This window comes from Micromys minutus, assembly GCF_963924665.1.
Source record: "Micromys minutus genome assembly, chromosome: 27".
NCBI lineage: Eukaryota > Metazoa > Chordata > Mammalia > Rodentia > Muridae > Micromys > Micromys minutus.
Genome location: NC_137962.1, coordinates 24000754 through 24144932, shown reverse-complemented (window position 1 = coordinate 24144932; position 144179 = coordinate 24000754). Strand labels below are relative to the sequence as shown.

The following is a 144179-nucleotide window of genomic DNA, read 5'->3' as shown; positions in this document are numbered from 1 at the left end:
TCACTTGATAGCAAGCGCCCTGGCAGCCACTCAACAGTGAGAAAGATACAGGCCAAAGAATTTAGGCTACATTCAGTTTTTGTTGTTGTTGTTTTTGTCTTTTGAAAGAACAGTTTGAGCCCTCTTTAATAGACATTTTTATATTTTATTAAGAGTAAAACAGAACTGAGTTCCTTTGAACATCTTTGTTTTTCCTTGTGATTTAGACAAAAGGCTACTTTAATCCAATCGAGCAGGCAAGACCAACACAAACTCCTAAGATTAAGGTCCCGAGTAATGGGTGATTCTAACATTAACATTTTATAGGGCTGAGAGAGGTTCTGGGGTTAAGAAAATTGCTTCTGTTCTAGAAGACCCAAGTTCAGCCCTTACCACATAGGTCATAAGCGCCGATAAGTCCAGTTTCACGGCGTCCAACACCTTCTGGACCCGGAAGACGTCTTTACACACATGCGCACACATGTGGGTGCACATGTGCACGAATACACAATTATTAAAATAAATCTTGAAAATAGTAATATTTTGAATGGGCAGTGGTAGCACACAACTTTAATCCCTACACTTGGAAGGCAGATAGGCAGGTGGATCTCTGAGTTCAAGGCCAGTCTGGTCTGGTCTACAGAGTGAATTCAAGAATAGCCAAGAATTCTAATACAAAACAAAACAAACAAACAAACAAACAAAACCCAAGAACAACAAAACACCTAAATCAATAATCTTTATTAGCATTTATTTACCTTAATATGCAAAGCTCTACTTAGAAGATGATGTTCAAACAAAACACCATGGTTTGGGGTTGGAATGTACCTGTATGTTTGTGCCTGTGTGTGTGCACATGTATATGTGTATAAGGGAAATCTGGGCAGTGATAGTAAGTACCGAGGTCTACATCCATGGTTCTCAACCTTCCTAATGAGACCCTTTGACACAGTTCCTCATGTGGTGGTGACCCCACCACCACCACCACAAAATAATCTTTGTTGCTACTTTGTACGGGTAATTTTGCTACTGTTGCGGATTGTAAAGTAAATATCTGACGTACAGCATATCTGATATGCAACACACACGCTCAGGGGGTTACGGCACAGGTTGAAAACCACCACTCTAGAGGAAGATTTGCACTATTGTGAAGCTAGCATAGTCACTTGTGAAAAAGTAATGCTGACTCTAGAAAACTCCAGCTGGCAAACAGTGGCCCTTGACAGTGGCCCTTCAACTGTCGAGGGCTCATCACTCCGGCAGTAGCACCTTTAATCCCAGCACCGGAGGGGGTCGGAGGAGTGATGTGCACATGCGTGTTTTGAGCACGAGTGTATGCTCAAAGAAGCAGGTGGATCTCCATGTGAGTTTGAGGCCAGCCTGGTCTATACCCGGAGTTTCAGGCTAGCCAGGGACATATAGTAAGATCCTGTTTCAAAAAAAAAAAAGTCACATAAAAAGATGGGCACTAGGGGCTGAAGAGATGGTTGGGTGGCTAAAAGCGCAGGACCTGAATTTGGCTCTCCTCACCCAGGAACTCAAGGGGATCCAATACCCTCTTTTGGCTTCTCTCATGCACATGGTACATATATCATGATCATATACTCAAAAGCACTTATACACATAAAATAAAAAATAAATATTTAAATAAAAGTTAATAAGTTTTTTAAAAACTGAGAACACTAATAGCAATTTAAAAGTAGATTGAAATTTATCTTGTTTAAAGAGAAAAATAAAAATTAAAGCCAACACTACGGTAGGGCTTTTACTCAAATACTGGGCCACATTTCATTAAGAACTCCATACGACAGAAATACAAAGACAGAACTATAGAATTAAACTTTCGAACAAGAGTGAAAAAAATCAGATGGCCGTAGTTGTCCTTACTGTAATCCCTAATTACAGTACTAATTAGCGAGCTGAGGCAGGGGGTTGACTGTAAACTCCAGCCAAAGCTATAAATTCTGTCCTGTGGGGGGTCAATCACTCTCCTATGCCTGCCTCTCCAAAGCTTGTTCAATGAGATCATGGAGAAAGGTCCTGTGTCCACCTTCCTGCATCTACTGACCAACTAGACTTCAGGAGAACATTAAGGAAAAATACATAATCTAGGAACCCAGAAGCAAATTATTTATTTTATACAATAAACAGCCAGGTGATTTAACAACATAATTTAAGACGTTTTAGAACCAACGCTCTCTCTCCCCATAAGAGTCCCGAGGAACATCCTTGTATTAACCCAAGTCAGACATCACAGTCCACCTGAACCCCAAGTAATCATGTGGAATTTGACAAACTTGGTTTTGCTTCTAATCAAGCACTAAATATATAAAATGAGAGGTTTATAAAAGAGAAAAAAATGACAAAGGAAGAACATGTCAGAAAGTGGTGGCACACACCTTTAATCCCAGCCCTTGGAAGGCTGAGGCAGGTGGATCTCTGTGAGTCCTAGGCCAGCCTGGTCTACAGAGTGAGCTCCAGGACAGCCCCTGGCTACACAGAGAAACCCTGTCAGGAAAGCAAACAAACAAAAATGGAAGATATGACTGCTCTAGGTATAGATGGTGGAGAAGGTTTATGTCATAAGACTGAGAGCACAGGCAAAGGCGGGGACATCTGTCTGGGAGAGTCCAGAGTGAATACCACCTAGAGCCAGGCCCAGGAGAAGAGGTGTGAACTGAGAGGCTAGACAAAGAGAAAAGGGCTGAGTTATATAGGGTAGGAAAGCTGGGGGAAGGGCAGCCCAGCCCCTGGACTAGAGAAGTTTAGGGTTGGGGACTGGGCATGCCAGCCACATCCTGTAATAGGTAGGGACTGAGTGATGTTGGGAGAATCAGGCATCCAGGCTGGCTCTGATGTGTTAAATAATCACCTCAGCCTTTTGTCCTGGGTTTGAGACCTAACCGGAGGCTGTCTCAAAGACACAAAAACAGCTTGTCCCCTAAAATTCTTTCTAGCCAGTTCAAAATGCTGATGCTGCTGTAGAAAGAGGGCTTCTTGGTACTGCCGTGCTTCAGCTTTTGATGAAAGAATGCAACGTGGCCATTAGTGTCAGCTCTGTACCTAGACTGCTAGAATATAATTCTAGTTCCATTACTCTTAAGGGTATGACAGTATAGAATATTAGCCATGTCTAAGTCCTGTGCCCCATATATAAAGTGGAGAAAAATTACGGTATGTCTATCACAAGGTTATCTTTAAAATAATACATTACGTCACCGAGAAATTCTTAGTGCATCTGGGTCATGTTCACCCTCACCTTCTGAAGAAGTTGAAGTGAGAGGTTTGCTACCCTGACACTCCCTGCCCTCTATGCAGAAACAATGGCCCAGGGGGCCACCCTACCTTGGCCTAAGGGACTTCCTTGAGTAAAACAATTCTCAGGAGAATCGTAAAATGTGCTGACTGATAGCCATCTGACCCTCTGGAAAGTTCCACTTAGGGTCCTGATGCATATGCTCACTAACCAATAAGTTTAAAGGTCAATATGCTTACCCAATGAATTTAAATTATAACCTTGCTGAAGTAACCTGTACCCCTAAAACGTATAAAGTACTGCTTGTAACAGCCTTTTGGGGTCACCTTTCCTCTGGATGTAGGCCACCCCAGTGCACTGGACTAATAAACCTCTTGCTTTTGCATCGATCCCTGATCTTTTGTCTCATTCATGGGAGCTTCAAATAGATAAGACTCAATTTGCATCTTACATTTCCCGCAGCTCATCCTAGATGCACACATACCTCTCTTCCCACCCAACTCTACCTTTGCTTTTTAAAATATTCACCCAGTCCATTTTGTGTTTTCCAAATATTCTTGCTTGTGAGACCTGCCCTCCAGTAAGGTCAGCCTATTACATACTTACGTTGACTCTCTATCCCAGCAACTATTAAATGCTGATAGATCCTCAGCTAGGGGTTAGGACTTCATACCCTTTATCCTCTACTCCCTCTGTGCTGAGATTTTGTTTGACTTGAGCTTGTGCGTATCATGTACCGACTGTCACACACAGTCACTGAGAGTTCGCATGTACACTGCCCTGTGTCCAAAAAACATCTACCCCTGGCTCCTAAAATCTTCTCACTCTCTGCCAATGATCCCTGACCTGTGATACGAATGTCCCATTTAGGATTCAGAACGTCCAAGTCTCTTAAACTATGCATGTTGCTTGCTGTCGACTGCAAACAGAAGCTTCTCTGATGAGGCTTGAGGGATTTACTAATCTATGGGTTTAGTAGGAAGACTCTGCCCATTTAGTAGAATAACAGTAGGTGGTTCTTTCTTAGGGCCTACAACCTGTCTAGTCACAGCTTCTTGGTCCCAGGAACAGTGCCAGGTACGGATTCCACCTCATGGAGTGCTTTCCGATCGAATTCAAGGCCCACTTCCATAATCTTATCTTGCCAGGATAACCATTCTTGTACCTCATATTGTTTGTAGCCAGATGAGACTGATAACAGCATAAGACCGTCCAGCACTATAAAAGCTACCCTGGAGGGATGAAGGTTCCGGACTAGTACCCATGTGGTTTCTCCACGTTTTATGACTCGTGCATGTGGTGTCTTCAACAACAGGATCATTACTGTCAGGTTCTGGAGAGTAAACAAGAACAATGGTGGTGACCTGTGATGTCTGGTGATCTGTAGGATCCCTTTGGCCAACGACTCAAGAAAGGTAACCCATTCCTGGTGCTGTGGTTTTATTTGCCGGCATGTAATATTTAGTTTAGGTATTGTCCCCATTGTCATGAGGTGACTCCATCTAAATGCTTCTTAGGCACGTATGTTGTAGGAATATCTACAGTGGTGGATTTCCATATGACTTTTGGAAAATCCTTAGTGACAGCATTTCCTCCCTTTCTTCTGTCCTCTTCACTATACTTCTGTCCCTCATCCCATTTAACAAGTCCTGCTCTGTTCTTCTTTCCCCTTTGTGTAACTGTAAGACTCATGGGAAGCAGCTCAGAGATTGCTGCCGATGGCAAGTACGTGTCTCGCGCCCCACGTCCCGCCGGCAAGAACGACAACAGGATTCTTCTGCAAACAACCTTTATTGTACTGTACTCTTGAGCAGGGGACCCCGAGGAAGAAAAATGCACTGCTTAAATACGCCCAGGAGACTCATGTTGTTACCTGATTGGTGCGCCCTCCAGTATCTCATTAGCATGCCCCGAGAGCGGGCTGCGACACATGTGGTACATGCGCACTGCGTCCCTCGGGCTGGACAACAGCTCTGTTTGCTGAGTCATCGGCGGGAAGCTGGCGCCATCTTTGGGTGCGGCACAAACGGCTCCCAACAAGTATGCAGTGAACATTAACTCTGAGCTGAGCTGGTCAGCCTTGGTGGGAAAATGAAAAGTCACTTTGACGTAGAAAAAGAGTTTGGGTGTGGGAATGCCAGTATCCTAATAGCATCAACAGGAACACAGATTCTTGTTGTTTGTCATCTTTCTTATTTTATTTCCTTCTACACATTCCTTGAACCAGAAGTTAGGTAGTAGTACCGTGAGCAGGAAGAAGGAAAGGCAAAGGACAGTAAGTTAACAGCAAAAAACGACGTTATGCATTCTTCATCCATCCTTACAACTATACTGCACAGAAGGAGGCAAATAATGTTATGTGCTTTAAGCAGCTCTTCTGAAAATTGCTACAGTTACCATTGTTGCAAACCCATCCTCAGAGCATAACAGATATTGCTGTAAGGTAACTGTTATTCTCCTGATGTCATTGTCATCTTGGAGGCTTACTGCCTTTGTCTTCAAACCTAGGCCTAATACCGAAAGCTTCTAGCCTCCATACAATCTAATCTAGGCCTAGCATGTTTTTCGCCTCTGAGACTTTACTTCTGAATAAGCTCACTCTTTCTAGGTCTTTCTGAACTCTGGCTGACTGGTTCAACTCAGCTGTTCTGGCTCAACCTCATCTCCAAGTTGACTGATTCAATCTGGCTTCTCTCAATTTCTGACTGAATTGCTCTGCTTGGCCTCAAACTAATTCTGGCAATCTATTCTAATCTGGCTTCTCATTCTCTGGCTCTTTCTGTCGTCACCTGTGTCCAGCTGTCTTATTACTCTCCTAGTAAAACTGCCTCCTTTCTTCCTTCCTTTTTCTCTGCACTGTTTGCTTAAGTAGCTTCCTTTTCCTCTCTTCTCGTGAGAGTTGAGCATATCCTGTTTCTGTTAAATCTTTCTCTGATTCATCGCTTTGTCTGGCACTCAATTAGACATCACTTTCAAACAGGGTTGCTTCCTGCTACAAACTAGATTTACCTCTTTGTTTTGGGATTAAAGGTATGTGGTAAGCCCAGATCTCAGGGTGCACAGTGTGACCAAATATCCTGTAACTTATTGCTATCTAGCAAAACAGTGGTGATTGTTCTTAAAGGACCCTTTGCAAGGTCTGGCCCACTGATGGCCCTTCATTAAGGGAGGTGGTAGGGAGAGGTTCATTGGTTCCTCATTTAAGATCTCAGCCACTCTCTCCTGTTTACCTCCAAGCTGCATGCAATTCTTCCCCAGGTACAAGTGTTTGAGAAGATTAGTATATGGAATTAGAAAGGTTAACCAGTGCTAGAGAGATGGCTCAGTGGTGTCCAATGTGGCCACCGTGCTCCTATAGGCAAGCTAGATTTGGGTGGGATTGTTACTTAGGCCATTGGTGAACAGACATTTGATACTGTCTGCCCAGAAAAAGTTTACACAGCATATTCAACAAGTACGTATTAACTTATTCATGCCAAGAACCATCCTAGGGGAAAGTTTGGGCAAAAATCTCAGAGAATTTCACTTTTCGTGCACATAATGAATGGGGGTGTGGACTCTAACACTGCAGTGTAAAGATGTGACTCAGCACTTGTATATTGAGTGTGCAGAGAAATACCTTCGGTGTACAGAGGATCCAGTCTGTATCTGGGGTCTCTTACATTCTCAGAAATGAAAACTTAGAATGCTATATTCATCAGTATGATTCATGGGTCATTATATATTATTGTACCAGAATGCGATTGGGTCCTAAAACAGAATTTTTAAAAATTAAGGTCCCAAGGACATTGGGCTGGGGATATGGCTCAGCCTCTAAAAGCACTTCGGGTGACAAGCTCAATGACCTAAGTTTGGGACCCAGTACCTACATAACAAACCACGTGCAGTAGTGCACATCTGTGATCCCAGCATTTACAGATGGCTGTGGGAACCAGAGGCTGACACATTGAGGGGAAACTTGGGGACAAACTTACCTAATATATTCAGCACAGCAGCAGCAGATCTCAGCAAAGTGTAATAATTATTTTGACTTCTGACCCTCACCTGGGTTCGATAGCACACACACACTCGCGTACACTTGTGCACTCGAGCTCAAGCGCGCGCACACACACATATGTACTATATCATATTTTCATACTCTGTAAAAATTAAACTAGCATAAAAATGTACTGTCTGCTGCCAATCGAATAAGGAGACGAGGTATTTTCCCATTCTTCAGACACATGACCCCAAGTGAAGAAATAAACCCACCAAGGACACCCAATAGTCAAAGTGTGCTGACAACAAGCAGGTCCCTGAGAGTTGAAGGAAGGGTTGGATGAGCAGGATGGTACCCTACAGTCTCCATGAGTAATATATGAACAGTGAGGTGGAGGGATGTACACAGGCAGAGGAGGAATTCACTTGTGAATCAAAGGAAAGCTATGAGACTTCCGGGCATGAGACTGCATTCGGTCTGCACCCACATGCTTATGCACAGTTTCATTGCACTGAAAACAGATTTCCATAGGATCCACAGCTTTTTATTTTAACCTTAAAAACTTTCATTACATCTATTCATTGTACATACTGTCTAGTCACATAAGGACCTTTAAAAACTTATTCCAGAGATCCTACATTTTATATTTATACATATGTATGTATCGATGTAGGTATATGCCCAGGAGGCCAGGGCAGGGTCAGATCCCCTGTAGTTGGTACTGGGAAACAAACTCAGATCTCCTGAAAGAAAAGCAAATGCTCTTAACGACTGTCTCTCTGAGAACCAACAATAGACACGTATACAAGCATGTATTACACATTGAGGCGTGTTCCTCTCACATGTCCCATGCCTCTTCATGTTACTGCTTTACTCCTTTAGACATGCTTGCTTCTACTTTCATTTCTTACAAACATAAACATATGTTTGTTTGTGTATACAATCTTGTAAGTAAAAGAAGAAAATATATTATCCTTCACAAATTTACTTGTATGGTTATCTCTATGTGCATTTGTGTTTTCTTGTAAATGACATAATTCCTTCTTAATGGCTGAAAAAAAAATCCAGTGTGTGTGTGTGCGCGAGTGATTTTCTTTATCCATCCCTTTGTTCTTCAACACCTGGGCTGGTTCCCAAACTTACCTGTTGTGAACACTGCTGCTACAAACACTGATGTGAAGCCTCTGTGGGCTGCTGACTTGGAGTCTTCTGGGTAAATCCCAGGAGTTCTACAGCTGGGTCACATGGTAGACTGACTTGGTTTTCTGAGGAGCCTCCATTCTGATTTCTATGATGAGTTATGACATTTTATGATTCCACATCAGTGTACGAGTGTTCCCTTTGTCCACACAGTCTCCAGCATCTGTGAGGTGTTTCCCACCTGACTGTAGTCCTGTCACTTTGACTGGGATGAAGTGGACTTTCATCCCAGCTTTGATTTGCTTTTCTCTGATGGCTGGTGAAGTTGAACTTTCTTTTACATGCTAATCAGCCATTCCTGTTTGATCTTTTGAAAACCCTTTGTTTCCTATATTGATGGGGTTGTTTGCTTTCTTGTTAGTGTGTGTGTGTGTGTAGTCTAGATATGAATCCTGTCACATACAAATGTACTGTAGATCCCCCAACTCTATAAACTGTTGCTTTACTTATGAACTACCTCTGTTGCTGCCCAGAAGCTTTGTCGAGTTCAGGTTTTACATTGAGCTCTTTGATCCACTGAAGCTAATTTTTACATCCACTGGAAAGATGTAGTTTCATCCTTTTACATACAGACAACAGTTTTCCAGTGCCAATCGCTGAAGGGATTATATTTTCTCCAGTGTATATTTTTGGCATTTTTTTAGGAAATCAGGTAGGTGTAGCTGTTATCCGAGCGCTCTATATTCTATTCTTTGATTTGTGTGTCCCTGTTAGTACCAGCACCACGTTCTTACTAGGGCTCTGTAGTAGAGTTTGAAATCGGGTGTGGTGATGTCTTCTTCAGTACTATTTTTTTTCTCAAAATTTCTTTGGCTATCCGTAGTCTTTTGTGCTTCCATATGATTTTTAAAGATTGCTTCTGCTATGAAAATCCATTTTCCTTATATAATATTAAAAAAAAACTTTGCTTAAGGAAGGCTGTAGATATGACCCAACAGCTAACATCCCACACTGATTTCATGTTTTACTTTAAGTCCAGTGTGATATGATGTATGCGTGATCCCAGTACTTGGGAGGCAAATGGACCTGTGGGGCTGCAATGCAGTCGGTCAGTCTGCTCTCCTCAGCAAGTCCCAGGCCCACGAGTGACTGTCTCAAGAAACATGGTGGATGTCACCAATGCAATGACACAATTGTCTCCTGGCCTTCAGATAAACATGTACACATATGCATGTACATGCACTCAGACTCAAATGAACACACACACACACATACACACACTCACAGACACAAATCTCTTGATTAAGAATCACAACTCTTTTTTAAAAAATACAAAAATGAGCAACTTCTAAAAAAAGTCAAAGCTCTGAAAAGTGATGTTAGCTATATGTTTTTCTTTTTAAAGATTTATTTCATGTATGTGAATACACTCTTGCTGTCTTCAGAAACCCAAGGAGAAGAAGGGATCAAATCCCATTACAGATGGTTGTGAGCTACCGTGTGGTTGCTGGGAATTGAACTCAGGACCTCTGGAAGAGTAGTCAGTGCTCTTAACTGCTGAGCCATCTCTCCAGCCCCCTATATGTTTTTTTAAAAACAAATTTTGAAGATTTATTAATAGCAGTCCTTTGTGTGCACGTATATCTCTGTACACCACACGCATGCCTGGTGCCTGAGGAAGTGGTAAGCCCCTCATGTGGGTGCTGGGAATCGAACCTGAGTCCTTCACAAAAACAAATTCTCTTAGCCACTGATCCAACCTCTATTCCCTTGATGTTAGCTATATTTAAAGCTGACTGGTCAGAGCCATGATCACATTAGTACTCTAAGTAATTAATCCCATTTGGCTCAAATATGGTAACTTATCCAAAAGTTACCATGGATCAAAGAAACAAAAATAGGAACATGAAACAGGCAACCCGAAAAAGAGCTCCTCTTCGGTCATCCAGGGTCATCAGATAGATTCCGGAAGCAGAATGTTAGGGGAATCCTTATTCAGTCCTTATTTCTAAGAGAATTTAAGATTCCTGATAAGGATGCATACACATAAAGAAATCGATTAGAAATGGGCAGGGAGAAAAGGAACAATGGGAAATGAGGAAGAGAGAGATGAAAATGTCAATGCTGGGCTGTGTACCTGCTCTAGGGCAGCTTTCTAGCCTCGGGGTAAAAGGGGAAACCTGAGCAGTAGTGGGTCACTGTGTGCATGTGATGAAAACAACCCAGTCACTCTGAAGAGATCTCACGGTCGGCCAGGGAGTCTCTCTCACGACACTTCAGAAAGAGGCGCAGTGTAATGAAGACAGCCTCTTGGTCATAGAGGAATGTGAACTTTGGAGGAAGGAGAACCACTGGCGCTGTGTGGGAAAAGTTACAAACTGGAAATGTCCTCCCCTCATCTGATGTGCCCTCACCCTGCGTCTTGGAATTTCAGTCATGTGTTTTTATGAAGATGGTTTTAGTATGAACTTCTCAAGGCAAACCGTTAATTTTATACCCAAACAAGATTAAAAACAAGAAACAACCCCACCTCTTATGACTGTAATTGGTTGTCATTTTGGCTGATTCTCTGTGAATGATAGATTTGGCAAAGGAGGGCAGGCAAAAGGTGATAAATTCAAATAGCCACAAGGACTAGAATGTTACCATTAGCTTCCTCCTGCCCAGAAATTTGGTAATGTGTGTGAGAAAATAATACCAACAGCTTCTTAGAACAAAGGCTGCTGTACTGAACTTACTTAGGAAGCTTCCCAATGAAATTCTACCATGTTTTGAATCCTCGACTTTTCCAGTATCTTATTCTTCTGAGAAGTAGCTACTGCTGACCCCAATTTTCCTTCAACCTTGGCTTCTAGAACAAGTGCCCTTTCTTAGAATTTCAGTAGAAAGAGATCTTAAAAGGAGCCCATTCACATCAAAGTTTACACCGATTAAAAAAATATAAGCTTTCAATGAAGTAGAAATTTCTGGTTTGTTTGGAAACTAAGTTGTGGCACGTGATCTTTTTTTGGAAGCTGTCTTGTGAGAGGATGTTTTACTGAAGCAGACACCTAAGGACATGTGATGCTTTGCTGGAGCAGATGCTTGAGAGGGCGCATGATGTGCGGGAAGAGCAGAAGTAGAACCCTACGGAGGGTGAGCGGACACTCTTGCATTGTGCTACATCTTGCAAGACTTCGCTGATCTTCTCTTGCCCTAAGTTTGTAGAGAGAAAGGTGAAAAAGAACTCATGGAACTCTGGCTGCTTCTCACGGCTTCTGCTGACTTGTGCAGATTCAGTGGAGCCTCGTGGTTTCTGTTGGATCAAGCAGCTGCTACCGATTCATGTTTGATGTTTGCTACTGGACTGGACTGCTGGTCTCCTGACAGTGAAGATTGGAATCACCCTAAAGAATAACTCTTAAGCAGGTCCACAATGTCCTTGTCCTATTAACCATCTTTCTTCCATACCTTTGGTTGGTGGGCTAGAAGGGAGGTTAAAAAATCTCAGCCTACATTTCAACAAGAGGATAAACAGTTGAAGGGAGACATCAATTCCAACACCATTCTTCTTGTCCCTGTCAGAGGCAAACCTACTGAGGAGTGCCCTAAATTACAGCAGTGAGGTAGCAAAGTAGGGGGCTGAATGGAAGAATTCCAACTTCATGTGCATTCAGATGCTGTGGGAGGAAAGGAGGTATCTCAGATAATTCATAAGTTATTGCCTTGAGTCAGTGAATGAAAGGGCTGGCGTTAGCTCATGGAAAGAGATGTACTTTGCAGGCTGGGTACCCTTACACACATGTTGAGAAAGAGTTAGGAAACGTAACATTGGTACAGTGCTTCAGATCTGGATTTACTGACGGGTGTTGGCTTGAACCACCATGCAAACTGTGCAGGAAGATTAGCATCATGAGATAATTGGATAACTCATAAGGTCTGTTGAAAGAGAATATGCCATTATGTTAGCAATCAAGAACAGAAGGAGGTGTGGAGAGTTGAAGTTAGCCAGCACATATGTTTGAAGAGAATAGAAGAAAATTGTTCTTCGGATTTAGCAAGAAGGAAATCGCTGAGTAAGAGCTCTTGAGGAGGCAAAAGCACCAGAATCTAGATGGTAAGAGATTGTGGAGTGGCTGGGAAGCCAGTGAGGAAGATGTGCCTGAAGACTGCCTTCCCGGACGCTGTGCAGAATGAGAAATGGCAGAGATTCCAGGTCAAAGGACAGGTATCTAGTTTGTTTAAAGATAACAGAAGCCCGACAAGTTACACAGCAGCAGCTTTGGGATTTGCGCACCCGCAGCCCTCAGAATCTTCCAGTTCCACGTGCAAACGTGTGAGTAGAAAAAATGCGTTTGAAGTGGAATGGTTGTTTTCTATTCTACACCCTTTGCAACATGGGTGTAACTGTTTACACGCATTCGGTTCGAGGCATACACCTAAGAGGAGCTTGCAGAGCGGGTCTGCGCATGCTCCTTTTGATGGCCACGGGCGTCTTGGAGCCCCGCGGCACTTCCTGCATAGCAGTAATTACACAGTTGCACGTCCAGTTCCTTTCCCACCTTTCATCCTTAGAATCTCTCCAGGAGGTACAGACCCTCTGCAAGCGTTTGCTGAACTATATTAAACTGAATATTAAGACCTACAAACTAAAATCTTGGTTTTCCTTTTCACCTTTAAATAATATTTATTTTAGTGGCCGCTTAACTCTTTGTTCTTTCTTCCAATTAGTCTGACTTTTCTTTCCAAAGAGCTTTGAGAAAACAGGATATGGGAGAGTTTAGAGACTTCATTTGCTACAAGTAAAAATTTACCAGACAACAAATCGCATGATGCAGGAAATGCCCCTTTTAAGCACTGGAATCCTTAGCCTCATACATAGTAGCTGGTTAGGAAATAGCTATTAGATCACACACACACACACACACAGAGGCATGTGCCTGGAGTGTGTTTTCACTCCTACACGAGCCACAGACATATACCCTAGAAAGAACTACTACATTCTGTAGAAGACTGGACCTGACCTGTATTGTTACCCTGAAAAAACCTGTGAAATTCTATACTTTTGGTTCCAAAAATTAAAGGAGAGAAAAAGCATTAAATCGCAGCTGTCATTCCCAAGGCCAAGTAAGGCTGGGACAGTGAAAACCTCAAAATTCCGACAGGTACAAAAGCAGCAGTGGGCATCGTGGTCCCAGAGGCCCCGTCAAACTGATCCCTGTCGACTGACCCTACACTTTTCACTTTGTGGTTTTGAGATAGCCCAGGCTGGCCTCAAACTCACTGTGAAGTCTGCACCAGCCTCTGCCTCTAAAGATTCCTTTATTCTATACTAGCTCTAAAAGAGATGAGACACGTTTTCTTCCTTCCTTCCTTCCTTCCGTCCCCATCCCTTTACTTTTTAACCCCAAGAAGCTTCCATTCCAGTGGGCAGTGGATGAGCTACAGGTTGCACATTTTAGACAGACGTCCAGAGAGTCTGTGACGAGGACAGGACAGAGTATAATTGAAAGGTCACATGGTGGTCACATGGAGGTACTGGTCTTCTCAGCTATGGGCATTCCTTGGAGGCCTTGAACAATTAAAATTTGACTTATTTTTGTGTGTGTGTGTGTGTCTGCATGAATGCATGTTCTCCACACACGTGCCTGATGCCTGCAGAGGTCAAAGGTCGCATCCAGTCCAGTGAGCAATAATTCTGCCTACTTAAAACTTTAAAGATTTATTCTGTACTGGGTGTGTTGGCTCACACTAGTCACCGAGCAACTGGTATGCTGAGTCAAGAATACTGTGTCAAGGGCCTGAGGTCACTCTGGGCCATACAGTGAGCTCCGAGCCATGCTAGACTGCCCAGTGACACCCAGCCTCAAGCAAACAAAACAAACACTTGTTCCTCTCTGAACACCCTATAAACTCAACTCTCCATATAAATTGCTTCTAGCTGCTCTGCTTCTTCACCGACTTTTACAGTAATTGGAACAGTAACAATTTAAAACCAAAACAACAACAACAAAAAAACCTTCAACAAACCGTGAAGTAGCCTGACACATTTGCTAGGACCCATCTTACTTTCTTTCCCTCTTAACCTCTCAAGCCACTCTCCCATCCCCCACCCCAGGTGCAGTGCTGGGGATGGGACCTATGGCCTCCCACAGTAGGCCAGCTCTCTGCCACTGAGCCACAGAATGCTTGTTTTCTTTCCTTCCCTTTTCTCTTTACCTCCCTTTTTGTTTCAGTTTCTTCAATAATTTATAATAGTCTCTATTTAAAACATCCCGACTCTCCTCTTATTCCATGAATTTTTTTCCTCTGAGAAGTAATGCTTACTGCCATGTCAGTTACTTCTTTACTGTGTGATGAGGCACATGACCAAGGCCACTTACAAGAGGAGGGATCCAGAATGATGGGAGTCCTGTCAGCCGGCAGGCAGAGTAGCAGCTAAGGGTTCACATCTTAATCCAAAAACAGGGGTGGGGGTGTTGCACAGAAGGCATGGGTCTTTTGAAATCTCAAGCCTGGTCCTCAGTGACACACCTTCTCCAATGAGGTCCTTCCCAAACAATTACATAACTGTGGACCAAGTAGTCAACATACAAGCTTGCAGGGACCATCCTCACTCAAGCCTCCCTAGGTCTGAGCACACACATGCGTGGAGTGTGTGTGTGTGTGGATGCAAAGACATGGGAATGGAGACCAGAGGTTGAGGTCAGTACCCTCCTTGATCACTTTCCCCCTTATCTACTGAGGCAGGGAAGGGTCTCTCACTGAACAGAGTTCACCCCATATAGCTAGTCTAGGTACCAGCTTGCTCCCCAACTCTGGAAGGCTGAGATCACAGGGACACCACCACACTCACCTCACATTCCGAGTACTTTGCAAACTGAGAAATCACCTGGTCCTGATATTTAATTTTGGGAGGCCCAGCTCCGAATAATGATGTCATTGTTTGACACTATGAACTCAAAATACAGGGATAACAGATATCTATGTGTAGATTTCTTTTCCCCAAGAAACAGTTTTGAAAAGATTACTCTTACACTCATATCGTTTATAGAAAAAAAAGTTATTTTTAAATTCTAAACTACTCTCAATCCTAGGATATACTCTGAATAGTTTCCACTTCAAACAACACAGCACCATACCTAGGGTTTTCAAACAGCTCAACATTATGTATGAAAAAAATCTTATCCCACCTTTGGATAAATAAGGCTAGAATATAAAACTGCTCATTCAACATTTCAAAGTAAGCCAGTATTAAAGTTAACAAGATAAAGAATTTTTATTTTAGTTTTAGACAATTCTTGTGTATTTAGGTGCAATAATTACAAAAGAAAACAACTTCAGCACCAGGGTTTGGTCATATTGAAGAAAAATCTGAACTTGCTCACTATCTGCCAGAGCAAGTGAGAAATGTGTGAGTAACTGAAGTAACTGCCAGGCACAAGGGGGGCATTGCTCCGCCCACTGCCACCGTAACTGCCTGGCAGGGTACTCAGAACTAGGTTTGATGTTATTTTTATGGAAAAGTCACATGACCCATGACTGAATCTAGAGGCTCTTAGAGTCAACTAACTAATCTTAAATACCTTGAATCCCTGACATTTCTCATTACTGGTTGTACCCATGCCAACTATAAAATACATGTTTTTTCTTACACTTAAGGAACCACATGTGACCGACAGCTGTGGTTTACTTGTGCACACACACGATTGCTTCAGACCTGGCTCTAAATTCACAGGGAAAACATAATAGACTGACATCTACATTTCAAGCGAAACCTTAGCCTTATTTAAGTTTAAAGATACTTGAGATCTTCGTGTCTTACTAGTCCAGTTAGGGTCAACAGGAGTAAAACCAAAACGCCTTTAACACACACACACACACACACACACACACACACACACACACACACACACACGCTAATACAGGACACCGAAGAGGTCTGCACACTGTATTTAAAATCTCTTCTCACACAATCCAGCTGTTTCAGCAAACGCAGTATATCACAGAAAGGCTCCTTCACACATTTCTAATAAATAGCTTGATATTACTTTTGTACACTCTTGAGTAGAAGCTTCTTGGAGGTAGCCTGCAGTGGGCGTTGGATACATACATGAACAAGTATCAAATGAAACCACGAGAGGAAGGAAAGCAGCAGGCCTGTCCCACTTGCCGAGTGTAAGGCACACATCTGTAAAAAGTAATCTACTCATGTTACACAAGCCAGCTATGTTTAAAGAAAACATGAGTCAAAATTATCAACATAGCACACACACACATGTACTCACACAATGACAATATGGGTATGTGTATACACACTAGAAATTACACAAGCAAAAGAAAAAATGGCCAAGGGAACACACAACAAGTAATCAGTGGATACTACCACTTGATGGGAGGGGCAAGAGGAGACCTTGAAATATTTATACTGAACTTTCTATTAGAGGCGTGTATCCATGCAATTAGTGTGCCATAAATTAGTATGTCTCTGCTGTAACCCGAGACAAGAGAACACAAGACAGTTGCACAGAGCCAACTCACTTTCCAGGTCTAACCTGCTGTTGTCAGGACAACCACATTAGCCTCTCTTGATCTTACTTTCAAAGCAACTTAAAGGATTAAAACAGTGTGTGTGTGTGTGTGTGTGTGTGTGTGTGTGTGTGTGTGTGTGCTCGAGCACATGTGCACGCATGTGCCATGTGAGAGAGCAGTGGGGGCTGTGGAAGGGTGTCTACAAATATTAGTAGAACAGATCTATGGTATTAATCTTGTTCAGTCAGGTCTTCTGAACTTCATTTCTCACCATCTTTCCCCTCATCCTTTATTCCAGAAATGGAGCCTCATTTCCAGTGGCCGGCTCTGCTGCTGGCTTCTGGACATTCTGTGTGACAATCCACCTCCTACTTTCAACCTATGGCATGACACCAATTTTCAGCAGCTGTGCCTAAGTAACCGTTTACAAAGGCAGGCGATGCTCAGTCAGCACGGCGTCTGTCTGAAATGGTCTGCGGTAATGCCACCCTTTCCCATGCACCCGTGTGTGGAACGGGCAGCGCAGACTGCAGAACAGGTTGGGGACAGAACAGGAAATGCCGAGACTCTCACCCACATGGGAAAGAGGGCAAGTCTCAGACCAGGTCTAATAGTTTTCTGGCTTCTCTTTATCAAATGAGTGGGTACCCTACTGCCACGTCAAGGCCTTTCATATAGTAACAAAACACCTGGTTGTTTACAAGGCTGACTCACTGTGAATATCTTCTATCTTAAAACGCCTCCAAGAGGAGACACTGTAGTTTCTCTTAGGAAAACTTTAAATCTACCAGACTTTGTTCCAACTTGTCTTTTACATATTGAAGTCTCATAAAGCCTTACAAAAAGAAATATCTTAATAACATTTTCATACTTTCCTTTAAAGGTCATTCAAGAAGTAGTGTAATTCAGGTCCCTGGAACAGGAGTTAGAGTTGGTGGGTACTGGAAACGGAGCCCAAGTCCTCTTAAAAGAGCAGCCAGTGTTTTAAACCACTGAGCCACCTCTCATGTACATTATCTGTGTCCATCTTTGAACGGATTTGATGGCAGTATTCATTCCTGATTATATTTTCCTGCAATTCAACAATTCACTCATAATTTTTCTTTTCCTACTTTTCTTCCCCTTAGCATTTTCTTATAGTTTAAGGTCTTCAGTATTGATCTGATTGTCCAACTGGGATATATGAAACTATATGATCATCTTAAGAGCCCCTAAGTCTCTCCAATACCTGCATCTTCCTTTTACATTAGGAGAGATGGCAAAGCTCTCTGGGCCCTCTGTGTGCGCAGCGTACTCAGCACTGAGGTGGGGATGGGCGTACAAGGGTATTCCCTGAGACTGCACGAGCTGAGAGGACTGAGGTCACAGCAGACAGTTTAACAAACAGGTAAGCTTGAGAGAGAAAAAAAGCAGGTAAGAGTGAAGTGCTGCAAACCAGGCAGTTTTTATCTCTGAATCTTGTGACTCTAAATGTTTTTACAGCATAATGAAAAGACCCCGATTCTGGAGGGCTGGAAAGATGGCTCAGTGGTTAAGAACACTGGCAGGACTTCTGGAGGACTTGGATTCAATTTCCAGGACCCACACAGTGGCTCACAACCATCTCTAACTGGTTCCAGGGAACTGGGCATTGGGCACACAAAGATGCAGACATACGTGCAGGCCAAGTACTATATACACATACATAAAAACGCTACCCTTCTTAAGTATAAAATACATGCTTTTCCATAATAGTCAACTTCAAGCAAACAGAATTGGACACCCAAGGGTTATTAGGTTTATATCAACCTATTTCATGTTATAAATGTGTTTAGCATCATATTGGCTATCTGCAGTAATTATAAGGGATGTGCAGAGGCCATTCCAGTAGAGAAGGGGGTGCTTTTTTAGTTTTGGTATATTTAATTTTTAGAACTATCCAGGGCCCAGCTTTCCCCAGGAACATGCGTCCTATGAGGACGAGAATATTTAGGTTGCAGTAAGAGAATATTAAATGCCCTGATAAGTTTTATAGAAAATAGGTGGAGTTTTAATCTTCCTTTAACACTTATAAACAGATGAGAAACACCAACTTGATAATTTAAGAAACACACTCTCACATATGTCCCATGGCTCTGAAAACAACTTCTAACACTTTCACATTTTTAGAAACATATGAAAGACTGAACTTGTAAGTTCTTGAAGAATAATTTGAGGTGTGGGGGTTAAGGGCTGGGGAGCACAAACAGAAGAGTTCCAAAGTCACAACTATTTGAGGCTGTGAATTAGGCCTCAGAAGATCAAAACCTGTACCCAAATCTAAACAAAGATGATTCAAAACACATTTCACTAAAACCTGCCTTCTATGAGTAGCACGGGACAGCTCAGTTTGAGATAAATCTTGCTTACTAAGTTCTTATGCACAAAGGCAGGCGTTGCAAGCCCTTCCGTCCCATCAATACCATCCCTCTGCTACTCTGAAAGTTAAGACAGCACCTCGTCATGTCTTTCCTCTTGATGGCAACTAATAGAACTCCATCTTTATGCACTCAAACTAATAACAAAAAAGGAGGAAAAACCAAAACAAAACAGACTCTTCCCATTTCCCATAAAAGGAGCAGAGGCCCATTTTCTTTAAGGCAGCCCTTCCTATAGTCTGTCAAAGACCTCAATTTGATGTTCTCACAGCCTATGACAATGACACGATTTAAAGGACTGTAATTCTGGTTGGTTGCCTTAGCGGCTTTGTGGCCATGTTGATATTTAATATAATCAACTTATTTCTGAAAGTGTCTCTGACAAATTTATTAATAAGGAAGGAAGAAGAGTCAGCACGCATCTTTTCTTACAAATATAAATCATACATAGATACATGCAGTTTTGAGTCTATTTTTACATACATAAAGACTTAAGACTGTTTTGTTTCTTTTTTATAAATGACTTTATTATAAAGAACTTGCAAATAAAAGATATTTAGCTATATTAACACAGCCATTCAAACAAGCACTTGTCCAGAAGCGCACACTTCTCAGTGAACTGTTACACATTTGGAACAGTCATTCCGAAGCTGTGGAACTGGGATTTTATGCTTTAGACTACATTTTTACATACTTACCCATAACAAAGAAAAAGCAACCACCACCCCCAATTCATGACAGGATAAAAACTAGAAAAAAACAAACAAACAAACAAACAAACAAAAAAACAGCTCTGTACTCTTTCACCACCTATGTGTCACTTACCTGCATTCGGTTCTTGTCATCTAACACACCGGCCTCATTTCCTTACTACATACTCAGTCTACACGTGTACATTATAGGCCAGGATCCATATGAGGCAGAGACTGGGTGCTCTTGCATAACACAGTCTCAGTCCCCGAATTTACCAGCAAATTGTGTGACTTCACTCTTCTTCACAGTTCAGTAATATTCCATTTTATTTATGCACTCTACCATCTTCTTATTTAAGATAACTGCTATAATAAAAAACAAGTATTTGTGACCCCACTAAGCAGTGCTTCTCAACCCATGAGTTATGACCCTTTTGGGGGCTGAGAGACCCTTTATTAGGGGTGTTAGGACAGAGCCTGCAATTCAGATGTTTACAATTTATAACAGTAGCAAAATTACAGTTATGAAGCGACAATGAAATCATTTATGGTCGGGGTCACTACAACCTTAGGAACTGAAGGGGTCGCAGCATTAGGAAGGTTGAGAGCCACTTTGTGAGGGAACCTTCCTGTTCTCTCCAGATTCCTCCTCAGCAGTAGGAATTGCTGGGTTCATTTATGATTATCCTTGTCTCCTATCCAAAATCACAGGTGTCTCCTCAGGCTGTTGGGTTAGTTCTTGGTCACAAGCCGCTGTAACAATACTCACTTTTGGGGGAGCTAAAATGTCTGAGAGCCCTTCACATTTCCTCTGTTATTCTTACTAAGGCTGTGGCAGTTTTTGTATAAGCCAGGGTTGTTGCTCTTATCTCTACTAACCAACTGGCGTCCTCTGCTAACCCATCCAGATAGCATGCTTCTTCCAAATTAGGCTCCAACTAAACACAAGAGGACAGTGAGCATATAAAAATCACCTTATTTGCCCGTCCCCCCGTAACAATCCCGCTTAAATATCTAAGTACTGTTAATAAGAAGAAACTTTGGTAGCCTTGTGTACTTTCATAGGATGGCAGAAACAAACTTGGACTCTGACCAAGGATATTTGCAAAGTTTTTACTATAGGCTTGGAACAGCCTTTTGTCACTGAGAATCGATCAGGAATTTAGTGTGAAGAGATTATAGAGTCCTACAGGTTTATTTAAAGCCTTCGCCATATCTCTGTCTAAAAAACTATAAATTGTAACATCTAGTTGGGATTCTACTGAAATCGAAATTAATCATAATTAAATAATATGTGCTCCCCTATTATTTTACTCCACAGTTGGAAGTAGGGTATTTTAAAAGGAAATTCATTTCTTGCACACATGTGCACACACATGTACACATGCCAGGTTCCCAGGCCTCTCCTCAGTATGAAGACTTTCTGCCCTGACTCTGTGCTTTAAGATGTCATCTCATCTTTTGAGCGATTTGTGGGCAATCTAGAAACCCGTCGACATTCCCCACTAGAGTCACCAGATGAGAGGTCCGGTCTGCATGCAGTTCTGTCAGAGCTGAACCAGAGGGCTCCTAATCCTGGACAGCCTTGTGTGAAAGAGCCCAGCCCATGTTTTATACATGACCAACTAAGTTTCCAGACCTAGTTTCAGGCTAGTCCATCAAGCACCAACCACAATTTTAGCTTGCCTAACTACTGCAGGAAAGTCTGGTCTCCGCCATATTTGACAGTTCTTAGTAAGTGTACCCTGACTCTGCTTACACTCTTTGAGGCTGTCTACTTCTGAACCAAGTACTTTCTGCAAGGAACTTAGTCCCTTTCTTCTCAAAAAATGAATTCTTTCTTGAGATCTGTCACTGTACAAGAGAAAGCAGGACCATAGCTAGCTCTCTTTCCTAGGGGGAGCCTGGCAAACAGTCACCGCTGGACAGATGTGCATGGGCACTGTGCAAACAGAGGCTACTTCCTGCCACCTGCCTTAGGCTGCTGGAGATGCCCTGACAAGAGGACCACAGACTCAACACAACAGAAACCTGTTCTTCCCAGTGCTCAGGGCGTGGCAGTCCAAGATCAGAACAGTGATAGACTTAAGTCCGGGTAGAAACAATTTACCAGGCAGTCTTTTTGATGTGTAACTCATGAGGGAAGGGGTGAAACATCTGAGGCTCTTGTAGAAGGAAGGGCACTTATCACGAGCTCGGCTCCTGCAACTAAATTTTCCAAGGACATTTACATGCCCCCTAATAACATCACCTCTTTTACCAGCTTATGAACTGGGGAGGGACAGACACACAAGCATTCAGACCACAGTATCACCCTTGCCTTCCTGAGCATTCTGGGCTTGTTACCAAGCATCAATAAGTCTAAAACTGATTTTTAAAAAAGACCTATATTCCTAAATGTTGCTTATACTGTTGGCTACAGAATCTCAAGTTAGAACAATAATCTTGTAGAGCTGGACCTGCTATCACTTACCAAAAATCAATAAACGTAAAGGAGAGGCCCTTACCACCCCAGTACCTTTCCTGAACAGTGGGTGTCATGCTCAAACTGCTGCAAGCCAATCTTTTTATCCTCAGAACATGGCACTGGCCTCTCCAGGCAACATTTATGAAAACCACTGAAGGACCTGCCTTACACTTAGCACTGATGTCTCTGAGTTCTTGTCCGGTGCTCATGGGAGCTGAGCTGCTTCAGGTAGGCTGGCAGACTGATCTTAGGTGACTGCTCAGCTCCAGTCTTACAAAGCCACCTGTCTCATTTGCTAAGTCCCTGCTCACTGTAGCCATTTGCATTTGGCCTTTGTGCCCTCTTTGGGCAAAGAGGCATGGGGATCCGGAAGCTCCATGGATTGGGGCTACACTAGGAAACATCGTCAGCAAGGCAACAAAAGGGTTAATGTGGTGTTTAGTGTCTCTCTAGACCCGACTTCTGAGAGGACAGCCAACTCACTACCACCCTACCGACTTCAGTGCAGCCAGCTACAGAAGGAGGCTTGCTCACACTGACAAGGGCTAAGGCCCCTAATTACTATAAGGCCCAAACCAAACCAGACCAAACGAACCACTGAATGTTGTTTTTCCTATTTGCACCGGACCACAGCTCTGACCACAGGTCTATGGCCGCTGTCTTTTGGATATTCAGCAGTTAAGCTGTGTGGTACTATAGTGAGGTGAACACCGTTAACCTGTACGGACATGGCAGTCATATATGAAAGTGCAGGCTGTAGTCCTGACTCACAGGTTTTCCTAGAACACTAGAAAAGAAAGCTTTAATAAATAATGTCTATGCAGATTCTAAGAGAAACTGTTAGCTAAGAAGTCCTGCACTGAACAGTTAATAACTTTAAAAATTGTTCAATAATTCCTTAAAGATCTTTTGGTCTGGTTTTCCACAATTCCATTTTTATTTAGTAATTTTCTGTTACTTTCATGGATCAATGATTCTGCTTAAACATTTATATACTTTTCTTTAAATTACAAATGTTTTAGATAAATATATCACTGACACATTTACTTAACAGCTAATCTGATTCTAGAAACTAGATTTTATTAGGTAGACAGAAGGAACCTTTAGTAGAAAAAGGGTTTGGGAACTATGAGGCCTTCTGTACAATATTTACACTTTATGCATGAGCCCACAGTCTAAGTTAAGTCAAATATGTGAGCCTAAGTATTGGAATGGGAAAAAAAGACATGTTTACTTCCAAATGTGCCCTTCCTTCTTCAGCAGAAAGTGCACCAAGGGAGACATCTTTTTTCTGTTTTTGTTTTTCAAGATAAGGTTTCTTTGAATAATCCTGAATGTCCTGGAACTCAATCACAACAGGCTGGCCACAAACTCAGTGATCTGCTTGCCTGTGCCTTCAGAGGGCTGGCATCAAAGGTGAAAAATCTTAATGTTATATATAAGATATGGTAGATGCTAACTATCTCTATCTATAAATGCATGGGGTTGTTGATTTTAAGTATCAAGAATTATTCATGTAAGGATCTAAATACTCCCAAAGGGCACATCAAATTTCCACACTTAAACACATTTTAATGGTATGGTGGTGTACACCTGTAAGCCTAGCACGTAGGGATGATGACTACTTGTGCACTGTGTAAAAGTATCACCTGTCAACAAAGAGCTTCGTGGCCTATAGCAAAGGCAGGACCATCCTGAGGTGGAACATCGAGCAGGAATATAGGAACTCAGAAAATTTACTACCTGCACCCAGTATGAAACTGAGGAGAGGTAGCCAGCCACGTGGCAGATGTAGAATAATATAAATAGGTTAATCGAGTTACCGGACAGTTGGGGAACAAGCCTAGCTTAAGGCCTAGGCATTAATTCATAAATAGTCTCAAAACCAAACAAAAACTCCTAGGGGTATGGATTAGTGGCAGAGTGCTTGGCTACCAGGTAGGAAGCTCCAAGTTCAAGCCCCGGTGCCACAGAAAACAAAAACGCAAGAGTAATACATCAACAAGCCTGTGAACACCGATTCCCAACCCCACATCCCTAAAAGAAAAAAAAAAAAAAAAAAAAAAAAAAAAAACAACCCTTTACAAACTACTACCGATATAGCTATGCATAACCTAAATTTTTTCAAAACCTATTTTTCATGATGGTTCGTCCTTAAACGCTTTGACCTCCCTTGTAGTCCACCACCCACCCCAGAGGTAGTGGAAAAGAAAGAATATGGAGAAGTGGGCCTGTTTAGAAAGCTTTTTGGTGCAACTCCTGTTTGTGTTAAAAACCGTCAGTTCAGTTCCCAGGTCAGCAGCAGCTCGTGCACTTGCAAACACTTCAAGGATACACCAGCTCAGCAGTCAGGATGCAGGATACTGTGCCTCTCAGGGAAGCAAAGATCAGTGAACACTCGAGACCCACAGCTGTTGCACAACTAGCTGTTCCAGCCAGCCAAGCTCAGCCTCTGTCACTTTATATACTGTCACTGAGTCCTTTATATACTCTCCAAACATCACTGTCCTCCACGGGTCCTGCCTCAGCACATGAGTCTGTCTCAGAGGACATCACTCTGCCAATCAGCCAGGGTCCAGGGAAGCAGTAAGAAACTGCAGCACACCACCCAAGGTTTTTTGGTGTGTTTTTCTCTATGGAGTCTGGACAAATTCAATTCAACTATGCAGTGTAAGGCGGACCACTACAGGGGCATTGTTAGCAAAAAAATCCTTCATCACTCGCCCTTTCCCTTGCTTGCTTTAGTAGAACATCCTCTCTCCCGTGTCTGCTTCAGCCAAATGTTCTTTCATGAATCTGCCTTAGCCTTTCACCTGTGTCCACGTCTGGAAAACATTCCCTCACGTGTTTGCCCTGGGAAAAAGCCATCCAACTGATTGTGCAAAGAACCTGAAGTTCCCATGTGAACTACATTGTCAATCAAGGCAACTGACATTGCCCTGTAATCTAGCGACTGAGTAGCCGAGATCAGACTACAGAGGTCAAGGGTAGCCCAAACTATATAGTATGAGACCATGTTTAAAACAAAAAGGCTTCAACTGTACACTGGGCCACAGGCAATGCACAAAAACTTGATGAAAGATAAAAATATTTTGTGGATGAAGACTACAAAAGCAAATCTGGGTTAATGCTCCACTCCAACCACCAGGTTCTGCAGCAAACAGCAGCAGTCCTAACACACGCACTGGGACACTTTGTTGAATGACACCATACATTATGATAAAACGATACTCATTCATATGTGTCTTTAGACATACCCAGTTAGTCAAAGAATGAAATGAACGTTTCATTAGTGCAATCCTTTGTACAAGTATTTTCCAGAGGAATAACGACCAAAATAACAGCTTGGTTCCTGAAAAAATGAATTTCCAAGGCTATCACCAATACAAGTCTGCTAGTGTTAACTATTTCAACTTGGTAAACTAAGTGGCTTTCCTCAGCAGCTTCAAACCGCTTTTTTTGCAGGAGGTCAACAACATTTCAACAGACAATCTTGAGTGATCTCCGAAGCTTCTTATGTCCTTGTCTTTAGCAACAAGCAGCTTGGACTTTGTGCATGCTGTAACACACACCTTGTTTCACAAGGCTGGAGGACACGTCCAACTTAGACACAGACCGCACACTGTCTTAGCTTGGAAGAAACTGCTCTTTCAAGTCTTTGGAACTCCACACAGAGCACAAGAGCTGGGGATGGAAGAAGCCTATGTGCAGCAGATCCAACCGGATGGCTGTAGTCATGGCCCTACTAGTTGTGGTGGCCTCAGCTTAACAGAGCAGAAAAGTAACCAGGATCAGATAATGGCAGCATTAAAGGCAGAGTCGTTTCCATGGGGACAGAGTGAAGCCTCAAATACTCCAAAGAAAGAGCAGCTCTTTTTGTTTCCAGGGAAAGGGGGTCATCACTCAACTTACTGACTAATTATAAGACTGAGTAAAGAAAGGCCTTTAAATGGGGTTCAAGGAAACAGATGCTAGAAACAGAACTAACTCATCAATAATTACTGATGCTCCTGTGGGCATTTCGGCTAGGCTCCGCCCACTTACCTGCCAATAGCCAGGTGTGCCTGACTTGCTACAAAAGGGGCTGTTTGTCCGTCCTCTCTTCTCCCTTCTGTCTTACCCTCTTCCTCATCCCTCCCATCCCCCCACATGCTCATGGCTGGCCTCTACTCTCCTACTCTCTCGGTCTCTGCCTTTCTCTCAACTCCCTTCCCCATGCCCTGAATAAAGTCTAACCTGCACTATACTGCTGTGTGGGTGATACCTCAGCATGGGCCTGAAGAGGCACTTCCTTCCCCCACACCATACTGCACCTCCACCGAACACATCCCTGGTTTCTCTTTCTTTTTATAAAACAACACTACCTGCTATCATGATCAATATTGATAATAAAAGGGAGTTTGACTTAAGATTATCTTACAATACTATGAAATCCGAATTTGTGTTTACAGTAGACTTCACCAAGTTCCATTTTGATGCTACAGATGAATCAAGGTCTCTGAGAAACTGAAGAGTTAAAAAGATTCAATTATAAGTCAACATCACTCTAAGTCATGGAGTGAAAGAAAAACTACAGCTTCATGAAATCTATTACACAGCGTTGCGCGTCAGCTTAATTCCTGCTTTATTGTTTTGCCAATGTGATTGCCAAGTCCTTAAGCTTTACAGCCAGTCGAGAATTAAGTCTGCATTAAATACAAAATTAATACGTCTTCAGATTTAATTTTTTAAATTAATAGCAAAGTGTGACATAGAGGCAAGTCAATGTACCAAAAAATTGAAACAGAAGATAAAAATTCATTGAGACAATGCTCGATAGTGTGTAAGTCAAACAGCTACTGAACATTCCTCTGCTGTTCCCTTAAATAAAGTTAATTTTTACACTCTTATGGATCTGTGTTTATAAGAATATGATTCAAGTGCTTATTATGAACACGATATTTTTCGTAAACACTAACCCTGACTGTGAGCCCTCTGTTGACAAGATGCCACGATGCTATTTTATACAGAATTATACCCAACTGCCCCTAAAACACCTTTCATCTACCTTGTCTGTGACAGGGCCTCACAGTGGAGCTCACGCCTGTCTCGGGAACCTAGGCTGAGATGTCAGCCGAGAGCTACAGCACTGCCTGAAACTGAACTTCCAATGCAACTCCATGTTAAAAGATTCTGGTTAGGTGATGGAAATTAAGAACCCTCTTGTCTAAATACTATGGCCCTCCAAAGCGGAGTTATGAGGACCCAGTGCCGGACGCTGGCTCCTGGAGGGTCAGCTTCCTTCTCTCTCCACCTCTTAACCAGGTCAGGCATTCAATAGCTGCTGACTTAGTGGGTCTGTAATGTGTACTGACAATAAATCACCACTTGGCTTAATATATGTGCCCTCCCAAATGTAATGTTGTTGAATAGAATAAACAAAGTATTAAAATGCTAAACCATATAAGTAGTTTCAGTGACCCAAAAAAATAATTAAAAATGCATAAATGTATCACATTAAACTACTGAAAACATTTCAGGATTAGAAAAATATCTTAAACATCTAAGGCCAATGCCCTCTGCCGAAGCCCACGAGAATCCCCTCCAGGGTGTATCATCATAAGTGCGTACGATTTAATATTCTAATTACATCATTGCATTTTTCTAAATTGAAAATGACCATTTATTTTTCAATAAAATCAGTGTTTTTGTGTAAAGACTAACTATTTAGTGAAGATGAGCAGAAGTCTCCGGAAGCTTACCAGGTCCTTTTGTGTCAGATCACCTGGAACCCGTCGACTGATTCAAGAGCCTCCGTCCACATCAGCACCGCCCTACTGTAAAAAGCTGTCACTAATTCTGCCAAGACTCACCGTCATCAGGGAGAGGACACCTCTATTACTTGAAGTTGTAATCAAATTTCCAGACAAGTTGGCATACAGGTACTACTGCAGCAGATTTCAACAAAAGCAGCAAAGCCACAAAAGCATTCTCACGGCTAATAGTTCTTCACACCATCTTCAAAGAAATGCCAATCGCACTGCAAGAGCCTTGTCCAACCAACCAAATCAATCACGGCTGTAGACCTTACAGAAACCGAAAATCTAAAATTGAGTAGGCATGCCCAATTCCTCACTTAAGTTAATCTGCCCCTTGAAATTACAAGCCTGACATGCTTAATTTGAAATTGGGTCTGATTTTTTTTTTGACATGTTACTGAAAAGGAATTTTTATAATTCTCAATGAAGCGAGCGGATGGCATGGGACAAAGATCCACAAAGCAGGAATCTGACTGCGACCTTCAGTCACTATTAAAAAACACTTCACATTTCTCCCAGCAGAAAATCTTTGTCACATTTCTCAGCACAGTAAGCTATACTAAGGTTTGGACAGCTCACTCTTGCTATAATGGTTAAGGGAGTGATTTTCACTAATGGCTGAGGGCTCTGAGCTATACAGTACCGCACATCCAATGGGCAAGAGAACAGCTGTAGTAAAGCTGGCAGCCCATCTCTTCACATGTCTGCTGTGGGCTCCACCTGCTCTATGCTGCCCACTATTGGAAATGTATTATGGTAATAAGAAACGTGACACTATCCACTGGGGCTACCTCAGTACAAAAGCATGGCATATTCTCCGGCTGTTTGGGTGAGTGCTAAGATCCGGCATCCTTGCAGGAAATGAAGACTGATCAGTAGTAACTAAACAGTAAATATGAAAGACATCAGCAGGAACAGACCAGACCGGGAACTATGTTAGAGGTCCATGGGACAGCAGAAGTAATGGGGAGGGGCAGAAGATGGGATGTGGAATTTCAGTGAAGAGCAGTGTGCAGAAGGAAATGCGAGGGTGCTACCATAACATCTCAGCGAGCCACAGAACCATTCAAACACAATGGCTAATGCAACTGGAAGATGATACAGAAACTCGGATAATCCCCCTTAAGTCTTTCCTTTTCAAGCAAATAACCACTGATGGTTAATTTTAGTCTCATATCAAGCACCTCCCCCAATCTCAGGAAAATTAAACTGCTGAGTGATCTGATAACCTCAACTTTTAGGCTTGTTTCCACTTTAGACAGAGTATAGCCAAAGTGGTAAGAATTTAAGTTCTATAGCACCAGCATACGTAGAACTCCATTTTGAGGATTACACATCTACAGAGAGCGATCCTAGAATTCCTGGAAAAGGTTAGATTCCCTCCAAGCCCTTAGCCTTTGATATTTGCTCTGAAGACCAAAATGGCTAAGTAGGTACGCGTGTGTGGATACTTGCACACACATAGCATTCGCTGCCTTCGAATTGTCAACCTGCCCCTTGTAAGTGCCAACATGTCATCCCTCCATTCTGCTCCTGGACCAGAAAATTAAAGCCAAGCAGGCCTGCCCAGTGCAAGACGGGGGTAGAAGGACGTTCCGACGTCCACTTAGAGACATCAACAACATACAGTCCCAGGTTGGGCTCCGACGGCTTAAATGTCAGGGCTCGTGCGGCCTCCGTCCCCGCGGTGCACGCGGCAGCAGAGCGCGGCTGCCGGGTCCCCCGGGCGAGCGCGCACGAGGGCGACAGGCCGGCTCACACCTTACTACAGCTGCCCCCCGGTCCTCGGCCCTCCGGATGCCGGCCGGCTGTCACCCCGCCGCGAGTCCCCGGAGCGGCCGGCCGCAGCCCCCCGCAAGGCTACCCTGGCCGGCGCGCGCGGCCTCGGAGGCTTCGCTCGCAGAAGACGGAAGGGCGCGGGAAGCGCCGGGCGGCCGCCGACGTCGCGCAACGCGGTCCCCGCGGGCTCCGTTCCCTGACGCGGGGCTTCCCAGTCGGATGCGTCCTCGGCGGAGGTATTCCATGCCGACGGATCTCTCGCCTCGCACAAAATGGGGACGGGGGAGCGGCCGCCGCCGGATCCATGGGCGCCGCCATTTTGTGAGGCGCGGCGGAGCTCGGCTGTGTGTAATGGTTGAAGAGAGTGACCCCCCTCTAGGGAATCCCCGGCGCTGACGGTTACGCAAGGGGCCGTGCGCAAGTGCGGCGCGCAGGGAACCCGCACAGCCCGGCCGGCCGGCCCGCCGCGCTCGCCACTGCCCTTGAGGCGGCGGGGGAAGGGGCCGCCGGCCCCGCCCGGCCCTCCCCGCTCGCCCGCTCGCGCGCCGCGCCTCGCCTCAGGCCGGGCCGGCTTCTCCTCCTCCACGGCCAGGGTCTCCGCCCCTCACAGGCTTGCGAGGCACTCACTGGTCCTCGGGTGTCAGGAATTTCCTAGCCACACCTTATCCCGACCCCGTGGAAGACATAAACTTTACTTGGGAAATAAACCCGTTTCCTAGAGTGAGTACCGGAAGCACGCTCGGCTGTATTACATAATTCTCTTTTTTTTTTTCCCTCTTCCTCCCTCCCCGTCACCCGATAGGTGCTCCCATCGGAAAAGACTACCTGAAATAACCCATCCAGACTCTTACTATCCTGTGACCTTGGGCTAATGACTTTGCCAGTAGTGGCTGTCTCTAAAATGGGAATCCTGCTCCACCGAAGGGGAGGCAGGATGCTCCACATTTGTAGACCGGGGAGGACCCCAACACCCCGGTAAATGCAAATTCAAGTGGTACCTTTTTATTTTTTTAAAAAAAAATTTGAATTCCCTCTTTACACGTTTTTTTTTTTTTTAATCACCACAGAAAACCGAAAGGGGAAACATTTTGCCCTCTTTTTCCTTCAGATACTAGTGCAAAAAAGAAAAAAAAAACATTATCAATGTTATTCTCAAAAGTTGGGAGGTTATTCCCCAACAGGCGCGATTACCGTTTGCCTACCTCCTCGTGTTCGGTGCACCAAACCGACCAAAAAATAAAAATAAAAAAAAAAAAAAAAGGGAGGACGAATGAAAAGCCTTACTCTATCTCCACAAAAGTAGGGCAGGCAGGCAGTTCCCAGCGTATTTGATCCTACACTTTGTCAAGTGAGTTTACGGCCCCATCATGGGCCATGTGCTCGTCCGGCTTCATTCTAGCACGAAGCCCAGAGGCCGACGCCTCCTGCCAGAAACGTCTCCAGAGGGGGCGAGCCGACTTCTCCCGGGCCGCCGTGCGAGCCTCCGCGTGGCTGGAGGCCGGGCGGGCGCCGCCGGGGACGCGAACATCGCCTCCACCCCTAACCCCGGAACAACCGGTAGTGGCCGTTTCCCCGCGCCGCCCCCCTTTCCGCCCGCTTTGTGTGCGTGTGAAATGTGCTGCACATTGCAGATGAACCCTAAGCCGGGCGAGCCGAGTCTATTGTTCCCCGCGAGGAGCCGCCGCGACCGTGTGGAGCCAGGCGCAGTGCCGCGGCCGGCCCTCGGGGGGCGCTGTGCGGCGCTGGCGGCCCGGCCGTGGCGGCGGCAGAGAAGGGAGGCTGGCGGGCAGGCAGGCCGGCGGGCGGCGCGCAGCGGCTCGGCTGCCGCCGGAGCCTGTGCCCGGGGACTCCCGGGCCGCCGCCGCCTCCGCCGCCGCGCGTGAATGTGTGCGAGGGCCCCGCGGAGCCGCGGCCCGGATCCACGCTGTCACCCCGCTCTCCACAAGCCACCACACAGACCTCCCCCTCCCCACGCGGCCCCGCCTGCCCCGGCCCCGCCGCGCCGCCACCACCACCACCACCGCCGCCGCCGCCGCCGCCGAAACTCCCAGGCCTGCGGCCGCCCGGGCCCCCTCGCCTCCGCTCGCCCGGCCCCCGGCCCCCGGCCGGCTCGTGCGCCCCCGGCCGCAGCACCATGTTGAATCGCGTCCCCGGGCCGAGCCGCCAGGGCCGGCGGCGCTGAGAGGCGGCCAGAGCCGGGCCGCGGGAGGCGGCGAGGCAGGGTGGGGGCCGCGTTCGCCCCGCGGCTCCGCGCCCGGCCGCCCGTCGCCTGCCCCTCTAGTTTCGCTCCCGTTTCTTTAAACTTTTGTAGAAATTCCCCTCCCTCCGGCCCTGCGCTCCCCCTGGCCTCCAGCTCCCTCCTTCCCCTCCTCCTCGCCTCCTCCCCCTCCCTCCTCCCTCCCTGCGCCGCCGCCGCCGCCGCCGCCGCCGCCGCCGCCACCACCGCCGGCCCATGACTGAGCCCCGCCACCGCCGGCCGAGGAATGGGCTCCGGGCGCTGGTAGGGAGCGCGGGGAGCGGGGGCCGCGTTTGAACCGCGATCTGGGTTTTCGGGAGACCTCCTTTGGCAAAATAATGGCAAACTCGACGGGGAAGGCGCCTCCGGACGAGCGGAGGAAGGGACTGGCTTTCCTGGACGAGCTGCGGCAGTTCCACCACAGCAGAGGGTGAGAGCAGGACCGGGGGGGCAGCACCGGGGCGAGCCGGGGCGAACGGGGCCCGCGGCGGGCGCGGGGTCCCGGTGACAAGTGCGGGGCTTTCTGTCGCCCGCAGGTCGCCGTTTAAGAAGATCCCTGCGGTGGGTGGGAAGGAGCTGGATCTTCACGGGCTCTACACCAGAGTCACTACTTTAGGCGGATTCGCGAAGGTGAGTGGAAGTTTTAATTTGTATTTCCCTCTCGCTGGCCTGCTCGGAAAAAGTCTGCTCCGGCCCGGGAGCCGGCGCCCGGGGGCCGGGGTGGGGGGGTGGGGGGGGACGGTCGGCGGGGCACACGGCGTTCTCGGCGCTCGCAGCCGGTGGCACGGAGGCGGCCGGCGGCGGGGCTGTTTTCGGCCTGGTGGCTCGCGTGCGCGCGGCGGGCGCGGGGCTGGGCGGGCGGTGCGGCCCGGCGGCGGGGAGCGCCCTGCCCGGTGTCCGGCCGGCCCCGCGGGGTCTGAGCCGCGCGGCGGGGAGCGCGGGCGAGCGGAGTGCCGGCCCGCCCGCCCGCCGAGCCCCGCGCCCGCCCGCCCGCCCGCGAGTCAGCGCCGCCGCCGCCGCCGCCGCTGCCGCTCTAGCACAGGCGGAGACACAGAGACACACAGACTCTGAGCAGTTTTCGTGCAACTCAAAATTAGCGCGGGCAGGTTTAACATCGATAATCGGCTGCGAAATGATCCCGGCGGCCGGGGGCACAGCCTCGGCCCGCTCGCCCTGGCTTTCTACAGCTAACAAAAGAAAGCAGGACCTGTCTGCAAATAGCCATCTTAGGCTTCAAGGCTAGGCAGAAGCTGTAGGCCTCAAAGAAGGGCCTATGGAGATGGATAGATCAGGGAGAGGGATCGGAGTCGGCCCCCGGCCCCGGCCCCCCCAGAGCCCGCGGACGTCGCTGTCCGGAGCAGTATTGATCCTTTTGAACTTTTTTTTTTTTTTCTTTAGTGTAAACGGACCGCGTTGAGATTTAAAAGGGGGCGACAGAGGGACTTGCGATTGGTTATTGTCCGGGCTTCAAAAACAAAACAAACCCACCAACCCCCCCCCCCCCCAAAACAAAACAAGTGCTGCTAAATACAGGGCTTTCTGGTGAAAACAGTGATTCAAGCAGCCCTGGCTTAGCAACTCTTGTGAATCGACCCCAGGTAGCTACAGATCTCTGCAGAAGGGGCATTTAGCTTCCAAGTTAGGGTAGGTTTTTCTTGGATTGGGCACTTTCAGACAAGTGTGCCTGTGTTTTTAACAGGTTTCTGAGAAGAATCAGTGGGGAGAAATTGTTGAAGAGTTCAACTTTCCCAGAAGTTGTTCTAACGCTGCCTTTGCTTTAAAGCAGTATTACTTGCGGTGAGTAGCGGTGACTTTCCCACAGTATTTGGAAACCAGGGACTTAGGGGCGACTAAGGCAAACCTGCGCTCTAAACAGTTTACCATCCCTTGTTAATTTCAGTCTGAGAAGCATTTGCTGTCAATAAAGTGAGATGGTAGGGGCTGAAGTTTTCCTCAGGTTAAAATCCAGTCATTTATATTTTTCATACGAAGTCTTTACAGGTGACACCCCATTTTTCTATCTTGTAAACATTCGTTTGTGACATTGTTATTGGCTGCTGGATAGCCACTGAGGGCCAGAAAAGAAGGTGCTTAGTAAAGACTCGGGATACTTAATGAAACTTTGTAACCTGTGGAGGATTTTTTCCCCCCTTCTTTATTGGAAACTCCTTAATCGCTCACAATCTGGATTTCTTTTTCTTTCTTGTTTTTTTTTTTTTTTTCTTTTCCTTTCTTTTCTTTTTTCTTTTTCTTTTTCTTTTTTTCTTTTTTTGGTTTGTTTAAAGAAAACATTGCTTGGAACTGTTACTCTGCCTTTTCAATGGGGTATTTTTACATAAATAATCTAATGTACATGCCTTGGCTGAGTAGATTTAACTTTTTGAACTCTTTTGTTGTTAATTGAATTTGAATTTTTGGGAAACTTAAAAATATCCAATATCTTAAGGAATATGGGGACAGTTTGAAGCCAGGTACTATGGTTGGAATTTTCTTTAATTTCCTTATATTATGACTGCTTACTCATGAAAGTAAATTTCGTATTTTGTTTATATGATTTAGTCTAGATGATGTATTTTGTTACTTAGTGGTTTGTTTTCTTAGATTTTCTTCTATACTTTGATGTTGTACTTTATTTTGAAGGGAACCTGTATTTTTCTTTGATTACCCACAGTAACCTTAGTTATTTAAAATGAAAATAAGGGTCATAATATTTCTAATAAATGTTGGTAGTGGTGATATTACAAGATAGCCTGTTTCATATTTATAATGCAGCTTCTGTATAATTTGAGTTTCTATTGATGTAAATGTACTAGTCACTGTATCGAGCTCAGGATTCAGAGACAGGAGACAGGGTAACTGCACAGGTGCACTTCCTATTGGCTGCCTCAGATTGACTTCAGACTTCTTGCTGAAAAGTTGACAGAACTTGGCACTTAGTGAGTTCCATAGCAACTCTAGAATATACCAGGGTGAGTGAGTGTGTGTGTGTGTGTGTGTGTTTGTTTATGTGTATATGTGTGTGTGCTAGCATATGTGTCAAGAGTACCTTTTTAAATAAAAGGGTAAAGTTTAAAAAAAAAATTCCCAAGCTGTTGACTTAGTAATGGAGTTAGAAATACAAATTTAATACTATTTGATTATTTCTGTTTCTTATACTGAAAGGATTTTAGAGGGTTATGCTAATACATGTTAGGACTTTGTGCTAATCAATTCAAAAACATTTGTTGTGTTTTGATTGTATATTTTAAATTATGTTTAGTGTTCATTAAATGTATAGATTAAAAATTCTTTGTTTAGTGCTAAGTGGTATATATGGCTGATGAGATAAATATTTTTTTTCGTAAAATTTGCATTCATCTTAACAATCTTCACATAATTAATGAAATACCTGGACTTCTTTTCTTCTACAAAGTGTAATTATCAGTATTTTGTTTTCTGTTGTCATTTCTGTCTTGGGATTATGTCTTACATTAATTATACTTATGGCTACTCTTTAACCAGATGCTTTCAAGATTGTTTTAAGTATTTACATTGTTCTTGGGTCAACTTGGACCTTATGTTCTTATTAAGCTGTTTTGAACTATGTCCTTAGCTAAACTTGTTTTTCCCCATATGTCACTCTCCTGGTTTGCTTCTGTGGGGCTGTAGCTATGCTACTGGGAGAGAGTGGAAGCATTTGTTTGGGAAAATAAAACCATGTGAAGATTTGCATGGCTTGCAGAGAGATAGGATGGTCCCATTATTGGGCATTACCAGCCTTGATAGAATTTTCCCTGTTGGTGTATTGCAGTTAGAGGATATATATTATGTTGGGGATACACACACACACACACACACACACACACACACACACTTCTAAAAACTAATTGGCAAACCAGATGTCATACTTTTTAACAGTAATTTTACTAGTTGACCATAATAACTAATGCCTTCTCAGTCAGTCCTGGGAATGAAGTGAGTTAACTCTCTGCTATCTCAGATTTAATACCATGGTTTTGATAGAAGGGTTGATGCATTGTATTTTGGTAGGTATCTTTTGATTGAGTGGGTTTTTGTTATTTGTTGTTTTTTGATAGTTTCTTCTTTAGATAGTATTTCTGTCTATGTTGCTCAAGGGGCGATCTTCCTGCCTCAGCATTTCAGTTTTGAGATTCTAAGATTGTGCCACTGTGCCTTTCTAAGTCACATGTTGACCATGTATATTTAATGTGAGCTGTTTTTCCATTGGATGTTGTAAGACTGTCATTACTATTGTTTGCTCTCTGTAAAAATTTCATACTCACCTACATTCTTCTGTAGTCTTATACAGTTAATTGAATGAACAGCTATTAGACTGGTACCATTTGATGTAGCTACATTACAGACAAATAAGAGCAGACTGCTAGCCATGCACGTACGTGTTCTATGTTCTTTCTGGTATAAATAGAGTCATTAAGTATAGAGACATTGTAGCCAGCCAGAAGTTAGGTTAAATATATCAAATACACATTCATTCAACTATAGACTATCTACAACAAAAATTCTCAGCCCAGAATTGAACATCCAGTTGGTTATTTAACACTGGTGTTTCATTTTTTATTTTTATGTGATTTATTTATTTTTATGTGCATTGATGTTTTGTCTGCATGTGTGTCTGTGGGAGGGTTTGAATCCCTTGGAACTGGAGTTACAGACAGTTGTTAACTGTCAGTTGTGAACAGAAGCCATGTGGGTGCTGGGAATTGAACCTTCGTCCTTTGGAAGAGTAGCCAGTGCTCTTAACTGTTGAGCCATTTCTGCAGTCCCCTGATATTTAATTTTTACAAATATAAGTGCCTGCTGACATTTTCCAAAAGTAAATCATTTCTTATATTTTAAAAAATTATATTTTAAGCTGGGTGGTGAGGGCACCTGCCTTTAATCCCAGCACTTGAGCAGCAGGAACAGATGAATCTCTTTGAGTTGGAGGTCAGCCTGGTCTACAGAGTGATTCCAGGACAACCAGGGCTGTTACACAGAGTAACCCTGTCTACAATAAGTAAATAAGCAAAATAAAAACACGACATTTTAATTAGCTCATAAATGCTTACCTTTTTGTCTACCATCATTCTTGTCATGATCATCCCATCTACAGTGGTTGTTGTCAGACTGTCTACATAAGAAAAAAGACAAGGTGTCACTTCCCACATTTTGTTTATGGAGAAACTCAAGTACCAAAAAGTTGTGTCTGTTGAATGTGCTTGATAAAATTTACTATATTATGGTTTCAGTGTGTTATTCACAAGTGATTTTAATAAAATGTAATTGTAAGTTGCACATGGTTAATTCTACGCCCAAGTAGATCTGCGACCAATGTGTTAGTTATTTACTTAATTAATTTTATGTATTTATTTATTGCCCTATTTTGGTACTAAGAATTTAGACAATTTGTGAGTTCCAGGACAACTGAGGCTGCATAGGGGAAAAGAAGAAAAAAAAAAAAAAAGACATGAAGTTTTGATGTAGGGTTCAGGGAAGAATTAGTCTGACAGTGTCCTCTGCAGACAGGAGCGCAGCCATAGTTCAGCATAGCTGGAGGGCAACCTGGTGCGCTCTTTATAAAGCTTGGACAATTAGGAAGGAGGTAGCATGTCTTGGAGATTGACATTGTGTTCAAGAAAACTCCCATGCTGCTATGTTTCTTATATCTGATGCTCACAGTGCTGCCCTTTTTTTTTTTTTTTTTTTAATGTGTTCACTTTTGGGGTCTTTGGGGACTTGAGTAAAGTCATATTTGCAGTAGTGCCTTTGCAGTCATGTTGTGAATTGTGCTACCTTTTTTTTCTTGTTAGGTAAAGCCCTTTAGTTACATGAGTGGTTTGTGTTACTAGCAGTTAACGTTTGGGGATTGTGAGCCAGTGGCTACCAGATAGGCCAGCAAGGAAGCCTTTTATGAGTAGCTTGCGGTGAACTGAAGGGGTTCATCAGTTCTGTTCATCTGAGTCTGTACATTGCTAAACAGCAAAAAGAGCACATTACTCCTAGTCCAGAAAGGAAAAGAAAAGAATGATGGGAACAGGGAGAACGGCTGTGTCTTAGGGAGTTACGCATGTGAGGACTTTAACTTTATAAGGTGTAGCCTTTCATTTTGAACAAACCTGAGTTTGATAGTTTATGGCAATGTTACATTTCTGAAAAGTTTGTAGACTCGACTGAAGGTAAAGTAGAAGGTGGATGAAGGAAGTTTAAACCTGATCAAAAGTCAGTTTGGGGCTAAGTCTTAAAATCTGTATTTGTAAGCACTGTACATTTGTTCAAACTAGGAATCAATGTACTTTCCTAGATAGCAGACCCACGTAACACGCTGGAGAATTTTATAATATCCCTCCCAACCCCTGCCTCCAGCATCTGAAGGACTCTATCACTGAGCTCCACCCTCAGCCCACCTAAAATGCATCTGTGCTTTTTTCATTTAAATCTTATGCTTCGAACTAAAAATATTTTCTTTCTGATTAGAAGCACCATTTATAAGAGCACCTCTGCTCTTGAGGAATAGGCATTGTCATGGTGACCTTTATGTGAGATCCTCTAAGATGCTGTAGAAAAAAGCCCATGGCTCCTGTAAGCTCTTCTCTAGGCTCAGACTAAATGAAATTGGAAGGAGAGTAAGGAAGGACACTTCAGTTCATCAACACTCAGACACCTAACCTACATATTTAGATAAAGTATTCTGGAAGAAGCTTTTCTTTTGTAAAGGCTATTTATTGTGCCTTGCCCAGACCTTCTAGAGATTACTGGTTAAAATGGGTTTGTTGGAGTTAAGAGGGGGGACATGTGGCCTGCTAGGCTGAGGGATGATGGATTTCCTCCCTCTGCCTCCACTTCCATCCTGATGTTCTTTGATATTCATGGTCAAAGCAAACCCTTGTATTTGCGCTCATAAAACACTAGTTTTTGTAAAATGTAGTGTGTGCCTTTTAGAGAAGGTTAGATGGTTTGAGTCTTAAGTGTAAAATAAAGCTGGCTAGTTACTGTGGGACTTGGATTGTACTACCGGTGTGCAACTGTCCAGTACTCTCGACTCACTCTTCCCCTCCTTATTCCAAGCCCTGCCGTAGTATGAAATATCGTGTTTGAGAAGACTTACTCACTCCCCTAGACTTACTAAATCCATAGTTTGGGACATCTTTAACTACAAAGCAATGAGGTTAGGAAAAAAACAAAACAAAACAAAAACCCGAACAGGTAAAATGTGAACTATTTCTATATTACATACTCACATAATACATATTTATCTCTCTCTCTCTCTCTCTCTCACACACACACACACAGAGTTCTACTGTGTAGTCTAACTCATGGCTGCCCTGCCTCTGCTTCCTGAATGGTAGAAGTCCTGGTGTGTGTCAGTGCTCCTGGCTGAGGTTCACACACAGCCCTGGGTTCCCTCCCTGGGCCCACATGGTGGAAGGGGAGAACCAACTTCGGCAACTTGTCCTCCAGCCTCCACGTGCACTGTGGCATTTGTATTCACACCACAGACACACAAAAAAAGAGATAATGCACAAAATGGAGTCTTAGACACATTTTATTTTTGTGATCATCTTTCTCAAAAAAGTTTATAATAATTTTTCCCTTTTTTGGATGGGGGGTCTTTATTTGGGCTAGCTGTCCCTACAAGTCAAGTCCTGTTTATTCTAATGAGAGACTGCCTTTTAAGATGTTGTGTTTGTATAGGATACAAATATGTTGTAGATTTGAGCTTTTAAAATTGTGTACAAAGTTTCTTTGGACAATTGTGGGAGTTATTGCTTGTAGACTAGTACTTGTATTGAATTTGATACCAGCTCAGCTTTTTAAAAAAGTGTGTTTTTCTTAGTTCTGTGACTTTAAAAACTGAGCAAGTCATATCCTGAATTTTGATATTTGGGAGAAGCTGTTAGCAGTAGATACTGGGTCAGACTTTATTGAACTTAAAAGGAAGATGTTTAGATCAAAGCTATCTCTAGTTAGTTTATGACTTGAAATTATAAGTGTATTTAAAGTTCTGTGTGTGTGTATGTATGTGTGTATGTGTATGTATATATGTGTGTGTGTGTGTGTGTGTGTGTGTGTGTGTATGTGTGCATGTATATATATATTGTGTGTGTTACAACAAATGTGTAGAGGGCAGAGGACAACTTTTGGGAGTCCTGTCTTCCTTTGGTGTGGGCTCTCAGGATCAGGGGTCATCTGGCTGTGTTAGCAAATGCTTCAGGCCACCTCAGTAGCACACTGCGTGCACACTTGATAAAAAATGAAAAGTACTGGCTTTTGAAATTAAAATAATGTATTTATTATACAAACAGTGTAACATAGTTTCTCTTTATCCATAGTTGAGCTAAAGATAAATATATGTATTTATTATACAAACAGTATAACATGTTATTTATTCATAGTTGAGCTAAAATATTGGCAATTTCATTTAGTCAAAATGAGAAAACGTGGCTAGAAGGTGATGAGTTCTGAGAACTCTGTAAGATCTACCAGTGCATTCATAAGAAAGGAAGTGCTGTGGCACCGGTAAGAGAGCTAGGACTGAGTTACCCTCAGTCTTAAGTAACTGCTGTAATTGCCAATTTAGAAATAAATTGTATGTTCTTCAAAACACAGCTTAACCCTTTTATATTTTCCAAATATTATTATACATCTCTATTATTCACTGTTACTAAATATCCTCAGATAATATTTCATGTTCCACATGTGCTTGGATTTATTAGCCTTAGATTATCTGTTAATGTGATCATTCTGCTTTTCAAGAAACAAGGTCAACTGTGTATTTTTCTTTTTCCCTGCTACAAACCAGAGGTACCACTGGGCTATAGAGAAACACATGATGTTGTAAATTGAGGCAATATGTTTTTACAAAATGTGTGCTCTTTTGACTAAGTGTATTGTGGTAAACTGTTGTTGAAAACTCTCGGTGATGTCTAGGAATAATTGCCTCATTCAGGGTTGTTGTCGAGTGACAGAACTGTAGTTCTGTGACCACAGGTCAGTGTGTAACAGGACTCCACTTATCCCATCGTATGCTGTGATGGGACCTGAAAAAAGTAACATTTTTGATGTGTTAGTTGCTGGATCTTACCTCAGAACAGTCAGTTTCCTTCCCTTTTCCCGTATGCTGTATTGTTCCTTAGAAAGTCCTAACTTCTGGCTTTGGTTGATGTCTTCCAAAGTCAGTTACTGGTTCTACCCTGTAACCCTGAAGACAGCTGAATGTAAAGGTTGATACCACACAACTTTAGTATCGAGGAGTGCTTCCTAAGTGGTGCTTTGCTGTCTGAGGCATCACGGTCCTTAGTTGCTCATTTTACATTAAGACTGACCTGTGGATTTCATAGTTAGTAGGCTGAAACTGTAGTTTTAAAAAGCATGCTCCAGATGGTTGCTAATAGGCCAAAGTTTGAGGACAGTTGATCTAAGTACCAGTGAAACCAATTTAGTTGCTGAGATAACTGGCTTAACTTGGCACCAGCATGCTGTCCAGGGTTACATCCAGAACAAAGCTCTAAGTGACATCTGGTCTGGGGCACCTGCTAAAACTGCACCTGTCAACCAAGCAGAGCTTGGACACACCCTGCACTTTGTCTTTGAGTTTCAGAGCAGGTACTAAGAGCTTTGCTTCACTCGAGAAGGTACGAGTGAGCCACTGGTCCTAACACAACCTAACTGCAGTTATTTCTCTTGGCTTTAGTTTAAAACTAAAAATAAGGTTTCCTTCAACTTTATTTTCTAACTGGAGAATTTTCTTAATATGTATTTGTCATTGTTGTTTTCCTATATGGACATTATTCTTTTCCAATGAGAAATTGTTAGTTTTATTGAAATTGTTTAGCACTTATCATCCTAGAGAGGAATCTTTTCTTTCCCTTCTCCACTCAGAAGAGTTCATGTGTAAACTGCTGTAGGAATAATATTTCTACCAAATCAGGGCAGGGGTATGTGTGTCAGGAAAGACCTTATCCCAAAGCACCAAAGCAGAACAGAAGCTGTACTAATGTGATACTTCATGTGTGTGTGTGTGTGTGTGTGTGTGTGTGTGTGTGTGGTGCGTGTGCGTGGGAGTCCAAGATAGACTGTTGGGTGCCATCGTGTGCTGTGCATTCTCCTTTGACGTGAGGCTCAGCGGTTGAACTTGGAGCTCATCCATTTAGGTTGATTGACGGGCCAATGAACTTAATGGATTCTCCAGTCTCTGCCTTCTCAGCATTGGGATTACAGTTGCAAACTGCATTCTGCTTTCTTTGTTTATTTCAGTTTTTTACTATATATGAGTGATTTTTGCCTGCATGTTTGTGCACCACTTTACATACATGCCTGTTGGCCACAAAGGCCAGAAGAAGGAGTTGGATCCTTTAGAGCTAGAGTTACACATGGTTGTGAGCACCATGTAGGTACTTGGAATTGAACCCTGGTCCTTTTCGTAACCATTAGGCCATTTCTCCATTCCATGTCCTGATTTTTATAGGAATTCTAGGGATCTAAATTCATGTCCTCATTTTCATAGCAAGGACCTTACTGACTGAGTTTATCTCCCCAGCCCCAGTATTTCAATTTTTCAAAGCTTTGCTCACATGCAACGTTTATTTTATTTCAAATTTAAGAAACAGTTGTTGTCATTTAATCCTAGAAAAACAATCAGAAATTTGTTTGTATTTTTGAGACATCTTTTAGAGGCTAATAGGTTACTTAAGTAGCACGGAGCGTGGTTCTGCGTATTCCTTCCTTGCATCTCTTCCCTTTTTTTCCTTTGGTTTATACTGGGGTTGATTTGAGGAGTTTGCACCTGCGAGGCAAGCACTCTACTATAAAGTGATATTCCCCAGCCTCAGCTCTCAGTATTTATTACATGCTGGCCATAATTGCCAGTTAGGAAATCTGTTTCATGTGTGTTCACAACACACTTTGTCCCATTTGCCAATTGTCCTGTTCCCTGCCTTGGTAATGGACCTGCTTTACATTTTATAGAACATTATCCATAACTTCCTATTCTGCACTGCTGCTAAATAGTTCAGGCCTATGTTCCGGGTTTGTTTAAATTTTAAGTTACATTACCATGTACTTGGGGGGTTAGCCAGAAAGTTTTCTTATGAAGCTGACCTTGTGTCACAATGGTCATTTGGATGTTTATCTTATTGTTAAGGATGGCAAATGTTCATAATGACAGTCTTTTGAGTTCTTACCATTATAGGTAATGTTTTCTTAGTGTATCTAGCGATCAGTTGCTTTATAATGATACTGCTTATCACATAATTATAACATATCTTTTATGAGGAAGTCTTTTTGGGTCAAATTCTATTTTGCCCCTTTTAGCTTAGTAATTAAAATAAGTAAAATGTTTAAATAATTAGGCATGAGATCAGGAGGAACATTCTGTTAATGCACACTTGACGTCCTGGGTTCTATCTCTAGCACGGATAACATATAGATGAACAAATACATATCAGAGAACATAAATTTGGGGTCCTTATGTAACCATTGTCTAACTTCTGACACTGCAGGATTGAACTTAGTTTGTCTGTAGTCATCCTGGAGTTGTTAATGTTTTCCATGATTATTTTCGATTATGCTGATATCCCCTATGCTTGGGTTATCCTTTCCTTTTTAATTTAAAACTTAAGAAAGACATCATTTTAATTGTGTTTATGTTTGCATGCACGTGAGTACTAGAGCCCCCAAAGGTGTTAGACCCTCAGCTAGTTACAGGTCGTTGTGATCTGCCCAAGATGGGTGCTGGGAGTTCAACTCAAGTCTTTGTGAAGAACCACAGTCTCTTAACCACGGAGCCATCTCTGCAGCCACTGAGGGTATTTTAAATTGAAGTTAGTACCTGTGTAGCATGTGTTTCCCAAGTATGTTCTTTAATAATGGCTGGCTGGTCAAGAAGAAGTTTGGTTTATTGCTTCTAGTTTACATCATTAGAGAAATATATTTTTGACTCCCCAGGTAATCCCATGTTGTTACACATTAATTACCCCAAAAGGTCTATGATTTTAGGGTAACCAAATTAGTTGAAAAATAGTGAGCTGATCTTTTTTTGACATGTTTTCTCTTTTGAAAGTTAAAATGCTTTGCTACTAATATATATACATCCTTATGTACACTTTAGCTTTGATTGGTTATTAGTCACTTTATAGTTTTCTTTTTATATCTAGTGGTACATATATACATTGTACTGTCTAATCATTTGATGCCTTTACAGGAATAGTGCCTATGTTTACTCTTTACGTTACATAAGCATATGTTACCTAAGAATAAACGTCATCTTGCCAGGGCCTGGGAGCTCATGGCTATCATCTCAGCGTCTGGGAAGCTTAAGGCTAGAGGACTGCCAGGGGTCTGCGACCAGGGCGAACTACACAGCGAGTTCTGAGACAGTTCACAATAGAGGGCTCAGTAGTAAAGCAGTTTCTTTTCAAGCACAAGAACTTGAGACCGATCCCCAGAAGCCATGTAGATATAAATGCAAGGTGTGGTTGGTGCGTTTTGGAATGACAGTGCTGAAGAGGCCAGGATCTCAGGACCTGCTGGCTGCCAGCCTAATAGGTAAGCAGCAGGCAGTGTCTCATAGGTGGTAGAGGGTATTGAGGATCACACCTCAGTCTGTTCACCCATGTGTCACGTGTATGCTCATGCACACAAATTAAAAACAAGCCACTTTAATAGAGATTTAACAGAAAATTTAACATAGGTTAAGTAACATGCTGTAACCTTAACTCAGAATGCTGTAGTTTTTCCCTGCCGTCTGTGGTTGTATGTTCTATTTAACACTCCTTTTTCCAGTTGTATACCTTGTACATTTTTTAGAATATTACCATTTTGTATAGTGCTGTCAAAGCTAGGTATATTGGGCAGGCTTGTAAGCTTAGCACTTGCTGTAAGCCAAGACCAGCCTGGGCTATGTGGACACATCACATTTGAGGAATATTGTGAGGCCATGCTTCAAATGAATGAATAACCCCAGAGAACAGTCACTAAAGTGTAGACCAGATGTGTTCTGAAGTTGGTTTGTGTTAGTTTTTCAGGATCAGATTTAGGTTAGGCATTTTGGGCAGGAGGCATTAGATGTCACTTTGAACCTTTATTGCTGAAGTTAATTTTGGTTAAGGTGTCCTGGTTTTTGCTCTGTATTGTGTCATTTGTAATGAAGGAACTGTGAGACATATTTTGAGACCATGTAAGCACCTCGCTCACTGTCTTGTTTTTACCTCATAAGTTTGGTTCTAGCTTGAGTTACTGCTAAGATACATGCACACACCGTTTGTGATTCAGTCATTCCGGCTGCATTGGGTCACTGAGTAAGGAAGCTTTTCAAAAAAAAATTTTTTTTGAGATTTTTATTTCATACAAGAGGATTTGGCCAGTGTGAGCCCTTTCAAGCTGGTTCCTTGACTTTTTCATGTCTCACTTTATTTAACCCTTCCATTCTTTCTGATAGTCATCAGCTAGATACAACTTAGTTTTGTTTACTGGGCTCTAAAGTAATGTTTTCCCTTGAGAGAGAGAGAGATTCCTGGTGTCGAGCAGCGTGTAGGAAACAAGATCTGTGTGAAGTGTGTGTTTATTACTGTTAGATGTTCTTCCCTTCCTGACCCGTTCAGGGGATATATCCATATGTACACATATGTACATATCCATACATATGCACAGATATGTACATGTGTATCTAGAACTACACAAAAATGCGCATCTAACTGTATGATGACGTATATGTATCTATAAATCATAAGGTTTTGAGGTTATCCTGACATCTGCAGCTATGGTCCACACACGTTTCTTGCCTGCTTTCCTTCCATATATCTCTTCCCTATGGCAGTGGGGACTCTCATTCTATATAATACAGTTGTCTCCCGCTATACCTGCTTCACCACAAAAACAAATCATCATGTGGAAGGGTAGGTTTGTGTTTTTCAGTGTAGACTTGCATTCTGTTTTCCTGAAGGCAGGTTACTGAGTTGTGGGTTAAAGCGCTCACCGTGAGGCTGGGGTGATGTAGCCCGCATGCCCACAGTCCCAGCTACTTAGGGTAAGGCAGTTTGGATCATTGAGTCTTTTATTGTGGACTATCCTGGGCAACAGTGAGAACCTGATTTTTTCCTGGGTATTTTACTTGAAATATAACAGAGTTCCTGTCTTATTTACTTCTGTGCGTGTCTTTCATCTTGACCACTCAGTTTTAGTAAAATTCTGAAGTCAAGGTTTAGGAGATATATATTTGAGGGTTTCATGTATCTTCCATCTCATTTTCATGCTGTTTGGAACTTATTTCCATAACTCAGGTTATCTTTGATCCTTTTTGTGAAGATGAGGACATATATTTGTGTGTTTCAAATTCTCTTTTAAATGTTAGAAAGCACCCCCCACACACATATCTTAGAAATTACTTATAAGTAGTTTTTTTTTCAACACCATCATTGTATCCCATGTGTGTCTCTGTTCTGACTTTTTAATTAAACAAATGCCTGATGTAATGGTCCTTGCATTATTATATGCATGTGTGGTCTTTTGCCATATATACTGTCCAGGTACTGTAGAGCTGTCTTCAGAGCAGAAGTTGGTACATAGTTTTGTTAAATATTGCCAAATTCTCTTTGGAATAGAGAAGAACTTTGAAAGATGAAAGTGTATTCTTCCCATATCCCTGCCGTATGTTCTTAGACCCTTTCCATGTCACTGCTTTGAGAGACTGAGAAATGGCGTCTCACTGTGCTGCTCCTGTCTGTAACTTTAATTCTTCTCAAGGCCTCATTTTAGTGATGGTTTTTAAATGCTTTAGTCTCCTTTTCAGCCCACTATCCACCAAAGGTAGTGGAAAAGAAAGGATACGGGGAGTGGACCTGTTTAGAAAGGTTCTTTGGAGCAGCTCCCATCTGTGTTGTCTGGAAATCGGCAGTTCAGTTCACAGGTCAGCAGCGGCAGCTCCATTCAGTGGCAAACACTTAACGATACACCAGCAGTCTAGTTCGGTAGAGGTGGGTTAGTAAACAGGAATCAGCAGTGGTGGTACTACTTAACAGAGACTGCCAGGCCTCAGCCTCCGAATAAGTCAGCAAGACGGACCATGACCAGAAGGAATGCCTGGAAAATCTCTTGGCTGTGCCTCAGGGAAGCAAAGATTATCAAAGACTTGAGACCCAAGAGTTGCACTAGCTCTCTAATCAAGCCAAGCTCAGCTTCCTTCACTGTCCATTGAAAGAGCCCCTTCTATCCTCCCTCCAAAGCATCACATCTCCGTGGGTCTTGCCTCAGCACGTGCATCTGTCTCAGCTGACATCGCTCTGCCAATCAGCCCAAGTCCACGAAGTCGACAAGAAGCAGAGGCGAACCACTAGAAGTTTTGGTGTGTTTCTCTCTATGGAGTCCTGACAAATAGAGTTCAACTACTCAGTGTAATGCAGACCAGTATGTGTGCTTCATCAGCAAAGAATCCTTCATCAGGTGTCCTTTTGAGTGTTTGCTTTAGTAGAACATCCTCTCTCCTGTGTCTGCTTCAGTAAAAGTTCCTTCACGAGTCTGCCTTAGCCTTTCACCTGTGTCCACTTCAGGACAACACTCCTTCTCGAGTTTGCCCCAGGAAACCACCATCCAATGTAACTGATTCTCCAAAGAACCATGTGGAAGGCTTTCTTGTCTGTGTTTCTCTGTTTGTCCTTCCATGTTAATTTGAGGACTGTTTATTCTAGATCCTGAAAAGTCTATCCTTCTAGGACATCTTTTGTACTGCTTGAGGTGATAGGGGTTTCCACATGATTTAAATAGTCATAGCTCTTCCTAGGTGCCTTTGTTTTTTTTAATGTCCCAGCCCACAGGCTTACCGAGTATCAGTTTTAGTGGCTTAGTTTCGCCATTGCTAATGTTCTTCCTGGGATTTTCTCACTAGCATGCCTTTTGGAAATATATACTTTACTTTTCTACTTTTCATCTCTTTAATTACTTTCTTTTCTCTAATTGAGTTGGCCAGTATAGTCTAAGTAGAATGGAGATAGCAGAGCCTTCCTTACCCCAGTTCTGACTTTGCCTTGCTCTGCTGAGCATTGCATCACTAAGCTACTTCCTTCTGTGTGCTCTTGATGCAATCTTCATGTAATAATCTTGTGACATGAAAATGTTCACAAATACTCATTGACTGAGCAATAGTACTAGGCTTAGGACTCAGCCTTAGTGATAGGTTGTGTAGACTTTATCTACTAGAGTTTCAGTTGGGACTGGGGATGCTCAGTGGCTAAAGTACTTGCTAGGCAAGCATAAGGACCTGGATTTGAATCACTAAGCTATGCAAAAGCCAGGTGTGGTAGCATGGCCTGTGAACCCATCATCGTGGGGGTCAAGAAGTCAGGGTGACAGGCAGGTCTTAGCAGTGTGTTGACCAGTCTGTCTACCAAAAAGTGTGAGCTCCAGATTTAGTGAGAGATCCTGTCTCAAAAAAATGAAAGAGTATCAGAGGTGGATACCTGATATCAACCTCAGGCCTGCACACAAACAGAAACACTCACACACACTTTTGCGCACACAAACTTTTTTTTTTTTTTTTTTTTTTTTCTACACAAGGTTTCTCTGTGTATCCCTGGCTGTTCTGGAACTCACTCTGTAGACCAGACTGGCCTCAAACTTGGAAATCCATCTTCCTCTGCCTCCTGAGAGCTGGGATTAAAGGCTTGGGCCACCCAGTCATTATTTTTAAAGTAAGGAGCTGTTACATATTTATTAAATCCTAGTTTTCAACCTATATTTGAATTGGTCATGCTTTAGTATGTAATGTATAAATAAAAATCAGCTAGTGTTAAACAGTCACTTTGGAGAACATTTTTTATTGCCAAACTATCTCGACCCACCAGCTTCCGACATAATGACACGGAGACTTTTTATTAATTATGAAAGCTTTAGGCCTTTGCTGGCTTGTTCCCAACTAACTTGTATAACATATTAACCTATTTATCCTAGTCTGTGTTCTGCCACATGACTCGCTAACTCTCCTCAGTGTGTACACCTGCTTGTAAGCACCTGCCCGGAAGTTCCACCTCTCTTCTGCTGCTTTGCTATAGGCCATTCAGCTCTTTATTAAACCAATCAGAAGGTGGTGGAAAAGATGTTTACAAAACACCAAGATAGGAGAAGCTTCTTAAAAATAATACCAAAGCCCAGCATGTACTCAAGTCTCTACAGTACAGAAATCAGCATTCGAATAATACAAAAACAATCTTTAAACTGCATAAAAGATTATCCCGACAATTTTCTTATTCTATATTTACATTAAAAAATCTTCAGGGAAATGACTCAGTGATTAAGAGTATTGTACTCTTCTAGAAGATCTGGGTCCAGTTTCTAGAACCCACATAGGGACTTAGAAACTACCTGTAACTCCAGTTTCAGGCACTCTGATGCCCTCTTCTGGCAAGCAAAAGACTCACATAAAATACAAATAAAAACATTTGAACAAAATCTCCAGGTCTGGGAATGACTGAATTGGTAGACAGTTACTGGCATGTGCAAGGGCCTTGGTTTTCTACCTCCAGCATGGAGAAGAGAAAAAAAAACTTCACTGCTCTTGTCTTTGTTGGCAATTGCTGTACTTGATACAGAAAACCAGGCAGCTGAACTCATTGCATGGCATTTGCATTCTAAAGGTCAAGGGTGATTTTGATTTTAAAAGCTTCACTGTAGGAATCTGCCTCTGGAGCAGATTGATCTCACCAGTTCTAGTTCAATTGTATATTTGAGTGCATCAATTTGATCCATTCTCACTAAGTTAACTGTTTACTTAGTATATTTGACTCCCACCTTTAGGCCTAATTTAGTAATCCAAAAGTGTTGATGTCCTGAGAGCTGCTTGGAATTTCCTTTATCCCTCTAAACACTTTTGTGTCCCCTGTGTGTGCGTGCTCGAACGCGCTTGTAGCATCTTGTTCACTTGGTCATCTCTTGATAAATTAATTGTAACCAAACTTGTCGGAATTTACCAAGTCTTAAAAGTTTAAAGGGCTGTGTTGGAATGGATATTAGGTGCTATACACACATTTAGTGTTTTATAGCAACCTTGGTAAAATAGCTTACAGAGTCCGAAAGTTCAGTGTAAAAAAGGGGACAAAAAGCCTGAAAGCTACAGAAAGATGTAAGTCCTTGGATAGCTGCAGTTGAGTAGCGTCTGTCTCGTGGGATGGACTTCAAGGAGACTGCCTAGAATAGACGATGCTGTTCCTGGTGCGCCTGCAGGAAGGTATCCACTGAATAATGGGGAGGACAAGAAGACCCACTCCATTCCTTTATACAGATACTGGAAGGAGGTTGTTAGAGATTTCTTTGTTATTAGAAACATGTTCATAATGATGCTAACATGATCTCATGAATTTAGGCATAGGCATTGCTTTAGTGGCCATTTGGGTGATGGGTCACTTTAGTATGGCTTTTTTGCATTTTTCTTCCTAAAGGATTTTATTCGTAACACAGGTGGGGATAACACAATTGCTGGGGCGTCTTAACTTAATCAGTTACTTTTTTTTTTTTTTTTATAAATCTAGCCACCAATTCTTTTTTAAAATCTTCATTTTTAATAACAAGAAATTATAGTATAACAAAACAAAGGAATGGTGGGAAGGTTAACTTTAAAAACTCAGTGTAAGAAAGTTATTTTTTATGTTTTTATAACTAGCCTATTTCTAGGCATCACAGTTAGGCTGTGTGTTTTATTACCTAGCTCACTGAATTTGCATCATTTAAGCCTCTGTCCTGAGTGGTTTACATGAACTCATTCTTCTTCATACTACTGTCATGATGTTGTAAATCCAGAAACAGGACAAAGGATCTTAAAAACCTGTTCGTTTTTTGTCTTCAGTCAGGACTTTCACAAGCAAAAGTATTTATGGATTTAAAACCCTCCCCCATCTTCCAGATACACTGTAGCTTAGTTGTTAGGCTATCCTGTCACTTCCTGGGACACTGTAGCTGAATGAACTCTCTTAGACTCTCCTGTCACTGGCCAGTTTCTTAGGTACGCATGCAAGTCATTATGGTGACTCTTTCAACAAATGGGAAATCTAATATAGTATAGTCCAAAAGAATTCAAAACTATAATTCAAAATTGGAAGTATAACATTTTATTTAGTGATTTGGACCCAAGATTAAGCCTTTTCATATGGTTTTATAAAGTAAAGCAGACATCAAGACTCAGTTGTAGCAAAGAAAATAAATTAATATGTGTGATAAGTATGGCTTTTGTATAATTTTATCACTTAATTTATTTTCTTTTCTCCCATTTAAGAGGGTGAGATGAGGTCTCTTGTGCTCAGGGTTGGCCTTGAACTCTTTGTAACCAAGGATGACCTTGTACTTCTTTCTCCAGGAGCACCTCAGAGTACAGACTACTGTTTTGCCTTGCGTAGGTGGGAGAGGGCTTAAACCTGGGGTGTGGTGTGTGCAGGGCAAGTGCCGTGCCAGCTCAGCTATATTCCTAGCCTTCAAAAAATATTTAAGCAAAACTGCATACACTAATGTTTCCCTATCTGGTTTATAACTTAACAGCATGAAGATACAGTTTTATGTAGATAAGACTTGGCGTATAGTGATGCTGACTGTATTAAGCCAGCATATGCAGATCCAGGGTTTTTCAGAAGAAATGGATACTAGAAATGATGTGATAACCTGGGGGAAGCAGCTTGTGAGTTAGAGCGCTCCCTGCCAGCACTTCATAGCCAACAGCTGGTATTTGCCTCGATGGGGGAATGTACTTCTCTGCATCATTTTAACTCTTAACACTGTCCTGCAAGAGTGAGGCCTATTATGTTACAATAATAGGAAACTAAGGTTTAAAGAAGAGGGTCAATAGTTTACACAGGAGCACACAAATACAAAGCAGTGACCTGGTCTGCTTCAGGGACCAAACTTTTAACGGCCATGTAAAATATTGCTGTTTATTTAGTCAGTCACAAAATGTATGACTAATAGAGACAGAAAAGGCATAGTTGTTACTGTACAGAAACCAAGGTTTTAGTTGGTGAGACAGGACCAGTTTATGGTTTCTGTTACAGGCTGAGTGCTGTCCTCTCCACTAACATGCATCAGTGATGATAGAGAATAATTTTTGGAATTGGTGAAAGGACCAAAAGAGAAAACAAAGTAAAATGGCTATGCAAAGTAACAGGACACAGGGTTCAAAAAATGGGAAAACAGAAGGGACATAGTCTTTGGATGAGAGTTTCATCTTTAAGTAGGTAAAGCCTTACCAAGGGGTATCATTTGGATGAAGACAGAAAAGATGAAGGAGCAGTCCAGGTGGATGCCTGTGCTAGGAATCAGTAGATGGCAAGAGACATGCCTGCTGTGTTCTAGGAAAATGAGGGAGGTTGTGTTGGTTAGTTTTTGCCAACTTGACACAAACTATACTCACATGGGAAGACTGAACCTTAATGGAAGAATGGCCTTAATAGAATAGGGCATGTCTGTAGGGCATATTCTTGGTAAATGATTAATGTGGGAGGGCCAAGCCCACTGTGTAATGCTATCCCTGGGTCTTGGGTTACTTAAGAGAGCAGGCTAAGCAAGTCGTGGGGAGCAAGCCAGTAAGCCTTGTTCCTCTCTGCTTCAGTTCCTGCCTCCAGGTTCCTGCTTGAGCTCCTGCCCTGGCTGCCTTTGATGATCCTGATTCTTCTAAACTGGTTTTCCTTAGAGTGTTTCCTCACAGCAACAAAAAGCAAAAGAAGACAGGCCACTGTGTCTGGAGTTGGTTCTGGGATGTTTTGTAAAGGTCTGTGGCTTTTACTGTAGCTGTTGGGGATTTTTGAGTTTATTTTCATTAGTTGAATTTTTTTGGTGCTTTGTGAAGTAAATTCAAGTGCAGTGTAGGGTCAAGATTAAAAGCAAGGAAATCTGCTGAATGTGAAATGACAAAGGAGAAAAATTGATAGTACTTTTTAACGGTATGTCCATGCTAGTCCTTGGAGGACAGATTCATGCATGTGTCTGTCTTAAGACTTGCTGCTCTGTGCTCTAGCTGTGTTGATCTGTTGACGGTGGTTCTCTTGGACCCACTGCCTTTGCTTGTGCTGCTTTCCCTTCTCAGAGTCCTGGTCTCTGCCTGAGGAGTTTCTGACTTCTTAAAGACTTAGCATCCTCTTTGTTAATGTAGAAAGCCTCATCTCTCCCAGTTGCTCCAAGTGGTCTTTTCCCTCTTTATATTTCTAAATTAGCAACCTTTTTCTTAACTTGGGACCTAAGTTTTAAGTTTGTTTATGGCACCACAATATTCATGCAGTTCTGATTACCGAATGAGTTGCTTGACATGTGTCTAAAGGAGACACCATGAATACTTGGAAAGTCATTTGAACTAAAAAAAAAAAAAAAAAAAAAAAAAAAGAAGGAAAAAGGTGTGTGGCGGGACAACCCTTTAGTCCTTTAGTTTCAGAGTAAAAGGCAGCAGTATATGGATGAGGCCTTGACCTCAGCTTGGTGTTGAAAGCACACTTGGATCCAGACAGAAAAGGAAAAAGGTGGATGGGAGATTTTTTAGCTATAGGGAAAGGAGAAAGTGAGGGTGTTTGCACTGTATTTTGATGATAAATGTACATGGCTCTAGGTTTGAACATGTGCTTGGTGGACCGGAAAACCAGGTGTGAAGATTGGTATCAGATGGTGAAAGGTTTTCTTTTGAAAAACCAAGTCACAGTATATAAGTATACACACACATTCATACATGTGTGTAATAGTGTGTTTGTAGATGTGAGGCTTGATGTCATGCTGCCTGGATATGTTCTTTAGCAAAACAACATCTGAAGGAAAATTCTGCTTTTGAGACATTAATCTTTTGTGGGATAGATTTAAGGTAGGAGAAAATAGCGATAGCATATGAAATCTACTTGGTTTAGTGAGGGAATTCGCTGTAATCTCACTGAATATTAAGAATGCAGACTGTCACCCACTAACAATTAGATTGAGGGGTCACATTCAGGCAGTGCTAGTGTCTTTACTGTTGTCACAAACTTCTGCTGTCACTGGAGTGCCAGCTTTACAGAAGAGCCAGTTAAAAGTCTCTGCCTCCTAGAAATTTAGTAGTGTGTAGGTTCCCCACCCTGAGCACAGCCACATGAGCTGTGGGTTATGGGTGAACTGCCTTAGCTCCTCTACTGCAAGGAGCTCTGCACAGCTTCACAGAGTTTACTTTAAAAAGCTCCAGAATGGAGCACTTCACTACAGATGATGTAGCAGTCCTTCTTCCATGTACATCCTAAAACTACAGGAGATAGTCGGTGTGAGCAGTTGTATATGCTCATTAGAAAATGGGCTGAACTAAAGAGAGATGTTCATTTTTAGCTATAAACCTTTTAAATACATTTTAAAATACATCACAGTATGGTATCATAAAAGAATTCATATAGGATCCATATATTAAACTTTATTAAGTAGTCTATAGGTGAGTTAGAGTGCATGGAAGGGTGTGCTGAGATCATATGAAAATGATGTGCGGTTTCATGTCAGGGGTTTGAGCATCTGTGGACTTTTAGGTCCATGGCTGTCATGGAAACAAGTCTGTATGGATACTAGGGGTGTAATTGTATTTTCTGCTGTTCAACAAGCTGCATTCTGAATGAAGAAAAACTCAGTTCGTTCTTTTTATTGGATCATTACAAGGAAAAGACATTTAAACGTCTCCTGAAATAGCAAATCCTCCTTTGTTGTACCATTTGTGACGGTTGACTGGCTGGGTTGTCTTCACAATGGTCCTCAGGCCAGAATCTTCACATTGTTAAATGGGTGGACTGTAGAAAAAAATTGGTATGTGTTCAGCTTGAATTTTAAAATGTTATATGAGTTAAACATGATTCTTTTGTGCATCCTCTCTTGAGAATAGTATGCTTGCAGTGTGTCTTGACCATCCACATCTGAGTAGACATTAACTGATCTCTCTCCTGACCTCACTAGCCCTTAGAATTGATCCACTCACAGGATTACTGTGAGTAGGCAATACTTTGTCAGCAGACAAAGTAGGTAGGTAAAAATGAATGCAGCTGAGATAAGTCTTGGAGAATGCACAGCTTACAGAGCTAGATGGGGAAAGCCCCACCATAGCTTTCCAGTTGTGGGGGCATGGAGAGCGTGGCTGATCACAGGATGCTTGCCTGCAAGAAAAGAAGCCAAATTGTTACTGGCTGATGGATGAAAGGAGGGCAAGGTTGGCCACAGCTTGTTCCTGTACCAGTCAGGAACAGTGACTTGAGCACTGTCTGGTAAAACACATTTGGGAACCTTGATCTTTAGTGGCTAGGATTAGGTTTCAACACTTGAGTGTAAATTCCTCCTGCTTTTGTCCCGTAAATGTAAATTGCAAACATGATTCAATTAGATCTAATTATACCTAAACTCATGAACTACATCTGCTGCCCATTACTGTTCTAGTCTTCTTACACTGTGGTGTTGTCTGCTATGCTTGCTCTCCAGTGCTTTCCCAATGTCCCTGTAAACGACTGAAAGGGTACAAAAGCCAAGATGATGCTGAGTGAGTCCTCATGAAGAACTTGTCTTTAACAAGATGTATAAAGTTATTTCTCAGGAATCTAAATAAACCACAAGTACACATATAACACATGCTCTCCCCACTTTTTTGAGAAAAACGTAAATAATGGGATCTGTGCGGGATGGCTTTTTAATATGGAAGAAAGACCATTGGGTCATAGCGTCTTACCTGTGGTATCCTGTACAGGAGCTATTATAAACTGAAGTAGGACATTTGCTTCACTACTATTATTAGACACTAAAACACAGTGACTTAAGGACAGCAGAGTTCTTTATCTGAACATTTTATGTTTTCATAAATTATCCCAGACCTGCAGTAGCTCCGAGGAGTCCTTGGGCCTTACTTTACAATGTGGATGTTTCTTGACTTGATATACTGCCTGCTGCCTTACCCTCCATTCAGCCAATGGGAGAAACTAAGAGAAAAGGCCATTTTTTTTTTCAATTAAGGACAGACATGACAGTTGTACATGCCTTGTCCTTTTCCATGGCACCAGATAGAACCTTGTCACCTCACAAACAGGAGGCTGAAAATTGGAGATTGGAATGTCATGGAACACTCAGAAAAACTGATCATGTAATAAACCACAAAGGATTCTCCAGAAGTCACATATAGATGTGTCCACTATCATGGTAGAAGACACACACATACATGCATTGCAGTAATATCTGGGGCATGAGTTTACAGGTAAGTAGTTACCAGTTTTTCTCATCCATCGTTTTTGGTCATTATTTGAACATTTGTAGCTATTAATAGCAGATAATGGAGAACATACGTTTGTCTTTTTGGATGGGGTTACCTTACTCAGCATGATCTTTTCTAGTTCCATCTACTTACCTGCAAGTATTTGTTTTTCCTTTTTCTTTACACTGAACAGTATTCCATAATGTACATGCACCACATTTCTATTACCATTTCTCAGATTGTTTCCATTTCCTAGTCACCGTGACTGGAGTGGTAGTGAGCATGGGTGACAAGTGTCTGAGTCCTTTGGACATATGCCAAGCAGTGGTAGGTATGGCTAGATCACACAGTAGATTTATTTTTAGCTACTTGAGGGTTTTTTCACACTGATTTCTAAATTGGCTGCATGAGATTGCAATCCCACCAACAGTGAGTTGGAAGCCCTCACTCACTTCCTTTCCCAACATCCTCTCCTGCATTTGTTGTCTGTTGTTTTGTTGATCTTGTTAACTGGGGGAAGGTCAAATCTCAAAGATGTTTCTACTTACATTTCACTAATGCTAGGAGAAGGAACTTTTTTAAAAAACATATTTCTTAGCCATGTTGTAATTTCTTTTGAGAATTCTGATCGAATCCAAGCCCAATTTTTGAATGGGTTATCGATTTTGTTTTACTTTTTCAATTCTTTATATAGACTGGACATTAATCTTCTCTCTCTCTCTCTCTCTCTCTCTCTCTCTCTCTCTCTCTCTCTCTCTCTCTCTCTCTCTCTCTCTCACACACACACACACACACACACACACACACACACATTCACACACTCACACACACACACACACACACACACACACACACACACACACACACACACACACCTCCCATTCTATGGACTTTTCTCTCCCCTTTGTTGCTTTTTTTCCTGCTATAAAGAAACTTTAGTTTTATGAAGTCCCACCTGGCAATTGTTGCTCTGAATTTTTTAACAGACATGTTCCTATTCAAAAGGCGAGGCTTTCTGGGTAGCTCAGGTTATCTTAAAGCAGATACTTGTGCTTCTCCTTATGCATGTATTAGAGGTAGAAACCACCATACCCAGCTTTAGGAACATTTAAAAATAACACTTATATATGAGGATTTTTTTAGACTAAACACATACTCCTCACTTAGAGTTTGTTTACGATACTATTTATTTTTTGATACTTTGAAAGAAATTTCTCTTTAGGTTTTAGCTAGAATTTATATATGTAGAAATTACTTTGTTCTTCAACTCTAGGTATTACATTTAAAATTTGCTTTATAATTCACTGGTTAATTTTCAAGTACAAGATTTTTAAACTTTGTATTTCTTTTGTTCTTTACTTGTAAAGATTTACCTTCAAATGTGACAAGTGCTTTCCCCTATGATGTAAGTGTAGCCTGTGTGTGTCTCCTGACTCATGTCAGGAGAGGACCTAAGGTTGCCTAGAACTGGGGATACAGTGGTTGTGAGCTGCAGTGTGGGCGCTGGAACTGAGCTCAGATCTGCTAAAGAGCAAGTAGTTCTAACTGTTGAGCCACTCTCCAGTCCCCTTGGTCTTTCTCTCTTAAGAGATGGTGTATCTCAGTAGGTCTAGGCTGGCTTTTAAACTTGTGTTGAAGACGTGCTCCCTCAGCTTCCCAGGTAGCTGAGTTGTTATGTGTACACTGCTGTGTTGGTCACAGAGTTTTAAAAATATGTATCTGGGTGTTTGCTCAGTGCCCACGTCATCTAGAAAGAGCGCATTGGATCCCCTGGAACTGGGGTTACAGATGGTTATGAGCTGCTGCTGTATGGGTTCTAGTGACTGAACCCAGATCCTTGGGTGTAGTAGCCAGTAATCCTTTTTTTTTTTTTTTCCTTTCAATTTTCTTATTAGATACTCAGTGTTTACATTTGAAATGTATCCCCCGCCCCCCTCCACTTGTCTTCAGGAAGGTGCACTAGCTCCCAGTCACGCTCTCTCACCTCAGTTCCTGTCATTCCCCTACAGTGGGAAAACGTGCCCTCCCTGGACCAAAGGTCTCTTCTCACATTGATTCCAGGCACTGCTATTCTCCGGCAACTGGAGCCATGGGCTTCTCAGTGGTTGGTGTTCTAGTCCTTGGGAGCTGTGGAGGATTTAGTTGGTTGACAATGTTGTTCTTCCCATGAGGCCACAACCACCTTCAGGTCCTTCATTACCACCCACCCCCCAAGTCCCAGCACCCTCACTGGGGTCCTCGTGTTCAGTATGATGGTTAGCTGTTTGGGCCCGGTGACTGCACATGGGGTAGATTCTCAAAGTGAGGTAGCCCCCGAATGATTTCCTCTTCAATCCCTGCTCTTCCACTTGATCCTGTACCTCCTCCCATTAGTGTTTTGTTCTCCTTTCTAAGGAGGACTGAGACTTCCACATTTTGGCCTTTCTTCTTTTTGAACTTCTTTTTGAACTTAACTGCTGAGCCATTCTCCCAGCCCTGATTGCTGATTTTAAATTTATTTGTTTACTTTGTGAACATCATCTGTGTTTGGTGATTTTTGTGGAGCATTGATGTCTATTTTTATAAATTGGTGGTGGTATGGCATGAGATCTGAACCTTTATGCACATTGTATTGTCTCAACTGGACCATCTGTAGGATTATTGCTGTCCGCTCACCGCTCCGTGTTTAATGTTGGGGACTAGGGTCAGACCTGAGTCAATCTTCCTGCTTCAGCCTTTCCTGCAGTCTGTTAGCTGGCCAGTTAAACAGAAAGAGAATATATTCTTTTTTTTTTTTTTTAAATCATGTACATTTTTAAACTTTTGAATCTTTTTGTGGTGAACTTTTGAGATACTATATTTCAACATGAATAATTCACGTTTCATATGTTAACTATGGTGTAAAATTACAAGCATGCTTTCTTTCCTAATACTTAGAGGATAAGATCAATAGTCCTCTTGCTGCTCTGGTATTGCTCTTGATATCTGACAGCAAACAATCTTGATTGTTTCCTTGTTTCTTTGTTTATGGGTGAACTTTATCTTTTTCTTGGTTAGACTTTTTAAATTTTAGTCATCAAAAAGCTTATATTTTACTCTTGTTTAGGTTTGTACTTTTTATTTTCTTGTTAGTTTAAGCTGTTTCAACTTCTGATTTCATATGTTAACTTAAGTGGAAATTTTTTATTATGTATATATTGTAATTCTATAATCTATCCTTTGCTTCTAGAATTGCTGAGTAGATATTAATATATATAACTTTCTTCATACTGTCTTAACCCGCTTTCTTTTTCTCTTCCTCTGTTCCTTTTTGTGTGCTGTGATTTATGAGTACACTGTGTAAGCACAAATGCTTTCCTGCCAGTGCATTGGCATGTGTGGAGGACAGTGATGGACATCAGGATGTCTTCCTCAATTGCTTTCTACATCATTCGTTGAGATAGTGCCTCTCACTGGATCTGGAGCTGACAGTTTGGCTAGAGAGGCCTTGGGATTGGACCCTCCTGTCCCCATCTGTAACAGCATGTGCTATATAGGTGGATAAGGCCTCTAGGTTTTTATGTGGGTTCAGGAGATCTGAACTCAGCTCCTTACAGCAAGCACTTTACCCACAGAGCCTTCCCCTCAGTCATTCCTTGGTTCGTTGCTGGTTTTGAAGAAGGGTCTTTTTTATTCCTGACTGGCCTTGAATTCATTTGGGTTTGTATTTCTAATCCTTCACCAGTGGTCTTTGGAATATCTTAGATCCAGTCTTAAATCCTACCAGATTGTTCTTTGTCTCTGTCCATTCTGTGATTCAAATCTAAGTTATTTTTATGACTATAAATATACACATGTATGTGACAGATACACATTTATATCCACTTTCTTTTGTTTCTGTCTCTTCCAGTCTCAATTACTTACTCTTGCTTCATGTTTCTATTTTTTTCTTGTGTTTCTATAGGGATTTATAGAAATTATTTCCTCTACACTGCTTCTTCAATTGGTTATTTCTTGTGTATTCATGTGCGCTTTTGCGTTCCTCGTCTTTTAATCCTGGGTGTAATTTTAGAGTAAGAAATAACCCAGATACTTGTATTTGTGCCTGCCTCTAGTGGATAGTTTGTTCCACTGTGACTGTTTCTTAGGACATTGTTTACTTTGGTAGGTCATCTCCTCACTTCTGTTTTTGATGCTGGTATCAGGCTGTTTGTTGGTGGTGTTTCTCTAAGACAGTTACCTGCATATGAGCCAGACTACTGAAAGTGTTAACCATGAGAATTCCTGAATCAGTTCTCCCTAGAGATGAGCTGTAGCATTCAGGTGCTGCATGCTTCCTATACGTACCCTACCATTATCTGATCTGCACATTAGTTACTGAGCTGGCTTCTGAGGACCAGCAGTGTTGGAAATGATATCTCTGTAGCAGATTTTCAGTAACCAGCAGATGGTGCTGCTTTTTTACCTTTTCAAGATCCCAAATCCTTACTTTTACAGTTAGTCGCTGCAGCGATGATCCCGTTTCTTGTAAGCGAGGCACGTGGTGTGTGCCTGTATTTCCAGCACCAGAGTGTGTGACTGTGTAAAGCCTGAGGCCAGCTGGGGCTACATTAGCAAGAAGAAACTAGTTGTCTTTAACAATTCATTCCCTTTTGTCTTGTGCAGAACCTAACTCTTCAGGTTACACCGTATTTGAAAACCTTTTATGACAGTGTAACTAGCTTTTAAAGTATTGTGGTTAGTAAGACTTAACATTTACTGTTCAGTATCCTCAGTACCCTGCTGAGGGAAGACCAAGATGATGTCTTCCCATGAGACAGTTTCACTTAATGGTTTAAGCTGTGGGTTACTGTTGGCTCTTTCAGATAAAAATTCTATCTAAAATGTTTAATAATGCTAAAATCCCTAAAATCATAAAGTGTTCCCTATAGAAAAATGGACGATTGAAAGAGGAAACCTGGAGTATGCTACTATTGGGAGGATTAATACTTTAAAGATTTTGTGCCTTTTATATTCATAGTTTCAAAAAGAATGATCATATAGAATAATTTCATTTTTAGATCATTTTGTAAGTAGATCAAAGTTTTAGATCAAAATAGCAAGTAGAAATGATCCCCCAAACCTTGTCATCATGAGCTTTATACTCAGAAACAGAAAATCAAGAAATCAGCCCCAGCTTTCCAACTCAGTTTGTTATTGTCATTTCTCAGTGTTTTACTAAAAACTAATATTAAAGAAATTCTTCACATTGTGTGTATATACATATATGTGCTTGCATGTGAAGGTCAGAGGACAACTTGGAAGAGTTGCCTCTTTCTTTCTGCAGTGTGGGTCCTGGGGTTCAAATTGAGGTCATCGGCTTGGCAGCAAATGCCTTCACCTGCTGAGCCCTCTGAGCTGGATGGGGTTGTTTTGTTTGTTTTTTTGTCTCTCCCTTTATATATTTAAGCAGTGTGATCTACTTTTACTTCTTATTATGTGCAATTTAGACACATTAACTGTATGAACTTTGCTCTGAGAATTTTGACAAACTCAGTTGTGTAAATACCATAAGAAGGAAGAGATAGGATCCCAGAACTTCTAGTTTCCATATCCTTTGTGGCAGCCAGAACATGCATCACAGGTCTCCAGCAACCTTTTTATATCCTCCCATGTTTGCCCTCAATGTGCCATGCAGATGGAACCATAGTTCATTTAGTCTGGCTTCTTTAGCTACTTTAGTCAGTTTGAGATTAATGCATATTTTCCCTGTATTAGTTTTTCCCTTTTGTTTGAGTATGGAAGCCCACTATTGACTATGTGTTAAATTCTTAGTCCTTGGCTATCCACGCTATTTGTAAAGTGCTAAAAAACTTTAGTTGGTAGGGCCTCTGAAATGACTAGATTACTGGAGGTGTGACTTCAAAGGCTATAGCTAGTCCTATGTCTCTTCCTAAAAATCCAAGCCAGAATTAAGGTAATAAAAAAGAGAAAATGACAGGAGGCTGAGGGTAGAGCTTACTCAGAGCTTTTCTGTTTTGGGTGTCACTTTATTGACTTCTAGCAGACAAGCTTAACCTTTAAAAGGGTGCTGTTAACCAATATTGGTAGACAGTAAACTGGTAAAAAAAAAAATCTACTGATGCTATCTTTCTCATAATTCTCTTCCAATGACTAATATTGTAAGGTATTATTTACAAATTTTTGAGTATGTAAATGTTTTATTTCTAACATGATTTAACACCCTCTCCCACCAGTATAGCTCCTGTGACTCTTGATTCTATAGCAGCATTTTTCTAATTGACCTTTCTCTGCCAGCAGAATTAGCATTTTAGCCTTTTCTTGAAGTTTGTTAGAGATGCAGACTTTCAGGAATGCATAGTAGATGTGATTCTCAGGTTAAGGCTGATGCTGAAAGCTCTTCTCTAGAAAGGGAATTGACTTGTGGGATTATCAAGGTATTAGTGCAGTGTGTATATGGACACACACACAAATCTAAGGAATATGCTAAAACATGTAATCATAAAAAGAAAAAGTGTCAAATGGTATTCTCAAAAGTTCATGGTGGAGATTGCTAGAGATACTGATTTAAATAGTGATGAAAAGGAATCCGAAATTTGATGCCTGCAGTAGTGTTACTAGTCTATTTGAGGTTTGTTTTGTTTTATAGTGTAATAAATATTAATACTCTGACTACTGTTATTTATAATGGTTTAATTCCTATTAGAATGTTAGTATATATAACACATAGGAGATAATGTAATATTAGATAAACAATGCAATTGTATTCCAAACTTGCTTCTTAAAACACAAGCAGCATATTATTATTAAAGTATTTCTGTTTATGAGTTACAGGCTTTGTATTCAAGCTATATTCTTCTACACTTTTGAAGCTAATTTCAAGTTCTCTTTTTAAAGTTGGTTTTCTTTATATATATATATATATATTTTTTTTTTAAGATTTATTTATTTCATGTATATGAGTACACTGTAGCTGTCTTCAGACACCCCAGAAGAGGGCATCAGATCCCATTATAGATGGTTGTGAGCCACCATGTGGTTGCTGGGATTAGGAGCACTGAACAGTCAGTGCTCTTAATAGCTGAGCCACCCCCCCCCTCAACTGCCAAGTTCTTACATGTGCTGTTCATTTGGAATGTGTTTTTGATACTTTTATAAGTAAGGTTTTGAAATAGTATATTTAGTAGTCTTGTTAATAGCACTGATTACAACCTCAGACCTTTTAAAAACCTTACATCTTTTTGGTTGGTTGGTTGGTTTTGTGTTTTGTTTCTTGAGACAGGGTTTGTCTGTGCAGACCTGGCTGTCCTTGAACTCACTCTATAGACCAGGCTGGCCTCAAATTCACAGAGATCCTCCTGCTTCTGCTTCCCAAGTGCTGGGATTAAAGGTGTGTGCCGCCAAGCCTGGTGATTTTACACCTTTTAAAAGAGGACGATTTAAATCATCCTATCAATAGATGGCCTAATGAGGATGGCCTTGTTATTTATTAATTCCTCAGTTCTCACTTTACTTCCTTAATTCCCGGTGGAGAACCCATTCTATGTAAAAAAAATTTGTTTAAAGGATATGCATAAATCGAGCATCTGGTAGGGCTATTTATTTAGTAGTGTGTGGGGGGTGGTGAGTGGAAAGGGGCTCAGAGTGGCACTAGTACTGCCCTGTAGGACCTGATTGGTCAGTAACTACTCTGAAGTTTTATGTAGTGTGTAGAGAGGTTATTGCTCAATCTAGTTGTTTATCTCAGTGAGAAAAATCAGTTGTTTTGGGATTCTATGTAACAAATTTTATTCTAATTATCTTAAAGTTGGGTAAATAATTACATAGTTTATAGTTTCAGCACTGAAACTCAAAAAATATTTAATCCTATGGATTTAACCCTTTATGAGTAATGGATTTTTTTTCATAATAGAGCTGGTACTTGTTAGTTATAGAGAAATTGGGAAAATTTGAAGAAACTACAAGTTACATGTGCCTCTCTAATTCTGAAATAATCATACTTAATGTGGTGCACTCTCCCCTTAGACATTTTCAAAAGTATGCATTTTAAGATAAGAGTTTCTTGGGTATTTAAATGTATACTCAGGAACTTTTCCGTTTTAAACTAACTTAATTCTATATTTATGCCACTTTTCTGTCATCAACCATTTAAATTGCCATGTGTTTTAATATCTGTGTTTGTATATCTGTAAGTTTTTATTTAATGAGTTTTTCCTTCTAGATTCTTAGTTGAGAATATTATTCATTCAGGGAGCATAATTTTCCTCATAATTGTTAATGTGTATCACCAAGTACCATCCAAAACAGTGTTCCAGCTAACTTCTGGTAGTCTGTGAGATGGATATTAAGTGTTGTTCTTGTTAGTGCTCTTTATTAATATTTTAGAACAAGAATAATTTAAAAGGTTTTTATAATTGAGGGGGAAAACTACCCTGTACTTTATATATCAAATATTACCAATACTAAAAATTTTGCTGTAATAACTACAGCTTAAAATAGATTGGGCTTTAAAGCATTATATTTGGACCCTATCACCTTAAATGTAATTTATGAGATTATCAATTTGAGGCTGGGGATGTGGCTTATCTAGTAGACTCCTTTCCTATCATGCACAAAGCCCTGGGCTCAGCATCTCAGCCCAGGTCTGGTAGCACATGCCTGTAATTCCAGCACTTGGGAAAGACCTGAGCAGGGAGAGGGAAGGACAAGAAAAAAGAAAATGGTAACCTTGGAAGTATTTGTTGTAAAAAAATAAAATAAAATTTTATTATTAAAAAAATTAAATTACATTTATTTATTTGAAGAGCAGGGCACACATTTTGAGGTCAAGGACTAACTTTTGTGAGGGTTGGTTCGTCCCCAACCCAAGATGGGTTCTGAGGATTGAACTCAGGTCATCAGGTTGTAGGCAAGTGCCTTTTATCCATTGAGATGCCCAACCAGCTCTTTTAATATTCATTTAATAGACAAGGAAACAGCTAAAGTAGATGTTTGCTTATTGTAACATTAGTTGCAAAAAGCATAGCCTTGGAGCCCAAAGAGTAATATCAAAGTAGCAATGTTAAATTTTGATGCTGGGATGGCTACTCCTAAAACTTGAAAAAATATGAAGCCTCTTATTTTTCTACATTAGAAAAGTATAGTCTAAGTATACATATGACCTTATTTTAGGTCATTATTTTGATACTAATTCCATAGTTGAAACAGTATATTAAATTCTGATGATTTGGTAAAAGACAATAGCAAAACTAAAGAGTTGAACACTGACAACCACCATGATATCAGGTACATGACAGTTGAAAAGCAAGTGAAAGTCTGTTTCTCAAGTAATGGTTTCCTGTTGTATGCGTGTTGGGGTCCAGCTGTGCTTCCACATCCTCCACTTTTAACCATTCAGGGTGTCCAACAGCTACTGTACACTGGGCTGATGAAAAGATGGGGTCCTGAGAAGGCAGGATCCTGGTCTGCCGGAGAGCCAGTGCTGTTGGGTGGGTATGGGGTGGCATGAAAGGGAGGGAGAGAGTGTGTGTGTGTGTGTGTGTGTGTGTGTGTGTGTGTGTGTGTGTGTGTATGTGTCTTGTCGGAGGATCTTAATGTAGCTCTTGTACGAAGAACTCTGACGGCAGACTTCAAGGAAGCAACTCTTAGGCTTAGGTCTTATGTAACTTTAATTTTTTTTAAATCTTATTTTTAATGATGGTTCTTAAACACTTTAACCTTTCTTGTAACCCACCACCCACCAGAGGTAGTGGAAAAGAAAGGATGGGGTGGGGAGTGGGCCTGTTTAGAAAGGTTCTTTGGCGTATGTGTTGTCTGGAAATCGGCAGTTCAGTTCCCAGGTCAGCAGTGGCGGCTCCACCCTCTCGCCAACAGTTCACAGATACACCCAGTAGCCCAGTTTGGTGGAGTCTGGTCAGCAACAGGTGGTACTACCTAGCAGAGGCATCCAGGCCTCAGCCTTGGCTCCAGTAGGCAGGAGGGACCAGGAGGAACAAACTGAAGACTGAGAAGTGCTTTGTATACCTTTAATTGATTTGTTGTGTTGTGTTGGGATGGGGGTTAAATAATGTAGGCTATCTGTGCTTATTGATAATTGATCTCATCAGATCTCCTATTTCTAAACACAGAATTTCACAATTGGGGGAGAGCAGAAATTTTAGGGAGAATCTATGAATGTGAGAAGCTGCTATTATATTGTAGTCAGACAGTCATTATGTACATTAATAAATTTTAAAATTCCTATTAAAGTTACCTTTGAAAACTGGTATATGTCAACATTAATTGACCATGGAGTCTTTTTTATGCAAAAGAAAAAAAGTAAAATCCTAGTTTCAGCATAAATGGAAAGCAGAAGAGGAAGTGTGGAGCAGGGTGTGAATCTGATCAAGACACATTAGGAACATTCATACAGATGGAAGTTGATCGGGGGAGATTAGGGTGAGCTAATGAAACAAAGTTGTCTCCTTTATTCCTGCGTACTCTATAGAGTTCTTTCAGAGTCACTGGTGTTCCCACTGTTTCTAGGCATGGGATCAAATCCAGGGTCTAACATATGCTTGCCAAGTACTCTGCCACTAAACAGCACCCCCAGGTCTTTTGTTCTTGAGACCCAAATGGATTCTATAACTCTTGACTAGCCTGGAACTTGTCATGTAGACCAGGTTACCCTCAAACGCATAAAATCCTCCTGAGACCTTCTTGGAGTTTGGAACAGATCTAATGTAGTTCAGGCTAGATTTGAACTTGCTTTGTAATGGTCTAGCATTTTTAATAATGGCTGTTTTGCCTAATTCATACATTTAAAATAATTTCTATCAGAATTTCTTAGCATTTTCTGAGCTGCTTCATTGTTTTGTAAATATGGGAAGGGTACTGTCCATATGAGGGTTACTAAGTTGCCTTTTAAATTAAAGAATAGAAATTTATTCCAAAGAAATTATAGAAAATATCTAAAGATATAGATGTATAGATACTTATGACAGTTTTATTTATGTTTTTTTTTTTTTTTTTTTTTTTTTTTAAATCTCAAGAAGTAGCTCAAATGTCTAAAATGACTTAGAATGCTATGGTCCAAGTAAAAAGAATAAGGAACTGTATTAACATCAAATGTCATATCGTGTTTGCTAAATTAATGCACACATGTGAAGGTGAATTATCATGCAGTAAAGTAAGACAGTTGTCAGTAATCACGTATCTATACAGTGTCAACACACTAGCTAAGTGTACATGTGTGAGTGTAGAGGCAAATGACTGCGAAATGTCATTACAGAAGTGTGTACTTAGCCTGCCACTCAGCAGACAGCAGCACCTAGCAGTAGAGTAGGACAGTGACTCATTCACGGCTTGCTTCCTCAGCACTCAGAAAGGATCCTTACGTCTGAAGGCACTAAAGTATGAATGGGAAAGGTGGCTGAGAGATGAGCCAATAGGAACTTGTATAACCAACTGTAAGATACTAATGTGGGTAGATGGGAACGTTTATTATGAAAGGTTTCCATTTGGAATTGAGATGTTAGAAAATAAAATGAAGGCAGCAAGCTATAGAGAAATGCAGAAGCGAGAGCTGAAAAGTCAAACGTTTGAACTCTGCTTCTACTTAGCTTTGAACTAAGGAGAATGATGTAAGTTCTTTACTCTTCAGTTTTGTACTTATTCAAAGGTTTTGGTAACAGACCTCAGAGTGAACTTGAACATTGATCCCTAGTGAACCACCAGCACTGACCTCCTCCTGCATACAAGGCGAGAGGGGTCACTGAAATGGTTTTTAAAGAAGCAACAGAATCCTTTTCTCTTTCTGTGGTATGAGGGTAAAGTCATTTTTATCTGCTAACTTGGGAGACTTGAAAGAGTATTGCCCGTGCTTTACATGGTCTACGTATAAAGCCCTTGGCATGGTGGTAGGAAGACTAACATAATTTACTGGTACTAGGTCTTGTATTTTATTATTTTTAAATACCCAAATGTAAAGATTCAGTAAAATAATACAAGAATATAAAAAGAAAAATTATTTTTAACCTACTTTTTAAAATGCCAAATATCTGTGGAAGAATATTATAAAACCTTGAATTTATAATTTTTGTATTTATTATTATAATTCATGCTTATAAATGTCTAGATACAGTTTTTCTATTCCTAATTCTTTACTAGAGACAACACAAGATAATAAGTACATTTGGTGGTTTTGGTAAAGGGATGAATGCCGCCTGTTGTTAGGAGCCCCTGAGGAAGGTGCGTAGAAGGAGAAGCGTATAGATAAGTTCTTGAGCACCTTTAACCGAGCTCTGAAATGTATATTCTGATATTGAAGTGACAAGAATGCAAGAGTCTTTTCAAAAAGAGATTGCACTTTCCAGTTCTTTATGTTTTATTAAAGCAACACTGATGTTTTTATTAATAATATTTGGTCAGATTTTCTTTTTCACCAACAGTGACATATGATTTTTAAAAATACTCTCTAACTGCTTTTCAAAAAAGAATTGCTATGTGACCCACTAATTCTATTTTTAGATAGTATTCAAAAGAATTGAAATTGATACTAAGCAAACTGTTCAGCAGTAGCCAAAAGATAGCATTAACTCATGCTCATTAGCTTAAGAATGAATAAGCAAAGTGTGCTATGTACATGCAATAGAACATTATTCAGTCATGAAACAGAATGTACAAACCTCATGGTAAGTAAGCTAAGTAAAAGAAACTAAGTAGCCCCCTCCCCCACACACACACACAAAGAGAAGGGGTTGATATTTATATGAATATCAACAAAAGGAAAAACTCTTCAGGGTCTAACAGATCAGTGGTTGGAGTCATTGCTTAATGAAGATAGAGCTTCACTTTTGGCATGAGGCAGTAGTAGGAGGATAGAGACAGTGGTGTTTCAGATGCCTCTGAGTTGTCTTCTTAGGAGAGACTTCTCTGATAGGTGATTTAGTTGGGGGAAAAGAAAGGTGATGTTGGTTCCTTCCGTTTGATCCTATGGGAGAAGATTGTGGAATTGTGTGTAGCCTTCTTGGTGTACTTACACAAATGTTGTGACCAAACTTGTGAGTTAATTCAGTAGCTGGGAGTTCTGGATAGTTTAGAAATTTGCTATCTCTCTCATACATAGCTGCCGTGTGTGTGGACTGACTTAGGCTTGTGTTCAGCACTTAGTGAAGCTGGGCCTTCAGTTCATTTGTCACTTCTGCTCTGTGGCACTGTATGCCATTTGATAAGTGGGTTGTTGCCAGTAGCAGTTTCCAACCGTTGTATTTGTTGAGAGACTATTAATAGCTCATAAGCATTCTGGCAATTAAGTAAGAACCTCCTTTGTGATAGGTTTAACTTGAAATCTTTTATCTTAGTTTCCTCTCAGCTCTTGAATAAAATGTGCTTATTTTATTTCCATATATAAGGGATTAAGGGGTACAATGTTGTTAAATTCATAAGACTTTTCAGAGATGGATATCATGACTTTTCCGAAGACTACTTTGGAAGAAAAGCCAGAGTCTTGTTTACGTGATGGTCCATGCTCTGGTACCATACAGTGGGCATTAGGGGCTGGTTAGAGTTAGTACTTACTATATTTGCACAGTGGTACTCAAGATGGATCGCAGTTTTGATGACCTCATATATGAAAATAATCACACTTGATTTCTGCTTTGCATTTTCTATTCTGAATGTATATGACATCATCCCACAGATGTGTCAATCTCAGCAGTACTCCTGCTCTTTGTCACTGTGGTCATTTCACTTTCAGGGCTGTCTCAGTCTGAGCAGCCAGTTTGAGTACTGCTTTCAGGACCAAAGTTTTCCTACTTCTTTGGACAAAGTTTTTAGAGAGCAGTTTTGTGAACTGGGAATATGATGAAACACAATGGGAATGATGAGAAGGTACAAATTTAATTAAGCACTCATGAATTCTTAAATCTGAATATTACTATGTGTCTTTGTACTAGACATTCAACTTTTGAATTCATAACATAATACAATTTCAGTAAAAATGCGAATTTTGTGTTCTCAAATTTAGATATCTCATATTCTCTTTTCAAACTGCAGCAACTGTATGGATTCTTTGAGGAACTGAAGGTGACCCAGCCTGGGAGTCTGAGTTCAGTTCAGAGTTTCCCGCTTGAGTCATTGACATCTTGTTGGAACTTTTCCACCGTCCAGATTTCATAGTGAAGGCCTGTGTGAACTCACAGATTCCAAATCCTATTGAAGAGGACGATGCGCAGGGCTCATACTCCTTTATCTCAAGCCTATGCTATGAATAGTCCCATGGCCAAGGCTGCCAGGCAACCCTGGATGGCTGTTTTAGTGTTCGCCTCAGCTTTGCTGAGGGTAATATGAGAAAGATCAAGGAAGATGGAAGATGTCTCACAAGCAGGTTCTTGCCACTCCCACTGCCTGTTGTGCTCAGAAGTTAGTCATATGGCCACGCTTAAGACACAAAGAGCTTATGAGATTTAAATTTAGTTTTTATTCTGGTAGCATGTGCACAGGGAAAAAGTTGAGGGGCTTATTACTAGGAAGATTCACTTGCTTTACAAATCATCTATACTCTGGCTTTGTTTCTTTATGGCAGACTTCTTAATTCTTAAGTAGCATTTAAGATGTTAGAAAATGCACTAATAATAATGCCCACCAGAAAAGAGGAGAGCCTTTAAAGAGCAGGGTGTAAAAAGAGACTTGTGAGACCATTTCCACATGGTATGGCTTCTTCAGAGGGAGGGCACAGTCATACAGTGAGATCAAAGAGGCATTCATCAAACTGTCAAACTGGGATCTCTGTCTCTGTCTCTCACTCAGGTTTTACAGTATGAGTCAATGTTGGTTTTCTGCTTTGGCCTTCTCCCACTCTTAGGTGTTACTCTTCCTTCCATTTTGGGAAATGGATATATGTGAAAAGCTTATGGCCTGTTTTTGTATCTGACTAAAATCCTTTTGCTCTGTTCTGCTGGAAGTTGCAAACAGACAAGAAACTGCTCTCAGTGTCGGCATTCTGACTTCCTGAGCACCAGAGGCTAGGCTTTAGAAGCTTGGAAGCTCAAGGTTTGTTATTCTGAGCTCTAAAAGTTCGAGAGATCTAGTTAGCTCTGTAGGTCAGAGCAAATTTGGATCTTGGAAGTTCACAGCTTTACATATGGTAGCTGGGTTTGGTAGCTATAAGCTTCAAATGCTGTGATCCTTGCTGAGTCTGCTTAGTGGCTATCTGGGGACTCTTTAGTGGCTGGGCTCATCATAGCCACTTGCCTTCCTTAGCTAAACTCTCTGACACTTCCCACTGTCTAGGTAGGTACTCGCATAGGCTCTGATCCTGGAAGCTCTGTGGAACTCTTAATCCTGATGAGCTCAGGGCCCATGAGCCTTAGGAGTCAGTCCTGTGGGCATTTAGTCTTGGTAGTCACTTTCCAACTGCCTACTAGAGGTAGCTTCTGACTGGGCCTGTAAGTCCAGGGTTTGCCCTTAGTGTTACCACCTCACCCACCCTGGGAAAAAGATAAGTAGGCAGCTAAAGACCAGTCAGGGACTTTTTTGAGCTTAACATTGCAAAGGAGCAGCTCAGACAAACCCAGCACAGAGGAGTAACCAGCTATATATAGCTAGAAAAGGACTGAAAATGGTGCTGATGTTGGACTTGTACCAGTCAGCCTTGCATGTGCATGGCTTACAGTTCCAGCTCTCCACTAAACCTCACAAGCTTTGCTATAAGCCAGTCATGAGTCTCACATCGTACCAATCGTAAGCTGTTTGCTGATTCACTGGGAAGATGCACCCCCTCAGACATTTGTCCTAACTAAGAATAGTTTCAAGGGGAACAGGGTCACCCAGAGTTCACTGCTGCTGTGTTGCCTGCAGCAGAATCATGCAAAGCTCTTCCAAGCTGCCTGGAGTGATCTTGACTGGAGCAAAGCCTCCTGAGGTAGCAGCTGCTGTACTGTCTTTGCAGCTGGAGTGGAGTTTCCTTGAAGTAGTGGAGGCTATAAATTCCCTGCACAGGGCATCCTAGCATAAGGGAAAAGTCTGTGTCAACCTTCATTCATGTGGCACACAGGTAGGCCAGGCCTATCGTAACAGCTTTAGTGAGATTTTCATAGAGAAAATTAAGGGATGCCTCTAATAAAGGCCTATGAAATTAGCATTCTTAATAATATTTAATGCTCACTCCCTCACTCTGACATTCTCTTAGGGAAGACAGTGTTCCCTGCTTGTTCTGATCTCTCATACCTTTCATTCTTTGGCTCTAGGCAAATGGAACATTTCGGGGTTTTTTTTTTTTTTTTTTTTTTTTAAGTGGTATTGAGGCTTGAATCCAGGATTTGTGTATGCTAGGCTAGTGTGTGGTCAGTAGTATACTTTCAGTTGAATGCCAAATGTTCAATTCATTCTTTAATAGAATTACTCTTTTGTAAAACAACTAAGTATATTCTAATATTCTGTTAGTTAATTTGACCTTTGTTGATTTTCAGAGTATAAGGGTATCAATACTTAGACAAATCAAAGCTCAAAATATATTTAAAAATGTAAGCATTTGTAATTTTAAAAACCACTATTACTGTATTTTTTTTTAAAGATTTATTTATTTATTATATGTAAGTACACTGTAGCTGTCTTCAGATGCACCAGAAGAGGGCATCAGATTCCATTACAGATGGTTGTGAGCCACCATGTGGTTGCTGGGAATTGAACTCAGGACCTCTGGAAGAACAGCCAGTGCTCTTAACCACTGAGCCATCTCTTCAGCCCACATTTCTATTTTAATTTACTTCTGTCAGGTTTTGTTTTATGTTTTGAAGCTTTTGTTAGGTAGAAGTTATAGCTGTATCTTCTAGAGCATTGGTTCTTTTGGTTGATAAAAAGAACAATACCATTATAAAGTTTACTTTATCTCTGACATTATGCTTTTTGCTAATACCTGGTGTGTTTTACTTTGTTTTCTATTAACATAATTCTCTCAACTTATCTTTGGTCATTCATTGTAATCCCCTGGGTAAGTAGCATATAACTAAATCATTGATGTGTAATTCATATGTAATATGTATTTGGAAAACTTGTCTTTTAACTAGAATTTAGTCTATATTTAATACAACTAGCAATATATTTGGGTTTAAATCTAACATTTTATTTTGAATTTTTATCTCTTTACCTCAGTTAAATTACATACAGATTTATTTCTACAATGCTTGGGTATATGTTTGTAATTTATTATAATAGAACTCATCCTTATTAAAGTCAAATGGTTGGTGCTTCTATGCTGTTTCATGAACTGAAAGACTGAGACTCTTGTAATCCCTGCCTCTGACTTACAGATTATAGATGTCACAAGTGTCTTTATTTTTGTCTATATATAAATCCCAAAAGACACATTGTTCTTGAAAGGCGTACACACACACATACACACACACACACACACACAAGTACTTTTGAAAACTGTCACTATAAGCCTTGGGTATAGTAATCTCAACACTTGGAAAGTAGAAGCCAAAGGACTGGAGTTCAGAGTTATTTTTAGCAGAAAGACATAATCCAAGACCAAACAGGGCTACATGAGAATTTGTCTCTCAACAAACAACAAAAAACAAAAACAAAGAAAACTAAAACATTTCAGCCCCCCCCCCCTTTTTTTTTGGTTTGTTTTCCCCGTTTAATGAGTAGATGATCTTTTTTTGCTTGGTGTTTAATGTTTGCTTTTCTGTATCTGTTCTAAATGCTAACCTCTTTAAGATGCCACATATCCTTTTCCTCTAGTGCCAGGTTAACTTTGTTTCACTTGGCTATGTTTTATGAGGCTGGGTCTGGCTAGTAAACCCATGCTGACCTGGGGCTTTGCTGTGTAACCCTTGCTTCCAACGTTTCATCCTCCTGTCCTTCTGTCTGTCACCCCTCGGCTAGGATTACAGCTGTGCTGGTCCATCACTGTGGGTAAACCTTTTATAAATTATTTTCTAATTATTACAAGTAATTTTGCTTTGGAATGATATTTCCATATTCAATTTTATATTTTGAGTTAATTTTTAAAATAGTGAAAGTGTGATTTCCCCTCTGGTTTCCATAGTTTCTAGTGCATTCATCTAGTGCACTTCCTGTCCTTGGTAATTTAAAGGAAGACATGTTTCTTTCTCCTTTAGCAGTTGTTTAGGTTGCTGTGGTTTGCTACTCTTACGTGTGATAGGCTGGGATAGATTTCTTTTTCTTAATATTGCCTGAGAATTTAGTGTGCTTAAGAAGCCAGAACCAAAGCACCTCAGTACATTTTCAGTGGGTTTTTTTTTTTTTCCCTTTCTTTCTTTCTTTCTTTCTATTATTTGCTGGCTTGTCTTTTCTCTGATTATATTTGAAAACTCCTTGGGCATTGGACTGAATTGTCTTTTTTCATTATGGTCTTGGATTGCTTGCTTATAAGAAGAATTTAGGAGTATTGGTGATCTAGAATCGTGTTGATTAATCTTTAAAGGATTGAAGTTTTCTCAGACTCCTAGTAACACAACATTTATCTGAAGTCTTTTTGTCTCCTTCCTCCTTTTTTCCATCACCCTGGGGTCCAACACTGTGGGCCGCACACTACCGTAGAGCTCTGTCCCCAGCCGTGACCAAAGAGCTGTCCCCAGCCTTGCATGGCTTTTTGTTTACTTTTGGCACTGGTGGGAAATTCATTAGGTTTTGATCTAAAGCCATAGCTGCTTTTGTTTGCTTGCTTGTGCTTTAGTTTTCTAGGTGGTTGGTTATACTACTTAGCTTAACCATCTTCTCCACAGTCCTTGATGTTCAGTAGAGCCCTGAGTGCCTTGTTTGCATCTTCTCATGGTTCTGGTTTGTTTGTTTATCATGTGTGTGTGTCGGGAACATATAAGCATACGTCCACCATAATGACCACGTCAGAGAACGAGGCCGTTCTTTCCATCATGTGGCTCCCAGGCATTGAACTCAGGTTCTTATCTTGCTTCTACCTTCTGAATCATTTCACTGGCCTGGGAAAATCTTTTTAAAAACATAATTATGTGCTTTTAGCTTTGCCCAATAAGAAGATAGAAGTAAATGACCTATTTTACCATCTCTTTAAATAAAAATGTCCATTTTAGACCTTATGCTCACTTTAAAAAACTTCCAAGGCTTTTTCATCCATCCTTCTAGTAAGCACCCCACTGTTATTAGAGCATGAACTAGGCTTTGTATTTCATTTGGTCTTTCATTATGTGTTTTGAAAAACCTAAAATGTAGAACACTAGTGGAAAGGTATACATATATATTTGTATATTTGGTTTGTTTTTATTAGATTTTCTATATTTAAAGACAATTGTGGGGCTGGAGAGATGGCTCAGTGGTTAAGAGCACTGACTGCTCTTCCAGAGGTCCTAGAAACCTCATTGTGGCTCACAACTATCTCTAATGGGATCTGATGCCCTCTTCTGGTGTGTCTGAAGACTGACAGTGTACTCATACGTAAAATAAATAAGCTTAAAAAAAAAAAATCGTGTTTTCACCAGTATGATTAAAAATTTATAATTTTCTAGCAAAGTACAGTTTTAAATGAAATAAATTTTGTTGATAGTTCATTGCTTTTTATAAAGAAATTATTTGAATTTAATTTTTAGAGCTTTAAAATTTATGTGTGTGAGTTTTAGTTGCATATATATGTATCTGCACTGCATATGTTCTTGGTGCCTATGGAAGCCAGAAGCCAGTGCTGAATCCACTGTAATTGCCATGTAGGCACTAACAACTGAACCTTGATCTTCTGTAAGAATTGTAAGTGCCCTTAATCACCAAGCCAAGACTCTAGCCCCAAGATTTATGTTGACTCTCTCTCATTCTCTCTCTCTCTCTCTCTCTCTCTCTCTCTCTCTCTCTCTCTCTCTCTCTCTCTCTCTCTCTTTCTCTCGTGGGTGTGTGTGGGTGTTTACTACATATGTGTGGGTGCCTGCTGAAGTCCCAGAAGAGGATATTATATTTCTTGGAACTGGAGTTATGAGTGGTTAGGAAGTGCCCTTTTATGGTGGCTAGAATCACAACTCTGGAAGAGTACAAGAGCTCTTAGTGCCTCAGCCCTCTCTCCAGCTATGTACTTCAAGTTTTATTACTTTGTAGCCACATAATCAGTAGTTAATGATAATTTTAATATATTCAAATGTTTATTTAAATATTTAAGTACACATTCAATTGAATACGATAACCTCAGTTAGAGTAGCGTGTGTTAAGTGTTCTGTCTCAAGAATTAGACATAAAGATCTAATTATCATTGTAAAATCAGAGTCATTTCTTTTGGCTATGGTAGATAGCAGTCAGTTTATAAGTCATTTGTGTTAGGTAACATTACTTACAGTGTGCCTGGACGTGAATATGAAGTTTCTGATAGAAATGCCATTTCAATCCCTAGGTTGATCTCTGGTGTCCACTTTTATTTGCCTTGTGGTAAATTTCAAGATGGCAATAATATTCTCTCCAATGCTAAAAATATTTAAAAATTTCCTCAGCTAATGTCTTTCCCTTTCTATTTTTTTGTTTGGTTTTTGTTTGTTTATTGGTTCGTTTTATCTTCTCTTTGATTTTGTTGCTTTGCTTGTTTGGTAAATGGATTGGACAAGAGACATCTCCAGGTACCTCTATCTTGTTAATCTGCATAAAAGAATATCTAGTCAGTTTCTAAATGGTATGATTTGATTTTGGTAGAACATTTATTTTCATCGGTGGCAGGGCATTCTGTACTGTTTAGTTTCTATTTCCTTTGTTTAAAAAGAATATTGATTAATAGAATATTCATTGGTTATTTCTCAGCTTACTGGAAATATCTAGTTTACTTTTGCTTATGGTTTTACTGAAGTAAGTTATTATTGGCACTTGAGATGCTACCGTTGTTTGCCGTGCATTGGAGTATGTTCTATATCCCTGAGACCTGCTTATGAATCATGAGTTGGTGCTTCCTCAGCCACTGTGTGGAGTGGCATCGCCCTTAACTGGAAGTCAGTGAATGCGAATAGCTCTTTCCTTACTTTTCCATGCTTGTCACCTTCAACTCTGGTTTGCTCTTTGTTAATGTACTAATATGTTTTGTCAACAATCAGCTTTTAAGTGACTCATTCTTTTAAGAATTTGAAGTTTTTTTTTTTTTTTTTTTTGATGTGTATATGTCTGCATGTGTATATGGGCACATTAGTTCAGGTGTGCACAGAAGCTTCAAGCCACCTGGCATGGACACAGGAACCCAGCTCAGGTGCTCTGCCAGAGCTGTGTGTGCTTTTACTCACCAAGCCATCTCACACTCTGTCTTAGTTAGGGTTTTACTGCTGTGAAGAGACACCATGACCAAAGTGACTCTTATAAGAGCAACATTTAATTGGGGCTGGCTTAGAGGTTTTGAGGTTCAGTCCATTATCATCAGGGCAGGAACATAGCAGTGTCCAGGAAGGCATGAGGCAGGAGGAGCTGAGAGTTCTACATCTTCATCTGAAGGCTGCTTAAAGACTAGCTTCCAGGTAGCTATGACAAAAGCCCATACCCATAATGACACACCTGCTCCAACAAGGCCACACCTCCTAACAGTGCCACTCCCTGAACCTGGCATATGCAAACCGTCACACATGCCAAATGTCTAAGTTTTAAGCCACAGTAAGTTCAGACTGCTCTGCAGAGCTTAGCGTTATTCTACAAAGGTACCTTGAGCCTCTAAGAAGATGCTGTAGAGTGTGAGGATTAGGCAGGGTTCTGAACAGTTCCTTTCATCTCTTTACAGTCTACACTTACTAGCAAAGGAGTAGTTTTATTCTGCTCTAAGAGGAACGAGTGGTTAATGAGATAAATAAATTTAGAAACATGACTGGATATCGCACTATTCCTTTGCTTTAAAATTTTCATATCAGTGGGCAATATATAGAGTACTATTGTAAATACTTTTAGATAGGAAGCTTCTTTGGGGAAGTTTTGTATGAGAAGAAACTGCTGGTTTTAAAGAGAACCAACAGTTACCTCATAAAAATTCAGTTTCTTGGCAAGCTATTGGAGCTAAACCAGTAACCTTGAAGAATACCCTTTGTCCCTGCTGCTAACACATGAACCAGCAATTGTTTACAAAAGTATGATTATATTTGTTTCCCCCATGAACCATCTTCTGTGTTTGCTGCAATGTTCAAAGTCATGTAGACAAGCTCAAATTCTTGTGCATTCTGAATATTACAACCCAAACTACCATTCTTTTCTCTCCAGCTAACTGTCGGTTATTTCCTAAAGTAAAGATAGTTAGCCTTGGTGATTTTCACATTATGCTTTTGAAGAAATCTTGTTACTTTTCACTTCATGCTGAGTACATAGATTTTGGAAAGTGTCCTAATATGATTTTTTTTTAAAAAAGAAGTAAATGTAATAAAATATGATTAAAGTAATAAAATACTTGCAGCAGTTGACAGATCAGAACAAGAGAAAAGCAACTGAGAGTAGCTACATCATAGGAAAGTCCAAAAGTGATTTTTTTTTTCTAGATAGATTTTGCTGCCTGTGTCGTCTCTGTTTAATCTGTTACATTTTACATGCACAGGAGAATACTTTTTTATATTTAGCACTGTTGTGCTTTATAGTTTGCTTATTTGTTAAATTTTATTTTTAAAATATCAAATAAGATTTTATTTGACCTAGAGCAGATTTGAAAGAGGGAATAAATAGTTAGAAACAATAGTTAGTTGCAGAAGCTGGTGTCACTCTTGCATGTTCTTGTTGCTGCTTATGGATGTGCTGTCTTGTGCCCTTTAGCTTAGCTCCCCAGTGAGGTTTATCCACATTTGATCCCATCCTTCACTTTCACTGTCTGAGGTCAGAAAGCAAAGTGTTAACTTATGACTTAATTTGCATATGTGATGGAAATGGATTCTTAATACTGTGCTTTCTTACTCACTCTTTGTCACTTGAATAATTCAGCACAAAATTTCCCTCATCTCCTTTTGGTGTTCCAGAACTCTGTTACTACAAGTGCTATTCTTGGCATTTCCCTCAGAAATGTACTATTTGGTGATTTCTTACCCTGTCTTTCTCCTGGTGTTTTAAATGTATTACTTTTTTTTTTTTTTTTTTTTTTTTTTTTTTTTTTTTTTTTTTTAGGTCCTTGGGGTTTTTTTGTAAAGAAATGTAAGCAAATACTGTCATTGTCATAATTGAGAAAGTAATCACACCTTTGTCCAGGGTACATTTTATTATAGAGTTATCTCTCAGGCAATTTTCACATCAGTGTCAAAAGCCCATCTAGGCCCTGTAAAGAGAGTAATGCCTGTACCACCCTGCCTGTCCTGTCTGTTCTCTACTCCTGCAGCTGATGGCAGCACTGCCTGAGGTCCCCACTGCATTTTCAACACAGCCTCCTATAGTGTCTCAGGCCTCTGCTGCCACTTCTGCTTCTACTGTTTCCTTCCTGCCTACCTTCCTCCCCTCCTTCCTTTTTTCTACTTCCTTTTCCATGCTCTCAGTTCTTCTCATTTGCCTTTCTCACTCTTGTCTGTTCTCTTTGTTCCTCCTATTTCTTGTCTTCTTTCCTTCATATTCCTTGCATGGCACCTTCTGATGAAAGTTAACTCTGAGGGAGGAGGATTCCATGTTAGTGCCAACTCATTCACTAAGACCTGTGTCTGAAGTGTGTGGTGTTATTTATCTTCATACATGAGGTGTTTTTGCGACACAGAGAGAAACAGACAGTCAATTAAAGAGCTGTTGGCTATCTCCAAGATGTACATGCAGTGTTGTAACTAGGTGTGGCTTTTGGTTGCTCCCCTCCTTTGGAAGTTTTCGTGGTACCTTCTGTCTGATACTGTGAAAGTTAATACAGCAGAAAGGAGGCTTTCAGGTCAGATCCAGTTTGGATTTACCAGGTCCTGTGTTCAAAGACATTCTGTCTTCAGCATTAGTGACTCAGTTACTTTTAACCCCTGGGAGGCAACTAAGGGCAACGGGAGTAGCTTGTAGTGTTCAGAAGTCGGGAAACCTGGCCAACCACTTATATTTATTCCAAGTTGCATGCTAACCCGAGGACATGTGATATGTGTGCCTCTGGGTCTGGCATATCTGACTCAATATGATCTTTTTTTAGTTCTGTCCATTTACCTCCAGACATTGTCTTTACTTTTCTTTATAACTAGTTAGTCCATAGTGTGTATGTACCACATTTTATTATATGTGATTCTGTTGAAGGCATTTTATATTCTATTTCCTATCTCTTTTGTATGAATATGGCTGTGCAAATCTGTCTGTGGAATAATGATGTCAAGTCCTTTGAGCATATTGCAAGAAATGGTCTAGAAGGGTCATATGGTAGATTTATTTTTAGCTTTTTTTTTTTTTTTTTTTTTTTTTTTTTTTGAGTTTTTTCCCACACTTGTTTTCTGAGGAGCTAGACCAGTTTGCAATCCCACCAGCAGTGAGTGAGGTCTTTCCTTCCCTCATCCTTCCCAGTACTGTCCATGCTGTGTTGCTATTTGCCACTCTGACTGGGGGTAAGAGCATGCTTAACATTGTTTGGGTTTGTGTTTCCCTAATTGCTAAGGTTGATGAGCATTTTTTTTTTTTTTTTTTTTTGGTGATATTTCTTAGCCATTTTTTTTTTTAAGAACTATGCTCAGTTCCCACCCCCTCATTTTTAAATGGGTTACTAGGTTTTTTGTGTTTTTGCTTTCTTTTTGAGTTTTTACATATTACAGATAACTAACAAAGATTCTTTTCCATCCTGTGAGCTTCCTCTTTACATAACTGCTTGTTTCTTTAACTATGAAGAAGCTTTTTAGTTTTATAAAGTCCCACATGCCAATTATTGGCCTTAATTATTTGGGAAGTCCTTGTCTTTACCTGTATTCTATAGAGCATTGCCTCTGATGGCTGTGGGACTGTCATGGTTCAGGATTTCAAAGGGTCAAGGGAACTTTAACCTGAGATGATACCTCAGATGAGGATGGCAGGAGTTAGCTAAACCCCCTCCCCCAACATGCTACCATAAAACTGGCTCCACAACCATCAACCAAGTAAGACTTTATTACCCTGACAGCATCAGGCTCCACTCCTGGCTTGACCTTAAAAGATCGTGCCCCTCCCCACCACTTTACAGCCCCTGAGTATGAAGGTGAAGCATCTCCCAACATTGCTGCTCTGCCTCTTGGCACACAGCCACCCAAACCTTGCTGCCCAGACCTTGGCCACCTCCCCAGGAGCATAAATATACCCACCCCTCCCTAAAACAAATCAGTTCTCTGAAGCTGTTCCCTGATAGCTTTTTTCCTACCTTCCTTCCTTCCTTCCTTCCTTCCTTCCTTCCTTCCTTCCTTCCTTCCTTCCTTCCTTCCTCTTTTCTTTCTCCCTTCCTTCCTCTTTTCTTTCTCCTATCCACTTATCCGCTGAGATCCCGCACTGCACCCACCTGTGCACAGTTAAGCTCCCTCCCTCTAGCCCATCTTGATACTCACTGGATCTTGCTACCCTGGGAAATGGACATGGGGTAAGACGGCAGTGTTTTTGTAGAACTTTCAGTGTTTTGTATTCAGGTCTTTGGTACATCTGGAGTTTTTATTCAATACATAAACATACGTCTAATTTCATTCTTTTATGTGTGAACATTCAGTTTTCCCCACATCATTTGCTGGCCATGCTGTCTTCTCTCTAGTGTTTGTTTTTAGCATCTTTGTGAAATACCAGATGGATATAGTTGCATGCATTCATGTTTGGGTTTTCTATTATTGGTTGTCCCATTATTCTGTATCTTTGTGTGTGTGTGTGTGTGTGTGTGTGTGTGTGTGTGTGTGTACCATAATGATTATATTATTGTGGCTTTGTAATATATTTTGAAGTGTGGCATGACAATTCTTCTCAGCATTGCTCCTTTTGCCCAGGTCTGCTTTGACTGTCAAGGATCTTTTTTGATTCCATATAAATTTTATAATAGTTATTTTTTCCTATTTCTGTGAAAAATGAGGTGGAGATTTTGATTAGATTGCATTGAGTCTATATGTGGTTTTGATAGAATGGTCATTTGACAATATTCTATTTTACCTCAGTTTACTTTTGGCTATGAAGTCAGATGAATAACTAAAACCTAGTCAGAAATGACTGCCATCCTCACCTGGTGTGGCAGCTGGAGCCTTTATTTATATTTATTTATTTTACCATACTACATAGTTTATGTCTAAATTTATGCACATTCTTTCTTCTGTGGTAGCTGCACTGGAATTAAGAATAGGCTTGATTTATGTACCTCCTAAGTCCTTTGTGGACTTAAACTACAAAGGGGACTATTCATTTGCAGACATTCTTCCTTCCTTTACTATAAACTACTTGCTTAGGACATCCACAGATCAAATTGAAATGTTCTATTTCTGGACATCTTACCTTTGGTGCTGAATCTACAGCAGTAAAATGTACTGCAAGCTAGAAATTCACCTGATCCTGTTGAGCTTATGTGGAGAACTTGGGAGAAAGGGAAGGCGATAATTTAGTTCCCTTCCGTCTCTAGGCACAAGTTATTGCTTTCGCAACCATTTAAAATTTTTTTTCATTCAAATGCAGGAATATAACAAGGAAAAACAGTCCGTTGAAATAAAATGGCATGGTTTTATTAAAGTTTCACACTTTGTTATGTGTTGCTTTTATCTTCTTGCACAATTTTAGAAGTGCAAGATTACTTAAGAAGGAACTTTAAAAACACGAGACTGTTGTGAGATGTAAGTCATTTATTATGTTGGGAATGTGTCACAGTGGTAGAGCATCTTCCTAACACACAAGTTGATCTCATGAAAGCACCACCCCTCACTTTCAGAAAGACCTAGAAGGAGAACATGAACTAGTGATGATTTTTTATGGAATTCTTTAAAAGTTTTTAAAATTTATTTATTGTATGTTCCGTGTGTGTTGCCTGCATGCATGTTTATCTAACATATGTGTCTACAGATGGTCATGGACCTCTATAAATAAAATAGATGATAAAATAATATGATAGATACATAGCTGGTAGATAGTGGATGGATGGATGGGTGGATGGATGGATGGATGGATGGATGGATGGATGGATGGATGGATGGTTGGATGCAGCATGATTTGTGATAACAACTTTAAAACAAAATAGCTTATGAATCACCGAAGAACTGAATTACTGTCAATTGGGTAAAATAGTGCCTTGCTATTATATGTTGGTAAATATTCTCAGAAATATAGTGAAATATGCAGCAAGCCTGTGTATACACCTCAAGGTCAAGGAGCTGTCTTTTCATTTGTGTTTATAATAACTTAATATCTCTTTTTTGTTTTATTTTAACAATAATAGAAAGATTTGCTTTGAATGAAGGATACAGTCCAGATCAAAGTTACTATATTTCCTTGCTAAAATAACTTTCCAATTACTTCATTTTCCCTGAAAAGTTGGTAAACTAACAGTTGAAAAGTCTAATGACTTAACTTCAGATACAAAAGTAATTTGTAAAATAATCAAAATCAGTCTTCTATAGGTATTAATAGGAACCTATTATATCATTGGAGAAAATAGAACTCATAGAGTTATCTTCATTTAGGACAACAGTGTCCATAGTTGTTTTCATTTGGCCATTGGAACAATCACAAGCCACTTTAGTATGAGTATAACTATTGCTCCTACAACAGAGACTTGATTACTACCGTGTGGATCTATCTGCCTTTATCATGGCTTATGGTGGTGAGCTAGCAGCCTGTACAGCATACAGTAGTACATTATGGGATTTAATCCTTAGGGCAGCCCCATGGTTACATTTCAGTGCTTGGCTGAGGCTTGAGGTTTCAGACTAGGTCACTGAAAGTTAGTTGAATTATCTTTTTTTGTCATAAGTGGAAGAGCTTAGGCTTAGCATGTATGTAACTGTTAACTCCTAAATCTTGTCTTTTAATTATTACTCTGATGTGTTTTCTTTTTGTGGAAAGATGTTGGGGTGAGGAAAGGATTTATTTGGTTTATATTTCTTCATCACTCTTAGGACAGAAACCCAAACAGGGCAGAAAGCTTGAGGCAGGAGCTGATGCAGAGGCCATGGAGGGGTGCTGCTTACTGACTTTCTCCTCCTGACTTGCTCAGCCTGCTTAGCCCAAAGCACAATTGGTTGAGTGCTCTCCCATCAATCACTAATTAAGAAAATACCCTATAGGCTTCCTACAACCAGATCTTATGGAGGTATTTTCTTAATTGAGGATACCCCATCTAAGATGACTTTAGCTTGTGTCAAGGTGACATAAAACTAACCAGCCCATTGGTCTCCCTGTTCCACTGTCTTGACTCATGGTCACCTTACAGTCTGAGAGTATGAAAGTATCTGTTGAAGCAACTGTATAATTTGATTTAAAAACAATAAAACAGTACACAGAGTGTATTGTTATTTACCAATAGGCACTTGTATTTTGCTATACTGTAAAATTTTTTCCTGGAATTGTAAGATCTTTTCTATGAAGAGAGAAATTATTTTAACCTGGATTGAGTTTACAGCAATATTCCTAGTGAGCTGAAGTCACTGTTTTACTAGCAGAAGATTTTGTTCTGCTTCGTTATGATTATGAACAGTATCTGATTCTTAGGTATCCAGAAAATAAATATGTGGTAGAAGTTTAAAAGTAACATACACACATATTTAAACATTTTCTGCTCTGCTGTTTTTCTCTTTCAGTTATCTAGAAAAGTACGAGAAAGTTCATCATTTTGGGGAAGATGATGATGAGGTACCACCAGGCAACCCAAAGCCACAGCTTCCTATTGGTGCAATTCCATCTTCCTACAACTACCAGCAACACAGTGTGTCAGGTAAGTACCACTTGAGATTTGCTGGGCATAGGCCCAGAGGGTTGAAGTGGAAAGTAGACATTATCCAGTGAGTCAGTCTCCTGTGTACATGAGCACGCTTAAGGCCTCAGGCCTTTCACAGCTTGGCTTTACTTGCTGTTAGAGACCTTTGCACCACAGATTATAGAAGAAAGTTTGGGAATTATTTAAAGTAAAATTTCTTATTGATTTTCCTTACTGGCTGATCATTAGTAATTTATTCTGGATAACCAATAATGAGAAAAGGAAAGGTCTATTTAAAATTAGAGAAGCTGACTTTAAACTACATTAAGAAAACCTGGACTCAGAGGGAAGGAGTGTTAGGAAAGTCAAGAGCCTTTCATGGAGTCTGCTCCATTTTCTACAGTCATTGCAGTTCATAAAGAATGTCAGAAATGTCCCGAATTCTCTGTTTCTAACATGATATTAAAAGACTTCTCTCGGTGCAAAGAAATTATTTGGATTAGGAAATAATTAACTTGAAACTCTGGTAAAGAGATTGGAATATAGCTGCTGGAGGTTCGAGTTCTCAAGAGTTCTGGGAAGATGAGCTAGGGGTACATGTATCAGTGTCTTTAGCATGTAGCCTCCTCAAAGCAAGAGATACTTATCAAGATTGTAATCATTTACAAAAAAATATACTTGTTTTATGCGCTTCCTCATGCTGAGCTCCAGTGGCCGCCCTTTGACTTAAGCAGGCTTGTGGTGCACTAGTTCACCTCTATTTTATTCTCATGTTTCTTTCCAAAGTCTCATTCATGTTGGATTTGCCTCTGTTTCTTCTCCAATGATCCAATAACTAAAGAAATAGAGGCCCTTCTTAATAAATAGCTACGATGACATTGGGAGAGGTTTCATCACATGCCTTCTAAATGGCTGTGATGAGGCAGGGGCAGTCAGTGCAAAGCAAACCTTTACATATGCTGTTGGTACTGCCTTCAGCTTCTTGCCTTGGCTTCTCTGGATGATGAACTACAACCTGTAAGCTTAAATAAACCCTTTGCTTCTCAAATTGCTTTTGGTCATGGTATTTTATCATAGTAACAGAAAATAAGGTAAGTAAGTCTCTTTATTGCGTTAGTTTTGAGATAGGGTTTTGCTCTGCAGCCCTGTTTGACTCAAAGCCATTCTCTTCCTACCTCAGTCTCCCAAGTGTGAGGTTATAGCAGAATGTCACCACGCCCTACCGTTTACTTGTACAAATTATATTTCCGATTAACTTTGTCTAACTAAAACATTTTGGCTTTGAGTGACAGGCGTTTTTGGCATTTTTGGAAGCCTATGTTGAAATTCTGGTGGAGCTATATATACCCAGAAGCCTAAAGCAAAGATGGCTGAGAGCTACATGGTGTAGAAGCTGAAGGCTCATTCATGAACCTGTTAGAGCTTCCCAGTTTTGGTAAAATGTATCTGCTTTGTTATGATGGGAATCTAGACAGTTGTCTTAGATGTATCATATTTGACCAAGTCTGCACAAGGGATACTTACAGAAGAAATAACTAGGAGCTTTCTCCTCGGATTGCAGAATTCCTGGTTCACAATGAAAAGAGATGGTGATTCAGAGCAATATTTAGGAAATTTGAGGTGCTTTATTTTTATAGGAAGAGATCTATTGCAACCTGATGACACTGTACCAATGATCATGGTAATCACCAGTATGAAAACCCTTCCCTGATGAGTCTTCAAGTTGTCAGTAGGAAAGTTGAGAAGACTGTTGTGTTTTGTTTTTGTGTGTGTTTGTGTGTGCGTGCATCTGTGAAAACCCTAAACCAAAATAAAATTACCTGATGGCTAATTTCAAATTTTTTATTTAGGGATGAGGCCTAAATAAAGAATTTGGAGTCATAGTCGTTGCTTAGCACAGGGGAAGGGCTGGGTTCCTTTTTCTGTTTCACATACATAATCAATCCCAGATGTGGTAGCACACACCAGAACTCCAGCAGGCTAAGTCAGGGTGACCCTGAGCTGGAAGCCTATCTGTGTTACAGAACAAGGTCTTTCCTTAAAAATAAAAATAGTCAGGGACCAGGAAGATAACTCAGTGGTTAAAGTGCTTGCCATTCAGTCAAGAAGGGCAGAGTTTAGATTGCCCAGAAATCCACAGAAATACATGTCAGCCCAACCCCAGGAGACAAATGAGCTCACTAGGTGTGTGGATAAGCTCTGGGTTTTATTGAAAGACTTTCTGAAGTGAAAACTTGAGGTTTCTTTGGAGAACCAGTTGTGTTGGAAGATGTTTTTCTGGGGCAAACATGTGAAGGACTGTTTTCCTGAAGTGGACACAGGTGAAAGGCTAAGGCAGATTCGGAAAGGAACGTTTGGCTAAAGCAGACACAGGAGAGAGGATGTTCTACTAAAGCAAACACGTGAAAGGATTCTTCACTCATGACACACATGTATTGGTCCACCATACATTGCGTAGTTAAGCTCCATTTGTCGGGACTCCATAGAGAGAAACACACCAAGAAACTTCTGGTGGTGTGCCTTGGCTACTTAACACTTTTGTCCCCTTGGCTGATTGGCAGAATGATGTCAGTTGAGACAGATACGAGTGCTGAGGCAAGACTTGTGGAGGACACGTGATGTTTGGAGGGACTATAAAATGAACTCAAAGGACAGTGATGGGGGCTGAGCAATTCTTGCTTGTAGAGACCCAACCACTGTGGGTCTCCCATCTTCCCTGATCCTTGCTCACTTCGCTGGCAGAGGCACAGCTGAGAACTTCTGGCATTCCTGCTGACTCGTGCTGAGCTTGAGGCCGTCTAAACAGGCCCACTCCCCCACTCCCACTCCCATTTGCTTTCTTTTCCACTAACTCCGGATAGGTGATGTGATACAAGAGAGGTTAAAGCCCTTAAGAGCCATCGTTAAAAGTAGGTTTTGAAAAAAATTAAAGTTACATCTTCATCAGTGATTAAGGTGACTAAGTGGCTAAGAATGATGGAGGGTGATTTTTTTTTTTTTAAACCACCACCCTCGGGCCTCCATAATATACCAGACACACAAACATCACTATCATACATGGAGAGAACAGGTGTCTGAATTTTCCTACGATTATTGACTCTTTCCACAGTGACTTTAAATAATAGGAAATGTTGAGAAGTTTCTGTTTTTTGCACAGATACCAATTTTTTTGTTCGAATTGTACATAGATTTTAAAGGTTTATATAAAGGTTTATATGCCGCAGGGCCTTGTACATGTTAGACAAAGGGTAAATGACTACACACCCAGCCCTGTCCTAACCTTAAATATGTGTGAAGACTTATTTTTTGAATCTGTAACTGTAAGACAACTCATTAAAATTAATAGAACTCTACTGTTTTAGAGCAAGGCACTGCTACACTGATTGTTGACTGATTGTTCCATAGTCTGTCTAACAGACATTGGGATAGTAATTACAGTCATTGCCAACATTAATAGGAAGAATATCCCATGGAATCCCTGCAAGAGACATAAACATCCTTTTAGGAGGAATCCTCCTGTTTATTCTCTAAATTGAAAATAGAAAGAAATGGTTGCCTCATTTAATTTGTTAACAGTGATACAGTTCAGTAAACTTTAAATCAAGATTCTTCAAAACAAGTTTCCAATCTTATCCTGAAATACTATAGCTCCCTGGGCAGAAGGAAGACTTTGACTTCCCTGTGGGTATAGTTTTGTTAATGAGCCTTCTTTTTAGTAGTTGTCCAGCTTGGTTTGAAACACATGGGATAAAACAGGCCTCCTGTCCCTGGCGTTCCAAGTACTTGGGGTTATGGGTCTGTACCACTCATTTTATCTTGACTGCCATGGCAAATGTGGGGTTAGATTATAAACTAAAACAGTTCTCTCTTTAGTGTGCAATCCAGTAATCAAAACTCAAGCCATCCGGCTTGGCTGTGCAAACCTTTACCCACCAAGCCATCTTCCTAGTCTGTATCTGGACCTTCATGTCCTATATTTTCTCATGTACTCTTTTGGAATCTTTATGATTAAAACTTAATGTGATTAAAGATACTTTGTATTTATTGGTTATTTATTAGCAAAGCTTATTGGTAAGTATATACATATATGTATATGTGTGTGTATATATTATATGTGTATATATATATATATATATATATATATGTAGAGAGAGAGAGAAAGAGAGAGAGAGAGATTTTTATTTTTCAGTAACAGATTAAGAAATTCCAAGATTATATTAGCTTGAGGAGTTTATTTCCATCTAGGTAAAGATACCAACGAAAATCCTTAACTATTGGTAAGACTTGACTTCTTATCATCAGTTACTGTTACAATGTAGACACAAAGAAATCTGTTCTTATATCCCTAGATATTTGTCTGCTTTTTAAGATATTTGAGAAATTTCATTCATCAAAGTCATGAAACTAATGCATATATTGTTGTGTTCGGCTCTTGGTGCCCTCCTCGGTCAATATCAATCTTGTTTTGTGAGACAGGTCCCGACTGAACCTGAGCTTATGGTGGGCAAGATGAGCTGGCCAGCAAGCTCCAAGATATTCTCTCATCTGTGCCTTCCCAGTGCGAGGAGCACAGTTCCATGACATCATGGCTGTATTGTTTTGATGCTGGGGACTTGAAATCAGACCCTCCTCTGTCTGTGCCACACACACTTCCCAGCAGAGCTGTCCTGAGCTCTGCCATGTGTTGTTCAGTGTTAAATGTTGCAAAGCCTCGGTGCCTCAGTCATTTGTAACTCCCGGATGTATCCACCATTATTGGTTGTGTTCCTAGACTGTTAGAATGGGAGAGCTTCTACTCATGCTGATGTTGAGCCACATAGGGTAGCAAACCTGTAATTGCAGAATTTGGGAGCCTCAATAAAGAGGAATGTAAGCAGAGTCAAAGCAGCTTATGAAGACCGAGTCTCAAACCCACCCCTCAGGAACTTTTTTTTTTTCTTCAGTTGCACATGTAAAAGATTTTTACTTGTATTTTATAGAAAATTTTTATATAAACAATTTACAGGTTGTTGTTGCTTTACATTTTAAAAAATTCAGGTATTTCTGAAGTGTTCAGAAATGTTTGGTCTGAACATTTTCCAACTCTTATTTTCTTAAACCAGTGACAGCTTTATTTGAAAAATTGTCTTAGGGTGTTTGTCTAGCACCACGCCTGCCAAGGCCCAGATGTGCTAAAGTTGTGTACTTTCTGTTTGCCTATCTAGTGACTTTGAAAGTTTTGTTAAGTGGAGAGTTTAAAATCAGTTCTCCCATAAAAAATAATGTTATTTTTCTTTAGGACATCATTTCTTAGGGCCCAAAACATAGCTGGGTATGGTGGCACATGCCTTTAATCCCAGCACTTAAGAGGCAGAAGCAGGGGGATCCCTGAGTTCAAGACAAACCTGGTCTACAGAGTTAACTTTCAGGAAATCCAGGGCTACACAGAGAAACACTGTCTCAGAAACAAAAGGAAACTAAAAGACACAAAAACATAAGTAAAAATATACAAATTAATTTATATCAGAATTAAAATTTATCTTTGAAACAATAATACAACCTACCGACTGGGAAGTTTTGAAAAAATGTTGAGTAATGATCTGCGGTCCAGGTTCCTCACACTGGTGCTGAGGGCTGGCCAGGGGTGAGGAGCGGAGCTCGAGTGTGTTGCAGACAAGTGGCACGTGCTGCAGCCATTTTGAGAAGTGTATTTGCAGTTTCTTTGTGTGTGACCCAGCACTTTGACTTTTAGATTTAACCAAGAAAAATAGGGGTGTCCCCCCAAAAGCTCTACAGGGGAATGTTTATAATAGCCATATTTATAGTAGAACTAGAAACAGTAGAAACCCTTGGTCTCTGGGACATGATGAACTGTGTCTAGAAAGGAGTGGATTACTGACTCATGTGTCAGTATGGACCACAAAAGTATTTTGTTAAATGAAAGATAACAAATACAAAGGCCTGTGTATTGTGTCATTTTACCTATCTGACATTTCAAATAAAAGAGAACCGAGAAACAGAGCACAGTAGGGATGGGGTGGGATTGTAGCAAAGGAGCAGGACTGCTGTGTCTGTGGCTGTGGTTAGAAAGCTGTATGTGTTTTTAAAAAGTTTTAGGATTCTAATGCTAAAAACTGGCTTTTACTGCTATCTCAGTAAATCCAATGAAATAGTGATTTGCTATGGCTTCATCGGTGATAATCCAAAACGGTGAGTGCATTTTAATATTTAAAAATACATTTTTTAACTAGTAAGCCAGAAAAATTGACAAAATTGGACAGTTTTGATCAACTTATAGTCTACTGAAGAAAGAGAATGGGGCAGGTGAAAAGGTGATCTGCTGTATGTTTAGAAGAGATTAACCATAGTCATCCGTCCACCGTTAACTCACAGTACGTTGTTTTGTGTCTTTTCTTTTATTAGATTATCTACGTCAAAGTTATGGGTTATCTATGGATTTTAATTCGCCAAATGATTATAACAAACTGGTGCTTTCGCTGCTATCTGGACTCCCAAATGAAGTGGACTTCGCTATTAATGTGTGCACTCTCCTATCAAATGAAAGCAGGCGCGTCATGCAGCTTGAGAAAGACCCCAAAATCATCACTCTGTTACTTGCTAACGCTGGGGTGTTTGATGATAGTAAGTTTTCATGAACTTTACATGTTTTTAGGAAAAATATAACACAGTTTATGAATTTATTATATTTTAGAGATTTGTGGGTTCCCCTCCCCTTTTTTTCCTTTAAAAGCCAGTTATTTGCAAATGAATTCATTTTAGTGTATTTTGATTCATATCAAGTTGTCAACTTTACACACTGGTGTATTTGGGAGTATAGCAAAGAGTACTGAGAATTTGCCATAGACTTATTTTATACAAAAAAATAAGTAAGAATATGTAAGAATACGTAAAAATTAGCTGCTTCTTCTGCCTGAACTACTTCTGATTGTGGGAGGAAGAAACAGTAGCAGTTGTCTTTGGTTTGGTTGTAACTTTGAATATCCAAGTTTGTTAAATTTCTAACTCAGATTTGTTAGAAAAAAAAAATTAAACTGTTTTTCCTTTCCAGTCCTCCTGGAAGGAGAACTCAGACTAATTATTGATTATTAAATGCCTAGGCCATTAGCTTTGGTTCATTCCCTGACTAACTTATAACTTATTTAACCATTTAAACTATTCTCTGGTGTTTAGTTGCCTCTCCTTCAGTCCCAGCCAGCTTCTTCCTTCACATCTCCCTCAACCCCACCCCATACTGAGGTCAGCCATCTGCTGCCTCATCCCGTCTCCTCCTGGTGCTCTTGATCTCTCCCTGCATCTCCTTCTATTCTCCTACTTTCCGCCAGGATCCTCTCTCTTCTGCCAGTCTCCCACTTCTTATCTCTTGCCTCACTTCATTGGCATTTTGCTTACAAGAGATTCTCTCTACACGTATTTATTAAGTGTTTTGGGGTGGTATTTTGATCCTTAATATAGAGTGGAATTTGTAAGGAACATTTGTTTTCACATCAGAATAATAGTAGTAAAGTCTTGCTGTCTGGCCATTGAATGGAATTGTAGCTAACGGTGTGTAACGCACAGCATAGGGTAACTTGGCTTGTTTTGTTCTCATGCCCTGTGTATCTTCTCACATCCTTAGCACATTGTGCTTGTAGCACTGCCGTCTAGAATGTCAAGTCTACCAAACCCTGTCATCTCCACAGTTTATCTGGGAGTCATGGCACTCCTGAGGAGGAAGAGGCAGCGGCTCTCTTGTCGAAAGGCTATGGCTGCATAGTCATGAGACTGTGACTAGATGTTAGGATAAAAACAAGAGCCCTGGTGGCTTTAGGGATTGGGAGGTGGCTCAGAGGGCTCAGTACTTGCTGAACACAGGGCCTAAGCTGGGACCCTCAAACCCACCAAAGCTGCAGTGAGCTAGTACGCTCCTGCCGTCCAGTCCTCCTGTTGTACTGTGTGCCAAAGACAGAAGAGCCCGACTGTGAGGCTTTTCAAGGTGGAAGGTGGGATGACACCCTGGGTTGGCCTTTGACTACCAGTGTGGAGCGCACTCTCACATACAGAGTGCAGCGGGGGTTCAGTCTGCTTGCCTGCTTGTTTGTTTGTTTGTTGAAGTAGTTATCTTGTGGAGAATTTTTCTTATGGGGATTTTATTTACTAGTATTATTTCTATCAAATGTCTTGCTCTGTTCTTCTAAATATTAATCATTTAGTCATTTCTGAAATCAGTATGGGGATTTTGTTGGTAGCCTGGTACTTTATAACAGCGCCATCTTCTTTAGCTCTTTACTGTGGTTTCTTCTGGAGGAACATTTTTTCCGTTACTATGTTTTACTTTTTAAAACTTGGGCATGTTTTCAAAGATTTATTTTTAATTGTGCGTGTGGGGGGGGTGCATGCGCGTTTGCACATGCACACACTCGCTTACAGACAAGAGTAGTACCCACAGAAGCCACAAAAGGAAGTCACATCTCCTGGCCTGGAGATACCTACAAGGGTGCCCAGGACTACTGAGTCCTCTGTAAGAGTACTATGCACAGTCTTGACTTCTGAGCCTTCTTTTCAGCTACCAAAAAAATAAGTTTCAATTTTGTATAGCTAGGAATCAAACTTAGGGCCTCATATGTGCTCTTAACAGTAAAATATCTCTAGCTAGAGTTGTATATTTTTAATGAAGAGACACAGAATGTTTGTAGCTCAATTAAAAATTATTTATTACTAGCATCTAATACTGTGACTTATGAAAGAATTTAAGGGTTTATTAATTGCATTTCTGCTATTTCTTCTTTTAGCTTTAGGATCATTCTCTACTGTCTTTGGAGAAGAATGGCGAGAAAAGACTGACAGAGACTTTGTTAAGGTAATTCACAAACTGAAATGCTGGCCCATGGTATATGTGCTGCCCCGCCAGCGTGGTCAGATGGGCTGGCTGGCTCTGTGCCAGCACACCACCACCTTTGTCTTTAGCAGAATCGCTTTTGTGAAACCTTTTTAGAGGTTGTCACTAAATAAGAAATTCAGGTGCTGCTCCTTATGGCCTCCTTTCTTGTCATCTTTTTGTTTCTTTATACTTCAAACTTGTTACTTTTTATTTTGACTATTGTTAGTTGTTAAACCCATCCCTTGAATCTTTAAAACTCAGGGATTTTTTTTTTTTTCAGTTCTAGACTTTCTATTAGTTTTCCATTTCTTTGCCAAAATGTTCAGTTTTTGTTTGTTTTGTTCTTATCTCTTTGGCCTCCTGTCTATGATCAGTTTGATTTCCACATCTGGTATCTTTATTATTCACTGTACTCATGACCTTTCTTTCTCATTGGCTATTGAACATTGTGCTTGTTTAAAAACTTAGTTCTTTTCAGTTTTTTCCTATTACCATAAGACTTTGTGTGTGTGCAATAGACACTCAGTAGCCTAGTGCAGCCTGGAAGCATTGTTTATGCTAATAGCTCCACATTCAAAAGCATTTTGTCCCCAAAGCCCAGTTATCTTGATGTGTACATCTCATTCTATTGGTGGAAGTCTGAGTCACTCTCACGGTTAATACTTAAGGTCTAGTCACAAGCATTGACAAACTGGAGTTTTGTAAAATACAGCAGGGTAAAGCGTTCATTCTTAACCTTAAAAAGACAGTTTGTAGGTTTTGACTTCTATCTCTCTGCTTACAGTTCAAAGGTAGTTGGGAGATACAGGAAAGCAACTTAAACATCTGCCCCACCAATATACACTTGTGTGTCAGAAATTCCTGTATAGAGAGATACTGTGATTATATAGAATTCATAGGTGCGATCAGTGCCTCCCATGGTTTGCATGTATAAACTGCATAAACCATAGCTTCCATAGTTGTAAAACAATCTGAAAATATGTGTGATTCCTGTGGGTAACAAATCTTAGATGCTTCAAATCTCACTGTGGTTTGATATATAATACCTACCTACAGGTGATGAGACTGCTAAAGAAATTCTTGATTCCACTTACTTTAATGAAAATAAAGATGTCATTTTTCTCCCCATCAAAATTCCCACAATGTCTTACAAGGTTCTTTGGACCCAGATTAAAAACCATTGGCCTACAAACATTTTATGTAAAGCTATATGAAAAGTGAGTGATTATAGCAAAGCCTTAAGTCTGTAGATTGTAACATTAGTCAGACGAACTGAGAAAAACACCATGGAAATATTATACTTTTATATAATGTGTGATTATCAAAGTATTATAATATCTGTTTTAATTCATCAGCATTTACGTTATTTCTCATTACAGTTTTGGAAAGACATTGTTGATGACCATGAAGTGCGAGACCTCATTTCTGACAGAAACAAGGCTCATGGTAAGTCAGTGCAAGTCACTTTAGGTCACACTCCTAAGGTAACAGTAATAAGGGAAACAGCAAGTTAAGGGATATTTGTATTTTCTGTCATAGAAGATACACCCGGAGAATGGATTTGGGAATCTTTATTTCATCCACCTCGAAAGCTGGGCATTAATGACATCGAAGGACAGCGGGTTCTTCAGATCGCAGTGATTTTGCGAAACCTTTCCTTCGAGGAGAGCAACGTTAAGCTCTTGGCAGCTAATCGCACCTGTCTTCGTTTCCTATTACTCTCTGCACATAGTCATTTTATTTCATTAAGGCAATTAGGCCTTGACACATTAGGAAATATTGCAGCTGAGGTAAGCATGTGGCAGGTCCTTAACCTGGCTTTTCTTTGTATCCACACTTACTTTAAAGTTTGCTACTTGTCTTGGTTAGGGTTTTATTGCTGTCAACAGACACCATGACCAATGCATGTTTTATAAAAGACATTTGATTGGGGCTGGCTTACAGGTTCAGAGGTTCAGTTCAGTCAGTATCCAGGTGAGAACATGGCAGCATCCAGGCAGGCATGGTGCAGGAGGAGCTGAGAATTCTAAATCTTAGTCCAGAGGAAGCCAGGAACAGGCTGAGCATCTTCAGGCAGCTGGAAGTGTCTCCAAGCCCAGCCCCTGAGTGACACAGTTCCTTCAGCAAGGCCACACCTTTTAATAGTGCCACTCCCTGGGCCAAGCATATGCAAGCCATCACAATATTGCAATTTTAAAATGTTGCGTTCTGTATCTTCTTGTATTTGTCAGATTTTAAATGGTTTTTCGTGTGTGTGTGTGTGTGTGTGTGTGTGTGTGTGTGTGTGTGTAGCTAAAAGATAGGGAAGAAGCATACTTTTATGGAAAAACAATTTGAAATGATACTTCAAGTTTAGTGGTAACTGTTCCAGTAACAGGACCTTGTCTTGTTCATTTTTATGAAATTTAAAGTGCAGAGCTTGGGCAGAAGCATAGTGTAATGACATTGTTCTTCCTTCCAGCTTTTACTGGACCCTGTTGATTTCAAAACCACTCATCTGATGTTCCATACTGTTACAAAATGCCTGATGTCAAGGGATAGGTTCTTAAAGATGAGGGGTAAGAACTCAAATATTTTGTTACTGCATGTGAACAAACTATCATTTATTTCAAGCACAAAAATGTGTATGTTTTTGCAGGCATGGAAATCTTGGGAAATCTTTGCAAAGCAGAGGATAATGGTGTTTTGATTTGTGAATATGTGGATCAAGATTCATATAGAGAGATAATTTGTCACCTCACTTTGCCTGATGTGCTGCTCGTGACCTCAACACTAGAGGTGCTATACCTGCTCACTGAAATGGGTGATGTCGCCTGCACAAAGATTGCAAAAGTAGAAAAGAGCATAGGTGAGCCGGCTTAGCACCTGCGGACCAAAGCTCCAGCTTTATTCTTGTTTAGTTTTCGTTTTTTTAACTTTTTTTTTTTTTTTTTTTTTTTTTTTTGTGACAGGGTCTTTTGTAGCCCACTCTAGCTTCAAAGTCACTATATATCCAGTTAGTCTCTCCTGTTCCACCATCTTTTGAGGGCTGGGATCACAGGGGGCACCACCACATCTTTGGTTCACTGCTGGGGATCACCCAGGGCTTTTGCACATGCCTAATTAGCACGCTGTACCAGCTGTAACACACATGATTTTGTAGCTGTCAGAAGTCTATGTTCCTCTCCATATTTCTTGATATATTTCAAATCTAAGCTGGCAGCACTACTGTGCCTGACTCTTCCAGAACTTTCCTTCTCACATGGTCAGTGTCAAGTCTTAAGTGACTGAAGCTGTCTGAGATGCTCCCTTCCGGCTCCACACAGTCTTACTGTGGCACAGCCTTGAAAGTCACCCCTACAGTCTTGCTAGTTTAGGTACATTCACTGAAGCATGCTGTGTCAGCGTTTTGTTCAGAAGCTAAAGTGGTGTTATGTATAAACACTACAATCAAAGGTAATAAAGATTTAGTGTGAAAGTTTATTATTGGGAAACTAAAAGGTGACTTTTCATATCAAGATCCCCAAATCTGAATACATGCCAGAATCACTTTGGAAACATTTAAAAATAGAGACAATCTAGTCTCTGCCTCAGAGATAGTCCTGACATACCGTGATTCACATCCTGGCCTTGTTCTGCAATGCTATTAATGTTGTACCATTAACATCCGTTTTTACTTTCAGACATGCTGGTGTGTCTGGTTTCCATGGACATTCAGATGTTTGGCCCTGATGCACTGGCTGCGGTGAAGCTTGTTGAACATCCCAGCTCCAGTCACCAAGTTTTATCTGAAATTAGGCCACAAGCTATAGAGCAGGTCCAAACCCAGACCCATGTAGTGTCTGGTCCAGGTTAGTGCTTTCAAATGTTCTTTTTCTATATGCTTAAGGGTGTGTAAGACTTAATATTCAGGGCAGATTCAAATGTGCAGTACAAAAAGTCACGTTTTACAGAAAAGTCGGCTAAAAAAAGGCTTATACCTCTGGCTTCATAGCCAGGCTACATTGTAGCTACAGCAAGAAAGGTGAGCACAGAGGGGAAGGGAGGATTAGATGAAACAGGAATCAAGTTTAGTACAATCAAAACATCTGAGGTTTGTACAAGTCGTCAGTGCTCACTGTGAGGTAGTGAGTGAGGCCTGTACATTCCTGAGCAGGTTCACTGTTCATTAGCTTCTCATTCTCTTGAGTGATCAGGGTATGTACTTGGTACCCCTTATATTCTGGGAAATGGGGTATTTTATGTGTGTGAGTATTTTGCATGCATATATGTTTATGTACCATGTGACTGCAGAAGCCAAAACAGGCTCCTTTTACTAGAGTTACAGACGACTGTAAGCCACCATGTGGTTGCTGGGATTGGACCTGAGTCCTGCAGAAGAGCAGCTCATGCAGCCTCTGTCCATCTCTCCAGTCCTCCCTCCATTATTCTTACATGCCACTGCTCAGTAATAGACACACGTGCAGTCTGTGTGTATATGCCTGCATGTGCGTATTATTCTTAACACTTCATGACTCAGTTCTTTTTAATTTATCTAATTATAAGGCAGACCTAATAACTAGCTTTGTCTTTTAGACTTTTTTCTTCTGGTACATTTTAGTTGCCATTTTTTTATTTTAACATGCTCAGCTTTTTTTTTTTTTTTTTTTTTTTGGTCAATTCTCTCTCCTCATTTGTCCCTGCAATCTGTTCGTTGTCTCCAAGGTAGTTTCTTCTTCATTCTTTGACTGGAAATAGTCATCTGCACAACAGTTGTTAGCCTGGAGGTGTGCAGAGTCTCTCTGTGGCTTTTCTTCCTTTGCGTACAGACTCATCAGCATGCCTGCTCTTTGTCAGAGAGCTGCTGACTTCTGAATCTGCTCTGGACAGCAGCTGTTTGCGCTCTCGTTCCAGTGCCTTCAGTGCCTTCTTGGTTTCTCCTTTTCTGTACAAATAAATGCACAAGTTTCTGACCCTCCCTCATAACTCCCAAACAAACAAAAACCTCATAGGGTCAGGCATGGTGGCAAGCAGATCTCTGAGAGTTCAAGGATAGTCTGGCTAGTTTACCAAGTGAGTTTCAGAACAGCCAAAGCTACATACTGAGATTATTTTCCAAGAGGGAGAAAAGCACCTCATTATTCTTAATGTTATCACTATTCAGTTAATCATCTTCCCAAATATCATGATGGTCTTAGTGCTGAAGACTTGGTACTCCTCACACTCAGTCATGGTCTCTATCTCTTCATTCGAACACTGAGTATTAAAACTATATATTCTGTGTATGCAAAGTATGTACTACATGTTACATATTCCATTGTTCACTGTGTTCTTAAGTGTCTGGCACTGTCATACTGTGTGTGCACACTGAACCTACATGCCAGAACTGAACAGATGTACTATGAAAGGCAGTAATGGGGGGGTGTAATTATTAAATAGCAAGTGAGGTGTGGGTATTGACTCACCTGTCATTCCAGAACCAGGGAGGCAGAGGCAGGAAGCTCTTGAATCAAGGCCAGCCTGGGACACTTAGTGTGACCCCTTATGTTTAATTGAGAAAGCTTTAGTCAGTGCATAACAGTTTATCAAAAGAACAGAAAATATTGCCGCTTCTGTGAGTAAAAGAGTGTGTGGAGACTGCAGTCTAACAGCAGAGCTGCTAACTGCACATGGAGTCACACTCTGTTCAGGAGTGCCTTTCATGACCTTTAATCTTAGCATTTCCTTTGACCTCAGCGGATGAACCTAACCTCTGATCCAGGCTTTGGTTTTCATTTGTCTAATGAGTACGGTTGAGTATTAATCCTTGGGTTTTCTCTTAGGCAGTGTCATTGACAGAGGTAGATGGAGACCTCTAGACACCTGACAAACGTGCTTTGAGCTGGAAAGTGCTCAGTCAGTTACTCTTTGTAGGTGGGAACTTTTTCCTCTCAGTTTAATACTGCTCTCTTATGGAATGATCAGCTCTAAACTTTTTGCTCTTTGCTTCATTATTATAAATGCTTTTATCTGTGTTTAGGTCAGCATCTAAATTTCATCATAATTTAAATGATTGCAAAGAGTATATTTTTCTTGATAGCTATTCAACAGACTTTAAAAATAATACCATGTTCTTTAGAGTTATTAGAATTTTTATGGCAAAATGCATTTTTAAATGGATGTGAACTAAGACTGTGGGTCCATAGCATGCACAACCAGTCTTAAAGCCCTGCCAAAAAGTTAAGAGATGCGTACCAGTGTGTGAGACTGTGTAAAGCCCTCCTTAGCTTACCCTCACCCCTGCAGCCTTATAAAACGTAACTGGAGGTCATACAATCCTGATTGAAGTGCTTCCTCATCTCTCTACCAGCACTTGTCAACCGTAAAATACACACTGAACATCTGCTTGCTTCTTTATGACGCTCTTTACAAGTTTTAGTAATAAGTAGTACACCAGACAAGAATAAATATATTCTTCTAAATAATTATTAAGTACAAAGCAAAGTGCTTAGAGGTATTTCCAATGTCCAGGAGCCATTGATATGGTATGTGTGTGAGCACTTGCTGTCTGTTGCTAGAATGGAACCTGCATTAATCCTATCTTGTCTTTTTTATCTGATGACCACTTTCTCCATAGTCACAGTGTATTTCAATTACTTCCTTCTCCCCCTTTTCTCTCCTTCCCACCCTTCAACACTTCTCATCACTCACAGTCCTTTTCCCATTTAAAGAATTGGTTTTGTTGTGATGGAGATTAGCCAGGGCCACCCATGCATTGCAGCTGTGAGGTGGTAAGCTTACTCTTACTGCTCATCTGACAGCTAGAGCTCTCTGCTATTTTTTTCTTTTCTTCCTTTTGGTTAAAATCAAAGAATCATAAAATACATGACTTGTAGCTTCATTTTAAGATAGGTTTTATTTTTTAAAAGGTATTTACAAGGAACTGTTATAAATCATCTTTGCTACTTAACATACTGGTTCAGAGACTTGGGAGTGAGTCCGAATCATGTAATGCCATGCTTGACAGCACAGATTTCTGAGTTCCATATTCTGAATTTCTACTCAGGTGGGACCTGAGAGCTTCCAGTTAGAACAGGCTCCTGTGGAATGCTGATGCTATTGATCACAACCACTGGGCTAGGAACACTGAAGTCGTATTCACAATCGAACATTACTGTATCCCACTGCTTTTGACAGTTATAAAGTGCTTTGTATCATGTGTTTAATTTCATTCTTGTGAAAATCTTATCAGTACAGATTTACTTCGTTTAGTACATGAGAGTGTCTGCCTTAAACCAACCCTTTAAACTTAAAACTGAATTTATTGCTTCCAATGCATTATATAGCTGATCTGACCTTAGCCTGCTTCTTTGTCCACTTATTTATTTATTGGTTGCAGTGCTAGGTTGAATGTAAAGCCTAGCACCTAAGTTAGGCAAGCATGCTAGCACCTAGGAGGTCTCACGGAGATCAGCTGCTTCCTGCAGATCAGCTTCTGTTTTGACCACTTTGTGGCTTGTTTTTTTTTTTCTTTTTTTCTTTTTCTTTTTTATGTGTAGTTACCCACTAAAGAATTGGGGACAATAATAAATATGTAAAGTATTCAATCAATTTCTAAAGATGGGACAAATAGTTTGTATTGTTAGTTGCTAGATTATCCATTTTATTGTTGTTGAATTATGAGGCTAGGCAGACTCTAAAGCATAGCCCCTGATATGGTCATGGTCACTTCGCTTTCTTCCTCTCATCAGTGTGTTCTCAGGTGTCCCGTGCCTTTGTAGAAGGCCCTCTATGAATAAGAAATGGTTCCTTACCGTGAATGTAGCATGAGTTATTGTGTTTCCTTCCTAAGTGCCGTGGCTAACTGTCTTCCTCTTCAGCTTCCAGAGCAGTTGTAGCACAGCACCCTGCTCCCCCTCCAGGAATCGTGGAAATAGACAGTGAGAAGTTCGCTTGTCAGTGGTAAGTGCCTTGTATCTATTAAGGATTTAAAGCAACTGAAAAGAGCCAGATTGAGCAGTCACCCTGAGGCTTGAGTAAGAGTAGATCTGAGTGGAGTCAATTAGTCATGATTTGGAAGAAAAGAATTTATCAGTTTTCTACATTAAAACACCCTAACTGGAATATCATTAAATTTATTTGTCAGCTTGCAGAGTCTGTTAAATTATTTTGTTAATACTAAATTGAACAGTGTTGAGAAAGTAAAATCAGGATTTGTTGTTAAATATTGTCTTTTCTGTTTAGAGCAAAAAAAATTTTTGTTAGTTTTTTGCTTTATGTTTGAGGCAAGTCTTTGTTACGTAGCCCAGGCTGGCTTGGAGCATGGCCTCTCAAGGACAGAACTAACAGGCAGACGGCAGCACACCTGCCTTAAAGCAAACGTTTTATTCAGAGGTGGCTCAGCTTCTCTGTGGTTGGGCGGGAAGTTTAACCAAACGGTAGACAAGCCAGCATGTCCACCTGAAGATGGGCACCTGGACACAGCTCTGTTTCCTTCTTGTCACACCTCTGCCACTGGGTGAGCAAAGCGAATGCAGAGCTGGGAAGGTTCTGTGCTGGGGAGTTGTGCAGGTGTTGTTTATGGGACCACCCGAGTGCTATTGGTCTTCCCTGCAGTTTACAGCGCTGTCCCCAGCTCGGGTCTTGTCACTCTGCACTGTGCTTGGTTGTCTCCACGCCTTGTTCTGTGAGCGCTCCCGGGCTCCAGTGCTTTTCTCTGAGCAGGTTCTGGTTTTAAGTGTCTTGATTTGCTTTCCTTTGCCTTCTCTGCTTTTACACATCCACCTTTTATCCTTGAGTCTCTCCTTCTAATGCCAGTTGTATTTGTTAGCCTTCTACATTGCAACTTAAATGGTATATTTTCTTTTACTCTTGAACTCTGAGACTATAGAGAGGATTGTGAAAGTTGGAAAGAGCACAAACTGCCACCACATAAAACATTTGAGTGTGTGTGCTCGCGTGCTCACACTTCTCGTTCCAGTATGTTCCAGCCACTTTTGACAAGGAGAAAAGGAAATTATTTTATCATTGTTACTATGATTAAATGTATGAGGAAAAAGCCAAGCTAGCCTATTTTATATGAGTTCTGAACAGAGATTTTTATAAGGCTAAGTTGCTCTAAAAAGAAGTGTGTGTTGGCTTGTTAAGTGGCAAATGGAGGTGTTTTGAGATGAGAGTGGTGGTGCCGTGGCACGTCATTGCTTGATGACGTAATGAAGATTCAGTAATTCTTGGCTGAGGGAATTTGATCCAAGGGGCAGAGGAGGAAATAAAGTTTAGTTTTTTCACCATTTTCTTAACCTTGGTGTCCATTCTGTTGCCCATGATTAGGAGTTATTGCAAGACCAGCACATAAGCCACTGGTAACACTGATTCTCAGAGAAGGAACACTTGTTGCTAACAGAGCACTCTTCCTCTCGCTGAGACGTGACTATAGCTTTTTGTTTACAATACTGTAATAAGTCTGGTAAATAATTGTTCTATTCCATTAACTCTGTCTGAAACTTACTGTGTATTCTTAGTACTGACACGAGGTACTGAAACTTGATTAGTTAAAGTAATTATTAATATAACACTTTATCTTTTAATATAGCTAGGCATAGGGTTTTATGGTATATAAAGTCTTTATTTCTTTCTCTTTTTTAGGTTAAATGCTCATTTTGAAGTAAATCCAGATTGTTCAGTCTCTCGGGCAGAAATGTATTCCGAGTATCTCTCAACTTGTAGTAAATTAGCTCGTGGCGGTATCCTCACATCAACTGGGTTTTACAAGTGTCTTAGGTAACGTGCACAACTCTTCAGAGTCTAACTCATGATGTTGGTTCTTGCATACTAGTAGAGAAAACACCACAGGGCTGCTGACTTTTACATCTCCCCTACGTGAAAATTCCTAAGCGTTGGCATTAGTGCAGTGGAGGCTTAGGTTAAAGGCAATTTATAAGTCACTGTGTAGACTCATGAAGAGGTTTGTCAAAAAGAAGTAAAAGAGCAAATTCTCCTTTTTCTCCTATCTACTTTGGCATGTTGAAGTTGTTCTTTTAAGTTTTGAATACCAGTACATAATAAGTATCTGGTCAGAGATGAGACTTTTTGGTACTCTGCTAAACTCATAAATGCTTTTAAACTGGTTATATATGGAATTCTTAAAACTCAATATTAGTAATAAATAATGTGATTTTGTTTTTGTTTTTATCTTATGTATGAGTACACTGTAGCTGTCCTCAGACACACCAGAAGAGGGCATCAGATCCCATTGCAGATGGTTGTGAGCCACCATGTGGTGGCTGGGAATTGAACTCAAAACCTCTGGAAGAGCAGTCAGTGCTCTAAACTTCCGAGCCATTTCTCTAGCCCAAATAATGTTTTTTTTTTTTTTTTAATTAGAGAATTAGTCTTATAGTTTACATTTCCCTTATGCAGAAGGTGACATTGTGATGCAGGGTGGTTTATGCATAGGCAGCAACAGTGTTCTAGGCATGACTGAAGTGGGCTGGTGTTCTTGTGCTGGTTTTCATAATTGAGTATGTGTCATTTTACAGAACAGTTTTTCCAAATCACACAGTGAAGAGAGTGGAAGATTCCAGTAGCAGTGGGCAGGCACACATTCATGTCATAGGAGTGAAACGGAGGGCCCTGCCGCTGCCCATTCAGATGTACTATCAGCAGCAGCCTATTTCCACTCCTGTTGTCCGTGTTGATGCTGTTGCTGACGTATCTCCAGCTCCTTCACCTGCAGGTATGTATTTTAAATTTTAATATTTATTCATTTTATTCAGAGGCAAGCCTTGGCTATACCACCCATGTTGGCTTCAAACTTGGGATCCTCCTGAAAGCTAGGATTATAGACCACATACTCAAGTTTATAAATGTTTTAAATATTGCTAGTGTATAACCAGAATTTAAGTATATGTTATATATATCAAGTGATAACCTGGTTCTGTACTTTCTACAGTGTTTCTCTTGGCTGTCTTCATCCTTATATGTCTCTTCTTTCTTGGCATTAATTTTCTTTCACTCTTCCCTTGTATTAAATAAGATATTAAGATATCTGGTGTCTTGCAGTCATTTACTTGTAACTTTTCTTTTCCCATATATCCAGGAATCCCTCACGGAACACAGGCTATAGGAAATCATTTTCAGAGGACTCCTGTCACCAATCAATCTTCAAATTTGACTGCAACACAAATGTCTTTTCCAGTACAAGGCGTTCATACTGTGGCACAGACTGTTTCTAGAATTCCACCAAATCCTTCAGTTCATACCCACCAGCAACAAAACTCTCCAGTGACTGTCATTCAGAACAAAGCTCCAATTCCTTGTGACGTCGTTAAGGCAACAGTAATCCAGAACTCTGTGCCCCAGACAGCTGTTCCTGTGAGTATCGCTGTTGGAGGAGGGCCTGCACAGAGTTCTGTGGCTCAGAATCATAGTGCAGGGCCACAGCCTGTTGCAGTTGTAAATTCTCAGACATTGCTTCACCATCCCTCTGTGATGCCACAACCATCTCCACTACACACAGTGGTGCCAGGACAGATCCCTTCAGGCACCCCTGTCACAGTGATCCAGCAAACTGTACCACAGAGTCATATATTTGGACGAGTACAGAACATACCAGCATGCACGTCTACAGTTTCACAGGGTCAACAGCTAATCACCACATCACCACAACCTATGCACACTTCATCTCAACAGACAGCAGCTGGTAGCCAGCCACAAGACACTGTCATCATAGCACCCCCACAGTATGTAACCACGTCTGCATCCAATATCGTCTCGGCAACTTCAGTTCAGAATTTCCAGGTAGCTACGGGACAGGTCGTTACCATAGCTGGTGTTCCAAGTCCACAACCCTCCAGGGTAGGATTCCAGAACATTGCACCCAAGCCACTTCCTTCTCAGCAGGTTTCATCGACAGTAGCACAGCAACCTCTTCAGCAACCACAGCAGCCAACCCAGCAAAGTGTAGTGATTGTAAGCCAGCCAGCTCAACAAGGTCAAACGTATGCACCAGCCATTCACCAAATTGTTCTTGCTAACCCAGCAGCTCTCCCAGCTGGTCAGACAGTTCAGCTTACTGGACAACCAAACATAACTCCATCTTCTTCCCCATCACCTGTCCCGGCTACTAATAACCAAGTCCCTACTGCCATGTCATCTTCTTCTACCCTTCAGTCACAGGGACCACCTCCTACTGTCAGTCAGATGCTTTCTGTGAAGAGGCAGCAACAGCAGCAGCATTCACCAGCACCGCCAGCACAGCAGGTACAGGTACAAGTTCAACAGCCACAGCAAGTACAGGTGCAAGTTCAGCCTCAGCAAACAAGTACAGGAGTTGGTCAGCCTACTTCCAACGAGTCTAGTCTGATAAAACAGCTGCTGCTTCCAAAGCGGGGTCCTTCCACTCCAGGGGGTAAGCTTATCCTCCCAGCCCCACAGATTCCTCCCCCAAACAATGCAAGAGCTCCTAGCCCTCAGGTGGTCTATCAAGTGGCCAATAACCAAGCAGCTGGTTTTGGAGTGCAGGGGCAAACTCCGGCTCAGCAGCTATTGGTTGGGCAGCAAAATGTTCAGTTGGTCCAAAGTGCAATGCCACCCGCAGCGGGAGTGCAAACAGTACCCATTTCGAACTTACAAATATTGCCGGGTCCGCTGATCTCAAACAGCCCAGCAACTATTTTCCAAGGGACTTCTGGCAACCAGGTAACTATAACAGTTGTGCCAAATACCAGTTTTGCAACTGCGACTGTGAGTCAGGGAAATGCAGCTCAGCTCATTGCTCCAGCCGGTATTAGCATGAGCGGAGCGCAGGCAGGAGCTGGACTTCAGGTGCAGACGCTTCCAGCCGGACAATCAGCGTGTGCCACTGCTGCCCCCCCATTCAAAGGCGATAAGATAATTTGCCAAAAGGAGGAGGAAGCAAAGGAAGCAACAGGTCTACATGTTCATGAACGGAAAATTGAGGTCATGGAGAATCCTTCCTGCCGACGAGGAACCACAAACACCAGCAATGGGGATACAAGTGAAAGTGAAATCCAGGTGGGAAGTCTTTTGAACGGGAGAAAGTATAGTGACTCGAGTCTACCTCCTTCAAACTCAGGGAAACTTCAGAGTGAGACTAACCAGTGCTCACTAATCAGCAATGGGCCATCATTGGAATTAGGTGAGAACGGAGCATCTGGAAAACAGAACTCAGAACCAGTGGACATGCAGGATATCAAAAGTGATCTGAAAAAAACCCTCGTTAATGGAATCTGTGATTTTGATAAAGGAGATGGTTCTCATTTAAGCAAAAACATTCCAAATCACAAAACTTCTAATCATGTAGGAAATGGTGAGATATCTCCAGTAGAACCGCAAGGGACTTCGGATGCCACTCAGCAAGATACTGCCAAAGGTGACCAACTAGAAAGAGTTTCTAATGGACCTGTGTTAACTCTGGGTGGGTCACCGTCCACAAGCAGTATGCAAGAACCCTCAAGTGTGGCGACACAGCCGTTCAGTGGTACTGACTTGCCTAACGGACCTGTAGCTTCAAGTTTGAATTCAGATGTGCCTCAGCAACGCCCAAGTGTAGTTGTCTCACCACATTCTACAGCCCCTGTCATACAGGGGCATCAAGTCATAGCAGCTCCTCACTCAGGATCTAGAGGGACCGCTTCTGCTCTGTCATCTGATGCTCGGTCTACAAATGGCACAGCTGAGTGCAAAACTGTAAAAAGGCCAGCAGAGGATAACGATAGGGAAGCCGTCCCAGGAATTCCAAATAAAGTCGGGGTTAGAATTGTTACAATCAGTGACCCCAACAATGCTGGCTGCAGTGCAACCATGGTTGCAGTACCAGCAGGAGCGGATCCAAGCACTGTAGCTAAAGTAGCAATAGAAAGTGCTGCTCAGCAGAAGCAGCAGCAGCAGCAGCAGCAGCAGCAGCATCCACCACCCTATGTGCAGAGTGTGGTCCCTCAGGTAAGTCACCAAAATGGCATCTGTACACATGAAGGCTAAAGGAATTGCTTATGTCTCGACCTAATCAGTTGTGGTGTCAGGTCATATGTATTCAAGACTTTCCTGCTCTTCGTTCATGAAACATTTTTTCAGCTCTAGCATTCAAGATAAGGGTTCTTTGAGGTTTTGTATGTAATTTCACCTTCCGTGGCAGATGTTGTCCCGGGCAGTAATGCCCACTGATTGTTTATTTCCACATTTTTGACATTTTCACTTAAATGATATAATGATGAATACAAAGTAGACATTCAATAACTTAAATTTTTACACATGTGAACTTAGCAATTCATCTTGAGTAGGTATGTCTGATTGATTTTTCTCTTAAGAGACTGTTAGAAATCTAAATAAAATGATAGTGAACCAAACTACATTCAAGAAGAACTCTAATATTATGGAGTTATTTCATTTCTCTTCATTTTGTGTGTTGTTAATCTTGAATTTGGGTGGCAGTCCATAGATAGCTCAGTTGCTAGCCAAGAAGACCAGTGATGGTGGCTGCCATTAGGGCTCCAGACTAAAGCCTTCTCAGGGACTCTTCACTAACCGACCCTGTTAGCATAAGACTGTTAGCCTGGGCTGGAGGTGAGGACTGAATGCTGAATAAATAACACATCCAGGGTCATCGCCCATGAGGTGGTGCCAAGACTGAAGCCTGGTTCAGTCTGAAGCCAACTCTTAATTTATGAGCTTTGCACTCCTGTTGTAATCAGTTGCTCTGTACAATTGTAGAAAACAGGCTTTTTCTTACATTGTAATCATTTGACCTATTGTGTATAAGATGTTAGTGTTACTAGATAATTTTTAGGGCACAAATACAAAAACTCTAAATATATTAGTTACATGCAGATGGCTTGGACCATTAAAATCATATACCTTTTTGCCAATCTGAAAAATTATGTACCAACCTGACACTAATTCCCTTTGAGAACCCAGCTCGTTTAGAAAACAGCAGACAAAACAAAACCTCCCTTCTGAGCTGAGAGGGCAGCAGAGTGGCAGAGCCTGGGTCAGTTCTCCTGCCCTGCTCCTGGCCACATCCTGCATCTCCAAAGCTGATACTTGGTTGCAAGGAAACAGGTGAAATAAGCAGGAGGTGTATGAAAATGGAAAACCCAAAAAAACAAAGCCCACAACAACAACTGGGTTCCTTTGCGTGTTAAATGGGGTAAGCTAGTGCTTGCCACACACATGGCCGTCTGTAATGGTGCAGGTCTCCTTGAGCTCCACATAGAAGATGGAGCACCTGCAGGGGCAGGTGTCTGGGACAGACTTTACCAACAAAGGCCAGGGTTGAAAGTAGCTCTCTAGTTGTTGGGCCGTCTTAAGAGTCTGCTGGCTTGTAGGGAAGTCCTCTCTCTTAGCCCAGGCTCTTTACTTCCATTTACACTTGGTTGCATTTAGAGGCCTTGGTTTAATGACACTTTATTCACTGTCTGAATGGTAGTCTGCAGATACAAGACAGTATTTTTAATAGTCTACAGGGTCCAAGAGAGAGTGTTTTTTAATAGTATTTTTAATGTTTTCTTTGATTATGATTCTATGATTATACATGATATTTTGTCGCGCGCCCCACGTCCCGCCGGCAGGAATAGGCTTGCAACAACAGGATTCTTCTGCTAACAACTTTTATTGTGCAACACTCTGAGCAGGGGACTCCCGTGGAAGGAAAATGCACTGCTTAACTGGAAATACAGAATTTTTAAACTTGTACCTGTTTCTAGGCAGAGTTCTTTATTTACAGCTGCTCTTATAAAATCTGTAATATTTGCAAGTTCCAAATGCAGCTTCTAGAGTATTATTTCCAGATGGCCTACTCTCTGCATTTTCCATGAATTGATATCTGTTAGAAGCAAAGCAAACAAGCCCACATTAACATATTTACAGGTAAAAATGATCCACAGATTAGAAACTTAAAAATAAATATTCGTTTGTTCTTTTTTCTCCCAGCATCATGCAAAACACGTTTATATGTTTGTTGTTTATCTGTTAATCCCATGATCTGATATCTTGCATTTTCTTTGTTTTGTTTTTCTATTTTGAGACAGGGTCTCACTATGTAGGTCCAGAACTCACTATATAGACCAAGCTGGCTTTGTACTTGTAGGTAATTGCCTTCCTTCTCCTTCCTACTGGAAAATGTGTGCCACCATGCCCAGCTTTCAGGACCTTGTTAAATTGTTTTCTATAAAAATAGTTTACTTATTTTGTGCCATTTACATGTTTTGTGTCTCTCACATGTTGTGTGTGGTCCTACTTCCCTTTTCTCACTGATACCTCTTTAATGTGGTAGAGTGCACTGTTTTTTACTTCTTTACCTTTTGCTCTCTTCCTAGCTTGGCTTTGGTTTGGTTTGGTTTCTGAGACAGTATCTTACTGTACAACCTCAGCTGGCCTTAAACTCCAAAGCCTGTTGCCCAAGTTCCTGAGAGATGGGTTTATAAACTACCGGGCTCAGTTTGTTCTTTCCTCTGAGGAGCTTGAGAAGTCGCCTCATCCCATCAAAAGGGGAAGGAAGCTTTAGCCTTTAGGACAGCACACCTAGTGTTATTGTGGAAAGTCATTTTAACAAGTCACAGCGATGACATTCCCATGTTTGCTTGTTTGTTTTAAACTGTAGTGTAATTGCATATCACTGTAACTAAGAGAGGCTCTACCCGGGAGCCTAAGCTTTGTTTTTATTGTATGCTTACGTGCTCTTACAAAGCAGGGCTGACAGAGAAGCACACTTAGACGTACTGAGAGTCAAGCGTTTAGTGGAAGCTGAAGAAGCCCCTGCCCAGGTGCTTCCGACCAAGACTTACAAATTTCATAATTTTGAGGTATTTTAATATATCTTCTGTACACACATGTCGTACACACACGTGTGCATGTGTATGTGCTTCAGCAGTCACAGGAGTTGAGTTGTCCAGTCCCTGACCATCCTGCTCTCCTCCATTACAACACAGACAGAATGTTTCAGGTTCTCTGTCTTACTCACAGTTTTTAACACTAACACATGGAAGGAATTTAAGAATGTCATATCAAAGGATTATCAATGGTATCTACAAATGTTAGCCATAATATGCTCTTGAGCAGACAATAAAGGAAGCAAAATTATAGTTTAATAAAGTAAAGTGTATTGTTTCTATTCATGGACATTTTTGTTAATTTTATATTATGAAGCAGATTACAATTTTTTTATGGTCCTTGTGTTGTATTAATTTTGCTGCTTGGTTGTAAGCTTTTTCCACATTGATCATCTGAAAAAACCCCTGGTTTGTCTCGGTAATGAATGATAACACAATATTTCTCCAGACCTAACCACGTACAGTATTTACTGAAGCTTCTTGTATCTGTGTCTGAGGACTGGCTGTGGCTAGTTTTTCATGTTTACTGAAAATGATAGGAAACCAGTTTTAGATTCTTGTGGAAAAGCCCTTTCAGTATTGGTATTGGTATTGGTATTGGTATTGGTATTGGTATTGGTATTATTTACTCTGTGAGTGCCTCGTGTGTGTCTATGTACTGTGTTCTGCCCGGACGCCATAGGCACTGGACCTCCTGGAACTGGAGTCAGAATGGTTGTGAGCTTCCTTGTGGGTGCTAGAGATTGAACCCTGGTCTTCTGGAAGAACATCTCTTCCACTCCTAACCCCTAAGACCTAATTCTTTAAACATTAATTTACTTAGTATTTTAAAATATATATGTATATTTCTGGAAAGACAGTGTCTTTCAGATATTTGTCATATTTTGCTATTTTGGATTCCTCTGTTCCTTCTACCTGTCCCTCCCTTCAAAACAAACATTTCATTTCACTACATTTCAGTTTTATTTCTTTTAAATGGATACATGAAACTGTAATCCCAAATTGTACTTGACACTGTGCAGTGGCTTCTGCTTGATCCCTTAAATTAAGCCAGTTTATATTCCAGGTTCTCCACCCAGTTTTCTTTTTAAGAGAGTGTGTTGTGCTTAAGTTTATTTGAATTAGGATTCTAAAATGATCACTTTGCATTTGATTAATATGGTTTTATTCATAATCCACAGCTTAGACTAACTTCAGACATCCTTTCCATGTTCCTTGTTAACATTTGAGACTAAATGTCACATGATGTGTTGTCTCGGTGACCCAGTAAGACTTTCAGAATCATCAAAAAGATAAAAGTCCTGGCATTTGTGCAAGTCAAACAAGGCTTTATACACACACTGGACAGACAGTAAAGCTCACATTTAAATGGCAGTAATGTCCAAACCAGGAAAACTTGTTAACCTCATCAGGTGCTTCCTTTAAGTAAATTTTAGTATATTGTAATTTCTCACTCTTGAGATTTATACTTGGCAAGTATACTGAATACAAATACTTCTCAGTTATTGAATTCACAATTTCCCGTTCAGAGCTCTTGTTTTAAGGAAGCGATTTGACTGTTTTATTAACTCATTGAGAGACATATGTATGGGTCTCTGAACTCAAAACCAATGTTTTTCTTCTGGATTTCTCTGTTACAATGGTAATAGTAGCGTTTATAACGGGATGAGATTCTAGGCACTTGGTGTCTGGTTTCATTTCATCATTCAGATTGTATTTCCTATACTTACAAAAGGAGAAAACCAAGGATCATGGAAAGTAATGAGGCTGCTTTTTCAATACAAGCTGTTGAAAAGGGGCACATTGAAGGTTAAGGGCTGGGAAGGGGACTCAGCACATAAGACCATGAAAACCATGGCTCCCCAGAGTTGTCCTCTGCCACACGCACAGACACAATTGGTGAACTTTTGTTTAAAAAGCAGACTAAAGAGGTATGTCCTGCCCTGATGTGTTGAGCTGGAAGGTCACCGTGTCATCTCTGGCCCACTCTGCTGTTTCAGAAATGACAACCCATCTCAGAAGCAACTTGAGCTACTTTCTAGAGTAGTCTCCCCCTGAGCTTAGAACACAGTGTTTCTGCTTGTTTTCTTTTTCCTGTGTCCCATTCTGGCCTCCAACTCATAGCTGAAGATGACCTTGAATTTCTGATCAGCTGCTTCTACTCCCAAGTGCCAGGGTTAAAGGCATGTAATCCCCACGGTAGAGCACTTGCTAGCATGAGAGGGACCCTAGGTTAGAGCCTCAGCCTCCCAGGGTAGCCCACTACCACCCCGGCTTCCTGTGTGAAATCAACCCCAGGGCTCAACTCATGACTTCTCATTTCTGTCTTATTTTTTATTTGTTTGTACCAATTTATAGCCTCATGTGTTTTTGTTTTGGCTTAGAAAAGGAATTTTGGTTTTAATCTTAGGGACCCAGCACTTTTAGTACTTGCTGTCCTGTGCTGATGTCACCAAGAAGTGAACACACACACTGTCTTCCCAAACTTTTAACAATTCTTGACTTCTGTAAGAAATTTAACATGTTTTCTTTTCAGGTATTTCAAGAAAATGTATGACCTAAAGATCTTTAGGGTACGCTATCAGTGTTTTCTAAAGTAAAGGCATATGATACAGACCATAGCAAAGGTTCTGTCTAAAGAACTGTGTGTCTGCTTGATGCCAGTGTGACCATCAAGGCTATACCTATGCCTGGCATGATGGCATGTGCCTGCGGTCTTAGCATCTGAGAGGTGCCGCCAGGATGATGTGTTCCAAGTTAGCCTGGGCTACATGGCAGTTCAAGACCATGCCTAGCCTGGGGAAAGTTCTGGCCTAGATCCCCAGGGCAAACTACAAACTGAGTATCCAGAAAGATTAGGTTGGGAGAGACTTTACTCTGAATTATTTACTATTTTTGATACTTTCCTTTCGTGGTTGTGTTCATCATTGCTAACTCTGACCTGAGGTTTGTTGTGATTCATTTTGTGTCACTGATGAGATCTAATGGAAAAGAGTTAGTCAAAGCAGTCATTTGTAGCTGATCTGTTGTTGATGGGGCAAGTATATCATATGGGTTTGTTTTCATTTCAAACAGTAATTGAGTTGCTTCTTACTAAATTCTGAATTTGAATAATATAGGCTGCTGTTCATGCCTGCCAGTTCCATGTCCATGAATTTATAACCTGAGTCTAAAATAGCAAAGAAACCCTTGTTCTTTACTGAGCGTGAGCTGGACAGTGCAGGCAGCAGCTGTTTGTATTTATCCGCACTGGTTGAGTTCCTGTATGGCATCTAGAAGTGACTTAGTGTACAGGCAGGTGTGCACACTGATAAACAAGTAGATTGTCATTTATGCACAGATCTTAATATCCATGGGGAGTCTGGAACCAAGCCCTTACAGATGTCAAGAGATAACACAATAAATAATATTGCTTCTGTGGTTACACATTTTAAAAGGAGCATACTTCCTAACTTTTTTGTAAAGGTCATCTTGTTGAATGTAATCATTAGTGTAAGATTACAGAGTGTAAGCGTTTTCTATTAGAACTGTGTATCTGTCAGTAGTGACCGTAGAGTGAATGCTGTTCTCCATGTCATGTCCCAACCTCTGTTTGTGCTTTTTCACAGAACACTCCTGTGCCACCTTCACCAGCTGTGCAAGTGCAGGGCCAGCCTAGCAGTTCTCAGCCCTCTCCAGTCAGTGCGTCCAGTCAGCACGCAGAGCCAGTGAGAAAACCTGGGCAGAACTTCATGTGTCTGTGGCAGTCTTGTAAAAAGTAAATGGCTGTTTATTTGTTATACAGAAGCGTACTTTGTTTTAGAGTGCTTTCATATTTAAATTCCCATCATATGTAGTTTGTAACATTGTATTTTCTGAAACCAATAACTTGTAATGAAACGCCTTTTACGTTCAGAGTTATACTTACCTGGAACAAGAGGCATGCTTCAGCTAAAAGGTTTGTATCAGTGGTTCTGAAGGACTTTATTGCTTACTGCTAGTAATTTTAATCTGTTAAGAGCCTGGTTTTAAGTCGGCCATGCTGGTACACCTTAATCCCAGCACTCAGGAAACAGAAACAGGCAGATCTCTGGATTGGAGGCCAACTTGGTCTACATAGCAAGTTCCAGCCCAGCCACGGCTGCATAATGAAGCCCTGTCTCTTAAAGGGGTGGGAGGTCATTATAGAGTGACACGTGTGGTCGTTCCTTTCTGTACTCAGTGAGACAGTAGAATTGCCGAGGGTTTGAGGCCAGCCTGTGCTACAGTGAGAAATGTTACCTTAAAAGATTACGTATTTAAGGTTAATACAATGGCAGCTGTATTACTTTTTTTTTTTTTACTAATTTATTAATTATTAAGTAATCACTAAAATTATTAAGAAGTAATATTTAGAAAATTGATTTTGTCCTTAATTTTGAAAATTGTTCTTGAAGTCATGCCATCCAATAATTTAGACATATAAATAGCAAACAGAACTGAACTTGCTGTGTGTGTGCACACATACCTGTGTGGTGTATGCATGATGCATGTGAGTGACCCAGGCACTTGCCATTTCAGTTAGGCTAGCTGAGAACTCTGAGAGATGCCGGCCTAAATGTGGCTTTATGTGGCTCAGTCAGGGCCGTCTCCTGGTGTTTGTGCCGCAAGCACGCAGCATGCAGCACACTGACCATCTATCTTCTAGTCCCAGGGCTCGCTCACTTTGTTCCTTCTGTGATGCTGGCTGTGGAGCACAGGGCTTTGCATTCCCTGAGCAAGTATTGGAACTGCTTGTATAGACGTTGAACAAAAATGTGTCTTTCCATCAACAGAGCTGAGTCAAAGCCCTTTGCCTTCAGTCACCACTTGAGAACTATAAGCACTGGTTTTAATAGGAAAGTGGTTTTCATTTCTTAGAGACAGAGATTTCATTTTCATAGCTCAATATAATTATATTAGCTCTTTATTTTATTAGAGATAATTGTATTTGTTAATCTTATATACAGGGTTTTTGTATGATCGTGAACCTTCTTCACAGCTGGGGATTGTTAGTAGCATGTAAAGCCAGTGCTTATCAAACTTCAGTCTCAACACAGCAATGGTACATGTATCTTGACCAGTGGCTTTGTTTTTTATTTTTGTTTGTTTTGTTCTTTTCAATGAGAAAAATGAATAAAATACAGATTCACCCATGTTAGTAAGGGTAAGTATTGTTTCTACTTGTGTGTGTCTGTAGTACATGTGTATGTACTTCATCATAATGTAAAAATTCCAGAGAAACTTTCTAGATTATTTCTTTTTGTCAGTTTCTTCTGGCTGAAAGAGAGGTGGTACTTAGGGCCTTGCACATTGCTAAACAAGGACTCTGCCTCTGGGCTATACCACCAGACCCACCCTCCCTCCTTCTCTCCTCTCTTTTTCTTTCTCTCTCTCTCTCTCTCTCTCTCTCTCTCTCTCTCTCTCTCTCTCTCTCTCTCTCTCTCTATTATTTTAGTTTGTGTTGTAAGTCAATTTGACATTTTGTTTACCAGTGTCTATATATTGATTTGTTGTCAATTTCTGTTGGCAGAGTGGGCAGTCTATTAAAGCTGATTGCTGACGTTTTAAGAATTTAAGAGTGGGATTGGGGATTTAGCTCAGTAACAGTGAGTTTTAGGCCTTGGCCTCAGTCCTTAATTTGGGGGTTTGGTTAATAAAAGAAGTTTAAAAGGAACTGCTTTGGATGAGATTCTTAGAATGTGTCAGCCACAACAACAGAGGATTCTGGAGGATTTAATGAGCCTGTATATGCACCATTGCCCATCTAGTTAATATGATTCATGTTACATAATTTCAATATATGGCATTTGTTCTGATTGAGACATATTCAAAATTGCTTCTTAAAGAGTGTCACTTTTTTCAGGCTGTCTTTTTATTTTTAACTTCTCATTAATAAGTTCAACTTGATTGTACAAATACTTATTAGCTATGTTTTAGTGTAAGGTTCATATGGTAAGCACTACAGGTACAAAGATATTTCCAACCTTGGAGGTGTGATTCATACCCCAGAGCAAATACATGACAGCCCAAGTGCTGTGAAAGACCAGTCATGCGCTGTCAGCAGCACAGCGCACAGTGAGTGTAACCAACCCTAGGACCGTTAGGAAGTTTTACATTAGACTGTATATGTGAGTTGAGTCTAGAGGAAGAGACTTCACCTTTGTCAGAATGAATGACAGTCAGACTGAGTAATTACAGAAGGAGCAGACTGCGAAGGAGCTCAAGAGAGCAAGGAAACAAGGGGAAAAGCAGAGCTGTTCTTTTTCAGACTTTTCTACTGTATTTAGAACCAAAATTCTGTAGTTCCTGTTGTAAATGCCCGCCCAGTATCCTTAGTGGAGATGCCTGTGCACCTCCATCCCCAAGGGTTAGACGTGACAGAGTGTGTGCTCGGTGTGTGTGGCAGTGCTTCTCCATCGTGCAGCCGTGTGTTCTTGGACATGGCCATCCACCAGAGTGTGATCAGCTTATCAGGGACAACTTTGTTTTTAATTGTTTTTAACACATGAGAGTCTTACCCACATGTATGACATGTCCAGCACAACATGCATGCCTAGTGCCCGGTGTAACCAGAAACAGGGTATCAGATGCCCTAGAAAATGGAGTTAAAGACAACTGAGTTACCATGTGAGTGCTGGGAATCAAAGACAAGTCCTTGGAAACAGCAAGAAATGCTCTTAGCCACTGAGTCATCTCTTCCCTCTTGGAATCAACATTCTTAAAACAACATTAACAACAACGGGCTCCTCACCTCCCAGCAACTGTCTGCTGCCAGCAGCTGCTCAGCTGGAGGTGGAACTTGATGCTTATCTCTCGTTTCCATGATGACGTGTGGTCGTGTGTGAGACTGCATGGGCTTCTGTATGCAGTCACAGTCACTATGGGCTCATGCGCTCAGCTGCCCTGCTGTGTCTGGAGGACAAGATTTCCTTGCAGTCATCCTTCACCTCTGGTCTTAGAGTATTTCTGTCCCCTCTTCTGCAATGATCACTGAGCCATGGGAGTAGAGGATGTGCTAAAGATGTCCCAGTCTCCTGTTCTCTGCATTTTGACCAGTTTGTGAGTTTACATGTTAATCCCAATCTATTGAAAGTACAAATTTCAGTGGTGAGGGTTAGACACACCCTAGTCTGGGGTGTAATGAGAAGACATTGAGAAATCCATTAAATACTGTGTCCAATAGTAATTATCTCCCTAGAGCCTGTGGCCTGTGATAGCAGTGTAAGTTTCATCTTGGGGAACAGGACTTAAATCCATGCAGAATGAGGTTGGTTGTTACTGTGGCACCCATGGCGCTGACACCCAAAGAGGCATTTCTTTCTTAGATGTAGATAGATGGGTAGGGCTCCTCTAGTGACACTGGTTATCTTGTCCTGATTGCTTCTGCTCTGCTGGTTATTGACTCCATTCCTTTAGTAATTAGAGACCTGTACAGGTCAGTTTCTGTGTCAGGCTGTCTTTGAATAACTACTGGTCAATTTGTGAGCATGGAAATAGAATACCGTGTGTGTGTGTGTGTGTGTGTGTGTGTGTGTGTGTGTGTGTGTGTGTGTGTGTTCGTGCAAGTGTGCATATACACATATGCCACAAAGCAAGTATGGAGATGAGAAGGCAGCTTAACAAGAGCCAGTTTTCTCCGTCGTGTGGATTTGGGGCATTGAACTCAGGACCTCAGGCTTGGCAGCAAGAGTTCTTACCCACTGAGCCGCCTTACCGGCCCTACTTTATAATGTCATTTCTAATATTAGTGGTTTATATTGTCTTTTTATTACGTATTTTTGGCTTGGGTGTCTGTATTCTGTTGGTCACTCAGAAGTACACACTGAAGCTGCGAACAAGCCCTTGCACTGGTTAGTCTTTCCTGGGACTTCCTTGTTTCATTTCTTCTCTTTCTGCGGTGATGTTTCCCCTTCCGTTTGGTTTTCCTACTTTCTTGGAATAGATGTTAACTTACTGATTTTACATCTGTAAGTTCACTTGGTCTTTCTAAATTTTACTTTTGCTGTATTTCTCAAACTTTGAAATTGTATTTTCATTTAGTTCAAAATATTGAAGCATGTCATTCAAATATCCAAATACTTGGTTTTTACCAGCTGTTACAGTTCATCTTACTTCTTGACAGAGTTGCAGGATTCCCCCAGCTTGGTCTGAGCTCAGAGATCTGAGCCACACTAGCTTAGCATCAGGCATTATGGTAATACTCTTCAAATGGTGCTTTTCTAAGCCTATGCAAGAGTCTGTAAGACGGAGAATCACAGGACATTCTGCTGATAGTTTACTGATAACTAGAACTAGTCTCATGAGTTTTCCTAAGGGCAACACTGATTACATATGATGCCACTGTGGGCAGCATTAATTTGAGAAGTATATGCTATCCAACCCTTCACTAGCTCTGCACGTAGAAAAAAGTTTCTGAGAAAAGCCTAACCTACTACCACAGGTGCCAGTGTGCTTTGGCTAGTTGGTTGGTTGGTTGGTTTCTTTTTCCCATTAATTTTTTCATTAATTTATTTATTCACTTTACATCCCAGCCCCTCTCAGTCCCATCACACACGGCTATGCCATCCCCCCATCCCCTTCTATGGTAAGGGGACAGCCCATCCTGGCTATCAACCCACCCTGGCAAATCAAGTCTTGGCAGTATTAGGTGCATCCTCTCTCACTGAGGCCAGACAAGTGAGGGGAATGGGATCCAGAGGCAGGCACCAGATTCAGGGACAGCCACTGTTCCAGTTGTGGAGGGACCCATAAGAAGACCAAGCTGCACATCTGCATGTATACACGGGATGAAAGACCATTCTTTCACGTTGAGTTCCAAAGAGCCATTACTTTAATATTTACCAAATATCAAACTGTTCATATAACACAAATTGCTGAAGTTAATACATCTCTCAGTGTCAAATATTTAAAATGTTGCAAATATCATTTCATAGGTTGGGAATCTAGCCTATAATTTACTAATATTTATTTATTCCTTGGAAGAGTATGCATAGAATACAGACAGTTATCAACCATTGCTATCTCTTTGTTTGCTTGCCTGCTTGCTCTGCTTCTCTGTGTGAAGTACTGGCTGTCACTTCATCAGCTGGCTCTGCCTCTGCCTCCCAGCTGCTGGGATTAAAGATTTGCTATGAAGCCTGGCTATTACTAATCTCTTAATCCTAGTTTGTTTCCAAAATTTTTGCCAGCATGACAAAAGTATAGTTTCAGAAATACTGAATATAAAAATATGCCTTAGTTTATTTCTTGTAATATATTTCTGCATATTAAGTTATGTTAGGGGAGAAAATTCAGCGTTTAGTGTTATGTATTTGTACCTAATTTGAGATCCCAGCTCTAGTACTTAGCTATCTTACATGATTCAGAAATGGTGTTGGAAAGCCCATTTTTAGTATAAAGTGTGGTTGCAATTGTGCCTGTGTGTACTGAGCAGTGTTGGGACCAAAGGTCCCCCTCCTGTGAGGGTTTTTCAAGGACACTGTGATACGCACAGTGCGATGTGTCCATGTAGGGTTCCACTTAGATCACTCAGATGCCTCACTTCCATCATGAATATGCTCACAGTTCCCTCACCTGAGGCTCAGAGCACATTTCAGAAGAAAGGGTAGAAAGGCCCGGGAGTGTGCTGTGCAATTGTATCTCTGTAGAGTGTTGAGCTATGTGTATAAAATCCCAACAAGACTCTCTGAGCATGCTAGGCATGCCAAAGTGGACAGGGAAAAAAAAAGTCCATGAGGCCTCCACCCTACACAGAGAACTCTAGGCAACTACGGACGCTGAGAGGGGCGCGAATATCCAATGCCAAATACACAGGTGTGTCTGTATAATTAACATTATATGGACTAAACTGGTCATGTTTAGGAATGTATATGGATGGGTGGATGGATGGATGGATGGATGGATGGATGGATGGATGGATGGATGGATATTTGTGTTGGAAATTTCTTGTTCAGACTTCCCTAAGCAATTGACTGTCATTTGGAAGCGCAAGCTGAACTAAACCTCACCAAATTGCCTAGGTCATGGTGTTTCCATTGTCACAGCAATGGAAACCGAACGAGTTGGTACCAGGATAGTGGGGTATTGCTGTGGCAGACCTGACCCTGGAAAGGATTGTGGAAAAACTTTGGAACTTTGGGCTAGAAGAGCCATTGAATTTTGAGAGCTCAGCGGGCTGTTCTGTGGGAGCCTGGAAAATCAGAATGTTGAAAGCAGTTCAGATGATGTAGGCCTGGCTCGGGAAATTTCAATGGGAAGTCAGGACCCTACCAGGCCTTTTGTATGAAGATTCTGTGGCCTGCTCAGCTGGAGCTGAAGAATCAGCTGTGATTAACAAGAGACCAGAACCATGACAGTGAAACCTTTGCATTACTGGGTCAATAGATACAGGTCAGCTGGGGCTGAGAAATTAGTGGTGATTAAGTGATTAAGAAGAGACCACTGTCACTGAGGTGAGATCTTCTGGGAAATAATGCTTGACCACTCAAACAAGCTATGTTCCAGGCTCAGCCAAGGTCATACCTCACACTGGCAGCTGGACTTGGTACTGTGTAAGAGTCACCCAGGTGGTGCTGGTTTTGAAGGCATGAAGGGGTCATGAAGAGCAGCTGAGGCTCGGCACTGTGAGAGGCCATTGGTGAAGGTGCAGCCTCAGTGGCAGTTGAAGCCTTGCTTGGCACCATGAAGAGAGCCTATGAGAGGCTATTGGTGAAAGTGCAGCCCATTTACAGCAGAAGACCCAACATTTTGGAGATGCCAGTACCATGAGATATTCACCAAGAACAGCAGCACCAGTGAAGTGGAGCCTGCCTAAACTCAGAAGACAACCTATGTGTGTTGCAGAGAGCCCTTTGGAGGAACCCCAACACTCATTAGTGGATTCCAGACACTGGACATTGAGTTAGTTATACTGCTGGGGTTTGGTTTCCTTTCATCGAATTGTTATTATGTCCTAGTTCTTCCCTCTTAAAATATGGAATTATTTTAACTTAATTTTTGATTTTTTTTTTTAAACAGGAACCCAGAGTTAAGAGAATTAGAACTTTTAAAAGAGACTGGGTGTGTTGGCAAGACTGAATTTTTAAGTGTTTAAATTTATAAGGATTATGGAACTTTTGAAGTTTTTTATGTTTCTATGTGAGATCTTAGGGATGACAAAAGAGAGATGGTTTAATGATGCTCTGTTTGTGTGTCACATTAACAAGGGGTCAGTTGTGTCAACTGGACACAACCTAAAGTCATCAGAGAAGTTGGAACTTCAATTAAGAAAATGCCTCCATAAGATCTGGCTATAAACAAGCCTGCAAAGCATTTTCTTAATTAGTGATTTGATGGAGAGGACCTAGCCCACTGCAGGTGGTGCCGTCCCCTGGGCTGATGGTTTAAAAACAGAAAAAAAGAAAAAAAAAAAAAAAAAGCCAGCAAGCAACACTCCTTCATGGACAGCTCTGCAACAGCTCCTGCCTCCAGCATTCTCTCGTTTGAATTCCTGCTTAGATGTGATGGACTGTCATCTGGAAGTGTAAGCAGAAATAAACCCTTCCCTCCAAGTTGCCTTGGTCATGGTGTTTTATCACACCAATAGAGACCCTAAGACAATATCCGCATACATGTAGGCACATAAAAACTATTAATGAAAAAGGAGACTTTGAATTTGAAAGAGAGCAAGGAGGAAGGAAAGAGAAAGGCAAAATGATAAAAGCATATTACAATCTCTAAAAGAATAATGCTTATTTTTTTCCTACGGAAAAAAGCATGCATACAGATTTACCCCTTAAATTCTGTGAACAGTATACAAATTAATTGGCATATATTATATTGATATATATTATACACACATCTTTCCAGTGGTACTTCTCCGATGTAGGCTATTATTTCAACCTACTACTAATATTTTGTGGAAGTACACTTTTTTGAAGCATATCTTAATGTTTCTAAATGACTGTTTGCTGGTTTGTTGGAGGCCAGGGTCTTACTACATCCCCGTGACTGGCCTAGACCTTGCTTACTACATAGACCAGAGATCTGTGTCTAGATGAAGTGTCCAGATATCAGCCTTAAATTTTGTAATTTCAAAAAATTAATTATGCACTGGTGTATTAATGTATGTGGGTATGTGGACTGCAGTAAAAGTGCCTGCCAAGGTCAGAAACATTGCATTCTCCTAAGGCTGAAGATAGTGTAAGCTATCTGTCACGAGCGCTGGGAACTGAAACTCTGGTCTGCAGTGGTGTGTCCTCTTAACCAAGGGGCCATCTCTCCAGCTTCTGAATTAGTCATTTTAATAATGAAATTACAATTGTTCATCTCTCTAATCTTAACTCTCCATATCTAATCTGGATATGATATATAATATAACCTGACTAATCCTCTGCCAAGGTGATTGATACCCTCTGGTTTTTAGCAGCCAGTTATGCAGTCTCATTTGATTACTAAATAATGCATAACTGTGGTGTTTCTTTTGCCATAAAATAATATGTAGAAGAAGTAGATGTCAAGGGTTGAGGTATACGTTAAACTGTTTACCACAATCATTTGGTGTAGGTTTTATGTATGCTCTTAAATGCTTTTTACATTTATGCATATGTGTTTTATAATAGAATTTTTCTACAGAAGATATCATGTATATTTCATGCACATGAGGTGGAAGATTTTATTATTTTGTTTTGCAGTAGGAGGGCCATTAAGACACGGAATACTTTTTAGGCCATTAAAAGAAAGAGACTGCCAAGAACTGACTAAAGACAAGTACATGAATCTAAGTGAAACTGTTGTTTCAACCTTTGATATGTGCCTCATAATTGCAGTGTTTCTTTTTAAGTTGATCTTTTGAATATGGTGGGTTTGTTAAAACATAATGCTACATTATGTATTATTGATGTGTCTCTCTATGTGTGTGGCCTTTGAATAGACAGGCAAGCTTCTAAAGGATGAACTTGAGGAAAGGAAGTGTACTTGTCCTGTGCTCCGGGACAGCCTGCTGATAGGAACTGCTCTGTTCTGAGTCTCGGCACCAGGGTGGTCCAGGCTGGCCAGGTTTAAGCCAGTTTAAATGTTTTGTGGTTCTTTTTTTCATTTAGTTGTTGGGGTGTTTTGTTTGTTTGCTTGTTTTGTTCTTCCAATTTGAGGATTTTGCTTAGTGGATACTTAGGGCAGCTGGAGTTAGAAAGCTTAGTGTTATGAAAATTGCATCCACTAGAACCAAAAAGCCTGTTGTGGATGAGAGAAAAGAACTTAACTAAGGGGAAACTGCTCTGGAGGGAGTGTGGCCTGAGCTGCTTGTTCTCCTTGTTTAGATAAGGAGCTGAGGACTTGTCTTTGAAAACATTGTGTGCCTTTTGACAGTTACCAGGGACTGAGAAAAATAGCAGAACAGTTAATACACTAAGTTATCAAATGTTAAGTTTTTATCGCTTTGCTAAATATCAGTTAATTCTAATTCCTGACTATCAAGAGCAGCAACATGGAGGGGAATGTTGTCTGTAGCTGGTGGGAGGGGAGCTTCTGCATGTGATGCCAGGCTGGAGGACAGCTTGTGGGAGTCTGGTTTTCTCCTTTCCCATATGGGGCCTAGCATTCGAACGTGGGTCATCAGGCCTGATGACAAGGGCTTCCTTTACTTGCAGGCCTTCACATCTGTATTCTTAAACATTGTACTAAGTAGGAAGGGAAAGATAGAAGTACAAAGAAGCTAATTGTTGCTGAAGGAACAACAGAGCTCAGCGAGTAGATCCTAGGGACAACCTGGACATAGCAGCTACGACCGGAGGGGAAGAACAGTGATGACCAGAGTCTGACTACAAGCGAATGCAGAGGAAGAACTGAGACTGCACATTTTCTCAGTAACATGTCTTATTTAGAGAAACGTAGAACTGGAGCCTTGTGTCTTTGTTCAGACTCACACTGCACAGGAGACAACTTGACTTTGGAGCAGTTCTGATGAGTGCTGACTGCGGAGAACCGCATGGTTACAGAGGCGCTGATAAAGGACAAGGCAGTCTGGGCGGTGTGTATGTGCTTAGTGCCAGAACTTTGAAGAGTTCAAGGCTAGCCAGAGCTACACAACGAGACCCTGTCTCAAATAAACAAAGAGTTATTAACAAAATGGGCAGGTGAGCATACGAGAGGCTTCTGTTACTACTAACATCAGCAGACACAATGTTCTCAATGATTACGGCTCACATTTATTTATGGCCACCTTGTGACTTTACAAATAACATTAAAACTAGATTTCCAGGAAGTGAACATTTCAGAGCATGTTTTCGGTAGCCCATGAGGAGGAGCACAGTCACACGTGTGCTGACTCACAGTTCTCTGCAGAAAGCAGGGAGCTACGCTAAGGGAAACATTTCCACAATTTGAATCAAGATTGTCTGTCGAGGGAATGGCCAGCTGCGTACACCACCCAGTCAGCAGCACCTCCACTTGTCTTCAGAAGTACAGCGAGAACACCGGGAGGAAATGCATCTCGGTCTTACTGCTTGCTTAATTTTATGTAGCCATGTATGTCATTTGTCATTGACTAAAACATCATTGTACAACACCTAAATTCTTTTTAATTAGTAACAGAAAGTGAAATTTCAACAGAATAAGAACTCTTCCTCATGATGTTTACAGTGTACACAATAGCATTTCAGTTGCTTTGTTTCGTTTGAATGAAATATTATTTGGAGTACTTAAAATTAAAAATGAACATCCTGATTTTAGATTTCATAATAAGCATTATGGGTATTTATGTAGACAAATATGAATAGAAATAAAATTTGTAATTTGTGACTTTTTAGGGTTGTCTTTTATAATTCAGTAATTACATTCATTAAATCCTTTTAAATGTCTGACATTTCCTGAGCTGATACTGACTTGAGATACTGTGGGTGTGTCATATACATTAAGTTGGTTGGGGGGCTAGAAAGATGCTCAACACTTAACATTTGCTGCTTTTACAGAGGACTTGGATTCTCTTCCCAGCACCATATGGCAGCTCACAATCGGTTTCAGGGTATCCAGCAGCCTCTTCTGACCTCTGGGGGTACCGGGCACATGGACAATACACATGCATGTGTACAGGCAGAATACTCAGAAAGATAAACCAGTCTTTAAAAATACTTTGTAATTGGTTTAAATATAGACACCATTATATAAAAGCCATAAAACATAGAATCCAGTACCTGCTTGTATGCACTTGTGTGCCTCCACACACACACACACACACACACACACACACACACATTTACACACAATCAAAAATAATCTTTTTTTCTTAAGCTGTAGCCAAGATTTCCTTTTGTTTTATTAATCTATTGTATCAACGTGATTTAAAGAAGTTGCCTGAATTTGAAACTGTTTGCCTTTTCTCTTTGTAGGTGGTTTCAGACGCCCTCACAAGTGTTCTACCATGCAGCTACTGAACATGGAGGGAAGGATGTGTATCCAGGGCAGTGTCTTTGGGAAGGCTGTGAGCCTTTTCAGCGGCAGAGGTTCTCTTTCATTACCCACTTACAGGTGTGCCTTCATGATACTACCTGCTTACGTCATCTGCTCACATTAAGGATACACATTAATGATGTATATCTTTACTTTTTTCTCTCCTTAAGGACAAGCACTGTTCAAAGGATGCTCTGCTTGCAGGACTAAAACAAGATGAACCAGGACAAGTGGCAAATCAAAAATCTTCTACCAAGTAAAAAAAACTTATTTATTACTAACCATGTAAAGAACAAATAGCTCCTACCATGGTCAGAGCTTGTCTCCTATACTTGGCACTGAAAACAAAATGTACAAAAGTAGGGAGACACAGGATCAAGAAAAACAGCATATGGGAACCCAAACCTATATTCCAACCCAGCTCACACTCCCAATCTCCGCGGGTCTGCTTAAGCTCCGTGAATCCTCCGCAGACCGTTCTGCACAGCTGTCTGTTGAGAACAGCTGCGCTGTGGGCTGTAAGGAAGCCCGGACCACGGAGACAAGTCATTAGGCAGACAATAATATAGGAGGAAAGGCCTCCTTTCAAGAGTGTGTTTCATCTATTTGATGATGGTAAAGAGTCTTGATACACACACATGCATATAAGCATATTCATACATGAACATTATTCTATATTTTATTTTTAATATCCAGAATTTATGTCTAAAAACATCAGAAATATCCCTAGCTCACAAGTTTCAGAAGAAACTCAGCTTGTTAGAATGTGCCCACCGGTGTGTCCACCGCTGCCTTCTAGTGCGCCAGGCCATGCAGCCTGTCGTACTGTGCCTGCCGTGAGAAGGGTGGCACTTCTCCTTAGGATTTCTGTGTCGGGGATGGGCCGAAGGGAAGACTGTTTAAGTAATCAGTGTGACTGCTGTCCTTAGTGTAGGCTGATACACAGAGCAGCCTTCTTCCTCATTACTGTCAAACATGAGAGCTCAACACCTTTGGTGCTGTGTTAGGCTACAGTGATTACCTCCTTACCCCGAATAGTAACAGAGATGGATCATGCAGGGAATCTGTTGTTTGCTCTGGAACTGACAGACTGAGTGTGCAGCGCTGTGTCCTGTAATGCCAGCAGGCAGTAGGGTGGACAGGTCAAGGCCTGCTTGAGCTTCATAGTTAAGACCCTGTCTGAAAGAAAAGGGATAGGCTGGAAAACACAAGCCCTAGACAGCTGTTTGTGTGGGCTGGGAGTGGGACACAGTTGTCTGTCTGCAGCTGACATTCTGTCTGATGACTTAGGCAGCCTGCTGTGGGGGGGACAGGCTCTGCTCCCAGAGCCCAGAAGGCCATTGCAAGCCACCCCAGTGCTGCACTCATGGCTCTGCGGAGAGGCTCGAGGAACCTTGTCTTCCGGGACTTTACAGTAAGTGCCCCTTAAAACCCTTGTCCATAAAGGTGTGACCCTGTGTGATTTAGATCTTTATTCTTTTTTTTATATTCTCCATTCTTTTTAAGGATGAAAAAGAGGGACCAATAACTAAACACATCCGACTAACAGCTGCCTTAATATTAAAAAATATTGGTAAATACTCAGAGTGTGGGCGCAGGTGAGTAATCCATTTCCATAACCAAAGCAAACTGACTATTTTCATCCATGAGTGAGTAACATTACCTGTCTCTTACGTGCTGTTTATCCTGATTGATTTGTGTATCTGTCCAAAAACTTATGCTAAGGCCAGTCCATCATGATCTCTTTCAAGCCCAAAACAGTTGAAAAATTCAGAAAACAAACCTTTAACTTGCTTTATTGTCAGCTTTCTTCCTGGGTTTAGCATTTACAGGGGGAAAAGTTCTGAGGAAGAACCATAAGAGGGAATTGGCTGTTGGCATCCTGTGGAATGAATTCAGTTCCCATGACAAGTGTTTTGTATAAGCCTGTCAGCTATGGATATGACGTGTCACTGTAATACTTTTGATGTTTTATAATTTCTTTCTAGTGGACTTGAAAAAGAGTGTAATCTGTAAATATATTTGGGGAGTAAGGACTGACTCTTTACCCTTGAGATTCTGTCCTACTCTGTCCTCTAAGCAGTGGCTCTCAACCTCCCTAATGCTGCAGCCTTTAATACAGCTCCTCAAGTCACGGTGACCCGAACCATAAAATTATGTTCATTGCTACTTCATAATTGATTTTGCTGCTGTTACGAATCCTAACATAAGGAGTTTTGGAGTTTTAGAGATAGACAAGTGGGGGGTCAGAACCCCCAGGCTGAGAACCAGGGTCTCCCCTTAGCCTCTCTCCTGTTTACTTCTCCTGCATCCTCAGCTAAGCAGCCAGCAGCAGGCTGTCAGGTGCCTATCACTCAACAGGTCCTTCTCATCCACATGCTTTTGTTCCGTCTACTGTTCACACTGTCTAGGTATTACAATGCTTAAAGTAGATTTTTGAAAGATTAATAACTAGAATTAATTACAAAAGAAGGTATTTGTACTATATCAGCTTTTAGATATTTGCAAGAGATGGTATTTTGAAATTAACATATAGCTACATTTCTCCCTTCCAGCTGCTCCTTCAGCTCCTTTCATGTCTTTCTCAGCCTTGCTCCCTCACACGCTCATGACCTCACCTACACACACACACACAATGTTACTTGTATATATACATGTGATTTCAGGGCTGTTGACTTGGTATTAGTTAGCCAGTCAAGAGGTTTATCCCCAGGGAAGACTTTTTGTCTTCTCTCAGCAAGCAGTCAGAAGTTGGGGACGTGTCTGTTGGTAGGACTCCCTGCCACACAGCACACCTGCTGGTATTGTCCTTGTTCAGATGTTATTTAGGCAGCTGTGTAGTTAGGCTTCATGGATATAGTTTCTCTGTCATTTCTCAGAGACACAATCTCATAGCAAGTTTCCTGGCTCTTAAATTATCTCTGCCCTCTTCCGTGTTTCTGAGCCTTAGATGCAGGAGTGTGTTGTATGTGTGTATCTGTGGAGCTGGATAAAACACAGTCATTTTTTCTCTACATTTGGATTAGTTGTGATTTTTTATGGTGGTTGCTATCTGTTGCAGAGTTTCTTGGATAAGGAACTAGAGCTCCACTGACCTGTAGGTTAAGCATAAGTATATTTAGCATCTAAATTTAACAATTAGAAATCATTATGATTTAGTAACGTTTCAGTGGTGAGCTCTCTTCTAAGATCTACGACCTTTCCAGCCCCAGATAGCAGGTATGCTCTTCTCTTGAGAAGCCTTAAGTCTAATTATATAACCTTTGGTTACTGCCAGTTATATGCCTATGTGGTACCCAGAGGATTATCTTGCCATGCTGTTGATTGTTGTGGCTCTTACATTACAGCCATGTAGCAGTGTTGATTGCTTCTCTCTCTTGTAACCTTCCACAGTGCCTTCTAGTGCTATTATGGAAGTTAGTCCCCAGGGAGGAGACTTTCAGGTCAGACCCAGTTCAGATCTTCAAGTCCAATCAAAAATCCTCGAGTCAGTTTTCACAAAAGTTTAAAAAAAAAAAACCAACCTATCCCAAAATTCATATGGAATCACAAAACGCCCCAAATAGCCCAAGAAACATGAGCCAAAAGAACAGTGCTAGAGGGATTATAATCCAGATTTCAGGATGTGTAGCAAAGCCAAAATAGTAAGGCCAGAAGCCGTGTATAGACAGTAATGGCAGCAAATCAGACATGCAGCCTGCGAAAGCAAAATGCAAGACCAGAGCCTGAGCACATGCAACTACAGGGAAGCCAGAAGACATTGGAGAAAAGAAACGTGTGTAACTAATGGTGTCAGAGAAACTTGAGTGTCACAGGCCAAAGAATAAAATTGGACCTGTATCCATCACTTTACACAAAACTAACTCCGGGTGGATCAAAGTAAGTGCTAGAATAAAAACATGCATAGTAATCTACAAGATACACGTGTGGAAGAGGACTTTTTAAAAATAGGACCCCATATGTATGCTCAGGAATCAAGGCCAACTATTGACAAGTGGGACTTCGTAAAACTAAGAAGCTTCTTCAAAGCTAAAGAAACAAGCAGTCCAGTGTCAAGGAAGCTGACAGAGCAGGAAAGAATTCTCCAGCTATACATCCAGAATATATAAAGAACCAAAAGATAAAGTTGTAAAGTCACTAAAACAAATGACCCAGTCAAAAAGTGAACTATAGATCTGCATAGATTTCTCAAAAGAAAAAATAAAAATAGCTAAATAAATCTCAAAAATGTTGATTGCCCTCTTAGAGAAAAGTAAATCAAATAATTTTGAGGTTTCATCTTCCGCAATCAGAATGGCAAACATCAAACAAAACAACACACCAAATGCTGGAGAGGATATGGGAGGAGGACCCTTTATTTACTGTTGGAGGGATTGCAAACTGCTAAAGCCCTCTGGAAATAAGTGTGGAAAATTTTAAAAGCTAAAAATAAATGGATCATATTGTCCAGCCCTTATACCCCTGGGCATCTGCCCAAAGGACTGCACATCTCCACAGAGGCTCGCTCTGCCTGACACTGCTGCTCAGCTCACAGTAGCTAGGAAGGGGACAGTCTGAATGTCCTTCAGCCGACGAGTGGATACAGTGTGATCTTCACTGTGGCTAGCATTAACATGTAAAGAGATCTGGAACTAACAGTTCAATGGATGGAAATAGAAAGTGTATTGAATGTGATATCAGACCCAGTAAGACTAATATCTCTAGAATAATTTTTTGTTAATTTGCAACATGAAAAATACCAAGTGTTGGTTTTGTGTTGTGGGTGTGTTTGTTTGGTTTGCTTTGGGTCCTAGAGACTGACCCCACACCCAAACATATGCTAGGCTGGAAGAGGGCCCCAGCAAACCAATGTCTTACGTAACATGCTCCTCCTACTTCCTTAGCCGTGGTTGTGCATTGTAGTCTGCTTCGCAACCGCAGAGAAGCTCATGCAGGCTCCTACTCACACTAGACTCTTTCATCTTCCTCTTCAGACTTTTATTCCGGGGTTCTGCTGTCCTTCCTGTCAGTATGTCCTTCTGAGTTTGTCTCTACCTCCACTCAGATGAGCCCTGCTTTATCTAGTCCTTTCTTCCTCCTTTTCTCTTTATTCTTTCCTCTTCCTCCTCACCTTTTCACTTTTACATGTTTTCTTTGTGTGTAGGAGTTTCTCCACTGGAATGTCTGTACATCTTGTATGTACAGTGCCCACAGAAGCCAAAAGAGGGCTAGGGAGTTAGAACGGCTCTGAGCTACTGTGTGGATGCTAGGAATTAAACCTAGTTGCTCTGGAAGAGCAGCCCTTCCCCGGTAACCCTGCTCCCCAGCCCTGTGTCCTTGCTCATGAGACCTTTTATTCCTGCTAAATTGTTCTGTTTCTGTTCTGTAAATAGTTTTAATGTCATTTTCAGACTGTACTAGTTCCAGCATGAACACCAAGAGTACTTCCCAAATGCAGGCTAGAAATTAAGCATCCAGGGTTAACACTCATTCCTGTTGTCTTCAGAGAACATTGCCCCCATGACTGAATGTGGAGCTCTTTGAAGGTAGAGAATAGGTATTTATTTAAATTGTTGCTTTTCAGCATCAAACATACATGTGAAAGTGATACCCAGTGCTTGTGTGATAGAAAGGAGACTGGCAAGTTCCCTTTCTCCTACAGACCTAATTGTGCAGTGAATTAAAATTCCCAAATAACTTCTCCTTAGAGCCGTTCCTCCATCTTGACTGCATGTTTGGGGCAGATGGCAAATGAGCCAGAAGTTATCTGCTGTGTTTGCATTCTGGTTAACTTTGTATTGTGCGAACTCCATGTTCTCTGGTGTATTAGTGCTTAGGATACTAGAATATCTGGACCCTAAAAGTGCCAGCCAACATAAGGCAAGACATATCACAGGGATTGCAAGTTTGAAGTCAGTCTGGAATGGCTGGTAAGACAGGTGTGTCCCTTTGGTGAGCATCTCCTGTGCTGAGAGCACAGAGCATCTTGGAGAGCCCAACATGTGAAGAAGAGGGCAAGAAATCTGTTTGCCAGGGAAATAATGCTAACACATATCTCTGTGTTTTATACATTTTGTTAAGAGGTAGATATTAGATTACCTTTACTCCTACACACAGTTCCCTGAACACTGGCAGTTACTAGGGTTTCTGTCAGGGTGTTTTGTTTTAATGTCAAGATCTACTAGTATAAGTAATGCATTTTATTCCTTCTGATTATAAGTTTCAGCTCTGGAGAACTCTCAAGATTTCTCTCCTTTTGCTAACTATATATTTGGATCTTATTTGAAACTCAAATAATTGCTTTTTAAACATTTTTTGAAATTGTTGTTAGTTTTATATGTATGGGTGTTTTGCCTTCAGGTATGTGCACCATTTGTATGCCTGGAGCCTGTGGGGCTCAGAAAAGAAAACCAGGTCCCCTGGCACTCGATGGCTGTGTGCTCCATACCAGCCTGATAGAGCAGAGGAGAGACCCCAGAGTACCCCCACATAGCTGAGGTATCTGCAGTAAGGGAGCCAGCCTCTCAGCTTCAGGCTGTCTCTCCAGCAAATGCTGGGACTTGTATCTGTGAAAGAAATGAACAGCTGCTACTGCCATATATATCTTAGCTCAAATAGATCAATGAGTTTTAGCATAAATGAGCTAAAACTACTAACCAGTTAGAAAGCATGAGGCAAAAGCTTCCTGTCATTGGACTTAACAGTGATTTCTACTACACCAGAAGCAAAGCCAGCAGAGTGCAGACAAACAGGAATGCATCAGAACTAAAACATGGTTATGAAAAGACATTGCCAACAGTAAGTGGCAACCCAGAGTGAGAGAAAGTAATTGAAAAATCATGTATTTGGTAAGGGGTTAATATTAAGACTGTATACAAAAGTTCTAACTGCTGAGGAAACCTGCATCAGCTAGCTCTTCAATTTTAGTATTAAACTGGGGTGTTACTGAGCCTTAAAAGGGGAAAGTGCTAATGCATGCCGCAGCTGTGAGCCTTGAGGACATCCTCTGAAGGAAACCAGGCACAGAATGGTACCTCAGTTCTATATAATTACTCCCAGAACAAGTACAGACAGACCAATTAAGGCAGCAATTCTGAGCCTGTGAGTTGAGACACTTTAGGCAAACATCTGTCTCTAAAGAAATTACATTACAGTTCATAATGATATTTCATACCTGTAACTTTGCTACCAACAAAAGTGTCCTGGTTGGGGGTCAGCACAGCATGAGGAACTGTATTAAGGAGTCACAGCATTGGGAAGGTTGAGAAGCACTGCATTAAGGGGAGAGAGGGAGTGAGAAACTGCTGTTTGAAGTAAAGAAAAGGGCTGGAGATAAAAGATGCTGGTTACACTGTAGGATGAAGGCAGGATCTATAACTTACGATATAGAATCAGGATAGGTCATGTTACATTTTCAGAATAGTGAAAAAAGGTGTAAAAAAAAAAAAAAAACCAAGAAGAGAGTCTTGGAAGAATGGGAAGTGATAACTACTGTGCGTTGGTTTCTATTTGGAATTAAAGAAATATTCAAAAGTGACCTGAGCCATGCACAATTACCAGTGAGTTGTTTTTAATGTGTAAAGTTGTGTCACAGTAAACTCCATTTCAGAAGAATTGAGGAAACCATCAAGGGGGCAGTTGCATGACAACCCCCTTCTTGCCTCTACCAGGAAGCTTCATGAATTTGAGCAGATTCTATTTTCCTAATGTTTCTTAAGAATATGTCTGTGTGGGGCTCAAGAAATGGCTCAGCAGTAAAGATGCCAACAGCTCTTCCAGAGGATCAAGGTTCAATTCCCGGCAACCACATGGTGATTCATAGCCATCTGTAACTACTTCCAGGAGATCTGATGTCTCCTTCTGGTTCCATAAACACCAGGTTACCAGGCATTCACGGACAAAGCACGCAGTAAAAAGATTCATATACATGAAAATGTTTAATGATATACATGTCTATGTTCTTATACCCTGTGTTCTTTTGTCTAGATAAAAAAATTCTGATTTAGAAAGTGGATTTTTTTGCAGTATTTTCTCCAGTTGTGCTTCTAGGGCCTGGTGGCATTTTAGGCCACATTTTTTTTTCTCCACTCAGAGTTTTAATGTATTACTGACTTTCTAAAGTTTAATAACTATGATACTTTATGAGGTTGTTTTAACTGCTGTCCAAAAATTGTACACATAAATGGGGTATTCGGTGGTGTTGATACATACATGTTACATATGTGCATATAGATGGGGTATTTATTCTGTGATGTGTTGATGCACACATTAGAGAATTCAGATTCCTTTTTTGTACGTCTTTGAAATGTACAGCTTACTTTTCATGCGGTAGCACAGCAGAGTCTCTCTGGTCCCAAACACTGATTAACCTTTCTCAATGTCTTCTTTGGCACCTCTAATGAAGTACCATCTTCTGAACTTGATTAAGGTCAACCTTTGGTGTTTCCATGCATGAGATCATTTAGTGCTTGTCTTTCTGTGCCTGGCTCATTTCATGTAATGAATGGCAGTGAACTCTAGACACACTTGGCAGGATGTTTGTTTTAGTGGCTGATTAGCATTTTGCTTATGTGTGTACCACATTGTCTTTTCATTCATTAGTGAACACTTACAATGTTTCTGGTTCTAGCTTTTATAAATGGTACTGTAGTAAACATGGCAGAGTAGTTTTATTTTGTTAGCTTTTCATTAGTGTAGATGTACAGAACAAGTTGCAAGCAGTGTCGGAGACCTTGGAAAAAGGAGAAACTGGAGGACAAGAAAAAGATTGCCTTTAGTGTAGTATATGGACTGGAGAGACAGCTAAGCAGTTTTAGAGTACTTCCAAAGGACCTGGGTTCAATTCCAGCACCCATATGGCACTAACTCCAGTTCTAGGGCATCTTTTCACACTGACATACATATGGTAAAATACTGATGTACATTAAATAACAATTTTTAAAAAATAAGAAAAACCATAGTGAACATCTCAGTGGGAGCATGTGATAGGAGGCTGGCTTATCTTCTGACCTTATTTCTTTCAGCTTAGGATACATGGGAGTGTACACACACACACACAACCAACATTAGCAGAGTATTAGTGCATTAATAGATAGTCCACAAAGCAGCCTTTAAATACTTCTTGAGATCTAGACCAGAGTTGCCTTTTCTGTGTACTGAGGAGTATATAAGGTTTTTTTCTGTACTGTTTTTCTGAAATGTAATGATTTTTATTCCCACCAACAGTTTCCATGGTTTTGTCTTTTGATAATAAGTCATTGTGGCTAGGGGGGAGTATCATGGCTTCCTTTTTTCGTTTCTCTACTGACTGATGATGTTGCACTATATACCTCTCAGCCATTTTTATGTCTAAGGAATGTCTATTTAGGTCAGTTGTTCATTCTTGAATTGGATTTTGCTTGTTGAGATTTTGTTGTCCAAAATGTCCTAAATATTAATCCTCTGTCAGGTGCACATTCTGCAGCTAGCTTCTCAACCTTGTGGTTGTTTACATTGCTATTCAGAAACGTGTCAGCTAGCTTGCAAGCTAGCTAGTTAGCTGTTAGTTTCCTGTACCTTTTGGAATTTGCCCTAAAAGTATTCCCATTCCCATGGCCCAGGGTACTGTGCTCTATTTTCTAGGGACAGTTTCATACCTCACAGCTGAGTTGCATCATCGTTTTGAATTTCTTTTGATTCTTGATAGTGTACTGTGGGTCATCTCATGTTTCTGTTTTCACATCTTCAGGCTGGTGGTGATGCACACATTGTGTCAGCTCTTCTGTTTCTGTTGTCTATGCCAGTTCCGTGCTCTTCTGGATGCCTGAGTTCTGGACTTTTATTTTAGTGAGCACTTTAGTTGAGTTAGTGCATTGAATATGGATTCATGTTTTAATCGTGACAAGTTTTCATGTCTCTTCCCCAACTTTTGGTTTGCAATTTTTCTGGTCTCTTCAGGAAATCTTTTTTTAATTCAATACTCAGACCTGCTGGGTTTTTATTCATCAGGTTTTTATTTTATCAGGTGGTTTTATGACCTGCTACCAGCTATTGAGCTAGCTTTCTTTCTGGAGGATGTTGACACTCGTGTTGTCAGTTTTTCCTGCTCTTTTGTACAGTTGTTCTTTTCTCAAATGTTTTTAGGGTTTCCTCTGTATTTTAAGAATAAAGTGGAGCAGTGGTGCCTCACACCTTTAATCCCAGCACTAGGGAGGCTGAGAGAGACAGGTGGATCTCTGAGTTCCAGGACAACCTCGTCTATTTCTACACAGAGAAACCCTATCTTGAAAAACTAAAAGAAAAAAAAGATAAGATTTGTAAGATAGAATATAATATTCTGTTATAGGTGGCAGACATAGGTTGGGGATCAGTGTGGGCATCATTCAATTCCTGTCTCAAAATGCAGTAAAGAATGTCAGAATGCAAAAATCTGGCTCACTGCTTCTGATGGCTGCTGTTAGGTGATCTCCAGTGAGCTGGCTTGTTTATGAGCAGTCCCCAAAGTCAGTTCTGTAGGAATGGTTGTTTTCCCATGGAAGAAAATCTGATTTTCTCACCTTTTGTAGGTAGGCAGTTCTAAGAACAGTTAATATGAGGGTTTACATTCTGGAAATGAGATGGAAGAAAGTCCTTACCTCTCCTAAGTCTGTTTTCCACTGACTGATTCTCCTCCCCCTTTCCTATACTGCCCATATCTAAAACCTGTATGTTTTGTTTCTCAAGAAAATAAATTTCTTTATCGAATTCGAATTTTGGTGAGCTTTTTGGAAGGTCATAAACTTTTCAAATTGTTTGGTTTTTCCAAAAGGTAAACTTGTATCTTAAAATGTTTGTATTAATACAACTTAGACCAGCATGCGAAATTGAAAATTCCTGAAAATAAAGTTATATTTTTATAGTAATCTCCAACCTTAAGATATAAATATAATAAAGAGAGAAGGCTCTGGATATAGCTATGTCTAGAGGTAGAACATGTTCAGAGACCTAAGTATAATCTCCAGCCCCCACGTGTTTTCTTTGGTTTCAAGAACTCTACATAGATTAGGCTGGCCTTGAACTTGGAAGACTCTTACCTCCAAGTGCACATGCTTCTCAACTGATCAAACTCTCAACTGAGTTTGGTTTTTATAGATAAATCATATAATTCCCAGTTGATTTTACAGTGAGTCCACAAAGACTCTATTGTTTCTTCTGGGGGGTTACTACCTTCCAAAAACTCTTGAGTCCCACCAGTACCAGAGCCCTGCCCCGCCATCATCAGGAAGCCTCCTCTTCCCCAGCCTGCCTTTGTCATACTCCGGATTTAAGTAACTTTAACAGAAGTCATATCAGACTATTGGGTTTTCAAAGCAAGAATTGTGAGATTGATTTCTAAGGTTGCATGTAACAATGCTGTCTTCATATTACTGGAATGCAGAATTATGTTTACTGGTTTGTCCCTCTGGTATCCACATTTTGTTCCTAATTACAGAGAGTGAACCTAGGGCCTTGTACATTCTGTGCTCCACCACCAGCTATCCCCAGCCTTTGGTGTTAAGTTAGAATTTTTTTTTTTCTTTTTCTATGATTGACTTCCCTACAGGATTTTTACCACAATTTTAGTAATGTCTTCGCCTCTTGTTTTTCCTCCTATTTTTGTTCTTTTTCTAAGGTATTTTTTATATTAGTTTCACCTACGTTTATGTTGTATGTGCCACATATATGCACTGCCCAGAGAGGTCAGAAGGGGTCAGATTCCCTAGGACTGGTTACAGAAAACTGAACCACCTGACATGGGTAGTTGGAACCAAACATGAGTCCTTGGCAAGATCAGGCTCTTAACCACTGAATGATCTCAGCAGCCCCATCTGGTTTCTTTTCCCAGGACTTTAATGAAAATAGTGAAGTTTTTGGGTATTCTCATTGCTCTGTGACTTGTCTTCCAGATGTTAAACATGAAATTAAGCCCAACTTGAAATAACTATAAACTGAACATTCTGTATCATTGCATAGCTTTGGTATTTACAGTGTAGTGTGCTTGCCTTAGCCTTCCGTCCCTGTGTTCTCTCCATCCAGCTGATTCCTCCTTGTCGTCCTCAGCTCATGGCTGTCTGATGTCTCTGTATAATCACAGCCTGTGACCTTTTCATGTTCATAAAATTGCTTACCAACAATTTTCTGATTTGTGAAATTGATAAAATCTTGAATGAACAGACAGAAATACGCTGTGTAACCTTCTGTGGATATAAACCCTGATCAGCTCAAGTGTGACTGGCTGTGGGGTGTGGCAGTGGGTCTTAATTTTACTCACCAGTGAATCGTATTAGTCGATGGCTAGCTTCTACAAAGCTGCATTAACATTAGCTTGGGTTGGGACTGTTAGATATTTTAATTTAATTGTATAATCTGTGATAAAGAATCTAAACTACGATCCTGAAGACTGACATTCTGTTTTTCGTTTTGTTTTTTAGATTATTAAAGAGACATGAAAACAACTTATCAGTGCTAGCCATTAGTAACATGGAAGCTTCCTCTACCCTTGCCAAATGCCTTTATGAACTTAATTTCACAGTTCAGAGTAAAGAACAAGAAAGAGACTCAGAGATGCTGTAGTGAATCCTACCCCACTGACACAGTGGGGGCTCAAAGTCAAATACATTTCACATACTGTTACTGAAGAAAGCACCAAGTCTTAATGGAGCAGAGACCATAGAATGAATTATTTTGTGTCCTCCCATGATGCTGAGAGGAATCTTCGTATTCTGATCTCTGAACGAATCCCTTTCTTTTCTGTTAAAAAAAAAAAAATCTAAAAAGGAAAAAAAAAAAAAAAAAAACTGCTGTGGGATTGTCAACCAGCTTATCTGCAGGATGTCTTGGATCTGCAATCCTGATGGAAACTGGTGTGATCAGAATTCTGTACCATCCACATTGGAATATACATGGAATAGTGTAAAACCTACGTGAGCAGATGAAATAGAAGCATTAAATATTTTTATCTATATCCAAAAAGGAGCACATTTTTATATTTACAGAACCATTTAAGCTGGTTTGAATAACGACAAAGTCTGAGCACACCTATCCCCCAGCTTCAGAGGGGCCACTGATATCTAGCTGTGGATTGTGTGTTTTGTTTAGAATCAGTAGCTTGGTTTTCTTACTTGAGCCAATATATTTTCACTTATTTATTATCATAAAAATGTACCAGTCTGAATAGATCCTGTAAATATTTGTGAATAGAATGAACACCGTTCACACCACTGCAGCCACTGGAAATACATTCTGTGGTGTTCTAGAAGCATTATTGGTAGGCGCTAAAGTTTTCTAGACTTTCCTGTCAACTGTAAGTAATTGTGATATATTCTACGCAGTGGATGAATATTCTTTAAATTTGTGTAAATACTTCTGCAAAGGTACTGATGCTGTAAAGTCAAAACAGTTTTGTGGAACTGTGATTTTTTTTTTCCTCTTTTTTTGGTTTCTTTGGACCCTCCCCCTTGGGTTTGGTGGGGGTTTTGTTTTGTTTTGTATTATACACCTTGTAGAACTCATTTTGCTGGCTGAAAGAGTATGGAATAATATATCTCATGTCATTTTTGTAGAAGAAAAACTATTTGAATTTTTTTCTTTTTTTGGTTTTCCCTAACATGTATCCACTGTAAGCATTTGTCATGTACAAGCTCAGAGCTTGTGCAGAATTTTTTGTATTTGTAAATTGGTTTAAATACATGGAATTTTATACAGGTTTTCTCCTGTGTTATATATGCATTATGTGCAGGTATGATATTTTCTTCACTACTTTTTCTATCTTAATATAGTGTGGAATTTTATTGTATTATTCTTCCATTCTTAATACTGTACCACATTCCTGCTCAGAAACTGCTCACTCCCTTAAATTGTCTTTCTCCCCCTAAGCGTGAAATGTATCCACTTATAACTGCCTATTGCCTGTTCTATTAGCATCCAAAAAATGTGGAAGGCCTCCCAACAACCATTTCTGCTGTGTCCTTAGGATGTGCAGTAAAAAAAAAAAATATAGACCTGACAGTTTATGTTATAGAATGGCTTTATTTACTTTGGTGACTGTTTATAGTTTTTAAATAAAAGACTGAACATTTTCTTGAGTCCTTTTTTTCTGAGTATGCTTAAGACATTCTAAAGTTTAAAGTGTAGCTGAAGGCAAAGTCAAACGGTCACCTATTTTATGCTTTGTAATAATATTGTAGAGGACAGAAAGGTGCATCACGTTAACAGACACCATGGTAGGAAGGAGACCAGGAGACCAAACTTTGTTTACAATATTATGAGCTTACGCCCAGTGATAAGACAGTCTATAAGAGCTCAGCTGCCTTACTGTGTGTCATGCACCTGACTGAAGCTTTTGTTTACCATTCAACTGTAGGTTTCAGTTTCACTTGAATTCTGAGGAGGCAGATTTTTTGCAATGAGCTTCAGTCTGGACTTCCTTTTTAAATATCTTGATTCACCAATCAGTCTGTGTGTGACACCTGGAACTTGGTATTCTCAGTTGTTGGCGTTTGACTTCTTCGCCTTAGACCGGGCCTGCCCAGCAGAGACCCTGAGTCCAGGCACCTACTGCAGCCCTCAGATGTTGCCAGACTAAAGGTTCCTGAGGGAAGACAGTTGTAGACATTTATATTCACTGTGTTTATCTAACAATTTGAGGTTTTCTGAAATAATTTTTGTACCATCGCTGTTTGCTTGTCTTCAAGGTACTTTTTTCCTTTCAAAGCAGGAAGTTTCCATGGTGGTTATCCTTTAGTAGCAGGAAAGTGATTTCCACTGTCCCCATCCTGTCACCTCACTGAATTGCATCCTGTAGTTGTAGGTTTTGTGTTAAAATGTATAAATGTGTCTTTAGTGCTTTTAAGCAATGGTCTCAGCAGAATTTTATAAATGTATTTGACCTGATAAAACCAATTTCTAGCTTCCCCCTTAGGCTCTCCCTCCAACAGCTTTGCCTGACTACTGGGATCACGGACTTGGTGGGTAGCGCAGCTGAAGTGCTCTTGCAGTCCAGATCCTGCAGACCTCGCGGTCATGGAAGGTGCTCCTTGCTAGACAGAAACTTGCTGACTTCCAGTATTGTTATTTTTGTCTAAAGTTCTGTAAATACAAGCTTTAATGTTATCTTTGAGAAATCTATGTAAATAATAGTCAACATAGAGACTGTACAATTCTGTGTTATATATGTGCCTAGTGCTCTGTTGGCACTTAATAAATTTTAAGTAACAAAACTGATGATCATATAGTGAAGGCATATTTTTCTTCCAACTTGAGACAGGAAATGACTATATATTAATGAGACTCAATAAACCAAGCCTACACATAAAAACTTGTCTCATTACTTTATAGCCATGCCATGTATGTTTTTTAAACCATAAAAGATAATAAAACTGTTTTTTGAAATGAGTGTTTTGGATAAGTGACTTCTGTCCTGATCTTACACCATTACTTATACGACAAAATGTGAAACTCTTCCCCAAAGGAGTACCTGCTCAGAAGCAAGAGTTAAGCTTCAAGATCCGCAACGCAGGACACCTCACACTTTGTTAGAAGCCAGTTGGTGTTAGTTAACTACTCTCATACTGCACAACTCTTGACTGAACTCCGGCACTCAAATTCTTGGAATTAGCTTTCTTCCAAGGCCACAGATGAGAGAAGCACAAATCACCAGCTGGTTCCATCATAGCCAATAAATTTATCTAGCAGAGATTTCCATTCCCTGCACTGGTTTTAAAAAAAATACAAAGGAACAGTATCAAGATGAAGATGAAGGTTGTACACGATTAACCACAGGATTATAGCCACAGTCAATATTTAACCATATAGTACAGTATTACTACTTTACAGCAAACCTTAATCCAAGCATTACCTGCATAGAGGGTGACAATCCCCCAAGGCTTTCTACCCATTTCTGCCTCAAATACAATTACTCTCTTAAATACTCGTCTACGGTCTTTTTTTTTTTTTTTTGAGTTTAAAACAGGTACTGCTGAAGTGGCAACATGAATGCAACTGAACAGAACACACTAATAGAGCGGAGGTTGGTTTTGTCCATTATAAATGAGCCTGTATGTGTTTGGGTATGTGTTCCTACAGTGGAGTTACTTGAGAATGGACTTGTGGTTATTGTCTAGTAATTCACTGTCACGGAGCAGTTTATGACAACTTACAAATCAGGGTCCAAAGTGGAGTCTAGGTTGTTATGACCGTTAGTGGTGGGACAATCCTTACCCTCCTGAACAGACCCATTTCTTAAGTTCCTTTGGGAAGCCTGTAATCGTACTGTTAGGTGTGGTATCCCATCTGTGGACTAGCCTTTCATCCCTGCACCCAGGAGGCAGAGGCAGGCAGATCGCGGTTCAAAGCCAACCTCAACTCCATAGTTCCAGGACAGCCCAGACTACACAGATCCTATCTCGAAAAAGGAATGGAAGAGCAGGTAGGCTTTATTGTCCCCGGACTCAGTAGCAACAGAACTGAATGACCACTTCAGCAGACTAGTGGAGCAGCAGCCTGAGTGTGTAAACTAGTGAGTGGTAAGCATTTCACTTCACTTGGGCAAGGGAAACTAAGAGGGCCAATCCACCATGCTTCAGGGTTAACGAAGTGTTTGTTCTCATGGCCTGCCTCACAAGTTAAGGCAATGTCACTGGGTAAACCAAGTAACAGCTGTGTGCTTTGAGATGGCTGTGAGGACAAACCTAGCCTCAGATTTTCACTCCTATACAGATGTAAGTGAAACCTACCTCTCAGGCTCTTAGGAAGGTCAAGTGGCCACAGGTAAAATTCTCATCACAGGTAGTAGGCACTCAGACAGGCAAGAAGAATGAAATCTGAGTGCACTGGAGTGGTGGTGGCAAAGGCCTAGAGCCCAGCACTGATGGTGTGAGAGCAGGGCAGCCAGAAATGCAGTCATTCTCAGTTATACAGAAAGTTCCAGGTCCACGTGGAAAACATGAGCCTATGTCTAAGGAGAAAAATTTTGCAGTATAATTTAAAAAGCAATGTTGCAATGATTATGAAACATAAATTTCAATTAGTATATAAACCCTACTAACTGGTCAGTTTCTACAGTTCAGTTGCACCAATTGTTCGAATATGGAGCAGAACATCTGCCATCATTTCTTTACCTTTTTTTTAAAAGAGGTTAGTGGTGCCTCAACCCAGATAATTAACAAGACTAGAATTTGAAGGTTTAGTGCCCATGTCCCAACACTATCAGGTATTTTGCTGCTTCTATGTCAGACAGGCTTCTGCAGAGGACCCAGTCAAGCTCCACATGGTTTTGCTCCTTGGATGCTCACTGGGCTTGATCTGCCAAAGCTTTAACATCCCCATCCCACAGGCAGACTCAACTGATTCAGAATGGGCTTAAGAAACGCATTCTTAAAAAAAAAAAAAAAAAAAAAGACTAAATAAATATGTACCTAGATTACAAAGTTACATTTCCATGTTTGTACAGGGATGAGAAAACCAGTGATGACTGCACAAGCTGGAAATGTCAAGACATACCATCATTCAATCTTCAGAGCAACTCTAGAACAGCTAAGTTACTCACAGAGAACACAGGCTATGAAGACTGTTACACAGTGCACTGACCTTAGTTTTGAAGCTGATATTTCCCACTTGCCTTCACTTAAGACGATCCTAATACACACAGGACTGAAATAAACACCTGCTTATTACTGGGAACCACTATCTGACCACTGACTGGATTCACAGCCATAAACTTACTGAATCTGCTGCCTGGTCTACCAAGACATAGACACTCAAGGGAGGGAGCTAAAGGCAAACTCCAGTGTAGGAGTGGTAAGCTCTGCAGAATGACTTCACCCCTCTCCCGACTCTCCAAGCAATGAATATAGCTTGTACTTTGGAAGAGAAAATTATATTTCGATCATATTTTTTCCACTATATAGAAGCCAAGGAAAAGCATAAAGGTATAATCTGATACTGCCCCGGGTTTGAAATGGCTTGGGGGGGGGGGTTATGTAATTTACACCTGTTAATCGAAGAATGTGTAAGACTAAGGCAGGAAGATTGTTCAACTG

General features: G+C 40.9%; 1 protein-coding gene across 2 annotated transcripts; it reads left to right on the top strand.

Annotated features, from left to right (window-relative positions):
* Positions 1-32460: 32460 nt before the first annotated feature.
* On the top strand, positions 32461-141472 carry ARID2 (AT-rich interaction domain 2). 2 transcript variants are annotated; one of them, XM_080939381.1, is made up of 21 exons: positions 32461-32663; positions 32770-32863; positions 33933-34030; positions 84986-85119; positions 91504-91722; positions 93870-93937; positions 95338-95404; positions 95498-95748; positions 96420-96516; positions 96597-96806; positions 97621-97788; positions 101776-101857; positions 103541-103675; positions 104434-104630; positions 104994-107857; positions 114351-114499; positions 126105-126243; positions 126336-126421; positions 127456-127579; positions 127672-127763; positions 138573-141472. In XM_080939381.1, the coding sequence occupies exons 1-21, from the start codon at positions 32572-32574 to the stop codon at positions 138712-138714; spliced, it is 5508 nt and encodes a 1835-aa protein (XP_080795507.1). In that variant the 5' UTR covers positions 32461-32571; the 3' UTR covers positions 138715-141472. The 2 variants fall into 2 exon arrangements, with proteins under 2 accessions (XP_080795507.1, XP_080795508.1); XM_080939382.1 differs by lacking the exon at positions 127672-127763.
* Positions 141473-144179: the final 2707 nt, after the last annotated feature.

Bases quoted from the DNA above. Each gene is read 5' to 3' on its own strand.
- ARID2 (XM_080939381.1), top strand. From the start codon at position 32,572: ATGGCAAACTCGACGGGGAAGGCGCCTCCGGACGAGCGGAGGAAGGGA. The intron at 95,749-96,419 runs GTAAGCATGTGG...TCTTCCTTCCAG, and splicing joins TAGGAAATATTGCAGCTGAG to CTTTTACTGGACCCTGTTGA. The intron at 103,676-104,433 runs GTAACGTGCACA...GTCATTTTACAG, and splicing joins GGGTTTTACAAGTGTCTTAG to AACAGTTTTTCCAAATCACA.